The 141,187-nt window shown below is 31.4% G+C and overlaps 19 protein-coding genes and 1 pseudogene across 27 annotated transcripts in view; 11 read left to right on the top strand and 9 right to left on the bottom strand.

Moving 5' to 3' along the window:
* Positions 1-31,118: 31,118 nt before the first annotated feature.
* Positions 31,119-33,055, top strand: ACD2 (accelerated cell death 2 (ACD2)). The gene is made up of 2 exons (XM_028086237.2): positions 31,119-31,595; positions 32,292-33,055. Exons 1-2 carry the CDS (start codon positions 31,212-31,214, stop codon positions 32,901-32,903), a joined length of 996 nt encoding a protein of 331 aa, XP_027942038.1. The 5' UTR covers positions 31,119-31,211; the 3' UTR covers positions 32,904-33,055.
* A 1,863-nt stretch (positions 33,056-34,918) lies between these two features.
* On the top strand, positions 34,919-38,621 carry LOC114194522 (phosphatidylinositol/phosphatidylcholine transfer protein SFH2-like). Its single transcript, XM_085665495.1, has 11 exons — positions 34,919-35,462; positions 35,572-35,600; positions 35,929-36,012; positions 36,140-36,193; positions 36,545-36,619; positions 36,819-36,872; positions 37,040-37,099; positions 37,175-37,270; positions 37,380-37,481; positions 37,598-37,678; positions 38,207-38,621. The coding sequence occupies exons 1-11, from the start codon at positions 35,408-35,410 to the stop codon at positions 38,486-38,488; spliced, it is 972 nt and encodes a 323-aa protein (XP_085521621.1). The 5' UTR covers positions 34,919-35,407; the 3' UTR covers positions 38,489-38,621.
* Positions 38,622-38,866: 245 nt separating this feature from the next.
* On the bottom strand, positions 38,867-41,787 carry LOC114194521 (Sucrase/ferredoxin-like family protein). Its single transcript, XM_028084797.2, has 5 exons — positions 41,334-41,787; positions 41,085-41,170; positions 40,658-40,963; positions 40,455-40,538; positions 38,867-39,663 (listed from the first exon to the last, which is right to left on the bottom strand). Exons 1-5 carry the CDS (start codon positions 41,706-41,708, stop codon positions 39,210-39,212), a joined length of 1,305 nt encoding a protein of 434 aa, XP_027940598.1. The 5' UTR covers positions 41,709-41,787; the 3' UTR covers positions 38,867-39,209.
* Positions 41,788-43,208: 1,421 nt separating this feature from the next.
* Positions 43,209-46,554, bottom strand: LOC114194540 (WEB family protein At5g55860-like). Its single transcript, XM_028084845.2, has 3 exons — positions 46,295-46,554; positions 45,826-46,050; positions 43,209-45,213 (listed from the first exon to the last, which is right to left on the bottom strand). Exons 2-3 carry the CDS (start codon positions 46,003-46,005, stop codon positions 43,453-43,455), a joined length of 1,941 nt encoding a protein of 646 aa, XP_027940646.1. The 5' UTR covers positions 46,006-46,050; positions 46,295-46,554; the 3' UTR covers positions 43,209-43,452.
* A 10,356-nt stretch (positions 46,555-56,910) lies between these two features.
* LOC114193715 (cellulose synthase-like protein E6) lies at positions 56,911-64,894 on the top strand. Its single transcript, XM_028083615.2, has 8 exons — positions 56,911-57,268; positions 62,171-62,495; positions 62,595-62,735; positions 62,808-62,939; positions 63,037-63,249; positions 63,350-63,571; positions 63,654-64,001; positions 64,086-64,894. The coding sequence occupies exons 1-8, from the start codon at positions 56,982-56,984 to the stop codon at positions 64,629-64,631; spliced, it is 2,214 nt and encodes a 737-aa protein (XP_027939416.1). The 5' UTR covers positions 56,911-56,981; the 3' UTR covers positions 64,632-64,894.
* Positions 64,895-68,813: 3,919 nt separating this feature from the next.
* LOC114195242 (cellulose synthase-like protein E1) lies at positions 68,814-72,265 on the top strand. The gene is made up of 8 exons (XM_028085641.1): positions 68,814-69,109; positions 69,214-69,538; positions 69,643-69,780; positions 69,904-70,038; positions 70,476-70,688; positions 70,828-71,055; positions 71,140-71,487; positions 71,558-72,265. Exons 1-8 carry the CDS (start codon positions 68,838-68,840, stop codon positions 72,107-72,109), a joined length of 2,211 nt encoding a protein of 736 aa, XP_027941442.1. The 5' UTR covers positions 68,814-68,837; the 3' UTR covers positions 72,110-72,265.
* Positions 72,266-77,230: 4,965 nt separating this feature from the next.
* Positions 77,231-81,586, top strand: LOC114193834 (cellulose synthase-like protein E1). Of its 2 annotated transcripts, XM_028083781.2 has the most exons (8): positions 77,234-77,671; positions 77,769-78,096; positions 78,201-78,341; positions 78,468-78,602; positions 79,462-79,674; positions 80,128-80,355; positions 80,477-80,824; positions 80,947-81,586. In XM_028083781.2, exons 1-8 carry the CDS (start codon positions 77,400-77,402, stop codon positions 81,493-81,495), a joined length of 2,214 nt encoding a protein of 737 aa, XP_027939582.2. In that variant the 5' UTR covers positions 77,234-77,399; the 3' UTR covers positions 81,496-81,586. The 2 variants fall into 2 exon arrangements, with proteins under 2 accessions (XP_085521515.1, XP_027939582.2); XM_085665389.1 differs by lacking the exon at positions 79,462-79,674 and having other exon boundaries at positions 77,231-77,671.
* A 518-nt stretch (positions 81,587-82,104) lies between these two features.
* LOC114193835 (NOL1/NOP2/sun family protein / antitermination NusB domain-containing protein) lies at positions 82,105-89,310 on the top strand. Of its 2 annotated transcripts, none has more exons than XM_085665390.1 (17): positions 82,105-82,429; positions 82,532-82,594; positions 82,683-82,837; positions 83,314-83,424; positions 83,683-83,748; positions 84,131-84,214; positions 84,303-84,389; positions 85,673-85,764; positions 85,866-85,926; positions 86,160-86,219; positions 86,528-86,717; positions 86,952-87,059; positions 87,458-87,576; positions 87,659-87,730; positions 87,834-87,919; positions 88,164-88,260; positions 88,662-89,310. In XM_085665390.1, the coding sequence occupies exons 1-17, from the start codon at positions 82,291-82,293 to the stop codon at positions 88,791-88,793; spliced, it is 1,722 nt and encodes a 573-aa protein (XP_085521516.1). In that variant the 5' UTR covers positions 82,105-82,290; the 3' UTR covers positions 88,794-89,310. The 2 variants fall into 2 exon arrangements, with proteins under 2 accessions (XP_085521516.1, XP_027939583.2); XM_028083782.2 differs by having other exon boundaries at positions 82,125-82,429; positions 86,528-86,588.
* Positions 89,311-98,700: 9,390 nt separating this feature from the next.
* LOC114193675 (putative L-type lectin-domain containing receptor kinase S.7) lies at positions 98,701-101,081 on the bottom strand. Its single transcript, XM_028083561.2, has one exon. It carries the CDS (start codon positions 100,912-100,914, stop codon positions 98,869-98,871), a length of 2,046 nt encoding a protein of 681 aa, XP_027939362.2. The 5' UTR covers positions 100,915-101,081; the 3' UTR covers positions 98,701-98,868.
* A 56-nt stretch (positions 101,082-101,137) lies between these two features.
* NMNAT (nicotinate/nicotinamide mononucleotide adenyltransferase) lies at positions 101,138-105,394 on the top strand. 2 transcript variants are annotated; one of them, XM_028083344.2, is made up of 11 exons: positions 101,138-101,888; positions 101,981-102,044; positions 102,248-102,327; positions 102,433-102,506; positions 102,911-102,996; positions 103,284-103,367; positions 103,540-103,624; positions 103,728-103,807; positions 104,467-104,568; positions 104,858-104,916; positions 105,015-105,394. In XM_028083344.2, the coding sequence occupies exons 1-11, from the start codon at positions 101,842-101,844 to the stop codon at positions 105,115-105,117; spliced, it is 864 nt and encodes a 287-aa protein (XP_027939145.2). In that variant the 5' UTR covers positions 101,138-101,841; the 3' UTR covers positions 105,118-105,394. The 2 variants fall into 2 exon arrangements, with proteins under 2 accessions (XP_027939145.2, XP_027939146.2); XM_028083345.2 differs by having other exon boundaries at positions 101,981-102,055.
* A 3,710-nt stretch (positions 105,395-109,104) lies between these two features.
* TIC20-V (TIC 20-v-like protein) lies at positions 109,105-110,114 on the bottom strand. The gene has a single exon (XM_028085934.2). The coding sequence runs from the start codon at positions 110,001-110,003 to the stop codon at positions 109,359-109,361; it is 645 nt and encodes a 214-aa protein (XP_027941735.1). The 5' UTR covers positions 110,004-110,114; the 3' UTR covers positions 109,105-109,358.
* A 1,437-nt stretch (positions 110,115-111,551) lies between these two features.
* Positions 111,552-112,391, bottom strand: LOC114193521 (nuclear transcription factor Y subunit B-3 pseudogene; annotated as a pseudogene).
* A 2,078-nt stretch (positions 112,392-114,469) lies between these two features.
* Positions 114,470-116,239, bottom strand: LOC114193802 (uncharacterized). The gene is made up of 2 exons (XM_028083743.2): positions 115,803-116,239; positions 114,470-115,678 (listed from the first exon to the last, which is right to left on the bottom strand). Exon 2 carries the CDS (start codon positions 115,364-115,366, stop codon positions 114,596-114,598), a length of 771 nt encoding a protein of 256 aa, XP_027939544.2. The 5' UTR covers positions 115,367-115,678; positions 115,803-116,239; the 3' UTR covers positions 114,470-114,595.
* Positions 116,240-117,633: 1,394 nt separating this feature from the next.
* Positions 117,634-119,545, top strand: LOC114194360 (Na-translocating NADH-quinone reductase subunit A). Its single transcript, XM_028084527.2, has 3 exons — positions 117,634-117,903; positions 118,707-118,804; positions 118,914-119,545. Exons 1-3 carry the CDS (start codon positions 117,861-117,863, stop codon positions 119,184-119,186), a joined length of 414 nt encoding a protein of 137 aa, XP_027940328.1. The 5' UTR covers positions 117,634-117,860; the 3' UTR covers positions 119,187-119,545.
* A 121-nt stretch (positions 119,546-119,666) lies between these two features.
* Positions 119,667-122,123, bottom strand: LOC114194358 (Pyridoxal-5'-phosphate-dependent enzyme family protein). The gene is made up of 6 exons (XM_028084526.2): positions 121,906-122,123; positions 121,762-121,836; positions 121,406-121,549; positions 120,624-121,010; positions 120,300-120,535; positions 119,667-120,152 (listed from the first exon to the last, which is right to left on the bottom strand). The coding sequence occupies exons 1-6, from the start codon at positions 122,104-122,106 to the stop codon at positions 119,930-119,932; spliced, it is 1,266 nt and encodes a 421-aa protein (XP_027940327.1). The 5' UTR covers positions 122,107-122,123; the 3' UTR covers positions 119,667-119,929.
* A 471-nt stretch (positions 122,124-122,594) lies between these two features.
* LOC114195224 (uncharacterized) lies at positions 122,595-123,189 on the top strand. Its single transcript, XM_028085619.2, has one exon. The coding sequence runs from the start codon at positions 122,709-122,711 to the stop codon at positions 123,003-123,005; it is 297 nt and encodes a 98-aa protein (XP_027941420.1). The 5' UTR covers positions 122,595-122,708; the 3' UTR covers positions 123,006-123,189.
* Positions 123,190-125,129: 1,940 nt separating this feature from the next.
* Positions 125,130-127,595, bottom strand: KCO1 (Outward rectifying potassium channel protein). Of its 2 annotated transcripts, XM_028086185.2 has the most exons (3): positions 127,372-127,595; positions 125,633-126,538; positions 125,130-125,449 (listed from the first exon to the last, which is right to left on the bottom strand). In XM_028086185.2, the coding sequence occupies exons 2-3, from the start codon at positions 126,517-126,519 to the stop codon at positions 125,299-125,301; spliced, it is 1,038 nt and encodes a 345-aa protein (XP_027941986.2). In that variant the 5' UTR covers positions 126,520-126,538; positions 127,372-127,595; the 3' UTR covers positions 125,130-125,298. The 2 variants fall into 2 exon arrangements, with proteins under 2 accessions (XP_027941986.2, XP_027941987.2); XM_028086186.2 differs by lacking the exon at positions 127,372-127,595 and having other exon boundaries at positions 125,633-127,365.
* Positions 127,596-127,733: 138 nt separating this feature from the next.
* ATSPO11-1 (Spo11/DNA topoisomerase VI, subunit A protein) lies at positions 127,734-131,743 on the top strand. Of its 5 annotated transcripts, XM_028083733.2 has the most exons (15): positions 127,767-127,933; positions 128,035-128,134; positions 128,206-128,279; positions 128,453-128,554; positions 129,084-129,157; positions 129,308-129,324; positions 129,787-129,856; positions 129,930-129,966; positions 130,099-130,146; positions 130,237-130,295; positions 130,368-130,399; positions 130,558-130,663; positions 130,833-130,953; positions 131,041-131,104; positions 131,195-131,743. In XM_028083733.2, the coding sequence occupies exons 1-15, from the start codon at positions 127,861-127,863 to the stop codon at positions 131,319-131,321; spliced, it is 1,104 nt and encodes a 367-aa protein (XP_027939534.2). In that variant the 5' UTR covers positions 127,767-127,860; the 3' UTR covers positions 131,322-131,743. The 5 variants fall into 5 exon arrangements, 3 of the variants coding, with proteins under 3 accessions (XP_085521814.1, XP_085521813.1, XP_027939534.2); XR_014984190.1 differs by having other exon boundaries at positions 127,734-127,933; positions 130,237-130,399; positions 130,870-130,953; positions 131,200-131,336; XR_014984189.1 differs by having other exon boundaries at positions 127,737-127,933; positions 130,237-130,399; positions 130,870-130,953; positions 131,195-131,336.
* Positions 131,744-135,246: 3,503 nt separating this feature from the next.
* On the bottom strand, positions 135,247-136,213 carry LOC146884491 (uncharacterized). The gene has a single exon (XM_085665503.1). It carries the CDS (start codon positions 136,149-136,151, stop codon positions 135,387-135,389), a length of 765 nt encoding a protein of 254 aa, XP_085521629.1. The 5' UTR covers positions 136,152-136,213; the 3' UTR covers positions 135,247-135,386.
* Positions 136,214-137,943: 1,730 nt separating this feature from the next.
* The window catches only part of TIM50 (Haloacid dehalogenase-like hydrolase (HAD) superfamily protein), a 4,484-nt gene continuing 1,240 nt past the window's right edge, over positions 137,944-141,187 (top strand). Inside the window, exons 1-9 of the mRNA XM_028082862.2 lie at positions 137,944-138,303; positions 138,514-138,602; positions 139,294-139,330; positions 139,572-139,633; positions 139,737-139,850; positions 140,217-140,321; positions 140,396-140,494; positions 140,768-140,927; positions 141,124-141,187. The exon at positions 141,124-141,187 is cut by the window's right edge and continues 39 nt beyond it. Of these exons, the coding sequence (XP_027938663.1) occupies positions 138,078-138,303; positions 138,514-138,602; positions 139,294-139,330; positions 139,572-139,633; positions 139,737-139,850; positions 140,217-140,321; positions 140,396-140,494; positions 140,768-140,927; positions 141,124-141,187 (956 nt within the window). The 5' untranslated portion in view covers positions 137,944-138,077. The remainder of the gene's footprint in view (positions 138,304-138,513; positions 138,603-139,293; positions 139,331-139,571; positions 139,634-139,736; positions 139,851-140,216; positions 140,322-140,395; positions 140,495-140,767; positions 140,928-141,123) is intronic.

Genomic DNA, 141,187 nt, shown 5'->3' with positions numbered 1-141,187 from the left:
ATATATATATATATATATATATATATATATATATACTTTCACCTATTGTTTGCTAGCATGGTAATTTGTACAATTTTTTTAAAATATAGATACAAAAATAAATATATAATTTAATTTTAAAAATGAAATATAATTTTTCAAAAATAGTTTAAAAATAAAAAAAGTATTTAATTTTTTAACTTTTTTATACGTATTTTATTATGTTTTGGTTTTCATAAGTATTAAAAGTATAAATTAATTAATTTAGCAGTATTAAAAGTATAAATTAATTATTTTGACAGTACTAATAGTATAAATTAATTACTTTAAGAATATTAATTGAATTTATTCCTCCTCTTACAATGACGAAAAGATCAAGTCCAGTTCATTCCAAAAATTGTCTCATTACTATATTAGGTATCAATTTTCTTTTTATAGACTATAAATCTTAAATGCATAATTAGAATATTAGAGTTTAACTCTAAATATGTGATAGTTTTCGATCACTAATTTTTTTATTTAAATTATTTTTAATCTTTTAAGATTTCATTAAGTACAGATTTAATTTATATAAAATTTGATGGGTTAAACATTATTTTAATCCTTAATGTTAAATTGAAATTTGTTTTTTTCAAAAATTTAGTATATTTTAGTCTTTTACACTTTAAAATTAGTAGATATAGTCCTTCTAAGTCAACTGTGTTAAAAAAAATGTGATGCATCAAATCAAATATATCTCATTAAAATATTTGAATTATTTATATTATTTTATATCTTTTAACTTTAATATTTGTTGAATTGAAAGATATGATTAATATGTCAAACAAATTTAACATAATTAAATTAAAAATATTATATTCATTTAATTTTAAAAATTGAAGATTAAAATATCAATTTTATACAAAGACAAGTCCTATTTTCACATAATATCTAAGAACTAAAATCAAACTTAACCAAAATTTATTTACTTAATAAAATGTTTCGTAATAATTTAACTGCTAATAAGTACCTAAACATTGTAATAAAGATTAAATCGAAGCCTGATTTATGCATATGCCTTTACACACCCACTCTCTTATGGCAGTTAAATTGCTTAATATTTTACTAAATTAAATTGGAGTAAAATGCATTAATTATTTGGATTGGTTATAAATTCATTCAAGTAACATATGAATTCTTAAATTCTATACTAAATATATTTCTGGTAAAATACATCAATTGTTTGAATTTGGTATTAATGCATTCAAGAACAATTGAATTTTTAAAATTCAAATAGATATATTTTGAATAAAATGCATTAATTTTTTTGATTTGTTACTAATTCTATCAATTCTGAAAATTATAATAAATTGGGTTAAACGTATTAGTTTTTTTTTTTTGGATTTTTTATTAATTTATTCATGAACCAAATCAATTTTTAAAGTTGTAATAAATTGTTTCTTTTATTGTATAAAAAATTATGATAAATTTAAATTAAGTAAAAACCATTAATTATTTGAATCTGTCATTATTTATTTTAGTAAAATGCATTATTAATTTAGATTTATTGTATAAAATTTAAAATTAATAATATCATTTATGGTTCTATAATGTTATTGATGTTATTTGTTAGGTTTACGGTATATTTTTTCTTTAACTAAATATAATTGTATCTAATAAGGAATTAACTTGCTGAAATTAATACTACTTATATATAATTCTTTTAATTTTACAACTAAGCATAACAGTCTATATATTATATAACATACAAAAATATAAATTAAGTAATATACTTTAGTGTATATGTCAATAAAATTTAATTTTAATTAAAAAGTAAAGTAATACTAATACAAAAATATTATTTGTTTTATTCAAATTTTTAATATTTCATAAATATATAATCACAATAATAATATTACACGTTATATTAATTATAGTTAAGGTTTAAAGCTATGAACGGACTCTTTATTCAACAAAATAGATAACAAATATAATATATATAAAAATATAAAGCAAATAAGAGAGTTTAAGTTGTAACAAACAGCACTTGAGTACATATATAAAGAACATTACATTTAATAAAGAAATGTAATTATACTTTATAATAAAGTATTTAAATAATTAAATGACATAAATTAAAGCATATAATTTTTTTTCTTAAAGCATAACCATATTTTGGATCCTCTAATTAAGTAAATAAATATTTTTAATTAAAAACTTAAAAATTTGTAACAATGTTTTTTTACCTATTTATTTTCAATAAAACATTTTTTACTTCTACTTATTTATCATTTTTTTATATTTGTTCTACTTTCTTCCCTTCGTTATTGAAAGAAGATTAATCTAAAAATGTATTTTGTGATGTTTTGAGAGAATTTATTAGTGAGATTCAACATTAGTAAAATCTGAATCAAATTTTCATAAAAGACTTTATTTTATCCTTACTCAAAATAAATCATGAGTTTATGTGCGTTATTTTTTTTTATAAGGTATTTAATTTTTTCAACTTAAATTTATATTTAAATTTTAATAGTGTTAATGATATGTTTCTATTATTATTCTCCCTACTCTCAAAATTCATCTTCAACATCTTTCGATGATTGATATAATTTATATCTTCAAAATAATTTCTATATAAATTTAAGATATACAAAGATAATGTATATAAAAGTAAATAGCTTTTATCAATTGCCAATGCATCTCTTAATTATTAAAAAACATTAACTTATTTATTAAAATAACATGTATAAAAGTTTGTTCTAGGTAATAAGATAAATCTCTATATTCTAATTTCAACTACAAACAAAAGCTTCAACATCATGAAAAACACAACGCAACTAAGTGGAAGAGGATTGAAATAACAAGTTATGACAATTGAAAATAAAAGATTGGAAAGTTGACTATTCTACGAAGCTTTCTTAAATTTTGACAAAACGTATAATATCATATTTTTCTATAAAAATAATTATTCAGTTATAAATCATTTCCTACTTTTATTCATAACTTGTAATGCCTAATTTTGTAGGAATTATCATTGTTTTTTTTTTTATATAACTTAAAACTTAAAAAATGTGTTATATGAAAAAAATATATTTGAAATGCAGTTGTGAACATTAAGTATCTTTTTGACTTTTGAAAATATGTATATATAGCAACTTGTAGCCACTTTTTAATATCCACAAATATGATATAAAGTTTATATTAGTCCTTCGGATAAATAATTTTTTATTTTATGAACATAACACGTTATTCTTTTTTTTTGTTAATTTTAAAAAATCTCTAATTTCGTTTCTATTTATGTGATAAGAAGAGTATAATTATAAATAGAGATAAAGAAAGATTATATTTTAATATACTAATTTTAATTTTGGATTTATACAAATATAAGCACTAACTAAAAGTTGTCATACACTTCTAATATATGAACAAAATGTTCAACTTAAAATCGACCAAAAAGTCAGCATTTTCACGTCACCTTTTACACCTTTTGATACAAACTCTTCACTTAGTCAAAATTTCTTTTATTTAGTTGTGGAAATGTCCTTATAATTTATAACAATTGGAAACATTAATTTTAATGTCATTTAATTGCTATGTCCTACAATTTTTTTCTATGTACATACCATCATTTCAGACGGATTTGTCGGATTTTTCTTAGTAAATATCCAAATTGTTCTTTCAAAGTTAAGTGTATTAATACATGATAGGTCTCAAATTAATTTTCTTTTTATGTTAAAAAAAAAAAAACTATCAAAACTCTTCTATTTATATTTATGAATATTGAGATGTGATGATAAGTAACGTAGGTATATGTTGGTTGAGTTTGAGTCAATTTTGAAACCAATTTAAATATTTAATTGTCTTAAAGTTATAATATTATATTGGTATAGAGAATCTAAAATATAAACCCAAATCGTTTCTCAAATGCATTAAATTAATTTTATAAATTCAAAATCAATAAAATATGTGGAATTGATGAGTAAAATGGATGGCAGATTTATATTTTTAATCTAAAAAAAATAACTTATTTTGTACTCTTCAACAACTCATCTTCATATTAGCTTTGACTTGCAGCATGTGTTTCAGAGAATGAGATAAAAGAAAATTCTAATTTTTCATTATTTAGATAAAAAATTAAATATTTTATTAAGCAAATTTTTTAATAAAATTTTAATTAAAAACTGTCATTGTTTATAAGTCACTTAAAATCTAATTAAGTGAATAAAAAAATCATTACTTTAAAATAATATTTGTCTGGATCTCTTTCTTAAGTGTGATTATGCGCGATTTTGGGAAATTAAAATGCATAGCTTTCGCAATAATTTGTATTCAGTCTTTTGAGGTTACTTTTGTTTTACACATTTTTAGTCTCTTCTTTCAGTGATTATGTTTTTTTTTTTTAAAGTAGAAAACTTAAATTACATGGAAATTGTTTTTAACTTTGTAACAACAGTATTATTTTATGTTGGAGTTTTTCTAATAAGCACATGCTCCTCCTTTAATCAAGATGTTACAGCAAACGTATACAAATTAAAATGATATAAAAATGGCATGATTAACCATAAAAAGAAGTGAATACTGTAAGAAAAATTGTTAAAAATAATTTTTTAGTTTGCCAAGAACATCATTTTTTTTTTTTGGAAATATATGTTCTTCACGATTCATTTACTTCTTAAAATGTAATAACGTTTTCAAGAAATAAAACTTGCCGAGAACGATTTTCTGTCAAATTTTGCATATCTTTTCTTAAAGAGGTGTAAATTTAACTTTTCAGATTAAATATAAAAGTTTAATTAAAAAAAACAACTCGAGCTATTTTCATCAACTGAAGTAGTAAGAAATTAAACATTTAATAAAATTAACATGCATTTTTTTTTCATTTTTCTAATAAATACTTTTCACCAACCATTTAATTATTTTAGAAACTATAATTTCAAAGATTCGTGATTGTAAAAATAAAATTGTTTTGATCACTAATATTATACACATGTTGTCATGTCTTCAAACTATACAATATTAAACAAATTCTTGAAATCAAATTTACGTATAATAACTAATAATTTCTTTTAGTATATACATATACATATACATAGGCTAAGCTAAGATGTTCATATCACATTGTCAGGATTAATTATCGTATATAAAATTTCTTTTTCTAAACCTGAAACTTTAATTATCGTATATAAGATTTCTTTTTTTAAATCTGAAACTTGTGTTATAATTTTATCTTTCAAATACATATCAGAATATTTAAGGAGAAACATGTACTTAAAACCTTGCTTTGGTTCCTATTAATAGTGTAGAGTAATAATTTTTTTATTTTAATTGCATCTAATGATACTATTATAACGATTTTTTTTTTGAAGTACTGTTATTATAATAAAAGTCTTTAAATCTTGACATTACTGTAACGACAATTATTAATATGATTTACAAATTTCAATTTCAGAGAGAGTACTGTAGCAATGTTTTATAATTGTATGCAGTGACAGTAATTTATTCCTAAATAATGTTTGGTGGAGAGGTTATTGTTAATTTAATGCTCAATTATGTTTTAGTCTAATGCCTAAGCAAAGCATGTGATGTAACTTGAAGTGTGTGAATTTTTTATGTGCAGATGTTACATTTAATAACGTTTTAGATGTTCACGTGCTGTGTCACTGTTCTCAACTTGTTGTTAGCAAAAGAAAACGGGTTAAATATGTTTTTTGTTTTTCAAAATTTCGATTAAATTTGGAATTAGTTTCTTTTTAAAATTTTTGATTAATTTAGTTCTTCATATATATATATATATATATAAATGTCGTAAATTTAGTTATTTTAATCAAATTTTGTTAAATTTATTTAATTTTTAAATATATTTCATGATAATATTTGAATTATTTACTTCATTTAACAAAATTTGGTTAAAAATATTAAATTTACGTATTTCTATATATAAATGATTAAATTAGTCAAAAATTTTAAAAAAATACTAATTTTAAATTTCACTAAAACTTGAAAAAATCATATTTAATCTTTAAATTTCACTGATTTGTAAATTTTCAGACAATATTTTCCATAAATTACTAATTATTATCACATGTCTGTACAACTTTTTTATGAAATAAAATATAATGTTTAATGTATAAATCTTATTCTGATGAACTGGTTTTAAAAATATAGTTTTTATAAGTCAGTCAACTTACGCGTAGACTATCCATTACCACATGTTAGTATGAGAATACTTTATTAAATAAAAGTACGTTTACCAGTGAGGCAAGTTCCTCAAACGTTACTTTCAACAAATCATTTTCATACCTAAAATTTTCCACTACTCATCTACCACTAGTGGGATATGAACAAAATTTATATACGCGGATATTTATAGATAAAATATTTAATAGGTAAAAATAAATATTGTAAATGATAAATAATAAATATAAATATTTTTTATATTTATATATTAACATGATGGATCCAAGTATTATAGCATTAGAATGATACTTGTACCGTAAATATCCGTATCATTATATTTTAATTTAAATTAAAAATAATAATTAAAATATTAATATATTAATTTTGAATATCCTATTATTTAATAATAGATTTTAAAATATAATGTTTTTTCTTTGTAAACAATCATTTAAAATACTATTTAAATAAATTATTTTGACTTTATTTAAAATTTATAAATATTATGTATAGTATTTTATTTAAATTTATGATTAAAATCTATAACTATATATAAAGGGGATTCCCTCTTTTGTGTCCACATTTCATAATTCCAATTTTACCCTTTACAATTTAATTATTTATTAAATTTTTAAAAATTAACGGTTAATTTTACAAGTTTTTATAAAACTATTTATTTATCTCCTTTTTCTTTTTTCTCATACTATTCATCAACAATTATTTTTTTCATATTTTCTCCATACATTTCACTTTAATTTTTATAAATATACTTTTATTTTGTTCATTAACTTAATAACATTACAATATCATCAATTATAAATATAATTCGAAAATGTGTACACGCAGGCGCGATAGCGCCTGTGTTTACACTAGTATTCTATTAAATTTATATATATATATATATATATATATATATATATATTAATAGATATTAAAAAATTATGTTATGTTCGGATATCCAGATATTTATTTTACAGATAGGGTATAAATGAACTACTACTCGAATGTTTTTAACAAACATTGATTTAATGAGATTAAAATTAAAATTGAAATAGATAATTTTTGGAAATGTTTTATCTAAAAAATAATAATTTTTTTTCTTAAGTAAAAAATAAAAATATATAAGCAGATTACTTTATTAGTTTTTTTTTTTTTAAAAGTCAGCAGAAACCAACTCAGTCGTTATCATATATAGCTCATTAGATTCTCTTTTAATAATGTCATACAGACACGACTAAGGAAAGTGTGCACACAAATTTGAACTCAACTTTCCCAGAAACAAATCATCCCAAAATGCACGCGAATAGAGAATTAAGTCAAATCACAGTAGAATGAAAAAATATATATAAAATATTAGTATCCCTATCAATATACTATACTCTCAGAACAGTAATGAACCTTTTTTTCTTTTGATCCATACGGATTGTTAGTTTTTATAACATCCTAAAATAAAACATCAAACATATAATATAATCTAGCATAGTCTAAGACAGGGTCTATATATAATATAAAATATTTAAAAAATTATTAAACGTACATAAAATATATATATATATATATATATATATATATATATATAGTAAAATTAAAAATATAAGATAATGTCAAGTTTTACGGAGGGGTTTCACTGGAGAGAACAACACCAATGAGATCTCAGCCTAACCACATAAGACATTGACACCACTCTCAACCAAAAACCTTAAGGCAATGAGTTTATGGGTCTTGATTCTTATATAGTGCTCTACTTTCTCAATTCTGGTCAATGTGGGACTTAGACTCATACTTGGATTCTTAACAGATAACAATCATGAATATATTGAAAATAATAATATGACAGAGAAAAATAAATCAAACAATTATCATTACACAAAAAAAAGAAAATGAGATAAAGTTTGTGAATGAGAAAAAGATTAGAAAGAACCTCGGTTAAGGAATATAGAGCGTTGTTCTTAGGGAGAAAAATAAAAAAAATATGCCTTCACGCTCAGTTGGATAACCCTCGTGCTGATAACGTGTTATAAAATAAAGGTAATAAGAGAGACAAAGGAGAGGAAGAATAGAGAATGAGAGAGTAGGGAGCAACTTCTGTTTTTATGTGTGTCTCATTACTGATAGGACGAGTCCTATTTATAGGTACAATATGGTAACCCAGAAAGGATATAAAATCAAATAGTAAATACAAAATATTACATCATAAAGAGTAATGAATAATATGATTATCAATCATATGAGTGATTGTATAAATCAATGGACGACCATTAATTCATAACACTCCCCCTTGGGTGTCCATTGATAAAAGAATGTGCCTCGTTAAAACCTTACTAGGAAAAACCCTTTGGGATAAAAACCTAGTGAAGGAAAAAGAGTACATCATTCTATATAATATTGTTCTTTGCATCTTCTAATTTCTCCCCCTCATGTAAACTTACATCATTAAGATGGCGGAGTCCAATCCTATGAACCAATTGCTCAAAAGTTCTCCTTGGCAAAGACTTTGTAAATAAATCTGCTAGATTTTCACATGAGCGAATCTTTTGGATCTCTACATCACCATTTCTTTGAAGATCATGAGTGAAAAAGAATTTTGGAAGAATATGTTTTGTTCTGTCTCCTTTAATATATCCTTCTTTCAATTGAGCAATGCATGCACTATTGTCTTCATATATCGTTGTTGGTTTCATTTTTCCCAAGGATAAACCACAAGTTTGTCGCACATGTTGAATTATAGACCTTAACCAAACACATTCACGACTTGCCTCATGTAATGCTAAAATTTCTGCATGATTTGACGATGTTGCTGTTATTGTTTGTTTCACAGATCGCCATGAAATCGCTGTGCCACCACATGTGAACAAATATCCTGTTTGTGATCGACCATTATGAGGATCTGATAAATAACCTGCATCTGCATAACCCATTAGATCTAATTTTGAATCATTTGGGTAAAACAAGCCCATATTCATAGTGCCTTTAAGGTAACGGAGTATTTGTTTTACTCCATTCCAATGTCTTCTTGTAGGTGAAGAACTATATCTTGCTAACAAATTTACAGCAAATGCTATATCGGGTCGAGTATAATTAGCAAGATACATTAGTGCTCCTATAGCACTAAGATATGGTACTTCAGGACCAAGTAGTTCTTCATCTTTTTCTTGAGGTCTAAAAGGGTCTTTATCAACATCTAATGACCTCACCACCATTGGAGTGCATAGTGAATGTGATTTGTCCATATAGAACTTTTTAAGCACTTTCGTTATATAAGCTTCTTGATGTACAAGAACACCTTTGTTTAAATACTCAATTTGTAATCCCAAACAAAACTTTGTCCTTCCAAGATCCTTCATCTCAAATTCTTTCTTTAAACAATCAATTGCCTTTGTGAGCTCATTAGGAGTTCCAACTATGTTTATGTCATCTACATAAACAGCAATTATGGCAAATTCATTCTCGGATCTTTTCATATAAATACAAGGACAAATAGGGTCATTTTTATACCCTTCCTTTAATAAGTACTCACTTAGACGGTTATACCACATACGTCCTGATTGTTTCAATCCATAAAGGGACTTATTCAATTTTATTGAATAATCCTTTTTAGAATTTGCTTTGTTGGGCACATTAAATCCTTCAGGGAGTTTCATATAAATATCATTTTCCAAAGAGCCATACAAATAGGCTGTAACAACATCCATGAGGTGCAAATTCAAACCTTCTTGTGCAACAAGGCTAATTAAATATCTAAATGTTGTTGCATCCAATACTGGAGAATATGTCTCCTCAAAATCAATACCAGGTCTTTGTGAAAAACCTTGAGCAACTAACCGTGCTTTGTATCTAACAATTTCACCATTCTCATTTCGTTTTTGTACAAAAACCCATCTGTACCCAATAGGTTTTACACCCTCAGGTGTGCGAACTACAGGTCCAAAAACCTTTCGTTTAGCAAGCGAATCTAATTCTGCTTGGATTGCATCTTTCCATTTTGGCCAATCATTTCTTTGCCGACAATCTTCAATTGTCATTGGTTCTTGATCATCATTGTCACTTATGACATCCTTTGCTACATTATATGCAAAAACCTCGTCAATATTGACTTTATTTCGATTCCATATTTTATGATTCATGACATAATTTATTGAGATCTCATCATTTTCAACAATTTCAGGTACCTGAGGTTCTTCTGGAACCGAATCATTGATTATGTCAAAAGAATCTTTTGGGACTTTTACCCCCTCGATTAGGCCATCTTGCCTTTTTTCCCTTTTTCTCACACGAGGATTTTTATCTTTGGAACCCAAAGGCCTACCACGCTTTAGGCGTGTTTGAGATTCATTTGCTATATTAGATTGTCCAACAGGAATATCAATTCTGATTGGAGTATTAGCAGCGGGTATATGGGACTTAGTTACCCTTTTTGTGTCAGTAAAAGCATCTGGTAATTGGTTGGCCAATTTTTGTAAATGAATTATCCGTTGAACTTCTAGTTCACACTCTTTTGTACGAGGATCAAGATGAGATAATGATAATTCATTCCAACCAATATCTTTTTCCAGTTTCTTTCTTTCTCCCCCTAACGTTGGAAAAATTGATTCATCAAAATGACTATCAGCAAATCGAGCTGTAAATAAGTCACCTGTTGATGGTTCAAGATATTTTATTATCGATGGAGAATCATATCCAACATATATTCCCAAACGTCTTTGAGGACCCATCATAGTCCTTTTTGGTGGGGAAATTGGGACATATACAGCACACCCAAAAATTCTTAAATGAGAAATATTTGGTTGTTGACCAAAAACCAACTGTAAAGGAGAGTATTTGTGATAACTTGTTGGTCTGATGCGAATCAATACTGCAGCATGCAGAATTGCATATCCCCAAGTAGTCATTGGAAGATTAGCTTTCATAAGTAAAGGTCGTGCAATCAATTTTAGACGTTTTATCAATGATTCTGCAAGTTCATTTTGAGTATGAACATGTGCTACTGGATGTTCAACTTCAATTCCAATTGACATACAATACTCATTAAAAGCATGAGATGTAAATTCACCAGCATTATCAAGACGAATTTTCTTAATTGGATAATCTGGGAAGTGGGCTCTTAACTTGATCAATTGTGCTAATAACTTAGCAAATGCTTGATTTCGAGTTGATAGTAAACAAATATGTGACCATCTAGTGGACGCATCAATTAATACCATGAAATATCTAAATGATCCACATGGTGGGTGTATTGGACCACAAATATCACCTTGTATTCGTTCTAAAAATGAGATTGACTCATTTCTAATTTTTTTCTGGTGATGGTCTTATTATCAATTTTCCCTGCGAACATGCAGTACATGAGAAATCATTGGACTGAAGAAGCTTTTGACTTTTAAGTGGATGTCCACATGAGTTTTCAGCTATTTTTCGCATCATGATATATCCAGGATGACCCAACCGATCATGCCAAACAAGAAATTCATTCTTATTTGTAAGCTTCTGGCTTACAATAACATGCGTCTCAATCGCATTAATATATGTGTAGTACAAGCCATAAGAGAAGGCTGATAATTTCTCCAATACACATTTTTTATTTGACTCAATTTGAGTGATATAAAGATATTCAACATCTCCTTCATTATTTGTCTCAATATGATATCCATTTAGACGAATATCCTTGAAACTTAATAAGTTTCTATTGGACTTAGGAGAATAAAATGCATTTTTAATATGCAATCTTGTACCTCTTGGCAGAAGTACTGTAGCTCTTCCAGAGCCTTCAATTATATTTGTAGTACCAGAAATAGTACTAACATTGACTTCTCGCATTACCAAAGTAGAGAAAAATTTATTACTCTTGAGAATTGTATGAGTTGTTGCACTATCAGCAAGGCACAGATCCTCATCATTGGTGTTAATGCCAATATTCATTCTTCATATAAACATAAATATCAATATTAGAGATTACTTTGTAAGAGGAGAGAAAGAAAAAAAAATAAAATAGAGGATTTTATTCATAAAAACATAAAAACTTGTACATATAAAAGCAACATGAATTAAATATAAAACATTGTCTTAAAAATTAATCATAAAATAAAACTATTTTCTAACACTCCCATCACCAATAAGGTGATCAATGCTTCCATCGGGTTTAGAAAAGAAATCACCAATATCAAGATGAGTAGTATCCATATGACCATAATCAGAATCACCATCTTCATAAGCAAAGTGTGTTTCTACATTCTTCTTTTTAAGTGATTCTTGGTAGAGTTCAACAAGATGCTTTGGTGTATAACAGGCACGGGTCCAATGACCTTTACTACCACAACGGTAACATATATTTTCAGCCTTTTTGCCATTATTTTCACCCCTTTCTTTTTCCTTTTTCGCATTCTTGTTCCACTTCTGTTGATGAAGTTTCTCTTTGAAAATTTCCTTTATAACCATGTCCACGACCATGATTAATAGCACGACCACGACCACGACCATGGCTACGACCACGGCCAAAATTACGACCACGATTATTATTATGGTCTTGACCTCGTCCATGATTATATGGATCAGATGTTGCTGCATTCACTTCTGGGAATGGAGCAGAACCAGTTGGTCGGGCCTCATGATTTTTCATCAAGAGCTCATTATTTTGTTCAGCCACAAGAAGGCATGAAATCAATTCATAATATTGATTGCTCCATTCACTTCTGGGAATGGAGCAGATTAGGCGGATCTCATGATTTTTCATCAAAAGCTTTATTGCTTTGTCCAGCCAGCCATGCATAGGCATGAAATAAATTCACAATATTTGTGAAGTCTCTTTTCACAATATTTTTGTTATGAGCAAATTAGTTGCTTTATTTCTTTATTTAATGGTATCCCAATATCCATTGCATCTAAATATATTTCAACATTTAAAATCCAATATAAGGAATTCTTCCTTACAATATCAAGGGTCACAAATCCAAATTTTTGCAACGTTTCGCGTGTTTAAAACTAACACATAAAATAATAATATTAATAATAATCATCATCATCAAAATAATAATATTAATAATAATCATCGTCATAATAAAAATATTATGACAGAGAATTTTGCAACGTTTCGCGTGTTTAAAACTAGCACATAAAATATTAATATAATCAAATTTCATGTATGAAATTATTAAAATCAAATAATAATAATAATAATAATATGACAGAGAAAAATAAATCAAACAATTATCATTACACAAAAAAAAGAAAATGAGATAAAGTTTGTGAATGAGAAAAAGATTAGAAAGAACCTCGGTTAAGGAATATAGAGCGTTGTTCTTAGGGAGAAAAATAAAAAAAATATGCCTTCACGCTCAGTTGGATAACCCTCGTGCTGATAACGTGTTATAAAATAAAGGTAATAAGAGAGACAAAGGAGAGGAAGAATAGAGAATGAGAGAGTAGGGAGCAACTTCTGTTTTTATGTGTGTCTCATTACTGATAGGACGAGTCCTATTTATAGGTACAATATGGTAACCCAGAAAGGATATAAAATCAAATAGTAAATACAAAATATTACATCATAAAGAGTAATGAATAATATGATTATCAATCATATGAGTGATTGTATAAATCAATGGACGACCATTAATTCATAACATATTCAGTCTTTTGAGGTTACTTTTGTTTTACACATTTTTAGTCTCTTCTTTCAGTGATTATGTTTTTTTTTTTAAAGTAGAAAACTTAAATTACATGGAAATTGTTTTTAACTTTGTAACAACAGTATTATTTTATGTTGGAGTTTTTCTAATAAGCACATGCTCCTCCTTTAATCAAGATGTTACAGCAAACGTATACAAATTAAAATGATATAAAAATGGCATGATTAACCATAAAAAGAAGTGAATACTGTAAGAAAAATTGTTAAAAATAATTTTTTAGTTTGCCAAGAACATCATTTTTTTTTTTTGGAAATATATGTTCTTCACGATTCATTTACTTCTTAAAATGTAATAACGTTTTCAAGAAATAAAACTTGCCGAGAACGATTTTCTGTCAAATTTTGCATATCTTTTCTTAAAGAGGTGTAAATTTAACTTTTCAGATTAAATATAAAAGTTTAATTAAAAAAAACAACTCGAGCTATTTTCATCAACTGAAGTAGTAAGAAATTAAACATTTAATAAAATTAACATGCATTTTTTTTTCATTTTTCTAATAAATACTTTTCACCAACCATTTAATTATTTTAGAAACTATAATTTCAAAGATTCGTGATTGTAAAAATAAAATTGTTTTGATCACTAATATTATACACATGTTGTCATGTCTTCAAACTATACAATATTAAACAAATTCTTGAAATCAAATTTACGTATAATAACTAATAATTTCTTTTAGTATATACATATACATATACATAGGCTAAGCTAAGATGTTCATATCACATTGTCAGGATTAATTATCGTATATAAAATTTCTTTTTCTAAACCTGAAACTTTAATTATCGTATATAAGATTTCTTTTTTTAAATCTGAAACTTGTGTTATAATTTTATCTTTCAAATACATATCAGAATATTTAAGGAGAAACATGTACTTAAAACCTTGCTTTGGTTCCTATTAATAGTGTAGAGTAATAATTTTTTTATTTTAATTGCATCTAATGATACTATTATAACGATTTTTTTTTTGAAGTACTGTTATTATAATAAAAGTCTTTAAATCTTGACATTACTGTAACGACAATTATTAATATGATTTACAAATTTCAATTTCAGAGAGAGTACTGTAGCAATGTTTTATAATTGTATGCAGTGACAGTAATTTATTCCTAAATAATGTTTGGTGGAGAGGTTATTGTTAATTTAATGCTCAATTATGTTTTAGTCTAATGCCTAAGCAAAGCATGTGATGTAACTTGAAGTGTGTGAATTTTTTATGTGCAGATGTTACATTTAATAACGTTTTAGATGTTCACGTGCTGTGTCACTGTTCTCAACTTGTTGTTAGCAAAAGAAAACGGGTTAAATATGTTTTTTGTTTTTCAAAATTTCGATTAAATTTGGAATTAGTTTCTTTTTAAAATTTTTGATTAATTTAGTTCTTCATATATATATATATATATATAAATGTCGTAAATTTAGTTATTTTAATCAAATTTTGTTAAATTTATTTAATTTTTAAATATATTTCATGATAATATTTGAATTATTTACTTCATTTAACAAAATTTGGTTAAAAATATTAAATTTACGTATTTCTATATATAAATGATTAAATTAGTCAAAAATTTTAAAAAAATACTAATTTTAAATTTCACTAAAACTTGAAAAAATCATATTTAATCTTTAAATTTCACTGATTTGTAAATTTTCAGACAATATTTTCCATAAATTACTAATTATTATCACATGTCTGTACAACTTTTTTATGAAATAAAATATAATGTTTAATGTATAAATCTTATTCTGATGAACTGGTTTTAAAAATATAGTTTTTATAAGTCAGTCAACTTACGCGTAGACTATCCATTACCACATGTTAGTATGAGAATACTTTATTAAATAAAAGTACGTTTACCAGTGAGGCAAGTTCCTCAAACGTTACTTTCAACAAATCATTTTCATACCTAAAATTTTCCACTACTCATCTACCACTAGTGGGATATGAACAAAATTTATATACGCGGATATTTATAGATAAAATATTTAATAGGTAAAAATAAATATTGTAAATGATAAATAATAAATATAAATATTTTTTATATTTATATATTAACATGATGGATCCAAGTATTATAGCATTAGAATGATACTTGTACCGTAAATATCCGTATCATTATATTTTAATTTAAATTAAAAATAATAATTAAAATATTAATATATTAATTTTGAATATCCTATTATTTAATAATAGATTTTAAAATATAATGTTTTTTCTTTGTAAACAATCATTTAAAATACTATTTAAATAAATTATTTTGACTTTATTTAAAATTTATAAATATTATGTATAGTATTTTATTTAAATTTATGATTAAAATCTATAACTATATATAAAGGGGATTCCCTCTTTTGTGTCCACATTTCATAATTCCAATTTTACCCTTTACAATTTAATTATTTATTAAATTTTTAAAAATTAACGGTTAATTTTACAAGTTTTTATAAAACTATTTATTTATCTCCTTTTTCTTTTTTCTCATACTATTCATCAACAATTATTTTTTTCATATTTTCTCCATACATTTCACTTTAATTTTTATAAATATACTTTTATTTTGTTCATTAACTTAATAACATTACAATATCATCAATTATAAATATAATTCGAAAATGTGTACACGCAGGCGCGATAGCGCCTGTGTTTACACTAGTATTCTATTAAATTTATATATATATATATATATATATATATATATTAATAGATATTAAAAAATTATGTTATGTTCGGATATCCAGATATTTATTTTACAGATAGGGTATAAATGAACTACTACTCGAATGTTTTTAACAAACATTGATTTAATGAGATTAAAATTAAAATTGAAATAGATAATTTTTGGAAATGTTTTATCTAAAAAATAATAATTTTTTTTCTTAAGTAAAAAATAAAAATATATAAGCAGATTACTTTATTAGTTTTTTTTTTTTTAAAAGTCAGCAGAAACCAACTCAGTCGTTATCATATATAGCTCATTAGATTCTCTTTTAATAATGTCATACAGACACGACTAAGGAAAGTGTGCACACAAATTTGAACTCAACTTTCCCAGAAACAAATCATCCCAAAATGCACGCGAATAGAGAATTAAGTCAAATCACAGTAGAATGAAAAAATATATATAAAATATTAGTATCCCTATCAATATACTATACTCTCAGAACAGTAATGAACCTTTTTTTCTTTTGATCCATACGGATTGTTAGTTTTTATAACATCCTAAAATAAAACATCAAACATATAATATAATCTAGCATAGTCTAAGACAGGGTCTATATATAATATAAAATATTTAAAAAATTATTAAACGTACATAAAATATATATATATATATATATATATATATATATATAGTAAAATTAAAAATATAAGATAATGTCAAGTTTTACGGAGGGGTTTCACTGGAGAGAACAACACCAATGAGATCTCAGCCTAACCACATAAGACATTGACACCACTCTCAACCAAAAACCTTAAGGCAATGAGTTTATGGGTCTTGATTCTTATATAGTGCTCTACTTTCTCAATTCTGGTCAATGTGGGACTTAGACTCATACTTGGATTCTTAACAGATAACAATCATGAATATATTGAAAATAATAATATGACAGAGAAAAATAAATCAAACAATTATCATTACACAAAAAAAAGAAAATGAGATAAAGTTTGTGAATGAGAAAAAGATTAGAAAGAACCTCGGTTAAGGAATATAGAGCGTTGTTCTTAGGGAGAAAAATAAAAAAAATATGCCTTCACGCTCAGTTGGATAACCCTCGTGCTGATAACGTGTTATAAAATAAAGGTAATAAGAGAGACAAAGGAGAGGAAGAATAGAGAATGAGAGAGTAGGGAGCAACTTCTGTTTTTATGTGTGTCTCATTACTGATAGGACGAGTCCTATTTATAGGTACAATATGGTAACCCAGAAAGGATATAAAATCAAATAGTAAATACAAAATATTACATCATAAAGAGTAATGAATAATATGATTATCAATCATATGAGTGATTGTATAAATCAATGGACGACCATTAATTCATAACACTCCCCCTTGGGTGTCCATTGATAAAAGAATGTGCCTCGTTAAAACCTTACTAGGAAAAACCCTTTGGGATAAAAACCTAGTGAAGGAAAAAGAGTACATCATTCTATATAATATTGTTCTTTGCATCTTCTAATTTCTCCCCCTCATGTAAACTTACATCATTAAGATGGCGGAGTCCAATCCTATGAACCAATTGCTCAAAAGTTCTCCTTGGCAAAGACTTTGTAAATAAATCTGCTAGATTTTCACATGAGCGAATCTTTTGGATCTCTACATCACCATTTCTTTGAAGATCATGAGTGAAAAAGAATTTTGGAAGAATATGTTTTGTTCTGTCTCCTTTAATATATCCTTCTTTCAATTGAGCAATGCATGCACTATTGTCTTCATATATCGTTGTTGGTTTCATTTTTCCCAAGGATAAACCACAAGTTTGTCGCACATGTTGAATTATAGACCTTAACCAAACACATTCACGACTTGCCTCATGTAATGCTAAAATTTCTGCATGATTTGACGATGTTGCTGTTATTGTTTGTTTCACAGATCGCCATGAAATCGCTGTGCCACCACATGTGAACAAATATCCTGTTTGTGATCGACCATTATGAGGATCTGATAAATAACCTGCATCTGCATAACCCATTAGATCTAATTTTGAATCATTTGGGTAAAACAAGCCCATATTCATAGTGCCTTTAAGGTAACGGAGTATTTGTTTTACTCCATTCCAATGTCTTCTTGTAGGTGAAGAACTATATCTTGCTAACAAATTTACAGCAAATGCTATATCGGGTCGAGTATAATTAGCAAGATACATTAGTGCTCCTATAGCACTAAGATATGGTACTTCAGGACCAAGTAGTTCTTCATCTTTTTCTTGAGGTCTAAAAGGGTCTTTATCAACATCTAATGACCTCACCACCATTGGAGTGCATAGTGAATGTGATTTGTCCATATAGAACTTTTTAAGCACTTTCGTTATATAAGCTTCTTGATGTACAAGAACACCTTTGTTTAAATACTCAATTTGTAATCCCAAACAAAACTTTGTCCTTCCAAGATCCTTCATCTCAAATTCTTTCTTTAAACAATCAATTGCCTTTGTGAGCTCATTAGGAGTTCCAACTATGTTTATGTCATCTACATAAACAGCAATTATGGCAAATTCATTCTCGGATCTTTTCATATAAATACAAGGACAAATAGGGTCATTTTTATACCCTTCCTTTAATAAGTACTCACTTAGACGGTTATACCACATACGTCCTGATTGTTTCAATCCATAAAGGGACTTATTCAATTTTATTGAATAATCCTTTTTAGAATTTGCTTTGTTGGGCACATTAAATCCTTCAGGGAGTTTCATATAAATATCATTTTCCAAAGAGCCATACAAATAGGCTGTAACAACATCCATGAGGTGCAAATTCAAACCTTCTTGTGCAACAAGGCTAATTAAATATCTAAATGTTGTTGCATCCAATACTGGAGAATATGTCTCCTCAAAATCAATACCAGGTCTTTGTGAAAAACCTTGAGCAACTAACCGTGCTTTGTATCTAACAATTTCACCATTCTCATTTCGTTTTTGTACAAAAACCCATCTGTACCCAATAGGTTTTACACCCTCAGGTGTGCGAACTACAGGTCCAAAAACCTTTCGTTTAGCAAGCGAATCTAATTCTGCTTGGATTGCATCTTTCCATTTTGGCCAATCATTTCTTTGCCGACAATCTTCAATTGTCATTGGTTCTTGATCATCATTGTCACTTATGACATCCTTTGCTACATTATATGCAAAAACCTCGTCAATATTGACTTTATTTCGATTCCATATTTTATGATTCATGACATAATTTATTGAGATCTCATCATTTTCAACAATTTCAGGTACCTGAGGTTCTTCTGGAACCGAATCATTGATTATGTCAAAAGAATCTTTTGGGACTTTTACCCCCTCGATTAGGCCATCTTGCCTTTTTTCCCTTTTTCTCACACGAGGATTTTTATCTTTGGAACCCAAAGGCCTACCACGCTTTAGGCGTGTTTGAGATTCATTTGCTATATTAGATTGTCCAACAGGAATATCAATTCTGATTGGAGTATTAGCAGCGGGTATATGGGACTTAGTTACCCTTTTTGTGTCAGTAAAAGCATCTGGTAATTGGTTGGCCAATTTTTGTAAATGAATTATCCGTTGAACTTCTAGTTCACACTCTTTTGTACGAGGATCAAGATGAGATAATGATAATTCATTCCAACCAATATCTTTTTCCAGTTTCTTTCTTTCTCCCCCTAACGTTGGAAAAATTGATTCATCAAAATGACTATCAGCAAATCGAGCTGTAAATAAGTCACCTGTTGATGGTTCAAGATATTTTATTATCGATGGAGAATCATATCCAACATATATTCCCAAACGTCTTTGAGGACCCATCATAGTCCTTTTTGGTGGGGAAATTGGGACATATACAGCACACCCAAAAATTCTTAAATGAGAAATATTTGGTTGTTGACCAAAAACCAACTGTAAAGGAGAGTATTTGTGATAACTTGTTGGTCTGATGCGAATCAATACTGCAGCATGCAGAATTGCATATCCCCAAGTAGTCATTGGAAGATTAGCTTTCATAAGTAAAGGTCGTGCAATCAATTTTAGACGTTTTATCAATGATTCTGCAAGTTCATTTTGAGTATGAACATGTGCTACTGGATGTTCAACTTCAATTCCAATTGACATACAATACTCATTAAAAGCATGAGATGTAAATTCACCAGCATTATCAAGACGAATTTTCTTAATTGGATAATCTGGGAAGTGGGCTCTTAACTTGATCAATTGTGCTAATAACTTAGCAAATGCTTGATTTCGAGTTGATAGTAAACAAATATGTGACCATCTAGTGGACGCATCAATTAATACCATGAAATATCTAAATGATCCACATGGTGGGTGTATTGGACCACAAATATCACCTTGTATTCGTTCTAAAAATGAGATTGACTCATTTCTAATTTTTTTCTGGTGATGGTCTTATTATCAATTTTCCCTGCGAACATGCAGTACATGAGAAATCATTGGACTGAAGAAGCTTTTGACTTTTAAGTGGATGTCCACATGAGTTTTCAGCTATTTTTCGCATCATGATATATCCAGGATGACCCAACCGATCATGCCAAACAAGAAATTCATTCTTATTTGTAAGCTTCTGGCTTACAATAACATGCGTCTCAATCGCATTAATATATGTGTAGTACAAGCCATAAGAGAAGGCTGATAATTTCTCCAATACACATTTTTTATTTGACTCAATTTGAGTGATATAAAGATATTCAACATCTCCTTCATTATTTGTCTCAATATGATATCCATTTAGACGAATATCCTTGAAACTTAATAAGTTTCTATTGGACTTAGGAGAATAAAATGCATTTTTAATATGCAATCTTGTACCTCTTGGCAGAAGTACTGTAGCTCTTCCAGAGCCTTCAATTATATTTGTAGTACCAGAAATAGTACTAACATTGACTTCTCGCATTACCAAAGTAGAGAAAAATTTATTACTCTTGAGAATTGTATGAGTTGTTGCACTATCAGCAAGGCACAGATCCTCATCATTGGTGTTAATGCCAATATTCATTCTTCATATAAACATAAATATCAATATTAGAGATTACTTTGTAAGAGGAGAGAAAGAAAAAAAAATAAAATAGAGGATTTTATTCATAAAAACATAAAAACTTGTACATATAAAAGCAACATGAATTAAATATAAAACATTGTCTTAAAAATTAATCATAAAATAAAACTATTTTCTAACACTCCCATCACCAATAAGGTGATCAATGCTTCCATCGGGTTTAGAAAAGAAATCACCAATATCAAGATGAGTAGTATCCATATGACCATAATCAGAATCACCATCTTCATAAGCAAAGTGTGTTTCTACATTCTTCTTTTTAAGTGATTCTTGGTAGAGTTCAACAAGATGCTTTGGTGTATAACAGGCACGGGTCCAATGACCTTTACTACCACAACGGTAACATATATTTTCAGCCTTTTTGCCATTATTTTCACCCCTTTCTTTTTCCTTTTTCGCATTCTTGTTCCACTTCTGTTGATGAAGTTTCTCTTTGAAAATTTCCTTTATAACCATGTCCACGACCATGATTAATAGCACGACCACGACCACGACCATGGCTACGACCACGGCCAAAATTACGACCACGATTATTATTATGGTCTTGACCTCGTCCATGATTATATGGATCAGATGTTGCTGCATTCACTTCTGGGAATGGAGCAGAACCAGTTGGTCGGGCCTCATGATTTTTCATCAAGAGCTCATTATTTTGTTCAGCCACAAGAAGGCATGAAATCAATTCATAATATTGATTGCTCCATTCACTTCTGGGAATGGAGCAGATTAGGCGGATCTCATGATTTTTCATCAAAAGCTTTATTGCTTTGTCCAGCCAGCCATGCATAGGCATGAAATAAATTCACAATATTTGTGAAGTCTCTTTTCACAATATTTTTGTTATGAGCAAATTAGTTGCTTTATTTCTTTATTTAATGGTATCCCAATATCCATTGCATCTAAATATATTTCAACATTTAAAATCCAATATAAGGAATTCTTCCTTACAATATCAAGGGTCACAAATCCAAATTTTTGCAACGTTTCGCGTGTTTAAAACTAACACATAAAATAATAATATTAATAATAATCATCATCATCAAAATAATAATATTAATAATAATCATCGTCATAATAAAAATATTATGACAGAGAATTTTGCAACGTTTCGCGTGTTTAAAACTAGCACATAAAATATTAATATAATCAAATTTCATGTATGAAATTATTAAAATCAAATAATAATAATAATAATAATATGACAGAGAAAAATAAATCAAACAATTATCATTACACAAAAAAAAGAAAATGAGATAAAGTTTGTGAATGAGAAAAAGATTAGAAAGAACCTCGGTTAAGGAATATAGAGCGTTGTTCTTAGGGAGAAAAATAAAAAAAATATGCCTTCACGCTCAGTTGGATAACCCTCGTGCTGATAACGTGTTATAAAATAAAGGTAATAAGAGAGACAAAGGAGAGGAAGAATAGAGAATGAGAGAGTAGGGAGCAACTTCTGTTTTTATGTGTGTCTCATTACTGATAGGACGAGTCCTATTTATAGGTACAATATGGTAACCCAGAAAGGATATAAAATCAAATAGTAAATACAAAATATTACATCATAAAGAGTAATGAATAATATGATTATCAATCATATGAGTGATTGTATAAATCAATGGACGACCATTAATTCATAACATATTCAGTCTTTTGAGGTTACTTTTGTTTTACACATTTTTAGTCTCTTCTTTCAGTGATTATGTTTTTTTTTTTAAAGTAGAAAACTTAAATTACATGGAAATTGTTTTTAACTTTGTAACAACAGTATTATTTTATGTTGGAGTTTTTCTAATAAGCACATGCTCCTCCTTTAATCAAGATGTTACAGCAAACGTATACAAATTAAAATGATATAAAAATGGCATGATTAACCATAAAAAGAAGTGAATACTGTAAGAAAAATTGTTAAAAATAATTTTTTAGTTTGCCAAGAACATCATTTTTTTTTTTTGGAAATATATGTTCTTCACGATTCATTTACTTCTTAAAATGTAATAACGTTTTCAAGAAATAAAACTTGCCGAGAACGATTTTCTGTCAAATTTTGCATATCTTTTCTTAAAGAGGTGTAAATTTAACTTTTCAGATTAAATATAAAAGTTTAATTAAAAAAAACAACTCGAGCTATTTTCATCAACTGAAGTAGTAAGAAATTAAACATTTAATAAAATTAACATGCATTTTTTTTTCATTTTTCTAATAAATACTTTTCACCAACCATTTAATTATTTTAGAAACTATAATTTCAAAGATTCGTGATTGTAAAAATAAAATTGTTTTGATCACTAATATTATACACATGTTGTCATGTCTTCAAACTATACAATATTAAACAAATTCTTGAAATCAAATTTACGTATAATAACTAATAATTTCTTTTAGTATATACATATACATATACATAGGCTAAGCTAAGATGTTCATATCACATTGTCAGGATTAATTATCGTATATAAAATTTCTTTTTCTAAACCTGAAACTTTAATTATCGTATATAAGATTTCTTTTTTTAAATCTGAAACTTGTGTTATAATTTTATCTTTCAAATACATATCAGAATATTTAAGGAGAAACATGTACTTAAAACCTTGCTTTGGTTCCTATTAATAGTGTAGAGTAATAATTTTTTTATTTTAATTGCATCTAATGATACTATTATAACGATTTTTTTTTTGAAGTACTGTTATTATAATAAAAGTCTTTAAATCTTGACATTACTGTAACGACAATTATTAATATGATTTACAAATTTCAATTTCAGAGAGAGTACTGTAGCAATGTTTTATAATTGTATGCAGTGACAGTAATTTATTCCTAAATAATGTTTGGTGGAGAGGTTATTGTTAATTTAATGCTCAATTATGTTTTAGTCTAATGCCTAAGCAAAGCATGTGATGTAACTTGAAGTGTGTGAATTTTTTATGTGCAGATGTTACATTTAATAACGTTTTAGATGTTCACGTGCTGTGTCACTGTTCTCAACTTGTTGTTAGCAAAAGAAAACGGGTTAAATATGTTTTTTGTTTTTCAAAATTTCGATTAAATTTGGAATTAGTTTCTTTTTAAAATTTTTGATTAATTTAGTTCTTCATATATATATATATATATATAAATGTCGTAAATTTAGTTATTTTAATCAAATTTTGTTAAATTTATTTAATTTTTAAATATATTTCATGATAATATTTGAATTATTTACTTCATTTAACAAAATTTGGTTAAAAATATTAAATTTACGTATTTCTATATATAAATGATTAAATTAGTCAAAAATTTTAAAAAAATACTAATTTTAAATTTCACTAAAACTTGAAAAAATCATATTTAATCTTTAAATTTCACTGATTTGTAAATTTTCAGACAATATTTTCCATAAATTACTAATTATTATCACATGTCTGTACAACTTTTTTATGAAATAAAATATAATGTTTAATGTATAAATCTTATTCTGATGAACTGGTTTTAAAAATATAGTTTTTATAAGTCAGTCAACTTACGCGTAGACTATCCATTACCACATGTTAGTATGAGAATACTTTATTAAATAAAAGTACGTTTACCAGTGAGGCAAGTTCCTCAAACGTTACTTTCAACAAATCATTTTCATACCTAAAATTTTCCACTACTCATCTACCACTAGTGGGATATGAACAAAATTTATATACGCGGATATTTATAGATAAAATATTTAATAGGTAAAAATAAATATTGTAAATGATAAATAATAAATATAAATATTTTTTATATTTATATATTAACATGATGGATCCAAGTATTATAGCATTAGAATGATACTTGTACCGTAAATATCCGTATCATTATATTTTAATTTAAATTAAAAATAATAATTAAAATATTAATATATTAATTTTGAATATCCTATTATTTAATAATAGATTTTAAAATATAATGTTTTTTCTTTGTAAACAATCATTTAAAATACTATTTAAATAAATTATTTTGACTTTATTTAAAATTTATAAATATTATGTATAGTATTTTATTTAAATTTATGATTAAAATCTATAACTATATATAAAGGGGATTCCCTCTTTTGTGTCCACATTTCATAATTCCAATTTTACCCTTTACAATTTAATTATTTATTAAATTTTTAAAAATTAACGGTTAATTTTACAAGTTTTTATAAAACTATTTATCTATCTCCTTTTTCTTTTTTCTCATACTATTCATCAACAATTATTTTTTTCATATTTTCTCCATACATTTCACTTTAATTTTTATAAATATACTTTTATTTTGTTCATTAACTTAATAACATTACAATATCATCAATTATAAATATAATTCGAAAATGTGTACACGCAGGCGCGATAGCGCCTGTGTTTACACTAGTATTCTATTAAATTTATATATATATATATATATATATATATATATATATATATATATTAATAGATATTAAAAAATTATGTTATGTTCGGATATCCAGATATTTATTTTACAGATAGGGTATAAATGAACTACTACTCGAATGTTTTTAACAAACATTGATTTAATGAGATTAAAATTAAAATTGAAATAGATAATTTTTGGAAATGTTTTATCTAAAAAATAATAATTTTTTTTCTTAAGTAAAAAATAAAAATATATAAGCAGATTACTTTATTAGTTTTTTTTTTTTTAAAAGTCAGCAGAAACCAACTCAGTCGTTATCATATATAGCTCATTAGATTCTCTTTTAATAATGTCATACAGACACGACTAAGGAAAGTGTGCACACAAATTTGAACTCAACTTTCCCAGAAACAAATCATCCCAAAATGCACGCGAATAGAGAATTAAGTCAAATCACAGTAGAATGAAAAAATATATATAAAATATTAGTATCCCTATCAATATACTATACTCTCAGAACAGTAATGAACCTTTTTTTCTTTTGATCCATACGGATTGTTAGTTTTTATAACATCCTAAAATAAAACATCAAACATATAATATAATCTAGCATAGTCTAAGACAGGGTCTATATATAATATAAAATATTTAAAAAATTATTAAACGTACATAAAATATATATATATATATATATATATATATATATATATAGTAAAATTAAAAATATAAGATAATGTCAAGTTTTACGGAGGGGTTTCACTGGAGAGAACAACACCAATGAGATCTCAGCCTAACCACATAAGACATTGACACCACTCTCAACCAAAAACCTTAAGGCAATGAGTTTATGGGTCTTGATTCTTATATAGTGCTCTACTTTCTCAATTCTGGTCAATGTGGGACTTAGACTCATACTTGGATTCTTAACAGATAACAATCATGAATATATTGAAAATATAACAAATATAATTGTAAACTATTGAAAATAATTTTTTAATATAAGATAATGATATAAAATAAACAATTTTATTAATAATTCATAAACATTTAAATTTCAATTATTCACATATATTCAAAAACCATGTAAATTTCACATGAATCTACATGTCAAAAGATATTTATTTAACAAATGAAATATCAATTGACGTCTTTTGGAAGACCCCCATTAAGTATGTCTTATCAGGACTAACATATGGTCTTCAAGAAGTGAATTTACAATTGAATCCATAAATTATTAAAATCAATGCAAGTTTAACAATACAGGTAGGTTAGTTCTCTCATTTGTTGCTCATATCATAATATCTTAGTTTGTGACTTATATCATCACTAAAGTAAGAAGATTGTGGTTACCATATAAATATCAATACTTGATACACAATCAGACAACAGTTCACACATCGTACTTAATATGATACCTCAATTCATCAACTCTATTAACTTAATAAGTATTATAAAACAACATAATCCATCAAATGAAACCACAAATCAATTAAATATAAATATTTATATTCATTTTTCATTCATAAAAAGATAAATATATTAAGAAGACTAGAAGAAAAGGAATTTTTTTTTTTAACTTAACCAAAAATATGTTTGCTTGAGAAAAAAATCTTAGAGAAAAATTAAGTTGACTTGCAATGCTATTATTATTTGAGAAAAAAAATCTTTTGGAGCAAAAATATGATTGAGAGCAAGATTATCTTAGCTTTATTTTTACTTGAGCAAAAAATCTTTTGCTTGAACGAAAATGAGAAGTAAGGTTTGCATCTATGTATCATTATCATTTGAGCGAAAATCTTTTATCTCAACCAAAACATCAGAAAAACCAACCTCATAGACAAAATCAAACTAATTATTAAAATTTATTTCAAAAACATTTTAATCAAACGACCTTCTAAATGATTCAAAATAATCAAAACCATTACTAGTTCAAGCATAATTCATTAAACTATACAAATCTCAACTTAAACATTAAAAACAAGTTCGAACGCACACAACCAATAAACATGTATCCAATAAACTATTATGCTCAAAATTCATTGAAAACAACTGTCCAAATCTCATCATCACATACTATTACAATTGAAATTGTGACGGGACGATAAAAAAATCTTATAAAGTAGAGAAAAGTCATCATCATAATTTATTATGAAAATTAGGGGTGGACAAAAAATCTAATTTTATTGATCCAATCCATTTTTGCTCCAATCCAATCCATTTATAGTCCATTTTATTAAAAATTCAATCCATTTAAAATCCATTTAATGGATCTGGATTTCAATCTAATCTACATTTTATATATTTTATGGATTGGATATCCATTTTATAAATCAAGATTTTTAAATATGGATAATCCAAAAAATCCAATCCAAATTTTCAATTTAAATTTTTAGTTGGGTTAGACTAAAGGTTGAGATGGAGTATGCTAAATTCAGACATGGACACGCCTTGCTCGGCGACCTATACGGATCGGGCAGGCCCGATGACCATAAGAGGTTGGGTAGGCCTAAAGATATGAACGGGCTAGGCGGGCCTGACAAATCGAACGAGTCAATCGAGCCCAACAATCCGAAAAATTCAAGTGAGCCCGATGATCCGAACGGGGCAGGCGGGCCCAATGACCTGATGAGTCAGGTGGGCCCGAAGACCCGAACGGGCCAAGCGGGCCCGATGACCCGAATGGGTCAAGCGGGCTCGAAGAACCGAACGAATCAGGCAGGCCCAAAGACCCGAACAAGTCAGGCGGGCCCGATGACCCGAACGAGTCAGGCGGACTCGAAGAATCGAACGGGTAAGGCAGGCCCGAAGACCCGAACGGGTCAGGCAGACCCGAAGACCCGACTGGGTCACGCGGACTCGAAGACCCGAACGGACCAGGCAGGACCAATGACGAAAACAAGTCAGGCAGCCCAAAGACCCGAACGAGTCAGGCAAGCCCAACGACCCGAACGGGCCCGAAGATCCGGATGGGGCGGATGACCTGGACGGGCTCGGCGACCCGGACGAGCCAAACGACCCGGACGGGTCTGACGACCTACACGGACCTTACGACTCGGTTGGGCACGACGACACGAACGAGCCGGACGACCCGGATGGGCCCGATGATCCTGGCAGACCTGACGACTCGGATGACTCAGACGGGCCCGACGACCCAGACGAGCCTGACGACCTACACAGGCCTTACGACCCAGATGGCACGATTACACGAACGGGCGCGTCGACCCGAACGTGCTCTACAACCTAGACGGGCTCGACGTCCTGGACGAGCCCTACGACCCGGACGGGCCCGACGACCTGAACTGGCCTGACGACCCGGACATGCCCGACGACCCGGATGGGGTCGACGACCCGGACGAGCCTGACGACTCAAACGTGCCTGACTACCCGATTGGGCCCAACTGTTCGTCCGGGTTCGTCCGGGTCATCGTGCCCATTCGGGTCATCCAGTCCGTTCGCGTTGTCGAGCCTGTTCGTGTTGTCGGGCCCGTCCAGATCGTCGAGCCCGTTCGGGTTGTTGGGCCCGTTTGGGTCGTCCTGGTCATCGGGCTCGTCCGGATCGTTGGGCCCGTTCGGGTCATCAGGCCCATCTGGGGCATCCAGGCCTTAATGATACAAGTTTTAAACAATTTAATTTAAATTTCTTTTATAAAAAATGGATTCTGGATTTTGAACTCTATCCAAATATTTGGATTGAATTTAAATCTTAATCCAAATATTTGGATATGGATTTTAAAAAAATCCAAACTATTTTTGCTAAAAAAATGGATTTTGGTCAAAAATTTAATTCAATTATTTAGATCTAATATGGATGTGGATTGGATCATTAAAAATCCAATTCATGCTCACCCCTAATGAAAATCTATATAAAAATATTGAAAAGAAAAGTCTTCAAAACCAAACTTAAATTCGAAGATCGATTTTTGTGAGGAAATATATTATCACCCCACAACATCTTTTATATATTTTTCTTCAATATTTAATTTTACTAGTGTTTAAGTTAATTTAATTCATGATAAATTTTTCTGTTTCTCATATTGGAAAACAATGCGTAAAATTTATACTAATAAAATTGAGAAATACAAATAACAGTTCTCTAAATCTTTCTATTGGGCCCTACTAAAGAATAATGATGAAATGGGTTAGTGACGTCCACTTTGAGTCCAAAGCGAGAAAAAATGGGCCAGTCTACTCAATAAACGGACATTTACGTCGGGCATAATATAGAACATCATATTGACTGTTCCTTTTTGCACCTCCATATATTTTTTCTTGCGCTTCCATATAAATAAATTATCTATTTTGCCTTTTCTGAATTGTATAATTCACAAAAATTAGGAATAACTTGTGGTTATGTAATCCAAAAGTAAAAAAAAACACTTCTATATTATGAAATTTGAAACTATATTTTTTATAAGAAAGTACTTATGGAATACATATTTAAAAATAACTTATTTAAATGTTTCATTGCATACTCTAAAAATTATTTTTAACTTCTGAGTTATTTAGTTTTCTTATTTTAAAAAAATAATTTCTGTATTAAAATTACTTTTAGCTTTCTGAATATATTTTTTACTTTCAAATTACACAACCATTTTCAATTCCCATATTGCATAATTGAAAAAAGGGACAAAGTAATCTTTTTTCACATATTTGAAATATTTTTTGATCATGTTAAATATTTTGATGCGTAAATTTTTTTTATAACGTTAAATAAATAAGTTTTGATTTTGGTTGATATAATTTTTCTTTATTTTATTTATCTTTAATTAAATTATATTTTTATTATATCAAGCTAATCAGTGTCGAGTAAAATGTTAAAATGATGATTTCGAGTTACATATATCAATATTATAACAAAAGGTTTATATGTTTTACTTGACAGAAAAATTTCAAATTCGTCAAATAAACATTGTTAATTTATCTTAAAACAAGTATTAGAAATTAAAGAACTATTTAAATTTTTTAAAAAAGAAAAGAAAACCGAAAGAATTAAAACCTAAAAGACTAAAGTATACAATTCGAAACTTATTTAAAAGCCTTTATCAAAAAAAAGAATCTAATATAGCAGAAAACAACAACAGCACTGTGAATAAAAAGTATAAAAATAAATAAAAATAAAATTGTAATTTAAATTTAAATTTAAATTTAAACTAATCCAGCAAAATCAAAGATAATGTAGGAGATGAACTCATAATGAATAACGTGAAGAAAGAAAACAGTGTGAAAGTATGAAAACAGTGCGAGAGAGAGAGTAAAGCAGAGTTGTGGAATAATAGTTACAGGTGATGGAAGTGATGATCTGTGACCATTTTCGGTGTTCACCACTCTCCATCTTATCTTCTTTTTCTCCTTCAACACGTTACCCTCTCTCTCTACCTTCTTATTCTTCTTCTTCTTTAAGGTTTAAACCTTCTTCTTCATCTCTCTCTTCCTCTCGCATGGAGGAGACCCAGGAGACCCACCACCATGGCCGCTCCAAATTCATCGACTTTCCGTTTGTTTCATCTGCCCAGAAGAATCTCATGGTCGAACTCGTATCGATGCTTGAGGATCGTTTTCATTCTCAGCTTCTTCCTTGCGCACTTCCCTCTGATGTTCAGTATTACCAAAGCCAAACTGGCACTGCCCAAGCTTCCCTTCATATCAGATCAGCCACTGATGACTCTCCGGTGAATTTTTCCTTCTCAACTTCCTCAATTTCAATACAAAGTTTTCATCTTTCTTTTCTCTTGTGTTTATTTTTCCTCCCAATGTCGTTTTTTTCCTTGTTTTTTAGTGATTGATGGATTTTTAAATCAAGTATTGGCGTTAGAAAGAGATCAGAGTTTTGGGTTGAGAATTAGGTACTCAATCTACTACCATGTCCGGATTAGATTCTGAAGCAAATTCGCAATCTAGTATTTTTGTCCTTTTCTGTGCTTCAATGAATAAACCATTGAATTCATCCCTAAACTATTACTATCTCTCTGTAGTACATAAATTATATAATCTAGCACGAAAGTAAATGTGAGCAATGATTTGATGGGAACAAAAGAAGCATATTCTCTAGCACATTCCTTCTTAGACTCTTCCTTGTTGATTGAAATTTATACTGAAAAATGACAAAATCAGGTGACAATTATTAAATAATGGGGGAAACCCACCAAAGTTGGTGTTTCCTTAATGATTTTCAATAAATTACAAAGAGTATGATGCTAACATTATTCCAGAAAGAATCTGTTTCCTCATTGTGAATTCCTGGTTTTGTTCTTTGTTAACCTTGTGCTATCACTAAATTTTCTCTACCTTCTTCCCAGTGGATTTAGAAGAAAAATGACGGCACTTGTTTTGTACTGAATTTACTCTTCTTTTTATGTTTGTCTCAGGTAGATTTTGTGTTGGGAAGCTGGGTGCACTCTGAGTTACCAACAGGAGGGTCCTTAGATATAACTAGTCTTTCAGCCTATCTTAACAGTTCTACTGATGCACCAAATTTTGTGTTTGAAATGATCCGCAGTAGTCCAACAATGCTAGTTCTCATTCTTGATTTGACTCCCCGGAAAGACCTTGTGCTTTGGCCAGATGACCTCAAAACTTTCTATGAAGACACTCAATTGGATACTCACAGGCAGGCTCTGGAAAGAGTTCCAGAGGTTCAACCATATTTCTCTTCTTCCCTTTACATCCGCACTGTTTCCTCCCCTACAGCCATAATGGTTCGCATTGTGACTGAAAATGGTGGAGTAGAACGCATGGAGGAGATCATCAGGGACCATTTGGACCCCATTTCAAAGCAAGTACTGGGGATCTGGTTGGATCATTGTGCTTGTGCCAAGCGAGATGTTGGAGAGGCAGAAAGAGCTTATCTGAAAAAAAGGGATGGTCTCATTAGAAACAAGACAATTGAGATTGATCTTGGTTCAAGCTTCCCCAGGTTGTTTGGTCCAGAAGTAGCAAACCGAGTACTGGAAGCTATCAAGGGATATTTTACTGTCTAGGATTCTAATTTATTTGAAATTGTTGGACATTCTGTGTTACATACATGTATCTAATTAGCCTTGTAGTCAAATGAGGCTTCAGTATTCGATGTATCTGTATTCTGTAGTCAAGTATGAAATCCATAAATGATTATGATAGTTTCTGCTTTCTACTTTCTCCCTTCTTTTCTTTGCCAGTCTAAGGATGATTCATATGACAACGGCACTTTTCTAAGCCTTTATTGAAATCATTCCAAGCTCTTTCTAGGACTTGAGTTAGAAATCCCTCGACTAACTTCCTGAACTAGAAGCAAAATTTTTAAATTGGAAGTACTATAGCATGCTTGGAAGTTTTTCTGTAAGAAATGTTGTATTGGTTTCTGTATGATCTATTCTTGAAGTAGCCAGTGCCATTTTTTTCAAGTCATAGTTTTGGCAAGTCCATTATATTTGTAGTGTTGCTTTCTTGAGTTTAAATTCTTTGAAAATGTACAGTAAGCAAATTTTCATTAACTCACCTCGCTTATAATAGGAAAAAAAGGCATATTTTATTAGGGTGTCCCTCCCTTTTACTGTTGTTTTGACTATGTGAATTGATTCAACCTTTCGCATCAGATACTCATAAATGGTGGCGAATTTAATAAATTAATTAATTCCTGATGAATATTCTTAACGCACTAATCAAATTTGTACAATTTCCATGTGTGTACGACATATATTTTTATTGTATAATAGGATTCCTCACATGTTAATTAGCTAAAAGCTAATTATTTATGATATTTGTTGCTGTGCTGTGTTGTGTGACGTGTGTCCCAGTTACTCATAAACAAATTAACACGTAGAAATATGTTTATAGCTGCTACGAAAGAAAGATAAAGAAACAAAAGTAAAGCGTGAGTTTTAATAAATAATGCGTTGGAAATGGAAAAAGATATAGATGGAGGATAGAAACTATACAAGAAATATATAAGAAAACGTGAACATTGAAAACATGAATATAAAAGATTGAGTGAAAAACTGAGAATAGATTCCCTTTTTTCTTTTTTAGAATAAGAATAGATTCTACTCAGGACTTTGATTAGAATAACTTCTGTTCATTCACATGTTTTATCAAATACAAATTCCCGAGTCTATTCACATAAAGGTTGTTTATCTATGTCTTCTCTAACTTGAACACCCAAAGACTGGGACTTAAATTTTATTAGTGGAGAATAAGATATCGTTAGCTGCAAGCAACTTTTGTCTATGATAATTAAGAGTATTTTTTTTTCTTATCATATACTGATAATTAACAGTTTGAAACCAGTAACTTAGTGTGACTTAAATAACATTGCTTCTTAAACATCATCACAAGTTTGATCTCAATATCTGCGTATGTCAAAAGATGGATTTAACTAAGTAAATTTTGTTTGAGGTGTGATAAAAAGTGAAGGGTATGAATGTTTTAGAACATGACATAATGAAATAATATGGTAGAAAGAGACATCTCAACAAAAGTAGTAAAGATTTGACGTGACAATGTTGCAAATTGATAAATACATCATTAAATTCAAGATTGAAAACCATGTATGGTAATAATAATAATAAATAGACAACGTTCCAATTAAGAAAAAACCGTTGGAAGTTAATTATCGTAAACTTTATTGTGATTTCAATAGAGTTGTTACATACACTTTTTCTGTCTAATGTGCCACTGTTTTTATTGGATGCTTTGAAAAACCTTGACAGTATAATAAACATGCATAAACATAAATAAATGTGTGTGGCTGTGTGAAACCTTGATGGTACATATTCTGATGTTCTTCACTGGCAACCACACCACATGAAATATTGAAGTGAGGTGAATCTCCCCTTTTAAACAAGTGAACTACACAATTCTGAATTATCAAGGTATCGGTTCTTAACATAGAAAAACTTTTCATTTTGATATCAACTTGCCATTTTCTTTTCTTTCTTAATTTGCATTCCATTAGTTAGCAGCATCTCTATTCTTAGCCACTGAAAACTTCAATCAGAAGGAAAAAGGTTATCGTATCTTTGATGGAAGCTAAACACTAATTGTGTCATCATAAAATTAATCCAAGTTCTAAAATTAAAGTTTTCAAATTTTAAATGAAACTTATCTCCGTATATGTAGACTATGAGCACCTTGATTTAAGCTTTGTATTATTCCATTGCATATATTCCATGTATGAAGCTGTTACCTATTCAAATAAGCGTTCACAAAGTCCAAACAATAATTGTTTTTCCTCTCTGTTTGTTTTTTTTAACAGTTTCTTTATTTTTCTTTATAATGATGACCACTCAGTTCAGAATTCGCAGGGAAGTTGCAACGAAGTTCAGAAAAACTTACATGCTTTGTGAAGTGTGCAAACCAAAAATCCAGATTCTATACGAGGGGTACCCCTACTTTTTCTTACAGGAGATCAATCAATTTCCAAAACCCAGTTACTGGTTTTCCTGAAAACTTCTCAGGGAGTTAGTTTCAGAGTTTGTATCCTGTGTTATCAGAGATAAACAGCAACATGTGTATTACTAATCAGGAAGTTATCAAGCAATTGGAGTCCCTTTTGGAAAACTGTAAGCATTTAACTTGCATTTTTCTGCTCTTATAGGACCCGCTGAATTTTCTCTGTCAAATATCTTCTACTGTTTTTTCTTATACATATTTGTTTCTCTCTTGATGTAGTGGATGAGCAACAGAAGAACACATTCCAGGTTTGGCTCTTCTGTCTCATGGTTTTAATTGATCTTAGGTGTTGAGAAAAAGAAACAGTACAAGTTATAACTTGATAAATGTATCTGTTCATCTTGCATAAAATAAGTCATTTTGATATGTATATTAAAATTTTCAGTTGGGGTGTGAGTTCTGAACCAAAAAAATAAAACTTTCCTGCTAAATTGATCTTGATTATCAGTACCACGTTTCTGCCAAAAATTCTTCACTAAAGTAAAGCTGTGAACACTGTGAAAGTAGATGGTGATCATATCGAGTGTTCTGAGTTTCCTTTTTCCTTTCATGAAAGCTTTTCTCTTTATATTTCAGAATATGCACCAGGGCTATCCAACAGAAACATTAGTACGGTTTCTCAAAGCAAGGGACGGCAATGTTGTGAAAGCACATAAAATGGTTAGAAAGTGTGCAGTAAAAGATATTTATAGGAATTTCTTCCAAGTTTATTGCTTATAGAGTTATTCTTGACTCTTTTATATTTTGGATATAATATAACACTTTGCTACGGTTTAACTATTAACAGTTGATTGATTGTTTACAATGGAGAGTAGAAAATGAGATTGACAATGTTTTAGCGGTGAGTTCCTTTACTGTTCATATCAGCAATGTAATAATATTATTGATTCTTGAAAGAACATATCTTAAATACCAATTAAAGTCAGAGCAATGATACACATATTTAAGGGTGACACGAATGCAGATAAGAATGCATGTTATTGCCTGAAATAGAAAAACCCTGTTATCACTACCACTCTCGGATGAAATTTACATGGTCTCTGTAGTTATTGAGATATTTTAGTCTTTTTCAAATCTCTACATCAATCAACGTTGTAGCATAAAATGGACAGATACTATATTTCTCCATCATTGTGAATTTATGATCATAAATTCTATCATCATTGATCTTTTTTGTTGTATTTATATGCAGAAGCCTATACCACCTGGTTTGTTCAGACGTTTGCGAGATTCTCAACTTGTGGGAATGTCTGGTTTCACAAAGGAGGTATTCTGTGATTTAGATAGATTCAGGCTTAAATTTGTTTATTTTCCTCCACCCCTTATGGTTCTTTTATGCCATTTACCAATATGAGTGACGTGTAAGAATAACATCTTTATGTAGGACTGATGAACATTGATCAATAACATAACATCTCTTATATAAAGTAACATACATGATTGGTAATTTATTTTATTTATGGCAGGGCTTACCTGTCATTGTTATTGGTGTTGGGCTCAGCACATTTGATGAAGGGCTTGTAAGGACTTCATACCATCTCTAACCAATCCTATCAGTACCTTACAATTATACGATAAATTGATGCTGCAGTGTTCAATGCTGTTTATCTCTTCGTTCTCCTTAATTTACCATGTGGACTATTGTGTTTTCTATGATGTCAAATTGCAAGTTTTGTTTTTTGTTCAGGACAAATACTATGTACAGTTGCACATCCAAATGAATGAATATAGGGATCGAGTGATCATGGTGAGTACCTAGACTAGAGTTTTTTTAGGTGTAAATTCTGACACCCCAATTGTTTATTTGGAATATTTATTGCAGCCAAGAGCTACAAAGAATCATGGAAGACACATTGATACTTGTGTGAAAGTCTTGGATATGACTGGTTTAAAACTCTCAGCACTGAACCAATTGAAGGTACACAGCAATTTACAAACTTCTTGTTTACCATCTCTCAGAAGTTTCTTTTCTCAGTGTCCATACAACTAGATGCTTTCTTAGTTGACACTTTCTTGGCCACCTTCAGCTTTTGACTGCTATAACTACAATAGATGACTTGAACTATCCAGAAAAGACCGACGCATATTACATAGTTAATGTTCCATATGTATTCTCTGCGTGTTGGAAGGTTTGTGCCAGTGTTTCATGTTGAAGGAGTTTGTAATTTTCACTCTAATTTCATTCAGATCTTTGAAAATCTCAACACTAAAGCTGAGCTCTTCTTGCTTCATTGACAATTGGCAGGTTGTAAAGCCTCTTTTGCAGGAAAGAACAAGGAAGAAAGTCCATGTACTTAAAGGTTGTGGCATGGAGGAATTACTGAAGGTAAACAATGGCATTACTACACCTGATATGAGTTTCCTCTTTGTTCTATTGACGGATAACGTTATATTAAATAATAAGGGAAGAACTTGAAATTTTCTTGACACCTAACTCTGACTGTAAACCGCTGTATTTTATTGTAATTTCATAGGTGGTGATGATAGCATCATCATGCTTACGGATTTTGTTTATCAATTTCCAATTCAGTACTGTGCAATTGTCTTTGTATAATGAAGATGTTTAAGTTTTAATTTTCTCTAGTTTTTTTAGTCATGAGAAATAAATTTGGATTTTTCTTCATGAATGGATAGATAAGTTTAGAATAATTTTCCAGATCAGAATGGTTTTACTACATGGTGGAGCTTCCATATTTGATCATCCTAAATCTATGCTTGTTAATAATTAATCATTGATATGGAGACTTGAAAAATAGCACTACCAAATTTGAATTTCTTCCATTATTGCTAAATTTGTTACAACTAAGAGGGGTTTAACATATTAAACCATGCTTTCAAAACTTTTTGTGAACAGGTAATGGACTATGCATCCCTCCCACATTTTTGCAGAAAGGAGGATTCCAGGGTGCCCCAACATCATGCAGCTGGAAATACTGAAAATTGTTTCTCCTTTGATCATGTCTTCCATAAACAACTATATAATTACATCGAGCAGCAAGCTATATTCATAGAGTCCATATCTCAGGATTCTTTCCATGTAGATTTACCGGAGCCAGACCCAATTGATGCCAAAATTGCCAAGACTATAGAAACTGAGTTCCACAAACTGGAAATTCAGAATGGCCTTACCAATTGATGGAATGGTCTTGCAGTTCTTGTCTGCATCGTGATCACTTGAACCTGGAGAGTTCTGATTATGCTCAGTTGTTGTGAGCTACATGCTCCATTTTGAATAAGAGTTGCAGTGGCTATATATTCAGTTATTATCAGAGTGTTTATGCTGACGTAGTCTTCTGAAAGAAGAAATTACGTTCAGATTTTCTACTAATTTTTAACACTGTCTATTTGTCGTACTATTAAAATAAACTGAATTTGATATAATAAATTCCTTTTCAATAAATTTATAACATGTACATGGGCATATTTTGAAAAGACAGCAGAGACCTAACAACCAAAATCCGAGAATCTAAATTTGAAGAGTTCAAATATAAAAACTCTAGGATAAACTAGCAAGTTCAAGGAACAGCGAAACTTTTCATTTAATTGAAAAAAGGGCACAAATCAAATTCTCCCTAAACAAACTGTTGACACATTTAATTTGCATATTCTGAGTCTAAGGTTTTCTTTTTATGTACAAAATAAGCTAACTAGCAATTAAAAGTGGCCCAGCCAATAATACAGTGCAAGCACTAAAGCACACACATCCAGATTAAACATTGAGCTCTTGCTCGTTTCCCTACATGTTTAGTAACTATGACTGCTCTAAAGAAGAACTGCACTAGCATCAGACAATGAAGCTAATATATCCAGATATAGCAAAACTTAAGCTATATGAACCACTTAAAAGTTGAATCCTTTTATCTCAATTGCCTGTAGCAGTTGTAGGCAATGGCAACTGAGACAGCAGCACATACAACAGCAAGAGCTGCGTATGTATCTTCCTGCTCCCAACCATCGAGCCAAGTTGTCACAGAAGGAAACTTGCGTGAAGCTCCTTTGCCACTATTCATCCGAGAAAACACAGACTCATTGTTCTGATTATCAGCTGAGAGCTTTGCCTCTGCCTCAATGACATCAGGGTCCAATCTATTTTCCACTAAAACGTGATTCTGATGGAAAGAAGAGTCTCCATTTGATTGGCAGCAGCCAGCATTTGATTGACAGCAGCTAGCATTTGATTGGTAGCAGCTCACAAAATTTTCTTGAGATCTGGACACTTCAGTGCTTTCGTCTAAATTTCTTAACCCATTCAGCAGAAGCCTTTGTTCTTGCTTACTCAGCTGTTCATCTACTGAGAAACCCATCTGACCCCTGATGACAGTATAAAAAAAGTAACAAACACAAGTCAGCATATGCATCATGGACCTATGCACCAAATTTTTCATAGCCATCAGCCTGGTATCTTTAACCATGTAATAGCAGACTATTTTCTAAAGATGGAATCTGCACCACCTGTCTCTTCAAATTTTCATCACAGAAAAGGGGGCAAAAAGAGATGTAATTGAAAAGCTATGGGTGAAACCAGGGTTTCTGAAAGTTTGGAGATGTAGAAGGAAATAAGATTACTTTAGGAGTGATCCATTGTATGTACTTGATTTTGTAGCTGCTCAACTTTGAAGTCCTTGGAATTGAAAACATGCTCTATGATTTTATTTTGTAAATAAAAATAACAGAACTGGCAGGTCACAGATGTCATTTAAAGGTGCATGAAAGTAAAGCTGTCATACCATCATACATTGGCATGAAAATGGCACTTCTCGTCATACCATAATTTCAATTTCAAAACACGTAACCCAAGAAGGATTTATTACTCCAAGATTCGAATGTGATAAAATCATTGATGGTAAACAGGGCTTGCAGATATCGGGAGCAAAAAGATCATTTTTGAAAAAACAAAGACATAAACACTACAGGCTCAGGCACTGCCCCCTAACTCTGATTGGTGGTGTGAAAATATAGGGAGGGGGAGGGAGAGAAGAAACAGATTACAGAAGAGAATCATCCACTCTATTTTTCATCTATTTCCATTCTCACATTTTTCCTTCCTGCCAAAGACATTTTTCATCTAACTTTTAGCCAAAATAGTAAAGAAAATCAATTACCTCCATAATGAATCTAAAACCTCCCCTTTCATGATATGATGTTGAAGCAATAAAGGCACCTCATCTGGGGTAACATATCCATACCTACAGATTTCAATTGAGGACAACATTAACAATGGTACTACAAAGGTCTAACAAGAACAGTAAAATAAGAAATTGCAACAAAAAGTATTTTTTAATAACCATGGAGGTGTTCTCCTTACCAATGGCCAGTGACTTCTCCATTCATGCTAGGTCCAAAAACAATGACGTTTCCAGCATACTGACTTCCCCCAATGTGAGAACACGGGCTTACAAACACTTTACCCTGAAGACCATGCAACTCTATCTCCTCCCTGAATCTACTGACCAAGACAGGTCCACAAACCCCACATCTGCGATCACGGGATCCATGCGAACACACAAAAACAAACGAACCTCTCAATGCCTCAGGGGTTCCAGGAAGCCATTCCCCATCCTTCACAAGAACCTCTTCAACAAACGTTTCAACATCAAAATGCGTTAACCTCCTGCAATTCCATTAAAACCTGTTGTCCACAATGATCTAAGAAAGGGAAAAACAATAACAAAAAGAAAACAAAAAAAAAAAAACAAACAAAGCATACCACTTTTAAGATCAATAACTCATACCTGTATCTGACCATGTCAGGAAAGATCAACACATCCCCATTGGATGTCTCAGTTCCATCATTGCCCTCACAAATGGTTAACCGAGTCTAGAAAAGAGACAATTCATAAGTCCAGCACAATGTAATTAGCACTTAACAAATGCAAAGTCGAAAAACGTGGCGTAACAATTGTTGAAGATCACACGTCTATTAGTGATACCTTGAACATCATAGAGACAAAAATCAAAAGGGGAGCGAGAGAAGACAGTACCTCCTTTTTCATGTGAGGCTTCCTTGCGACAACAGCGGCGTGAAGCAACCTTGGCAAGCGATCGAACTCTGCGGCTTCTATGCGCGGTGGCCAAACGCGAGGGTTCTTATAACATAAGAAGACATGGCGTTGGTAGAACTCGACGGTACCGGCGAGGGGGCTCTGGCGGAAATCGGGGCGGGAGAATCCAAAATCGGGATCGGCAGCGGCGTCGGCGGAGGAGAGAAGACCATCGTTCTGGAAGCTTCCGGAAGCGCTTCTGGGGTCGGCGAGGTAGCTGTCTAGTTGGTCGGAAACGGTGATAGGGGAAGAATGGGAAGAGGAAGAAGGGATTGTGAATGTCAGAGACTCTTCTCTCTCTCTGTTACTCGCCATAGATATACAACACAATCTCTCTCCCTCTCTCTCTCTCTCTCTCTCTCTCTCTCTAACAACGTTGTGTTGTGTGTGTTTGAGTGAGTATCTGTGCTGTGCTTTTCTATTTGTTCGAGGTTTGATGATGATGTGAGACGAGGCTGCGTTCCTGTGCGGTCGAAAGTAGGATTTATTGGTGGAATCGGGTTTGATCAGCTGACACGTGTTATTCAGAGGTTCTAGTTTATTATTTCCTATTTTTTCAAATCATTTACCTTTTCAATACCTGGCTACCATAACTTATTCAAACCATCATTTTTTTTTTAAATATAAAGATACAGAGTGCATTTTTTTATATATAGTTAGGAATAAATTAACGACATATTTAATGATTTTTATGAAATATTAAATCTTGTTTATATACTATAAATAAGTACTTTTATTGATAAATAATATATTTGAATTTATTAATAGCACTGATAAATTTGGTAATTAATGACATGATTTTCAAAATTTCAACAATAATTAATTGAATTAATTATTATGTTAAAAGTATTTTATATTAATTACAACAATAAATAATTTTCAAATTGACGGCTTCCTTCACACTATTAACACGCTTTACACTTGGAATGTTTTAAAAAAAGTGTTGTTTCTGTTTTCTAGATTTGTTTATAATTCAATTATATATTTTTCTTAAAATATTTTTAATTACTTGATACATTTTTAAAAAATAATATTAAGTATTTAAGATAAAAGGTTAAATACATTTTTATCATTATTAAATTTAAAAAATAAATAGATACAGTTCAGTCCAAGTGTATTATTTCTTTTTTCATGAGTTAAATAAGTTAAATAGTATATTAGATTAACATTTAAGTTATTTACAAAATTTAACAACATATAATTTAAATATTAATTTAAAATGTTGTTAAAGATGTAAAAGATTAAAAGAATTATATTCATTAATTTTTAAATTTGTAAACAAAAATATATAATTTGATTCTGTTACACCTTTACATCTAAATTTAAAAAATAAAAACATATTTAATCTAATAGTAGATTATAACTACCGAAAAATATCAACATATGACTCAACTATTTTAATTTTAAATATATATAAAACTTTATATAAATTATTGTTTGTTTTAATATTTTCAATTAATTTGTTACAAAAAAGTGAATTTTTGAAAGAGTAATAAAAATAGGAATATGAGGAAGTATATGGTTAATTAGGTCAAATCTTTATTTTTGTTTCTGTATCTCTCTTTTAATGAATACGATTTCTTACAGTACATATATTATTCATCATTTGATATGTTTCCTAAACATGTAAGTTTCTGTGTTTCCTTTTAGATGTCTTTTATAGTTCCATTAAAAAGGTAAGAAGTATGATAATTTTGTTAACAAAAAAAGTGTTTTATTTCATTTTTGGATACATAAGCAATGCATTATTGGCATTACATAATTACATAATGCATCAAATAATGACAAGAAGAATGCAAAGATAGACGAAGATACAGTTTTTTAATAGTTATTATAATCACTATAATGCTTGCCATAGAATAGAACAGTGTTCATCATACTACTCAGACATTAGGTAGCAATATACAATAATTTACTAGGCAAGTTACATTAATCAAATACTTATGACCAAACTATTGACACTTCGAAATTCTTTTCCCTCACACCATCTTCACAAAAATCTGATCGCATCAATCTCAACTTTCACACAAACCATTATGTTTCTCACAAATTTCAGAAGCTAAGAAGAAGATCCTCCTTCAACATGGCTCTTTTTCCTGTGAAATATGCCACTCATGTTAGGCAACAGAACTTTCTTTGAAACTGAAACCTTCCCTTTCTCTAACTTTCTCATCTCCACCTTTGGCACTGGATTCTGCTTTTGAATCCTATAGTGTTGTTGAGGAGATAATTCTGGTGTCTTCTGTGTTTCAGCCAATAATTTAGAAGCAGCTTCTGCTACTTTCTTCTGCTCTCTTTCACGCCATTTTCTGAGCTCATTCTGCACTGCTCTCTTTGCTGCTTCAGCCATCTCAGCCCTTTTCAACACTTCCTGTGTTTCAATCTTCATATCTTCAATTTCCTTTTGAGTTTCTTCTAACCTTTTTAGAACTTCACTTTCACTCGCCTTTGTAGCTTCCACCTGTGCTTTGGCAGCATCCACTTTGATATCTGCTACTTTATCAGACCCCTCAGCCTTATGAACCAAGGACTCAAACTCCTCCCTTGAGATTGTGATTCTTGCACCAGATTCAGAAGTTGATGAACTAGAATCACTGGTCCTCACAGATAAAACCCTGATCTGTTCAAGAGCATTTGCCTCAGCTGTTTTTGCTACTTCTACTTCTTCCAATGCTGCTTTGAGCTTTATTTCAGCATCTTCTAAAACAAGTTTAGTGACTACAGCCTCCATCTTCAATTCTGCAGCCTCATTCTTCATATCTTGTGTTTCCCTCCTTGCATTTTCAGTTTCAGTCAACAACTGGTTCAATGTGAAGATCATTTCCTCTGATGCACCTCTAGCTTTAGATTCTTCTGCCAAGTAGGCCTTAAGTTCAGACTCACTTTTCTGGAGCTCTACCCGCAGATTCTCAACAACTGAAACAGTTTTGAATTCTTTCTCTTTCAATGCAGTGTGTTCTCCTTTTACATTTTCCAGATCAATCCTAAGAGCTTCCACCATGGTTCTGAGGGAGTCTTCCTGTCCTGCTACTTTCTGCAGTGTTTCCTTAGCATCATCAAGATCCAGAGTGACACTCCTCAAAGAATCCAAGTCTGATTTCTTTCTATTTTCCAACTGTTCTTGCAGAACACTTATCTCATTCATTGTATCAGTCAGCTTCAATTCTACATTTTTGGTAAGCCCTGGATTAAATTCCTTCTTTAAATCAAGCAATTTCCTTTTGGATTCTTTAAGGGCAGCTTCATATGATTGTCTCAGAACATTTTGCTCGGTTGGTGTCTCTTCTTGCAGCAAATGTGCTTGGACAGATTGAGCATTAACTTGATCAATTGATTCCATTACAGCCAAAATTTCTTTAGATAGTTCCGATGCTCTCTTGGTGTTGGCCTTCATTGCATCTTCCGCTTCTGCTGCTTGATTGAAAGCAGAAACTCTTGCCTCTAAGGATAAATCATACCCCTGCCGAATTTTACTCAGTTCTTGCTTTGCAACATCAAGTTCTGTAACGACTGAGGCATAACTTTTAACTGCAGTTTCTAACTCTTCTTTCCAAGTACCATTGGTTCCTTCAAGATCACCACACTTTTCTTCTTTAAGCTGTTCTGCTCGACTTTTGGAAACATCTGTTGATTGTATTGCTGATTCTCTTGATTTGATGAGAACTTCAAGCTTTTGTGAGAGATCCTCAACCACTCTTTTGGCCTTTTCAAGCTCCACCAGGACTTGAGCCTTGGTAGTTTCTGCATTCTTTAACTGTTCCTGTAACTTTTGCAGCTCTTTCCGGGCTAGGTGAAGTTGTGATTCCTTTGCCCAAATACTCTAATAAAATAGCAAATCTTGTAAGTTTTAATATGCAGTATTAGACAGGCTTTCAAAGTTGGAAAATTAAATAATGACAAGGTAAATTAGTTTGGTGATGAAAACAGCTTGTCCAATTTGAACAACCGTGCATAGATTTTTCAAAGCTTGATTATCTACTTTGAATGCAACTTATCCAAAATCATAGAAATCCTCTTAAGCTTCAGTCTAAAAAATTAAAACAATTTTCACTTGTGTGGTAAATGAGAGCATGTCATTGATAAACATGACACATGTTAACAAGGACATGCCATCAGCTACTGAATTGTGTAGAACGAATTGTGAAAGATCTAATGATATAAAAGAATTTGATCTAATAAGAATGAGTGTCTCCAAATGTTTTTCAAATTCCACCCTGATCAAACTTCTTCCATCAGAACACAAGGTCGAGACACAAATTTAGATTCATACTCTCTACAATTAATTCTAGGAATGAATTTTACACTATAGCTGTTCCTCCATAGTACCTTTTAGATGTTCAACTTCAGATATAGTTTAACAGTAACAAGATGGTATTCATAGTTTGTACCACCCAGAAATACAAAAATAGAGAAAAAAAAAAAACATAGTTACCTGAGCAAAATAAGGTTTTGCCTTCTTAATGACAGGTTTTTCACCAGACAAAGCACCTTCACCAAACAGAGAAACCGCATCTTTAACAGATTGAAAAGGTGGACTGGTGTCAATCTCCCCAACCACTGGTTTTTTAGGATTCGGAGAGTTATCAGAACTTTGCCTGATTTTGGCCACCATGTTTAAATAATATTCACTGTAATAATAATAGGCTTTGAAGACAACCTGGTAGGAAAAAAACGATGTTACAGAAAAGAAACTGAAAGAAAAACAACACATTGCAAACATCAAACTCAAAAACAATCCAACTCCCACATTTCAAAGATCTCTGCAGGAATCCACCCAAAAACAACCACCCAGTATCCTATTCAGCCATTTTAACAAAAACCCATGAAAAAACCGCATCAAAGATTTCATCTTTGAATGAATCGAGAGAAAAATCACCGACAAATATCAGAAAAGAAAAAACCTTGGAAAGGGTGCTTCTTGGAAAATTTCACAGACAGTAGAGAACCTGTGGCATTGAATTGCAGAGCAAAATAGTGGCGAAGAATCTTCACATACTTGTGAAGAGGGAAAGAGAGAGATAGACTCGGTGGAAGTGAAAATGCAAAATGTCTGGTATGTTTAAAGACAAATTTTGCATCAGCATGTCAGGTACAGAAAGTTGAAAGGGGAAATAATCCTGTGCAATCGTTACTATTCAAGATTCCTTTAAAATGGTTTTGTATACGATCATCCTGTAACACACACAGTGTCTGTGATGTGATCTCAGCAGTATCGTGACTTGTGAGGAGCGTTACGTAAAATTCTGTCAGAACAAAAGTTGAAGTAAAGATAGTTGGCCACGTCAACACCCTCCAAGAACAAAACCCTCTGTCACACTGCTAACAAAGTAAATTTTTTTAATTTATTTTACTTTACTATGTTGTCTCTCTCTCTATAAACTTTGCGTATAAATGAGTATGATTTGCAGTATACATGATGGAAAAAGTTCACAAATTTATTATGTCATTGTTTGAGTTAAAAACTCATATCACTGAGAATTTAGATTGAAAATGATATTTTAATTTCTTGGAACTGAATATGATAATCTTTTCACTGTATACCAAGATTTTTACCATTGAAGTGTTTCAGGAATCAAGGGTGCACTTAAATCTTGTTTTGAAAATAAGGTGGAGGTGGTGATGCAGATCAGAGAGAAAGGAAAAAGACAAACTTTATCTTACAATGTTGTCCCAAACATCTCTGTCAGCAATTATTTGGACACTCATGCATGATGCTTTGGTTGCCACACATCTTCATCAAGAATCATATAATTTTTTTATTATTTTATCTTCTAATTATATTAGCAGATAAAAAGGATGTTAAAATTTATTTTACTACCCAAGAAAAAAAGCATTTTGAGATTATATCAGGGCTATATTGAGGAGAAATTTAACAGCAGATAAGGGAGAAAAAAAAATCTTTTATAAGGTGACATTAATTTGTGAATAAACTAAAAATCAGATTTTGAAAAGAACTTCTGTCCATTAAAAATCTAATTATTTTCGATGGATAACAAATTATTATTTTTATTTTACAATTAGTACTTTTTATAAGAAATAAAATCAACTTTTCCACAAGTTGATTGGTTAATTAAATCTATTAGGGGCAAAAACAAAATCAGAGAGAAAACATTGCTTTCTATTGTGTGAATGGATAATTGAACTTGACCTATAAATGGATTGAGGAACTATTGTGTATTTATTTAAAGGTTTATTAGTACTTAATAATAGTTAATACTTAAGCTTTCAAACCCTTTTATGTAACCTATTAGGTTTCTATCTTTTACATCTTTTGTTATTGAACTACTCATATAGAATATAGAAAGTTGGTATGAACATGAAATCAAATACTAGAAATAGAAACCAGTTTAAAGTGCACGTATGAGAAACTTTTTCAATTTTTTTTAATCATTCACAGTTTGATTAAAAAAAATGAAATTATTTAAATTTTTGCTATCATTTTTAATTATAAAAATCAATGAAATATACTTATTATGAAACATATATTACCATGGAGCGTCTTTTACTTTGGGAAAAATAGCTCAACAGTTTTTTTTTATTACTTTTTAAATAAATAAAAAAACACTATTAAATATGGTTTATAATAAGAAACTAATACTTTCCATAAGATTCAATTCTTTCAAAGAGTATATTTAAGAAGATGAAATTTAATAATTATTAGTTAAAAATAATAATTGAAATTGTGATTAACTTTTAAACATTTGATTTTATTGTAAATCTCAACCACTAATTTCTTAATCAAAATATATTTTATTCTCTGAAACACTATCATTTAAGGAAAAAAAGTTTAAATTTTTTGAAAAGCAGGACGTGATAAACAACAATACAAAATCTTCATAATTTAACAAGAGAAAATTATAACACTAAGAAATCAAATAAACATAAGACAAATATACCTAACAAATCATGAATCAATCTTATAAATAAATTTAGCATTACATTTAATCTTACCAGAATTTGTCGAGAGGTATATGATGTGGAATACGAAACTCTCGAGAATTAAAGTTGTTATCTTTGGTGAGAGAACTCCAAATTTTGAAGAGAAACGATTAACAATCTATATTAGAGTCTCATAGTTATATTCATTATGTGATACAATGTTGTATTTATAATAAACTTTTTACGTTATGAATAAATATATTTTTTTACTCAAAGATAATTAAATATTAAATGTTGAAAATATCAGATGATTAATTATTATATTATAATATTTTATGAGTAAATATATGTTGTTACTTAAAGATAATCAAATACTAAAGGTTGAAAATATTAAATGATTAATTATTATATTATTAATAGTTTAGATATGTTAAAAAAGAATATTATATTTTAATATATTAAAGATATTAGATATAATAATTGATTATATCATAACATCCTAAAAATATAATAAAATCTGATAATAATATCATAAGCTATTATCTTTAAATATTTTAGAAATATTTAATAATATCTTCTTTGACTTTTTGAGACTACGTACAAACTTGAACCTAAAAGTCTTAATTGAGATTTTTATTAAAGTCTTTGACTTTCCAACCTTTTATTATTCATTCTTATTAAGGTGAGATTTTATAATTACACTTGTTATATGTTAATGGGCCAGTCTTGCGAGGTACATATGGGCTCACTAACACCACTCAAAGCCCAAAAGTATTATTATGGATCAAGTTAGGCGCATTCTCCCTGCACTTCCAAGACTTTTTCTGTACTCCCAAAAAAGACTGTTATACCCTCGTTTATAAGAGTGGGTGAAATTCGTTGGGACGCAGTAAATTTTATTTACTGGGTCACCAACCTCCTGCACCCCCAAAAGTTGACTCTCTTAGTATTTTTCTTTTTTCGCGTTCGTTCTTCATTCCAGTTGCTCTCATTCTCTTCTCCGTGGTCCTTTTCTGTCCTTCATTCATTTCGTGGTCCATTCGTTCCTTGTGGTAGTGGTCCCTCTGGTTTATATCACTTTTTTTTTAAGAAATGGTGTTTATTTTCTTCATATCTTTACTTTTGCATTGCATTGTGTTATTGAAGGTTGTATCAGTGGTTCTTTGAAAGAAGTTGGTTGTGCGTTCCAGGTTAGCCTTCTTACCATCTTCCCAGCTTGTTAGGAGTTTCTGTTTGCTTGTGTTTTCCCTTTCATAAACTAGAAAATCCATTTGACCAAAAAAATCATAATTTACTGGAAACGGAGTACAGAATCCGTTTCATACACTGTGAAACGGATTCTGTAATCCGTTTCCTAAAAAAAAAATTTATTCTCCTTTTCTTTCTACTTTCTTGTCAACCAGATAGAAGAAAGAAAATCATTATCTGTGTTTCATTTCCTCTCCATTCTCTTCCCCACCCAACAGAACAAACCATGAATATCTAATTAAAAAAAGTGCCAACTCTTTCACACTTGAACTGACATCTCCATGCAACTCAAAAACTTGAGTCAACACATTAATATGAATGGAGACATGTTACCATTAATATTGAAGTTTTACTTCTACAAAAGTCATCCTGAAATATAATATAAAATATTGAAAGTAGCGCCTCTATTATTTTTGAGAGGTTTGTTATCATAGAAAAACATGTAAAACTTAGCAAGTCAGTTTAGAAGGTGTATACGTTTCTTAGAATAATTTCACTTTTCTTTGTGATATTTTGTTAAAAAGACTAAGTATTGTGAGATTCATTGCAAAAGAACGTCTCTTAACATTTTGTGAGACTCATTATCACAGGAAAAAGTTGAATATACAAATATTATCGTTTAATATCTTCTTTTACAACTCATATTTCATTTCATTTGGGTTTCTCTCCCTCTCAACCCCCTTTCTGCTTGTGTATGCAGCAACAGTGTCCTATATTTTACACATTAACCATAGTGAAGTGATCACGTCTGGGTCAAAGTGCATGCTTTAGAGATTGCAAGACAACTCTAGAATAATCAATTTACAACAATACCTTCAAATAAAATTTTTTAAACAAGTTCAGGTGAGCTTTAATGCATGCTAGAAAATAAAAACTTCTAATGTTAAGATGAAAACATTTTAAACAAGTTTCTGTTACTGTAAGTAATTTAGTATTCAAACACCGATTAAAAAAATTAGTACTCATCAAACTGCATTCAATGTCAATGGAGATATTGAAGCTATACCTTTCCCTCCCACTGGTACACTGATTCAATACCTGCAGAAGGCATAATTCATTCAGCTTCTAAAAGTCGGACGTGGCATGCAACTTACATAAAAAGCTCATTTGGATAATATTCTCAACAAACACTTAAAAGAAAGAAATAAAAAGAAAGTATCAGGAATGTAAAATGAATCAAACTTCTCTTTTTAGTAAAAATCAATTGATGTATCCCAACTAATGAAGAAACTAAATGAGGAGGCTTCTAAAAAAGTAGAGATGTATTACTGCAATTTTAACTTACGAGAAAAGTTTGATTCATTTTACCTCCTTAACTAAATTTATTTTCTTCTTCTATAGGCATTTTAAGTTTATCCAATTTGACTCTTAATCAACTTGGTTAGAAAACGAATTGACTCAAGAGTCAAGACCATATCAAGACTGGCCTTTTCCACCCTACCAGAACAATGCCACTGGTGGACATGGTTACACACACCATAATTGAAACATATAAGCTCAAAGTGAAAAAAAAAATAAAAGGAAACGGATTACATAATTCGTTTCAAAAAAAAAAACCAAACGGATTTCACAATCCGTTTTTAAAAAAAAAATAAAAAAAAATAACAAATGGATTACACAATCCGTTTCTAAAAAAATTAAAAATAAAAAACACCAAACGGATTTCACAATCCGTTTTAAAAAAAAAAAATAGGAAACAGATTACACAATCCGTTTCCAAAAAAAAAAGAAAAAAAACACCAAACGGATTTCACAATCCGTTTTTAAAAAAAAAAAAATAGGAAACGGATTACACAATCCGTTTCCAAAAAAAAAAAACAAATTTCACAATCCGCTTTTAAAAAAAAATAAAAGGAAACAGATTACACAATCCGTTTCCTGAAAAAAAAAAGAAATCCCAAACGGATTCCACAATCCGTTTTGTAAAAAACAAAAAAAAAAAAAATAGGGGAAACGGATTCCATAATCCGTTTCCCAAAACAAAGAAAAAAAAACTCATAAACCATGTCTCAAATACTCAGACATCAACACAACACACCTTCCAAACTATTTCCGAAGCAGGTTTAACACAAAAAAGCGAATATGTACACATTCAAACCTACAACTAAAATCAATTAAAATCAAAATACGTGAAAAAATGGAGAAACGTACCGTCAAAAATGGAGAAACTACCGTCAAAAATGTAAAAGCGGCGGGAACAGATGAAATGTGGTTGTCTGGGGACAAGAATGGTGTGTGGAGAAGAGAAAAAGATGGCGTCGGGGACAAGAGGGAGGACGTGGGTGGGTGCTGTGTTGTGTGTGTGGGAGAAGAGAGAGAAGGGGGAGAAGAGGGAGGACGTGTGGGTGCTGTGTTGTGTGTGTGGGAGAAGAGATAGAACAGGGAGAAGAGGTGTGGAGGATGGAGGCCTCTGCAGATTAAAAAAAACCTAGGTCAAAGATTCCAAGGGCAAGGGCAGGGTGCAGAGCAGGGAATCTGCTTTTGGGGGTGCAGTGCAGTGAGTCACGAGGTATTTGGGGTGCAGTGCAGTAAAAAATAATAACTCATTTTTTAACCATGGACAAAGACGGAATTAAGATAAGTTTTGGGGGTACAAGAGAAATCATTGGAGGTGGAGAGAGAAGCCCCTCAAGTTAAAACAAAAAAAAATAACAAGACGTTCCCAACCCATTAGTCACGTATATAAAAACATTCACGATACATAGAAAAACACTTTCTTATCAACAAAACATGCGTATGATCAAAGAAAGGATGTTGCAAACCTTCTGTTAATAATTTTTTTTCCTCGGCAGCATACATTTTCTTATTAATAATAATTTTTTTATAAAAATAATTAGTTTGTTTCTAAGTTAAAGTTATTTAATTTCTGAAATTTACTTAAAAGTTACTCGTGTTTTGTTTTTAAAATGCATATAAGATTAAAACAAAAAAATATATTTAAATTGTCTTTAATTAACCCTTTTTCTTTTTAATTCGTCATTGTTTTTGAATCGTTCGAATCTGCCAGATTATAGACTTTGACCGGTTAATTTCCAACACATGTGACTGAGACTCTTTGTAGTAAGAAAAAAATATTGCAATCACAAACAGAAAAATAATAAATAAAATGTTAAATTGTCATTTTCTGTGGTGTTTTATTTTATCTTTATTCCCCCTCTATATGGGGAAGATTCCAAGCTCAGAACTTGCAACCGTTAACGGTTTTATTCAAAACACAAATAGTCAAGTTAATATGATTTTTGTGTGAATTTTGGAGAGATATAGTGTTAGGTTTATAGAGAGAGGTATCATCAATGTGGGAATTTATAAGAAGGGGTATCACGGTATTGACACCACTCTCAACTCAAAAATCTTAAGGCAATGAGTTTATAGGTCTTTATTCTTATATAGTGTTCAACTTTCTCATTTCTAACCAATATGAGACTTAGAATCACACTTGGATTCCTAACATATAGAAAAAAAAAAAGGAACATTATAAGTTAATGCAAAACTTATATATAACTTTTATATATATATATATATATATATATATATATATATATATATATTTTCATCATATATGATTAAAAGTCTCATATCAACTAAAATTAAGATTAATTCATAATATATAAATGAATGCAATTTTTATTTTATAAATTGGTTTTGTGAAATTGAATTATACTTAAAAGTAAATTTCTAACATACCTAAAAGTGTTATTTTTTGTAATTATATTTCAAATTTTATTTTAATTATTATATGTATATATTTAATAAAATATAAAGTAAAGAAGAAAACTCAAATACTATATCATAGCTATTGATTTTTTTTAATCGTATTTAGAATTTCATCTTGGTAATATATCCACTGTATTTCATAAAATGTAAATGATCAAAAAACAATTTCATATTTAATCGGAGAAGAATGTTCTTAATGCCAATAATTTGTACGTAATTTGACTTATAAAATTAATTAATTTCATATTATACACTTAATGTTTGTATTATTTAATAAAATTTTGAGTAGAGGAAATATTTCTCCTTGAGAAAACCAAAGTTTACATAAAACCACTTAGAAAATCAAACAAAAAAAAAAGAACTTCTAAAAGTACACATAAATCTAATACAATTTTGAAAAAGAGACTTGAAGAAGATTATCACCGATTTTTAATTCTTAATAATATGTTTATATCTATCAAAATATTATTCATGTGGATGTAAAAAGAGTAGAAAGTTGGAAAATCCAAACACTATCCATGAAAAACAAAAAGAATTTTAAGAATGAAACTTTCCTCCTGGGAACGATGATTTGTGAAAAAAAACATCCACATAATTAAATTATACTTTCAACACGATTATAATCGATTACGTTTGTTATTTATGTACCAATTTTTTAAGTTTTAACTATCTCTATGTTATAATAAATAAAATACAATAAAATACAATAAAATTTATTAGTTTACCTTTTATATTATAAGAGTAACTAGTGTAAATACAGGCGCGATATGTGTGTATGATTTTTTAATATATATACTATTATATTACTAATGAATGATATTGTAATATTATTAAATTAATAAAAATAAATAGAATTATATTTGTCAAAAATAAAGTGAAATGTATAGAGAAAATATGAGAAAATAATTGTTGATAAATAGGAGAAAAAATAAGAAGATAAATAAATAGTTTTATAAAAACTTGTAAAAGTAACCATTAATTTTAAAAAATTTAATAAATAATTACATTGTAAAGGATAAAATTGGAATTATGAGATGTGGACACAAAAGAGGGAATCCTCTTTATATATAGTTATAGATAATTAAAATAAAAACATTAAAATAATCAATAAAACAAAAAAAATATTACTATTTTTTTAATATATGCTAATATAATGTAATAGAATATAATAAAAAATAAAATAAAATAAAATCATAAGTATAATAAAAAAAATAATTTGCCTTCTCTATTTTTTAAGTAATTTATTTTAATATACTACTATTTTGAAACATAATTTTGTTATTCATTAAGATTTGACATAATATTTTATTTTAATTTCAAAATTATTTGAACGAATATAATATGTGTATCAGATATGACATGTATTTGATATGTCAAAACATTTATTTTAAAAATAATAAGATACAATACATAACATATGTATATTGAAAAGTGTAAAATAATTCTTAAAAACATGATAAATATATGATTATTTTTGTGTGAATCTAAATTAAAATCATATGTAATAAATAATGATTAACATAAAAAATTATAGATTATTGTCATCATAAAAGTATTACTACTTTATAGATTATATGCTTCATTGATAAGTATCAGTGAAATATCCTAAAATATAAAATATTAATACGTGTCCGTGACCCAAATTAAAATATTTGTTTTGAACTCTAATTTATGTTCTAAAAATTACTTTTATATGAAATATTTTACAAAATTACTTTTAAATACATAAAAAAAAACAACCATATTTACCAAAAGCTTTTCCCTTATTTTTCCTTAATCTAAACAACATCGCCTTCTTTATAACTTTTCTTTTTCACTCTTTTAGTTCAAACAAAACCGGGTTTATTCTATGACAAACAATGAAATCTAAGAGGTTGACTCATAAATTCATTTGAATCACATAAAATTCTCAAAAATATATGTTTAATGGCGTGTAATGTTACCTTAAGTCATTCTTTTATGATTAATTTCTTTAACATTGTAATACAATTTAACATAATTTTTTTTGGTTGTCATTGTCAAACATTACATTGATAACCAATAAAAACATTAATGCAACAGTGAGGGTCTTAACCTTATTGGGCAGTTATTGATTTGATTTAGTTACATGGATGATGTTTTCGTTTGTTTCTAAAAAAAAGTTAAAAAATTTAGCATTAGGAATTAAAGTATATATCCTATTAAAACACCATGTTTGTCTGCACATAAAGACAAAGAAAAAGATAAGGAAGAAACCTAAACGTTTGAAACTGTTCCTTTGTGACGAAGAAGAAGATAACTTTTTATTTGGAGGCCAACACCTATCTTTTTGCAGCTAAAAACAAATACTCTCACTCTGTATAATGAATTGACATTATTTCTTTATAAAATTAAAAAAGATATATAAGAAGAGTGATACTTTATAATTTTTATCCTACCTCAAATTTATTAACATAGTTAATTTTAATAAATACTTTTGAAGCATGGTTAACTTTAAAACTCTTTAACATGCAAATAAAGAAATTAAGGAAAAAATTTGTGTTTAAATTATCTTTATACTCTAAATTGTACAAGAATAATAAATTAATGCTTTTATTATATATTTTTTGGTTAAACATATATTTACTTAAATTTAACAAAATTTGTTTATAAGAGTAACTACACATATCTATAAGGTTGGAAAACCAAATTGAACTAAAGGTTTTTATGAGAGATTAATTCAAATTTTCACTAAAAATTGAAAGTTAAGACACAAAATCATATTTAATCTTATATTTTTTCCTAAAAATTAATTTAAAATATTAATACTTATATTATTATATTCTTAAAATAATTTGTTGGGTAATCATTTTGTTTGTATTTAGAAATGACAAAAATATTCGCATTCACGAATATTTACACAGATAGTTAGTATCTGCGGATAGCGGGTATTTTAATACCAGTTTATAAACAGGTCGGGTGCGAGTATCATATTACCGTAATCGCAGGTACATGTTATCCGAAAAAAATTAAAATTAAAATGTAATTTATATTTTATTAAGTTAAATTTAATTAAAATTTATATTTTATTTAACTAAAATTAAAATTTAATTTATATTTAATTTAACTAAAATTAAAATTTAATTTATATTTAATTTAATTTATATATTTTTGTAATTTTATTTAATTTTAATTTATAAAATTTATAAAATATTTTTTTAAAAATTCACATGTATGCGGGTATTTCTCGAGTATCCGCCGATTCTAACAAAATCTACGGATATTTTTTAAACTGGTACCTCGCAAGTAAACGAACGGGTAGTGGGTGAATTTTGTTTTTTTAGATTGGGTTACGGGTAGGTATTATTTGTGTCCGACTCGATCTTGTCATCTCTAAGTGTAAATATAATGAAAATTTAAGTAAATTTAATTAAGTTGTTATTATAAATTTTTGATATTGAATTTGCAATTATTCAAGTTTTTCATTTAATTGAGTTGATGAGATTATTACCATAAAATAAGGATGAGAAAAGAAAGGGCAGAGCTCAATTTTATTATCCCATACTCATTCTTTAATAAAAAAAAAAATCAGACACATTTTCATCTCCATATTTTAGGAATATATAATTATTATAATTACACCACTATCTTTTTCTCCAATCAGCAAACGTAACATGTCTATATCTTCCCTTCAACCTCATGTTGTCTACCTTCTCTTCAACACAAAACAACACTTCATCACAGAGAGAGAGAGAGAGAGAGAGAGAGAGAGAGAGAGAAAGAAAGAGAATGAGAGAAGAAGGAGTAAGAGAAGATGAATCTGGTGTTAGTTTGTTTGAGACAAAGGAAGCAAGATTCCGAGGATTGTACAAGGTATTCGCAGCAACAATATTTGGCGCTATTTGTTTGATCTGGGTTTACAGAGTGGTGAACATGGGAAGAATCGAAAGAGGAAGATGGTGTTGGATGAGTGTTATGGTCTCTGAGTTTGGTTTTGGATTCTACTGGATCATCACTCAATCTGTTCGATGGAGAATACTCTACCACACTCCTTTCAAACACATCCTCTTAAACAGGTCACACCTACTTTTTCTTCTTCTTCTCTTTTCAGTAACCACTTCCAACATTTTCACAGAAAAGAAAACCTAACTTTAACATTTTTAACCTCACTTTTACTAACTTCATTAATACTTTACTTTTTCTTTTAAACTTTAACGGATATTCATTTTAACATAACAAAATTTAGTATAAGATTTAAATATGTTTATTTTTCTTTAACTTTATACGAAATCTGACATTAGTCTTTTTTAAAATATAAAACTAATTTAGTATTTGTCTTTGTAGATGTATAAATTGATTATTTTAATTAAATTTTATTAAGTTTATTTGACATTTTAAACGCATTTCATAATTGTATTTTAGTTGTTTACACTCTTTAACATATTTTCGCTTCGATATTAATTCAAATACTATCACGCATTTAAAATGTTAAATAAATTTAACAAAATTTGGTTGAAAAAAAGATTAAATCCACACATTTCTAAAATTAAGAGATTGAATTGGATTAAAATTTTGAGGAGAGACTAATTACAATTTTTAGTTAAGAGACCAAAAATATATTTAACCTTTTATTATAATAAGAGAAAGAAAAATATAACATTTATCCTTTATTTCTTAATTTATAAATTTAATTTTTTCTCTGAACTTCGTTATATATTAATATTAATTTTTTCTTTCGTAAAATACGAAGAGTTAATATAAATCAAATACATGCTTATTTTTATAAAATATTAGCAAAATTTAAGTAAAATTATTAAAATCACCTTTTCTTTAAGATTATAAATATTTTTTATTATGTTGAAAAAATATATCAATACTTATTATACTAAACCAAATATTTACTTAAACCCTAAATTTGAAAGATTAAAATCAGTTTTGAGTTGATTTTTCTAATTTAGCATACTATCATAACATATATATTTTTTAAAATGAATTGATAAAACCTGATTAACTATAAATTTAAAAGAATAAAAATATAATTAAACTATTTTTCATTGCATCATTCATCGTATTTATCAATTTCTTTTTTTTCGTCATCCCTCATTTTAAAGTTGAGATGTAGGTCAATATTCATTTTAAACACTGGCTTGGCTTTTATGATGCAATTAATAGTAACTGAACTATTTGTAACTATACGTGTATATTTTATTTTAAAAAAAGTTAATCTTGTGGGGCAACTACCCCCAAAGTCTACCAAGTGCAGCGATAATTAAATAAGGCTTAAATAGTTTGGTCATAGTTTTGGTTGACTTTTTTCACTTTGGTCCTATTTTTTAAATTGTTTTCAATTTGGTCCTATTTTTCGTTATACTTTTTCAATCAACTCCTTTCCGTTAACTCCGTCTAAATTGTTAACGGATGTGAACAGTAACTGCCACGTGTCATTTTGTGATTTTTTTGATTTTTTTTAATTTTTTTTTTAATTTTTTTAAATTTTTTTAAATTTTTTTATTTAAAAAAAATGTACACGTGTCAAGCTCATATTATGCCACGTGTCACAATTAGATTTTTATATTCAATTTGGTCCTATTATTCGTTATCTGTTTTCAATTTGGTCCTATTTTTTTTTTTTAAAATTTAACATTTTTGTTCCTCTCCAAATTGAGACAAAATTTAATTTGTATATATTAAAATGCATATTTTTGTTAAATATTTTAATTTAGAATTAAATTTAGTTTAAAATTAAAACGAAAAAAAGCAATAACACCATTAATTTAAAATTTTAAGAGGTTAAAAATATTTAATTTTAAACCAACTCTAATTTTAAATTAAAAATATTTAATAAAAATATGTATTTTAATAAGAATATTCATATAACATTTATATACAAATTATATTTTGTCTTTGGAGAGGAACAAAAATACTAAATTTTTTTAAAAAAACTAGGACCAAATTGAAAACAGATAACGAATAATAGGACCAAATTGAATATAAAAATCTAATTCTGACACGTGGTATGATATTAGCTTGATACGTGGATTTTTTTTAATTAAAAAAAATTAAAAAATCAAAATAAAAAAAATGACACGTGGCATAATATGAGCTTGACACGTGAACATTTTTTTTAAAATAAAAAAATTTTAAAAAAATTTTAAAAAAAATTTAAAAAATCAAAAAAATCACAAAATGACACGTGACAGTTACTGTTCACATCCGTTAATGATTTAGACGGAGTTAACGGAAAGGAGTTGATTGAAAAAATATAACGAAAAGTAGGACCAAATTGAAAACAATTTAAAAAATAGGACCAAAGTGAAAAAAGTCGACCAAAACTATGACCAAATGACTATTTAAGCCATTAAATAAAAAAGAAAGTTGAAAAATAGATTAAAAAATATATAAAAGAAAACTACCCTTTGAAATTGGGAATTGCCAAGATCTGAGCTTAATCACATAAGACACTGACACCACTCTCAACTCAAAACCTTAAGGCAATGGGTTTAGGTTTATGGGTCTTTATTCTTATATAGTGCTCTACTTTCTCATTTCTGGTCAATGTGGGACTTAGACTTGTTAGGAATCCAAGTGTGAGTCTAAGTCCCACATTGACCAGAATTGAGAAAATAGAGCACTATATAAGTATAAAGACCCGTAAACCCATTGCCTTAAGGTTTTGGGTTGAGAGTGGTGTCAGTGTCTTATGTGGTTAGGCTCAGATCTCATTGGTGTTGTTCTCCCCAGTGAAACCCCCTCTGTAAAACCTGACAAGTGGTATCAGAGCCGATGGTTAATACCGGCTCAGACGAGTGCAGTACCAGTATGGTCCTAGTAAAGCGTGTCCCGTTAAGAATAACGGCGGTACAAAAAAGGGCAGAAAAGGAGTACTCGTGGTTGGGAATGCTTCCGCTGGAGGGGGAGTGTACCAATGTGGTTGAAGGGACTCACCCTTGAGGGGGGAGATTGTTAGGAATCCAAGTGTGAGTCTAAGTCCCACATTGACCAGAATTGAGAAAATAGAGCACTATATAAGTATAAAGACCCATAAACCCATTGCCTTAAGGTTTTGGGTTGAGAGTGGTGTCAGTGTCTTATGTGGTTAGGCTCAGATCTCATTGGTGTTGTTTTCTCCAGTGAAACCCCCTCTGTAAAACCTAACAAGACTCACACTTGTATTCCTAACAATCTCCCCCTACAAACCACGAGTACTCCTTTTCTGTACCGCCGTTATTCTTAACGAGACACGCTTTACCTGGAACCCTTACCTGGGACTCTTGTCAGGAAGACTTTTGATACTAGGACCATAGGACCATACTGCACTCAGTACAAACCACGAGTACTCCTTTTCTGTACCGCCGTTATTCTTAACGGGACACGCTTTACCTGGAACCCTTACCTGGGACTCTTGTCAGGAAGACTTTCGATACTAGGACCATAGGACCATACTGCACTCGTCTGAGCCGGTTTTTAACCATCGGCTCTGATACCACTTGTCAGGTTTTTACAGAGGGGGTTTCACTGGGGAGAACAACACCAATGAGATCTGAGCTTAACCACATAAGATACTGACACCACTCTCAATCCAAAACCTTAAGACAATGAGTTTATGGGTCTTGATTCTTATATAGTGCTCTACTTTCGCATTTCTAGTCAATGTGAGACTTAGACTCACTTGTATTCCTAACAAGTTGCAACCATCACAGTCTGGTAATTATAGTTCTAGATCAATACTATTTTATTTTTCTCTTTCCTTTTCTAATTAAAAAAAGGAATAATAATATTTTGATTTATTTTTAATCCCATCACCTTTATCATTAAAAATAAATTAAAAAAATAAGTAATTAAAAAATTATTGAAAGAAAAAATTAAAAATAAGTAAAAATATATATTATATATATATTTTTTTTTCTTTCTCTCCATTTTTAAGAATGTCCTTTCAAGAGAGGATATGAACCAGACAAAAAGTCTACTTTTTTTTTTTTTTTCAATTTAAAACTCTTTCGACAAAGAGAACAAACAAATTGCTGATTCACTAGACCCCATCTAAGAGAAGGTTAATGTAGCACTCAGTTTCAACAATACTTTACACTATTCCAAAATTATTTACACCTTAAACCAATTACCAAATAGCTTGAAAACAACGAATCACTACTAATCCACCATTATTGTTCATATTTATTTATAGCTAAGAGAATTATAAAATATATGAGATCATGAATCTTAACCAATAATTTAAAAAAAATAAAATTATATTTTTAAATTAAACATAATTTTATTGTTTATTAAACATAAAATTATCAACAGTTAACTTTTTACCAAACTTCTCTACTATATATTATCTTTATTTTACAGATAAATAAATAGTATAAAACAAGTGCCAAGCTATTTAATCACCAAAAACACTAATTTCTACTCCTCTCAAAGAAAAAGCTTTGAAATGATATAGATATTATTTTAAATTGAGTGAAAAACATGAAAACATGATCATGGTTTCTATTTTCTAAATATATAATTGTTTTTAATATATTTAACCAAAATGGTGTCTAGTCTTGTGTCTTTTCTTGTTTTTATTTGTCTTTTTTAGGTTAGAAAATGGACCACTTAAGACTATTATGCATCAAATTTAAGAGATAAAGTTAAAAAGGGAAATTAAATCATCAATAAATCGGATGCCAAAAAGTCAGAAAGAGTGAACTCCCAAGCAACACGATCGCATATACATGCTTCTATGCATTATTGGAGCGATACAATTATCAAAGATGAAGAATTTAATATAAATAAAATGAATATATATATATATATATATATATATATATATAAATTTATTATCTCAAAGTTTGAATATTTTTCATAAATTACAAATTAAGTTATATGTTTCGCATTCTACCATTTCTCGTTTATCATCACTTATTTATGGATTGTTGGGAGTAAAATGACAAAGTAGTAAAAAAATGAACTTTTTGCAAATTTTTTTTTGAAAGATACGGTGAGGAGAATTTACCAGCGGTGGACATTTTTGTATGCACGGCGGATCCAAAACTGGAGCCTCCATGCATGGTGATGAACACAGTGTTATCAGCAATGGCATACAATTATCCTGCAAATAAATTGAACGTGTATCTCTCTGACGATGGAGGCTCTGAGTTAACATTCTATGCCCTCTTTAAGGCCTCCATTTTCTCCAAACATTGGTTACCCTTTTGTAGAAGATTCAATGTTGAACCTAGGTCCCCAGAAATCTTCTTTGCTCAACCCCAAAATTCCAGCACTAGCACCGAGTATCACAAAGCATGCTTACATATCAAGGTAAACCAAGTTGTTTTTACTGTTATGCTGTGTTGAAAGTCTTACATTAATTATAAAGAGACCAATTTACAATAGTCCAAACCTGTACGTGTGTGTCAGAAATTGTACGAGGAAATGAAAAGTGAGATTGAATCAGCCGTAGCAAAGGGAGAGCTTCCGGAGAATGTGAGGAATGAACACAGAGGATTCTCAGAATGGAACCCAAAAACGACAAAGCAGGATCACCAGTCTATCGTGCAGGTATGAACATTATTATTTTTCTGAGAAAACATGAAGAACATTTTGGTTAATATTTGTTCATGGTCATGTTAGATTATAGTGGATGGAACAGACAGAAATAGTGTGGATGAAGATGGATTTGTACTTCCAACAGTGGTATACGTGGCACGAGAGAAACGACCCAACCATCCTCATCACTTCAAAGCTGGTGCTGTTAATGCACTGGTGAGTGATTAAATCACTAACTATATGTGAGAATACAAAAAAGAGAGAGTTCTCTATTATATTTGCTTCAATGTTGATCGTAGGTTTTGTTGTGCAGATAAGAGTATCATCCGAAATAAGCAACGCCCCATTCATTCTCAACCTGGACTGTGACATGTACTCCAATAATGCAGACACAATTCAAGAAATACTATGTTTTTTCCTCGACGAGACAAAAGGACAAGACATCGCATATGTACAATTTCCACAAAGCTACAATAACATCACCAAAAATGACCACTATGGAAATTCTTATCTTGTAAGCGCTAAGGTAATAAAATACTTAGAACATTAACTTAACATGGTGCATGTAGTCACACAAAAAGATGAACTAACTAACTATCGAGTCTGATTTTCTGATACAATTAAAGTATGAGTTAGCTGGCATATGCGGATTTGGAGCAGCCTTGTTCTGTGGAACAGGATGCTTACATCGAAGAGAAAGTCTTTCAGGATCTCACTTGAAAGATTACAAGGTAAACTGGGAGAAGAAGCCTAAAAGAAACAATGACAGAACAATTGATGAAGTGAATGAAGCATCAAAGGCTCTTGCAACTTGCACCTATGAGGAGGGGACACAATGGGGGAAGGAGGTACGTGTGTATGTTTTTGCTTTCTAGATTTAAATCTAAAAGCATTCTATAGTATATTAATTAATACTTGTGAATGTTGCAGATGGGATTAGTGTATGGTATTCCTGTAGAAGACATTGCAACTGGCCTTGTAATCTCGTGTAGGGGTTGGAAATCTATTCATTACAACCCAGAAAGAAAGGCATTTGTGGGTATAGCTCCAACAACCTTGGATGTAGCGTGTCTTCAGCATATGAGGTGGTCGGAAGGCATGTTCCAAGTTTTCTTCTCCAAGTATTGCCCTTTCATTTATGGGCATGGGAAGATACACTTGGGTGTTCAAATGGGATATTGCAATTACCTCTTGTGGGCTCCTATGTCCTTGCCCACTCTTTGTTATGCCATTGTTCTTCCCATTTCCTTGTTTCATGGCATTCCGTTGTTCCCAAAGGTTGTCGTCTCGTCGTTGGAATATAAATTTTGTTTCTTTCTTTGATTTTGTTGCACTCATTTGCTCTCCTTCGCGTTTTTGCAGCTTTCAAGCATCTGGGTCATTCCATTTGCGTATGCATTTCTTGCTACCTATGGCTATAGCTTGTGTGAGTATTTGAGTTGTGGATCCACGATAAAGGGGTGGTGGAATTTGCAGAGGATAAAGTTCATCCACAGAGTCACCTCTTATCTCTTTGGTTTCATCGACACCATGAGGAAGCAACTAGGATTGTCACAGACAAACTTTGTGATCACTGATAAAGTGGTAACTGAGGATGTTCGGAATAGATACGAGCAAGGAATCATTGAGTTTGGAGGCTCCTCAATCATGTTGACCATATTAGCAACAGTGGCTTTGCTGAACCTTTTTGGTGTGGTTGGAGGAATCACGAGGGTTGTAATGGCAGAATTGAGGTGGAGCCAATTGATGGTGCAGATCACAGTGAGTTTATTGGTGGTGATGATGAATTTAGCGGTATATGAAGCACTTTTCATTCGTACTGATAAAGGCTGCATATCATCCTCGATTATGCTCAAGTCCATTGTCGTGGCTTCTTTAGCATGTTACCTAGGAGCTTTCATTTGCTAGTGTCAAAGAGTCAAAGTGCAATGAATAAGGTGTGGTTCATTAATTACCCGAAAATGATATTTTCACTGCTAAATTTTGACAACTTTTTCTTACCACATGAGGTATTATTTTTTAAGTGATTTTAAAATATTAAGAATGAGAAAATGGAAAAATAAAAATCACTTAGGAGATGTCACCTAAAGTTATAAAAAGTTGTCAAAATTTAGTCAAAAAATTATTTTCCTTACTTACCCAATTATACAACGAATTTGGATTGATTTTTATTTGTGTTATTTCTTTATTATGTCTTATAATACATTAATTATCATTAATTTTAACGTTTTAAAATATATTAAAAAGATATTTAAAATATTAATATAATGTTCAATAAAAAACAATACCAAACAAAACCAATAAAGGATCTAGACTCTTGTACAACTGAATTAAGGCTAAGTTTGAGTTCTACTTAGTAAATTCAAAATTTAATATGTTTTAATTGAATTTATACTCTAATTTTTGTGTTAATTAGGTTATATATATATTATTTTGTTTTGTTATTTTATTTATTTATATTTATCTACGTACACTTCATATGTTAAAGTAATATAATTAATTAATATAAAATTAATTATTGACATTTATTATTATTTTTTGTTGTAAACGTATTCAACTAAGGAATATATTTGTCAGAGTCATTAATCAGACTTCTTGTCATTAACGAAACAATATTATAGTCTCGTCATTTTACATTAATAATAATATTAATCATAATCTCACATTTCTTTTTAAGATAAATAAATAAGACATGAGATAATATATCATTTATATGACTTAGCAAACAGAAAAAATAAATAATAAAAAAAATGTACTTATAGAACATTTAATAAAAATTCAATTAAGTATATGCAATTAATAATACATTAATTCGTAATTAGTTATTACTTTGACTTTTAAGTATATGCAATACTTATCTTAGCGTTATTTGAACATATATGTAGCCACTATTAGTTCATGTGTACTGGCCATTGAGGATTTCAAATATTTGATTTAAAATGCAAAATTCAACATTACCGTTTTCCTATAGTTTTGTTTTTTCTATCCTGCCTTATGTAATTTGATGGAAAAACTGTAAACGTAAAATTTGTATATGAAATATTATTATGAATTTTAGTTATTAAAATTTGTGATGAATAGGCACAATAACATTCTAATTATTGTTATTGATTAACCAAAAAAAAAAATTAAAAATTGTCTTTCTAAATATCTTTATTATCTTCTTTCTTCTTCTTCTTTTTTTCTTTTTTCAGAAAATGAGTTTCACCGTGACTCCTATGTGGCTTATTCACGATAGTATTTAACACTTTTTTTTTTTGTAACAATTCCTTAATTACATTTATTAAAAATATTACTATAGACAATGTCAACATAATATGTTAGTGATGACTGTAACTCATTATATAGTATATTTTTAAAAGAATTAAATATTAGTATGTTTTAAAACACAATTTTGCTATTTTTTTTCATTAATCACCCTTTAAATTTTTTAAGCAAATAATATTTTATCCCTACTATAACTCATTTTAAACACCAAATAACTAATCTAAAATTAATAAGATTATAGACTGTTTTTTCAAAAATTATAATTAAGAATTTCATTTACTAAATATTAATGTTAACATCACTGTTTCATAAATAATAAAAAATAGCATTTAAATTAATTTTTTTAAATAGTAGTATTTGTTAAAGTTGATTTTAAATTAAAAAAAAGTTATAAATGAATTTTATAAAAAAGGAAAAAGTAAATTTTTTAACAACATATTTAAGCTTTTTCTATTGTATTTTTCCTTTATTTATATATTGATTATTATTATTATAGTTACAAAAGTAAAGTGTTTATGTGATATTCCTCTCTTCATATGAATTCATCCAATTAAGGTATTGAAGAGGCGATAGCATCCATGTGCAACAAAATATTGTTCTATTTATGTTAATATAATAACTTTAACAGATCTATTAGGTTAAATACTTTTACACAATTTTGTTTGATTCACACCAAATAATAAAAAGTTATAAAAGACTATTAAATGAGATGTGTTACCTTTCTGATTTTAAAGGACTAATGTTTAATTTTTCTTTATGGAACCAAAGAGTTTATTTTTCTTCATTTTCCAAATGTCTTAACTTAAATTCAAAACTGTCTATATTCATTCTAGGAATCCAATTAAAAGATTACAAATGTCGAAGATATAATAATAATCTTTTAATTTAAAAACTTAATTGAAATTCTAAATATTCAGGATTTTCTATATTAAACTCAGGATTAAATATGTTTTTATCATTTAACTTTCAGTAAATCTTGAAATTAATTTATTTCAAAATTTTGGACCAATTTAGTCCTTCATATTTTGAAATATGTAGATTTAATCCTTTTAATCAAATTTTGTTAAGTTTATTTGACATTTCATACATGTTTCATAATAGTATTTGACAACATTAAATAAAAAATATGTTAAACAGTATAAACAACTCATACAATCCTAAAATGCGTACGAAACATCAAATAAACTTAATAAAATTTGATTAAAATGACTAAATTCACGTATTTCGAAAGATAAAATACTAAATTGGTCCAAAATTTTAAAATGAATTAATTCCAAAATTTACTAAAAACATATTTAAATCTTAAACTTACTTTTATATTAGTTGTGTTTTATTATATTAAAAGTTAGACATAGATAAGTTTTATTTATGTATTATTCAATTTTTTGTCATGCGAATCATTCACCTAAGTCTCTCTTCTTCATGCTACCACCCACACTCACCTTTTTCACCAATTCCCACACAAACATTCTTTCTCGATCGTCACTATAACAATCGGTCAACACAGCTTTTCAAAATCACTAACTTCTTCCCTTTTTTTCTCTTCACATGTAACTACACAACCATCTCTTTGTTTTTCTGCTTTCTTAATCGCACCATGTTTTTGCCATAAATGGAATAGAAAGTCATATTCAGATCGATGGTTGGGTGTAAATAGCTACCCAGCTAAGGTGGTAGTTTAAAACCATACACTCGTATAAATTAATATTTTATTCAAATAATAATATTTTATTAAAAAAATTAGTATCAAAAGATAGTTATTTGAGAAGGATGGTGTCAAAGTAACTTTTTTCAAATACAAAATAGTCTATTACATGTCAAATCATCTTGACACCTTATATAATATTTTATTGAATTAAATCTTCACATTATACATATAACATGTATTTTTGTCAACTTATATTACTTATCCAAGATTAATGAACACATCCTCCACGTCTTCTAAAATCAAGCGAACATATTCATTTTAGTTAATGGACTACTCATTTTTGTCTACTAAGATACACCGTCTTAAGGAGCTATAAGAGATTATTTACTTAAAGGAACCATTTTGTATACGGTCCAGTCAGATACATATCAGACCTACAGGACGACATGTACTCGACTTGACCGACTAACTCAATTTAACCTAATTATTCTAAACAAAATTAACATGAAATTACATAATTTATTATGATAAATGGGTAATTAAGTTAGCTAACTAAAGTTTAATTAAGTAAGTCCATCGATCTTAGTATAAAAAATATATTTTACGAAATATATGCATTAGTTTTTATTTTAACATCTAACCCGTATCTCAATTTGATATTGAAATGTCTTTTGTAATCTCATTCACGTCAATTCAAGACCTATAGGATGATATACCTGCAAAATGAAGATCGTGGACCCTCACTTAAAACCAGTAATTCTCATAAAAGTATGTGTAATGAGTTGATTAACATGACAATTAATTAACCCGTTTCGCATTTTATCATCAAACTTCATTCTTTTCTTAATGATAAGTCATATATATATATATATATATATATATATATATATATATATATATATATATATATATATATATATTACGTAAAGAAAAAAGTTCCAAAATGACATGGGTTGTTAATGGATCAGTTACCTACTATTCCAAAATGACATGTGATGTTAATGGATCAGTTACCTATCTACATCACCGTAACCAATGATCGGAGGAAACTTTTTATTTTAAGAATACACTGAACATAGAAGATTAGATTGAAATTTTAATAATTCATGACAGATCCTCGTTTGAGGCTATATAAGAAAGAGAATTAACTCAACTCCACATGCACAACAAGAAGACAGAGGAGTGAGTTAGAAGGTGCAATGGGGAGTGGTGAACAGCACTCATTGTTCGAGACTAGGAAAGACAGAGCAAGACACATTCGAAGGCTCTATGCTGTCTCTTTGTTTGTGGCCATATGTTTTGTCTGGGCATTCAGACTCACCCACATACCCGCAAAAGGAGAAGCTGCCCACTGGGCATGGCTTGGTTTGTTTCTTGCAGAACTTTGGTCTGGCATCTATTGGGTCTTTTATCAAGCCCTCCGCTGGAACATGATCTTCAGAACAACCTTTCCCAACACACTTTCTCAAAGGTTCGTCTTTTCCACCTTTACTTCACAACACAACTCATCATTTTGTGGTTGAGTTCTCACTATAATAAAGAGTACGTGTTTGTGTGTGCGTTTGAATTTGGCAGATATGAGAGCAGGTTGCCGGGAGTGGATATCTTTGTGTTTACGGCGGATGCAGCGGTGGAACCACCGTTGCTGGTGATTAACACGGTGTTATCCTTGATGGCTTATGACTATCCACCTCAGAAGTTGAGCGTGTATCTCTCAGATGATGGGGGTTCAGAGATAACCTTTTATGCTCTTTTAGAGGCTTCTTCCTTTGCCAAACATTGGGTCCCATTCTGCAAGATATTTAAGGTGGAACCTAGGTCACCTGCTGCCTTTTTCAACAATCCTGCATCAACAAAATCAGAAGATCATAACTATGTCAAACACTTGGCAACCATCCATGTATGCAACTGTTCATCGTCACTTCTCTTTGTACTTTCATCAAGAATTTTCAAGACTCTGTATATTCCTTCTCACAAAGATATCTACTTGCGTTTTATTTGCAGAAACTGTATGAAGAGATGAAAAGGCGAGTAGAAGATGCAACCAAGTTGGGTGTACCCAGTGAAGCACGCTCAAAGCATAATGGGTTTTCGCAGTGGGACTCGTATTCATCTTCACGTGATCACGACACTATCCTTCAAGTACATTAACTTTCTGAAACTATGTGTTCGAGAGAATTGCATATTACATTACATATAGCTTTAAAACAATGTTTTCGATTGTCCAATAACTTTGATACATGTTTGGTGTTTTTATTTTTTCAGATTCTTCTGCATAAAAACGACTGGCATGGGTCAAAGGATGTGGATGGGTGTATTTTGCCAACCTTGGTGTATATGGCTCGTGAAAAGAGACCTCAGTATCACACCCACTACAAAGCTGGAGCTATAAATTCATTGGTAGTATAAATTGCAACCCTTTCATTTGTTAAAGTCAATTAATTATGCTATGAAAACCTACCAAGTTATAAATATTTGCAAGGAACTTAATTATATATATTTACCTAAAACAACCAAATAGAAACTTAGTTCTACTTCTAGTTAGGTATAAAAACTTATTTTATCCACCCAATGAATCTCAGGGTTGAAACTTTGTTTGGTACTATGAAAGAAATAGGAAACAAGTAATATGACGTTATTATTTACAAATCATATAGAATAATAATGTTTTTCCAACCATTATTTTAATAATTACTTGATAATATGTTATCATAAAAATGTCAATATTCAATATCTGCACAGTTTGCCTAATGATGTGGGTCAGTAACCTTTTACGAATCATGTGGGTCAGTCCTTGCGCATTGAATATGACATAATTTTCTTTGACCTAAATGTAGTTAAGAATATCTTCAACGATCAGCAGAGGAAAAATCATTCTATTTCTGGATTGTGACATGTACTCAACCAATTCACAATCAGTGAGAGATGTTCTATGTTTTTTCATGGATGAACGTAAAGGCCAAAGAATTGGTTATGTGCAACTGCCACAATATTTTGACAACATTGGTAAGAATGATCTATATGGGAATGCTCTATCAGAAACTATGCAGGTGAGTTAGATCTTTTTTGAATGAACATAATTTCAGCGAGAATCATCATACGCAGTAATTTCTTTACTTCAGGAATAAAAAAACAACTGTTATATATCATATATATTAATTAATTTCACACTATCTCTATCACTTGAAGATACACCTCCATGGCGAAGATGGTTTGGGTGGCCCTTTGTGCATTGGAACCTGTTGCTTTTTCAGAAGAGATGCTCTCTGTGGGAAGAAGTTTAATGATCAAGAAGAAAAAAATTGCAATGATGACAGCGAGAAAGAAGTGGTTGAAGTAAACATGCAAAAACTAGAAGAAGAAGCAAAGGCTTTAGCAAGTTGCACCTATGAGAAAAATACTCTGTGGGGGAAAAAGGTGATTTTTATTCATCTCTTTTTCTACTTTCTACAATCACTATAATTAAGTACACTGACATATATATAATTTCTGTTAATGCAGATTGGTCAAGTATATGGATGTCTTGTGGAGGATGTGATAACAGGGTTTCGGATACACTCACAGGGATGGAAATCAGTGTGTTACAATCCTCAAAAAAAGTGTTTTTTAGGTGTTGCACCAACCAACTTGCTTCATACACTTGTTCAACAGAAGAGATGGGCGCAAGGTGACTTACAAATTTTGTTGTCGGAGTTCAGACCAACATGGTACGGTGATGGAAAGATCAATTTATCCCTACTATTGGGATATGAGTACACTATGTGTTTTTCAACCATTTCCTTGCCTATACTATATTACTCCATCATCCCTTCACTATATCTCCTTAAGGGCATTCCCTTGTTTCCAAAGGTAACATTTTCTCATTAAAAAGTCACAGATTTGAAGTTTCTTTTGTTTCTGACGTATGTGGTTTGAACAGATGTCGAGTTCATGGTTGATACCATTCGCATATGTCATTGTCGGAGAAACTATCTATAGTTTGGTTGAAAGCTTGAGTATGGGAGGATCAATCCGAGGTTGGTGGAATGCTGTAAGAATGTGGTTGTACTTGAAAACAAGTGCCTTTTTCTTTGCCTTCGTAGATGGCATGTTGGGATTCTTCGGACATTCAAATTCATCCTTTGTAGTCACATCAAAGACCATAGAAGATGGTGCTGCACAGCGTTACGAGAAAGAGATGATGGAGTTTGGAACCTCTTCTCCTTATTTCACTGTTCTGGCAACACTTGCATTGCTCAATCTGTTCTGTTTGCTTTCAACTTTAAACGATTTGGTCCTTGCCAAAAGTGCTTTTTCTGGAGAGAAAATGGCGTTGCAAGTTCTTGTGTGTGGAGTTTTGGTGTTCATCAATTTTCCCATTTACGAAGCCATTTTTTTGAGGAAAGATAAGGGTAGAATGCCAGCATCTGTTTCTGTTAAGTCTATTGCATTGGCTTTCACTGCATGTGTCTTCTTCAAACTGTTGAAGTGAGTAATAAATTGATGCAGTTTTTGCTTCTTCTGTATATCATGTGATGCCAAGCATGGCTGCAGTTACAGATCATTATTTTCGAACAGTGTTTATCTTAGCATTCAAATAAGTGTAGTACTTTGTTATCGAATAAATGTTTATTTCCTTATTCTTTCATACCTGCAACTTGAACAACACCACAAACACACTTCTCCCCATAATCTACACAGCACCAAATCAAAGACAACAAAAGAGATACGAAGAATACAAAGAATACGAGAACGAGAATTTTGGTAGAAATTTGCTTGTTCTGTAAAACTAGAATTTTTCGTATTATATGAAATTTTTATCATAAATTTGTTACAAAATTTCATAAGAAAATATTTTTTTATAAATTTTAATTCACGGATAATTTTTTCAGTAATTATTTTTTACAAAGTTATAAAATTTACAAATACTTTTTACAAAAATTTGTGCGAAAAACATTATGTATAAAATATTTTGTAAGAGAAATTAGTAATAAATTATTATAAATCATTATTCATAACAAAATTTCTAAATATTTTAAATAAAGATGAAAAAAAATCATAGTAAATATTTGTTTTTTTCGTAATGCATGTGAGGCACAATCCATTTATAACTTCTTAATCATTAACATTCTTTAAAGAAAATAAATCAATATTGTTAACATTTAGGTTGATCCCAAATTTCAAATGAGAAATTAAAATATTTAATTTTATTCTATGTTGATAAGTATTACTAAATAACTTTCACTATTAAAAGAATCCATAAAATATAATTATAAATTTTGTTATGAAAATAAATTTGTAAGAAATTGTTGTCAATCTTTTTACAAAATATTTTATATATATTTTTTACATAGGAAATATTTATAAATTTTACAATTTTATAGAAAATAGTTATTTATGAATTAATTATCTAAAAATTAAGATTCTTAGAAAAAAAAAAAAAATCTTGCAAATTTTTTTTAACAAATTGCAGAAAGAATTTCTTGTATATGAGAATTTTTAATACTTAGTTAGTGTTTGTAAAAAAGACACTGGATATCGAAAAAAATTACAATTTTTCAACTTAAAATTCAAATCTCTATCACGTGGCCATGTTTTGCACTCCATAACTATGTTAGAAAAGTAAAGAGGAAAAATGTAGTAGTAAAGATCATTGTGATATATATAAGTCATTCTGAAGAATGCCAAGAACCAACACAAGTAAATGTTAGATACAAATTAAAGAAGTGAGAAATATTATCAGATATCGACTGTAAAACGTATGCAATATTAGTTTTTCTTATCTATTTACCATTGAAATAATTTTGATATTTTAATTTTTGTTGTTTGTTTCTACAAGTAAATTAAGGTGAAAACCAAATAGTTTGATATGCAATTTTTTTTTTCATTAATTCTATATTTGATTAATTAGCCTATTTATAAATATATAAGTTTTAACTAATTTGAGTTTTTTTTTTCTCTGGTCCTATTTTTTTGTTAGATGATTCATTTTATCCCTTTTCAAATTCACTAATAAACATATTAATTTTTTTCTAAAAATATATAATAACTATTTTTAACACAAATAATTTATTTTTAATTGATGATGTTCAAAATTAAAATATGATTTAAAAATATATATAATAATTATTTTAATAACAACTTTCTTTATAACTAAATATGTTATATTATTAGTGTTTATAATTTTTTTCTATAATTTCAGAATAATTTCTTTTAAAGTATCATATCCAAACAATCTAATAATTAATTTTAATTAAAAAAGTGTGTTTTATAATGGTAAGCATTAATTTGACGTTTTTACTAAAATCATTTTCCTTAAAAGCACGTATTTTCAAGTTAAACAAACTCATTCATTATCACTTTGATCGTAGTAGGTGAGTTTTTAAAAAATGATATAATATTATTTTATATAAAAAAATAAAAGAAACTTAACAAATACTTTGTAGATAGAAAAAAATATCACTTAATTATATTTCAACTGAGTTTCTAATAAATTATTATGATCTATTGAGTCTTAAAAATTTAAAATTTTTCAATTGAGTCTCTCCGATTATGGTGCTGTTAATTTTGTGATATGTTGTTATCCTTCTTGTGGGTACACAATATAATATTTTGTTAGGAGAGTCCATAATAACAAGATCTTATCCAAATATGTATTGTAATTAATGAAAATTGTTTATAAATTTAATTAAAATTATAAAATAAAAACTACAAAAATATAAAATATGTAACTACAAAATTATGAAATGCAAAATTATAAAATTAACAAATTACAAAATTAAAAATATATAATTTCATAATTATAAAATTATAAAATATACAATTATATAATCATAAAAATATAAAATTACAAAATTATCAAATTACAAAATTATCAAATTATGAAATTATAAACTTATCAAATTGAAAAATTTTAATTTTGATTTTTTTTGTAATTTTATAATTTTATATTTCATAATTTATAGTTATATATTTAATATTTTTATAATATATATATATATATATATATTAAATTTATAATTATAATTAAATTTAAAATCAATTTCCGGTAAATATAATAAATATGTGGTAAATATTTCTCATCATAGTTTCATAATTTCTTATAACAAAATAGTATATTAAGACATTTAAGGAAGACGACTGTACAAAATAAATTTCACATCACAAAATTAAAAAAAAAACATTTAAATACAGAAACTCAATTCAAAAGTTCTAAAATATCAATGACTTAATAAACCATAATAATTTATCGAAGACTCAACTAAAAATTTTAAAATTTATCATATATTCAAAAAATAGTTAATAAAAAATGAGGTTTCACTTGTCAAACATAACTTTACACGTACTTATATTTATCGCATGAAAATGAAAATGCTAGCTTGGTCACTCTCATTCTTACCCTACTAATGCAATAGCAGACTGGTCCTTAATAATTTAAACATATTCATTACTGTTTAAGGCGTTTGTGTTATTTCTAATGAAGTTTCAAATTATTATGCCATTTATAGTTGTTTTATTTAATATATATATATATATATATATTTATTTATGTGAGTATAGTTTATTCATTATAATTTTTTTTTCTTCATAAAATAAGTACGTTAAAATATTATTTTTATATTCAAATCTAAAAAATAGACAGATAAAAATAAATATTTTTGTTGAAAAATCGAAAACTGAAAAGAAATATAGAAGTATCTTTTAAACCCTGAGATGATCTCTTCCCCACGGCATTTCACCTACCCTACCCCCACCATATAGCCTCCGTCCCGACCTTTATCAATATAAAAATTAATTGCCAAGTAAAATGCTTCAATATTTAGTTACTTTAATATATATAATATGACATGAAAATAAGTATTTCAAAAAATAATTAAGAAATAAAAGATCAAATCAATATAAATAAAATAATAACAAATAAAATTTGCGACATAATTTTATTGATTTAAAAAAAATCTATTTACAAAATTTATTCAATTTTAATTATTGATGAAAATATTGTTGATTGAGTCTATCACTTAAATTTATCTGTAAATTATAATTTTTATTATCAACAAAAATATTTATTAGTAACATTCGTAGATGAAATCTATTAATAATTTTATTTATTATCGATAAATATTTTTGTCAATAAATTTAATCGATGAAATAGTATCAAAGTTTCTGTTTTGAATGTTGTGAAAAATAGATTGATAATATAATTCTTTTAAAAATTTGTTAATAAACTCATCATTGTTTGAATTTTACAAAAAATTGTTGATAAATTCATCGATAATGCAATTTTTTAAAATTTATTAGTTAATTGAGTGTTGATTTTCTTGCTAAATTTAACAAGATATTTGTTATAAATTAATTGAAGATGAGTGAAAAAAGAAGGAGGAAGATAATGAGGAGAAGAAGGAGAAAAAAGAAGAAGTGACAATGACAGCGTGGTGACTATAGTAGTTACAAAGGTGAAAATAGAGGTAGAGTTGGTGGTACCGCAATGGAGGAAAAATAAGAGAAGATAGAGGATGAGTAGGAGGATAAACTGACAAACAAGATAGCAATAGATGTGAGATGGAGGAGGAGGACGAGACAAAGAAATAAACAAAGAATCAAAAAATGAGAAAAATGAAGATAAAAAGAAAAATCGAATTGTAATATTTACTTATATGTATTTAGTTGAGATTAAAATTCATTGGTAATTATTTACAAATATTTTGTACTTATTTGTAAAATTTATCAAAAAACATTTTACTAATTAATCTTTTACAAAGGTAATTTTAATTTATTGATATATTTTTACAATTACCAATAAATTTTATCCGTAGATAAATTTTCCTTTTTTTCTATTAAGTTATTTTCCTATTGTAACGTAATCTTAATATAGTTTCATCCATCCATTTAAGAAATAAATTCAAAAGAAATTCTAGAATGGTTACTTATTATACATACGTATATAGGAATGTTATGTAGAGTCATTATATATATTTGCTGGCTATTTTGGAGTGAGTATGCAAGTTGATTCTTTTGACACCCATTAAAAGATATTTTTAGTCTACAGAAAGAATGGGTGGGACTACCGAAAAGGAAATTTCCATACATGGTTTGTTTTTTGTCAATGATTTTATTACGATCAGTGACTTTCTCATACACAGGACACCCTTTAACTCTGTAAATGAAAGCACCTTTCGACAATTCTTATTTCTTTTACATCACATCACAACACTTGTCATTATTATTTCAATAATTTCACATAATATTTTAATTCTAAATATACCCTTCATCGTATTCTTTTCATCACTAAACTAACCTTAAAAAGATCATTTAAACACAGTTATCTGAAAACGTAAGTTAACTTAAATAAATTTAGTTATTTCCTATTATCCGCTTTAAGTCTAGAACACCATCACAATTTCACACTACTTTTCAAAAGATGAAAGAAATAAGAAATATTTAAACTCTATCGAACTCAACTCTTAATAATTAAGAACTATTATAATTGAGAATAACGATAAATATACACATTTATGAACACATTCTTTTTCTTTTTGTTACACATCCTTTCATAATAAACCTGACTTTTATTCTCTGGCTGCTGTAATGATCAATATGTATCATTGCCGATATTCGTCAGCGCACTCGTCACTTGCTTTTAGTCTTTGGTTCGGAGTGTTCGTGGTACAGTCAATAGCATCCATCACTCATCAAAAATCCTCGTTTGTGGCTGTATAAGAAACAAGATAACTCAACTCCACATGCACAACAAGAAGACAGAGGAGTGAGTTAGAAGGTGTGCAATGGTGAGAGCTGAACCTTATTCATTGTTCCAGACAAGGAAAGACAGAGCAAGACACATTCGGAGGCTCTATGCTGTCTCTTTGTTTGTGGCCATATGTTTTGTCTGGGCATTCAGACTCACCCACATACCCGCAAAAGGAGAAGCTGCTCAATGGGCATGGCTTGGTTTGTTTCTTGCAGAACTGTGGTCTGGCATCTATTGGGTCTTTTATCAAGCCCTCCGCTTGAACATGATCTTCAGAACAACCTTTCCCAACACACTCTCTCAAAGGTTCGTCTTTTCCACCTTTACTTCACAACACAACTCATCATTTTGTGATTGAGTACAACAAAGAGTACATGTTTGTGTTTGTGTTTGAATTTGGCAGATATGAGGAGAGTAGGTTTCCGGGAGTGGACATCTTTGTGTTTACGGCGGATGCAGCGGTGGAGCCACCGTTGCTGGTGGTTAACACGGTGTTATCTGTGATGGCTTATGACTATCCACCTCAGAAGTTGAGCGTGTATCTCTCAGATGATGGGTGTTCAGAGATAACCTTTTATGCTCTTTTAGAGGCTTCTTCCTTTGCCAAGCATTGGGTCCCATTCTGCAAGAGATTTAAGGTGGAACCTAGGTCACCTTCTGCCTTTTTCAACACTCCCGCCTCAACAAAATCAGAAGATCATAACTATGTCAAACACTTGGCAACCATCCATGTATGCAACTGTTCATCGTCACTTCTCTTTGTGCTTTCATCAAGAATTTTCAAGACTCTGTATATTTCTTCTCACAAAGATATCTACTTGCGTTTTATTTGCAGAAACTGTATGAAGAGATGAAAAGGCGAGTAGAAGATGCAACCAAGTTGGGTGGTGTACCCAGTGAAGCACGCTCGAAGCATAATGGGTTTTCGCAGTGGGACTCGAATCCCTCTCCACGTGATCACGACACTATCCTTCAAGTACATTAACTTTCTGAAACTGTGTTCGAGAGAATCACATGTTACATATGATTTGTTAAACAACAACGTTTTCGATTGTTCAGTAACTTTGATGCATGTGGTGTTGTGGTTTGATTTTCTTAACAGATACTTGTGCATAAAAACGACTCGCATGGGTCAAAGGATGTAGATGGGTGTATTTTGCCAACCTTGGTGTATATGGCTCGTGAAAAGAGACCTCAGTATCACACCCACTTTAAAGCTGGAGCTATAAATTCATTGGTAGTACACATAATTTCAACTCTACATTTCTTAAAAAATAATCTGGATATGGAGAATGACATCTCAATTTATGTTATAAATGCACCATATACTTTTAACCCCCAATACATTTTTACATCTACTTTATATATACACAACAAATATGTTTTTTTTTTTACATAAACAACTACCAACTTGAGTGGTATAGTTATTAAAAAATGATTTTTTATATTTATAAAGAAAAAAATTAAAAAATAAAATAGTGAATATAAGATGTGAAAAAAAAAATTTGTTATCAAAATATTTATGATCATATAAAAACTTTTCCAACGTAAAGGTTAAATCTTTTATTCGACTTGTAAGAAAATAACAATCAAGTATTATTTGTTAGTTTATAGGTTTTCAAACCTTATATTGTGTTCAATTTTTTTATTATTAACGTGAAATTTAGATTTATTTCTGAATTTTATTTTATATGAGAAATTCTGGAGGTGAGTTAAGTTAAATTATTGACACAAATTACAAATTATTGAAATCCTAGTGAATCATTTATCTGAGATCACATTATATGTTATTTATATCGACACAGATTACAAATTATTGAAATCCTTATCCATATGATTTTAGGTGCTTTTAGATAAGTGGAACAGCTTTTAAACTCTAAACTAATATGTTTGGATTTTTTTTTTTTCTCTCGTAGAACCAAAATTTCAAATTTTAGTTGACTTAGAATGAATTGTTTTCTTAAAAATAATAAAACTCAACTTAATTTTTTGATTAAACTTAATCACACGTGTTACGTTGCCAGTAACCTTTCACAAAATAATTATTCTATCGAGATGCATTGAATAATATAACATTACATTTGTTTGACCTGTAGCTAAGAGTGTCTTCGGCGATTAGCAATGGGAAAATCATTCTAATTCTGGATTGTGACATGTACTCAACCCATTCACAATCAGTGAGAGACGCTCTATGTTTTTTCATGGACGAAGATAAAGGCCGAGAAATTGCTTACGTGCAATTTCCACAAACTTTTTATAATATTGGAAAGAATGATCTATACGGGAATGCTTTATCAGAAATTCTGGAGGTGAGTGATTTAAATTATGGGTTAAGTATATTTTAGTATCTGAAATTTGATCCAAAATTGGAATTTGTCTTTGTCCGAAACTTCAATATATTTTGGTCCTTACATTTTAAAAATGAATGAATATAGTCCTTTTAACTCAATTAGGTTAACTTTTTTGAGATATCGAACACATTTCTCAGTAAATATTGAACAAAGAATGTCTTAAACAGTATAAAAAACTTCGATACTAATATAAAAAGTGTTCGAGACGTCAAAAGAAGTTAACATAAATAGGTTAAAATGACTATATTTGTTCATTTCTAAAGTTTAAGAACCAAAATACATCGAAATTTCAGGAACGAATTCCAATTTTTGATCAAAGAGTACTAAAAATATACTTAATCCTTAAATTATCGATGTAATCTAAAGCTTTTTTCTCTGAAAGTAATTTAACACTTCTTGATCACTTTGAAGGTAGACCTCCGTGGCACAGATGGTTTTGGTGGCCCTGTTTGTATTGGAACTTGTTGCTTTTTCAGAAGAGATGCTCTCTGTTTGAACAAGTTTAGTCGTGAACACAAAAATGATTGGAACGATGAGAATGAGAATGAGGTGACTGAAGAAAACTTGCATGAACTAGCAGAAAAATCAAAGGCTTTAGCAGATTGCACTTATGAGAAAAATACTTTATGGGGGAAGAAGGTGATTTAGTAATAATCTCTTAACACTTTCACAGTCACATTCATAATCATAGTTACAACTTACAACACGTTCATATTCATAATCATAATCATAGTACAGTAAATGATTTCTTGTGTTGTAGATTGGTTCAATATATGGGTGTCTTGTGGAGGACGTGGTAACAGGGTTATGGATACAGTCACAAGGATGGAAATCAGTATACTATAACCCATCAATAACAGCTTTTTGTGGTATTGCTCCCACTAACTTACTTCGCACACTTGTTCAACTCAGAAGATGGGGTGAAGGTCAATTGCAACTTCTGTTTTCTGAGTTCAGACCTAAATGTTATGGTGATTACAAGATCAACTTAGGCCTACAATTGGGATATTTGCATTATAACACATTTGCATTCACTTCCTTGTCAGTACTATATTACTCCATTATCCCTTCACTTTATCTCCTTAAGGGCATTTCCTTCTTTCCAAAGGTATGACCTTTCTCACAAAAATCACAACTTTACACCATTTTCTTCTCTCAAGCTCCTTATCAAACACAAATTCAACAGATAATGTTGCTAACGTTTTTGTGCTTAATCTATTGGTTCAACAGGTGTGTAGCTTATGGTTTATACCTTTCGCATATGTAATTGTTGGAGAGATTGGTTATAGTTTGATTGAGGGTTTGAGTAAGGGAGGATCAATCCAAGGTTGGTGCAATGGTACAAGAATGTGGTTGTACGTGAGATCAAGTTCCTTTCTGTTTTCCTTGTTAAACTTCATCTCAGGATTGTTTGGACATTCAAATCCATCGTTTTTACTCACACCAAAGGTCACAGAAGATGATGTTGCTCAACGTTACGAGAAAGAGATGATGGAGTTTGGAACCTCTTCTCCTTATTTCACTGTTCTAGCAACACTTGCATTGCTCAATCTGTTTTGTTTGCTTCTAACTTTGAAGGACTTGGTCCTTGGAAAAGGTGCATTTCTTGAGAAAATGGCATTGCAAATTCTCTTGTGTGGGTTTTTGGTTTTTATCAATTTTCCCTTATACCAAGCCATTTTTGTAAGGAAGGATAAGGGTAGAATGCCAACCTTTCTTTCTGTTAAGTCTACTGCATTCGCTTTCACTGCATGTGTCTTCTTCAAACTATTCAATTGAGTAAATTGATGTAGTCTTTGCATTGAAAAAGATGTACTTATTGCCATGGCTATTAATCTGAAATGGAAAGAAATGTTCCTAACATGTGCAATATTATTGTTTTTGTTACTAATCTAAATCTTCATTAGCATATATATAAAGTCAACTACAACATGGTTCTCACTTCCATAACACACCATGGCTTTAACTTTTATTTTCATCATGACCTTTATTTATAAAAAAAATATTAATAAAGAAATTCTGATTTAAACTCTATTCATCCTAAAATTCAGACAATCATAATCTGAGGGAACAGATGATGAAATGTAATTAATGAAAATCTTAGTCATTGAAAAGAAAATAACACATAGCGATGTGAATACGATGATGAACGATTTTCCGGAGAAAAGAGATGAACCAAGAACAAGAGGAGAAAATTTAGGATGGAAAATGGTGTTTTTGGATAAAGGGAGAATTATTTGGTTTATGATGTAACGCGTTAGCCAATGTGTCGTCGTGTAGATAATAGAGAATGCGAGTTGAAAAAAAGTAACAACTTGAAATGGGAAAGGAAGAAACCAATCTCAACCTAGTTTAACAAATGATGTATTATTAAGGATAAAATATATTTAAGTTGAAATAATAATGATAATAATTTTTATATAATTCCATGGCTTATATACTATTTTTTGGAATTTTGATTTGATGGTTTATTCTTGAAATGAAAAAAAAAGAAGAAGAAACCTTTATTATCCAAAGAGCAAAGCCAAAGAAACGAGTACGAAGTTAGGAATCGAAGGTCGAAAGAACCTAAGCATGGCGCAGGTGCTGTATATGGCTTTACCTGTCCCCGCAAAACCCCGCAAAGCTGCATTATCATCTTCTTCTTCCAAGCCATTGAAGCTTCCCCGTAGAAGCCGCAGCACCAACATATCCATTCCCACCACTTCCAAAGGTAACGACAAACAAAGCATGCTTTTTCATTTCCTGCTACAATGCTTCTACTTCATTCAATGCTTCCTTCACTATTGCAAAAAAAAAAAAATGAAACTTTCAGGCAGTGGCAAACGTTTGCTCAAACCCCAGAAGCTGAATTTAGAGGTTTCTCCTCATAGAGCTGGTACATCTACTTTTTCCCTCATCGTCGTGTGTGCTTTGAAAGAAAGGGGAGTTTTTTATTTGTTGGTTTGGTTTTGTCGATGTTGTAGTTTCAGCGGTGAGGTTGATGCGAATTGAGCTCGGTGGTGCTTTTGCTGACCTTCTCAACGAGAAAGGGAAAGGTTCTGGTGAAAACGAGATGGGGTATGTTCAAAGAACGCTCGGTTTTCGCACTCGGGAGTTGAGTCATCACGACCTTAGATTGGTTAGTGTTGTTTGTTATCACTTTGAACCCTTTTTCTGCTCTGCTTCATAACTTACAGTGCAAAATGTTATTTCTTTCTTATATTTAAATATTCTCTTTAATATCTAATAATTTCAAGATTGATGCTTTGGTCAATGGCAACAACTTTTCTATTTTCATATCAATAATTCAATATGCAAATGAGTTTTTGTTGTCTTTTATGAAAGTGGTATATGGGAATGATCGAATGATCGCTTATCTTCATCTGAGATTAAGCATACTGTACGAGTATAATGCTTGATTTACAGTTCAAATTAGTCGTTGATTACTTCCCCCAATTTCTCCTATTTGATCAGACTTTGCAAAATCCAGAGTATTATCAGTCCTTTTTAGGCTGAAACTTTGAAGTATTTTGAGTTTTAAACTAAACACCTGTTCATATTACTTCATCAACAAATTATTGATTCTTTTCTCTGTTCGAACTACAAATTACATAGGTCACAGACATTGTTGGTGGCACAATTCGCTGGAGAAGATATCTTGATCATCTGATCAATTCACTATGTCATGATAAAGATATATCTAGCATGGAACCTCTTCTCTTACAGGTGAATTTGAGCTCTATATTTCTTACGATCATGTTTGTTTCAGTCACTGGCTAATTGAATTCGTCATATACAGCACAAACAGAGAGAGGGTAAAGAAAAGAGCAAAATTACATTTTTTTTTTAATTTCGTCGAACACTGCCCATTAAAGATTTTCTGCTGGATCTTTGAAATAAAGTACATGGTGTAGTTAAACATTCATCAGCCTGACTTATGTTCTTTGGACATTATTAATGATCTTAGTACTTTAATTGGTTCAGATTCTACGAATTGGCTTCTATGAGGTTGTCAAATTGGACATGCCACCTTATGCTGTTGTAGATGAGGTACTTTTTTTGGCCCATGTGTAGTTCTTGTTTAGTAGATGAATTGGTTCAATTCATATTTCATAAGGCTTGAGAAAATATCATAAAGATTATAATTTGAATAATGGATATGAATTAAATTTATAGTTGCAAAGGATTTTCATTTGTTGAATTCAATTTGTTTAATGTTGTGGTAGAGATGATGTGTTATGCTTACGTGTTTTATTGTTTTGAAATTCAACCTATATTTCTTTTTTTTTTCTTTTTCTGAATAATTAGTTTTTGAAAATAAATTCTGAAGTCATGTTACTGTAATTTTGACTGGTTAATTTTGAGGTTTTGGTTCAATACTATAGTCCAACCTTCTCTTCGTTGTAGTATGAATCTGCTGTATGAAATGCAGAACGTGGAGCTTGCTAAAGTTGCTCTCAGACCTGGGGCTGGCAACATGGTCAACGGAATCCTCCGAAAGCTAGTTGTGCTTAAGGTTTTACTTTTTGTATATTGAATATCTTAACTGTAAGAGTGGGAAATCATGAAGAATTTTATCAAATACATTGATGTTTGGTTTGCAGGAGAACGGTACTCTTCCTTTGCCCAAAGTGGAGGGTGATGACCGTGCTCAAGCACGTGCGTTGGCAACTCTGCACTCACATCCAGTTGTGAGTGACTTACTGCTTTCACTTTTTCTCTACCTCAAGTCGTTATTCTAATTTAGGAAAATTCAGAAGTAGGAATCACTGCATCAGAGACCGATAAACATAAAACCTTTTATTTTGTGCTCAGCAATAACCTCTATTCCATTGAAGTATGGGTACGGTATAAGCTTAAGATATTCAAAATGTCTGTAAACAAAAAATTCAACAAAGAAGAATTGGAACTATTTAGTTTGTACTCATTTTCTACAATGCTCTAGCATACCTAAAGTGCTATGCTATTGGTATTTTCTTAATATTTTGTGGTTGTTATCAAAACATAATTAATAGGCTAACGTTGAAGGCCATAAACTTTTTATTTCGAAGGTGGAATTTGTATTTCAGAATTTAGATACAGTACACTAAAATCTAATGTTTCTCACTTTGAATGGTGGTTTCTTGGTTGTTTATATTCTCAGGTTAGTATCATTGGTCAAACATAAGTTTGCTGTACCTAAGATCAAATGCCTAGATAAATATATCCTAAATGTCTATCCCTGTTATATGCAAGAAGAGGTTTAAGAGTATTCTGTTAGGATATAAGGAGAAGAGACGTAAGTTAAGATAGTTAGAATATTAATGAGTAAGTTACCTGAGGTGTTCGTTTGAAAAATTCTCAGATGCAAGAAGGTTCGGTAATGAAGAATCACACCCTCTGTAGTGGAGAAAAAACAAAAAATGAGGTGAGGTTAGCAAGAGAAATAAAAATCATTATGGAGGAAGAAGTGGATGCATCAACAAAGAGAGTGAAGATTATGGACTCGAGGTCAGAAAAAAGGAGATAAATCTCTCCTCAGACTGTTTACCCTTTTACACAAAGCTAATGCTTTGTTTACAATTGATAAACATAAAACGTCCCCATCTCTCTTACATCCTCATATTCTTTATCTCTATCTAGTTAACCCCTCTAACTTAACTAACCACTAATTTCCTTTCTCTGTTCTAAATTATAACAATGAACAAATTTGTTTACCTTTTTTGGCATAACCATGTTAGTTTACTTTTTCTATAAAGCAAAGTATAGTAGGGATATATTACTCCAATAGTACTACCCAAGGTTCCAATTGGCATATTTGGGATCCTACATGGGAAGCAAGAGGACCACTGTATAATGAATAGTTTAGTATTCTTTTAACCAAACTAACATGTAAAGGTTAACAAAAGGAACTTCGCAATTTACTAAAGTTGCTATCAACAAACTAAGGTAAGTAAAATTTAATCGAAACATTTTCTTATTGTTCCTTTTGCAGTGGATGGTAAGGAGATGGACAAAGTATCTCGGCCAGGAAGAAGCCATTAAATTGATGATATGGAACAACAGTGAGCCCAGTTTCAGCTTAAGGCTAGTGAATATTTTTATGATAATTTCAGAGCTATGGGTAGTATGTAACACAAATACACAAGCAATAAAGAACTCAAGCTATATTTTTATGATAATTTCAGAGCAAATTGTGCAAGTGGTTTTTCAAGAGATGACCTTGTAGCACAGCTTAATGAATTGAAGGTGCTACCTCTGTCATGATTGAATGTGGCATTTGCTTATCACAGTATCTGCTTTTTATTTTATTTTTATTGTTTAATGTTTTTGTACATTTATAAAATTCTGCATTTTTTTCAATGAATTCCTTTCTTTCTCATCAGGTTTGAGCAGAAGTTCATGTTACATTTGCACTATACAATTGTATATTACCTTTTACTCTATATCGTCAACGTCTTCCTGACAGATTTAAGTTTCAGGTCCCACACAAGCTTTCATTGTATTTAGATGAATTTGTTCGTATCAAAACTGGGTTGCAGGTATGAATTTCCTTGTGCGAGTATTATGAATTTCTATGGAGTCAAACACTGATTAGAGGAGAAAAACCATTGGGACTGAACTATATGCATATTTTCTACCTTATGTAATAATAGCTATTAGGTTCAACATTGTGTAATTGTGCTTTAGCTAAATACTTGCTTGCTTTGGGTTATCTTTTACTTTAATTTCTTTTATATTTTTTCACATGGGAGGCATTGGAGTTATATTTGTTTTTGCTGTTACTAGCTCATATGAAGTAAGCATGACTTTCTCGTTTAAGCTGACTGTTTATAGGCTCGTATTTCAGATTGTCATTCATGCTGGTCTGCTCAAAAAGGGTTTATGTTCAGTTCAGGACGAAAGTGCAGGTCAACCTGTCATCTTTTCTCATAGAAGGGATTCATATAAGGCAGTAATATCTAAAGTTTATTTTCTCCTCTTTTGCTTTTTACTTGGAACACTGCCACTGGCCTCTGCTTTGCTAGATGACCCACCAGGCATAATACATTATTTTATGCATTCATGTTCCTATATTGGTTTTCTTTGTAAGATTTTGTTGTGATTGATGGAATTTGTGACCAAAGGCCTTGCATTTACACACGCACTATTTTACCCAATATGCTAATCAATGTATAGATTTCAACCGGTCTTTATTTTCCTTTTTGAATTTAAAGAAATTTTTACTTTGCATGGTTCGATTATCGTACAGTGTGTCACATCCTTGGTTACAGGTCTAGTAGTTTCTGTTGTGGATCCTCAACCTGGTGAAACTATCGTCGATGGCTGTGCTGCTCCTGGTGGGAAGACCCTCTACATGGCCTCTCATTTAAGTGGCCAAGGTACTAATTGTCTAAGATATTTTATTAAATCATTGAATTTCAATTTCTTCAGATGCGCTCATAAATATTTTCTTTCCTTTTCTTTCGAGGAGATTTGTTTCGGATACTTATTGTTTTCGTGAGTTAAATATTTTGAACCTGGGAGTTGGAAATATAAAAGCTTTGTAAAACATGAACATCGTTTCAGATCCCCTCTCCCCACGGATCCACCCATAAAATGTAGCAGAAGTCGTGTTCTCCGTTGGAGATAATAATCTCCTTCGATCTTCATTCATTCTGGCTATGACTGTGTTTTTGTCTACAATGTTCTAACTTAACTTACTAATTTGTTGATATACTAGTTTCTTGCTTTTTTATTTTTCCATTCAGCAGAATAAAAGGAAAGCTTGTGTTTTCAGGAAAGGTATTTGCAGTTGATGTAAATAGTGGTAGGTTGAGAATTCTTAAAGAGACAGCAAAGTTGCACCAAGTGGATGGTGTCATTACCGCCATTCATGCTGATCTTCGCACATTGACTGTATGTTATTTTCTCCCTGTAAGTGTTAACTCTGAAATTGCTATTTAATTATTTCTCATTAGTTTTCTTTTGGATTTCCCAGGATAATGGACAACTTAAGAGTGACAAAGTTTTGTTGGACGCTCCATGTTCTGGACTTGGTGTTCTATCCAAGGTGATTGTGTTAAAATACGTTTCCTCATTGTCATTGTTCTCACAAATTATTCAGTATACTTCCCTTTGTTAATTAATCTGTTTTTATTCCTCGGCTTTTGAAGAGAGCGGACTTGCGCTGGAACAGGAAGCTTGAGGATATGGAAGAACTGAAGAAATTACAAGATGAGCTCCTGGATGCAGCATCCAAGTAAGCAGGAGATTCCCTTTGATGTTCCCTCTTTGTTTCTGTACATTATCTTTTGTCCAGTGAATACATTGAATGAAGTGACAAAAAGCTTCACATGCTGGTTGCTTATCGCATAATCAATCAAGGCTTGTTGTTGTATGCTGATATGAAAACTTGAGTATACTAATATCGAAATAATCTCTGTAGTAGTAGATGAAACTAATGGTAGATTGTTTCCCTAATGCATTATTTTTTGCACATTTAGATTGGTAAAACCTGGGGGAGTATTAGTTTACAGTACATGCTCCATAGATCCTGAAGAGAACGATGACAGGGTGGCTGCATTTCTTGTAAGACATCCGGTAAGAATGATCACTACTCACTAATCTATTCAAATATTCTAATCTTTTGTTTAAAATACTCTTTCATTTTCTGAATTGCACTACTATAGCTGATGTTATAAATGATAAATCCTCCTTTTAAGGTTGGTGACGGGCTTCTTTAGAGAAATTGGATGTTATTTACGTTTCAGGAATATTGTCGAATAGCATTTGGAGTTACTGGAAGTTTATAGAAATTAAATGTTCTGCATGTCTTTGATTAGGTCTCTGTAAACCTTTTAGGACATGATTGTCTGATTCTATTTTGAGTTTTTGACACAGCAGAAGGAATTAAACAGGAACAACATGCATATCATTCTCTTTGGAGATCAGTACACTGGTTTCCCCTTTCAACTGCTAATTTACTATTATTTGAATTCCAGGATTTCCGCATTGATCCTGTAGACAGATTTGTTCCTCCTGATTTTGTGACAAGCAGTGGTTTCTTTTTCTCCAACCCCGTTAAACATTCACTAGATGGTTCCTTTGCTGCTCGTTTAGTACGTGATCCATAGAACTTCTGGGAAGGAATCCTTTGTGGATTTATCGCCAAATATATACCGTTTGGTGAAAAATGAAGAGGCTGCTTATGAGTTGTGGCTGTTCTGGTATATCTCTCCATGTGTTCATAAATTGAAATCAAGCATTTACCCTGCAGTGGGATACTGCACTTCCAGAACAGGCATTCTGATTTCTCCTCAAAGATATGCGAAGGATGAGATTGTCAGCAGGTTCTATTTCACCAGGAACTCTGGAAGAATGATGAACTGATGATCCTTAAAACAAGTACAGATAGGATTTCTGAGTGGAAAGTCCAAGCTTCAAAGATTTCTCCAGCATAATTACTGCAGTTTCAGGAGATTACTTTGAGAGTAATGTTACCTTGGAATGTTGTCTTTTAGGAGTGTTTGTAGCTTGATTTAGTTCAGTTTTGTATTAAAAAGGCATTTGAATCAAACATCAGATATAATGTAGTTTGATTCGGTTTTAATTTAATATAAAATCTGAATCATACCAAATCAATTTTTCAAACTACAGTTTAATTTAGTTTTAGAGGTTGGTATTATTTTAAAACATTTTATAACGAGAAAGTATATCATAGAGAGTCGTTTTCTTTACAATCATTGACCTATTTATAATTTCAATTTTTTAATATTCAGAGCTAACTTACATTGTAATTGTCTGCTGTAATGCTCTGATAATTAGCTATAAAATTATAGATATCATTTATAAGATTGATCCTTGATTTCTAATCTGAATCAAACTGAATATTTAAGGAAAAAAAGACTAATCATAGATCAAAACATCAGCTAGAAATTGGTTTTGATAATATTTTATGATTTTCTGTTGTATTGGTTTAGTTTTTAATACACTTAACTAGTTTTACTGTGACGCTGCTATACATAGGCACTTATAGCTGCAGCTGTAACTTTTGTTCAAACAAAAAGTTGCATGGCAAAGACTGATTCCAAAGGTTTTCTAGTGTCACAATATTCTGTTCAAGTTTAAAAAAAAACTTTACTTAGGCATAATGTGCGTTTCTCACCAGTGGGGTATCCTTTGGCAGTGTAATGCAGTTTTCAAATTTTTTTGTTTCTGGTTAGTTTTTGTTTCTGAAAATAGCTTTGTAGGGTGAATAATATGTTAACACCTGTTTGGAGAAACGATGTGAGTGCTTGTGATGAGTGTGATGAGTTGTTCCATGGAAAATGAAGATAAAGAGAAAGCAACACTGAATTATGCATTGCCATGCATAGGACTATGACTGAGAAAAGCATCAGCAATTGTTGTGCATGTCCACAACGTGTCATGGAAACTATTATCCTCTCTGTTATACTCAGAAGTCACAAGTGAACACAACCAAAACCCTACAGAGCATAGATCACAGAGACACAACATGGTCCCTGACATTAATTTGAAAAACCAAAACAGGAATCCAGGTCCACAAGATGGAGTTTTGGTTGCTCTCTCTCTCTCTCAAGGGATATGTTACAGTGTATTCTCTTCTTAATACTGCTACCATTCAAGAGAATAAATGATTTCATATCTGAAATTTTCTTATAATAGTAATGATGATCCACTAGTCATCTTTGATGATATGAACATTTTTGCACTAACCATGCATAGTCATTAAATACTTTTCTATTGATTAACAATGTAAAAATGTGTACAAAGTTACTGATAAAAGTTAAACTCGTTTCATATACAAGCAAAATGCTACCTAGGATCTTATTCAGCAATCTGATTCATTGGACTAACGACACACAGGTGACAGATTCAGTCGAACAGTACAAAACTTTCACTGTCATCTTTTCACAAACCTCCACCGTCTCAAATTTGATGCCTTGAATGAATTTACCTTAAAGGTCTTGAAGCAATTGTTTATAAATATAGAGTTATAAGGAATAAAATAAAGTGACACATTAACTACTTCATTTATATAAAAAGTTACTACAGTTCTTAGTTTCTATCAAGCAACTTTAACCAACAGCAACACTAAAACACGAAAGAAACAGAGGAAATGTTAAATATGAGACTTTGATTTACTCTCTTTTTTGACAATTCCTTAGGATTAATTGTCATTATTTTCAAAAAGAAGTATTTAATAAAAAAATTCCTTAACAAAACTAATTAATAATACATAAAAAAAAAAAAGAAACTTCATGCAAATAAATTTCGTTTTCAAATTGAACCAAATCAGTTAGCATTTAATTACTTAGGTGATATTCCTAAGAATACATCTCTACATTTATTACACCTATAAAAGTTTAGTTATATATATATATATATATTACAATGGGCCAAATTGAATGAGCTTGATGTTATATAAGAACCACAATATGGTTCTGAGGTTACATATTCATCTTTGATAGAGTTTTTGTTTGATACGTTTTTACTCCCTTCCTTCTTGAACCTTCATCATATTCATGAACCAAAAATGTCTTCATCTTCCTTCTCCATAACTCCATCTTCAGAAGCTTTTGCATTCTCTACTTCTTTTTTTTTTTTTTCACTGTGGACCTTTATATTCTTACGATCCCTCGATTACTTCTTTCCTACCTATATCATGCATAGTTCTCTCCTACCTGTGCAGAAAAGGAGAAAAGCTTAAGTTGGTGAAGCTGATTTGGGATGAAAGAAAATCATTATGCAGGTGAATTCATGCTCAATTAACTGTTCAATATTCATATTCATTCATGCTTAATTAACTGTCCAATATTCATGAGATACAGCATCTATATAAAGTACTAATAATCTATCTGTGTGCATATACAGTATCATCTCCTAAAGAATTTGTAGCATGCATATACTTATACTTATTCAATATACTTATAAAACCAGAACCATGTCTAATTTCTCACCTTACGAGTAGCCTACATGTTTCTTTTCTCGATCCTTCGCAAATAAGATCCAAGATTGTTTAATAGTTTGAATCAGGCTAAAAAGTAAAACATGAATTTACTGCTATACAGATCAAGCAAATTTCGATAGAACACACCGTATTTTTGATTAAGATTCATTCTAAGAACAGGTTTAATCAGAGATAACATATCTTTTCTCTTATTTGAGTATATCCAACATTGGAAAAACGTTTTAAAAAAAATGTATACTATATTTTCCAGGATTATTTATGGCTTGGACTGTTTTCTCAATTTAGTACTGTTTTCAAATTTCACCTAACTATGTGTTAGAGAAAGTACTCTCCCGTCTCAATTAAGTATTAAGTAAAATATGCAGAGATATAAGAAAGAAAAATGAAATGTAAACATATATTTGTTGAACATGAGAGAAGATCTATTATTAGATTCGTGTGTATTAAAAATTAGTTTGTTTCTGACTTTATGTCAGAGGATATACACTCTACAAAGTCCTTAATCAATGTAATGTAATAATGATATGCATGTATAGATGGTGTGAAATAGGAGATGGTGGGTGAATAAACCAAAGAAAATGATATTTTGACTACTAAATTTTGATAACTTTCTCTTACAACATGTGTTATTTTCTAAGTGGTTTTAAAATATTGGGAATAAAAAAATAAAAGAACGAAAAACCACTTAGAAGATGTCATCTAAAGTTGTAAGAGAAAATTGTTAAAATTTAGTAGTCAAAAAATTATTTTTCATAAATGAATGAATGAGAAAGCAATATAGTATGTGCATGAAGAAGAAAAATAGAGTAGGAAAAAAGTGGTTAGTTTGGTAGAGAAAAGATGCACATGAAAATGCTGTATCAATAAATGTAGATGTATGGTCTGATAGGAATGCATGAATGATGAATGGCATGTAAAAAATGGACAGGTAGTGCATGTGTTGAAGGGTTTATTGGTGGGATTGTGATGAGATAGATACATGATCTCTCATGTTGACAGAAGAGAGAGAGCACAACCCGAGAATGGTTAAAGGAGTGTTTGGCTTTGTTGGGAGTGTGCTCTCTCTTCCTCTGTCATCATCACATTCACATGACAATTGCTTTGCTGGAACAGTAGATGCACCACTATGTCTTATACCTTTCAAGGTATGTCAAGTTTTTCTTACCTCACCTTCCTTTGCTTATAAACATGTCCCTTTCAAACTACTCACATTTCCTATATGTCTAACTAATACCACTCTGCATAAATTCAAATGCTCTTTCAAATCACACTTTTTCAACCAAAGTAAAACAAATTCAACAAAAGGGAAATCAAACTGGATACAACTAAGAAGATTCTCCTCCTTCTTGGTCAAGATTTTTGCTAAATTTTTATCTTGTCTTCTTTAGCCTCCAAAATGTGCTTATGTCAGAATATTATAACTCCTTCTAGAATTAATTATTCTTTTCATTCGTATTTTAATTGAAGAGTTATGAGTAGGTCTCATTTTTTATTTTTGTTTCAAATAATTTTTAAATTTTTAAAATTTGACTCCATTCTATCATTTTTATTAATATTTATAAAGTTATAAAGACATGACATGTTTTAATTTGTAATTTTTGAATTTATTTTGTAAAATTTTGTGTTATCCACGTGTGAAGTCTTATAATAAGATAATGATAATTTGAGGTAAAATTTATTATTTGTATAAATATATATATATATATATATATATATATATATAAAGTAGAAAAAGTTTTGTTGCGAAAAGAATCGTGAGACTGCTGAAATACTACACACTGGGAACAGTTTAAACAATAGTGGATTTCTAAATTGAATTTTAACATTTTTAAAAGAAATTACAGAATAAATTTTGCTGTAATTACTTGATTTGTATAAAATAACAAATAATGTCTTGATTTCAAATGTTCTTTATTGTCTTGATTAATATATATTTTTTTCCTTTGTCAGCACTTTAATAATGAATTAATTATATCAACAATTTGAAAGTTGTCTTGAAGGTTACAACTAGGGATGTCAAAAATATTTGCGCTCCTGGATATTTGCGGATAAAATCCGCGGCGGATAATTACTACCTGCGGGTATTTATTATCCATGGGTAGCGGGTATCGGATATTTTAATACCCGTTTATAAATGGGTCGGGTACGGATATCATACTATCCGTACCCGCGGGTACATGTTACCCGCAAAAACTTAAAATTAAAATTTAATACATATTTTATTAAGTTAAATTTAATTAAAATTAAAATTAACAGTATATTTTATTATGTCAAATTTAATTATAATTAAAATTTAATTTTATTTATGTTTTATTTTTATAATTTTATATTAAAATTTTTATAAAATATATATATTTTTTAAAATATTTGCGAGTATCGGGTATCCACAGATACTCACGGATTTTAAAAATATCCACGAATATTTTTTAAGCGGATACTCGACGGATAATCGGACGGATAGCGGACAGATTTTTTTTACGATCAGGTTGCGGATAGGCACTATCCGTGTCCAACCCAATCCGTTGTAACTCTACGAAGTTGTATTTATACGAAGGCTTAAAATATATTTAAGCCTAAAAGATATGGCATAAATTAAAAATATTTATTTATTTATGGGGTTTTAGTTATAACTTAATTTTTGTATTTGGGAATGTTTATTCAGCTTAATTAAAAACAATACAAATTTATCACAGTAAGATAGGTTATTCATATTTTTTGTTATATTAAATTCACAAAGAAAAAGAAAAATATCGGATCAAATAAATTCTATAATATTTGGACAAAAATTAGTAGTATGACTGGATCAGGTTTTCCTAATCCTTAAGTCGATTTTCATAACATGATAAGCATATCCTGATATTAACATTAACTAATTTTCATAACTCTAATTAATTTGAACTGTTTTTTTTTTCACCACAGAAGAAAATTAATTATTTTATTTTGAAATTTTACTCTTTCTCGTAATTGACAAAAAAAAAAACTTATCAGTTTCAAAATAATATTTACAACACTTTTAAAAAGTTTAAACCAAGAAGTTAGTTATAACAAATTTTCAAAATAAAAATTTAATTGTTTAATTGCAACAATTAACATCTTTTATATATATATATATATATATATATATATATATATATATATATATATATATTAAAAAAAATATTAAATCATTCCTAATTCTGTTTGTCTTAAACATCAGTGAGACTTAATTTCTCTTTTAAGAGGAGTTACCAAAGGTGAAAAATTATTAAATCCTTTTTGAGTTTGAATTTGGTTTCTCAAACTAAAGATAAAATAGATAAATGAGTTGTAAAATACTAATTAATATATATATATATATATATATATATATATATAATTAAAATTTCATTTCATTAAATAATAAAATTAGTTAAATTTTATTTTAATTTATTAAAGTATGAATGAATTTTATAAAAATAAAAATAAGAATTTGTTACAAACATATTTAAGGTTTTTTTTATTATTATACTTCCTCTTCTTTTGTATATTAAATTATTTATTAAATTCACCACAAGAAATGGTTAAATTGAGAATGTAATTCCTTACAATTAAAAATGACTATTTACATACATTTTATATTTTGTGTTTGAATTAAATATAGTTTATTAAAGACGCATCATTTTTTTTGAATCTAAGGCGTTTTAAAATTTAAAATTTTTAATTAATTTATGTAAATAAAATGCTTACAATAAAAAAATTAAATCAAAATAATCGAAATTCTCCAATTCGTTTCGTTCAAACCTCCTTCTCCTTCTTCTAAAATGTCCCAAATCCTCCATTGAAACCCCTTTTGAAATCTCGCATTCACCTCTGAAGCATAAACATTGGTGTGCAACTACAACTCTGAAACCGCAATTCGAACGAGATTTTGGTGCGACGTGTGTGAGTGGAAAAGAGGAAAATGTATTCACTTTTCCTCCTCCTTCTCCTTCTTCCATGAAGAACCCACTTTGATGCCATTAATGGTATGAGAAACTAAATCTCATAACTCCTCTTTTCCTTCTTTGCTTATGTAATCATCATGCTGTTTTAGTTTTATATTTTTTTAAGAATGGATAATTCACAGTCTGATAATGATAGCTTAATAGTGAAATCAACGAAATACATTCTGATATCATCTTCTTAACACTCACTTATATATTATTATGATTTTACTAGGTTAATTTTGTTTAAGAAGCATGATTTTAATGTTGATGAAATCATTCCATTGTTGATAAGAATGCAAATATGTTTAAAGTAATAACACCACCCTGATGGCTGCAGTGGGATTAGGAAGAAAAAGATAGATCAGAAAATGACCTATTTTCTTTCTTTTGGTTGAGTTTTTTTCTTGTGACATTTCTAGTTCTGTATATAGCACCCTTTTTATGAGCACCCTTATGCACCACCATAATTGGAAGGACAACCAGTTGCATACTCTGCATCCACCCTACAACCAGTATAAACTGATATACATAGGAAATAGTGTTGCTTACGTGATGTTAAAGTTTTTACCATTATCACTCTATAAAGGTGAGTTTTGGTCCATTTGGGATTGATTTCATCCTCAGACGGATTTACTCATAAAGGTAACAATAAAATTCAGTAATGGAATCACTTAACATCATTTTTTACAAGTCATCAAGGAAATCCATTTCAATACACACACTCGAGGCAATATTTGCTGATCTTTCTTGAAAAACTTGAGATAAGTAGCCTAATTTCAATTTATATTTTGGAAATTAGTTTTAGAAGATTTTTTGAAGAAATATTATTACTCAAATATAACTATTACATATGACTTTTAATGTAATTATCAGGAACCTAAATAATAGTTTAAACAATATTTTTATTTTGTTAAACTCATTCAATAAAAAAAAGTGTGAAATATGTCGCATAGTACTGATGGAACATGACAGCTTTTACATTTGGCTATTCTATTCGAAGTTAATTAAAGGCATTGGTATGCAAGGACTATAAATGAGTAAGATAGACATAAACATGTCAACCAAAATGTTCCTCTCTTGGTATATATATAGTTGATACAATGAAACTTGTTATTGAGAATAACCATTCAAATATGGTATCTGGATAGATAAAGTATAAACTGACAACAATATATTCTAACGTAACTCTGCCACCCACCCACTAAATAGATTTATGTGAGAGATATTATTGAAACAACAGTGAAGGGTTTAGAATAGACGCTTTAATTGACTCAATGATCAAGTGAGTGCTTCCAATTAGTTGTGTCTGAGCCTCAGTTAATGAATTAAAAACTAACACTCTTACTGTAGCTGCATAACTTTAATTGCTTCATGCCTTATTATAATAAATAGTACATACTTTTATTCTTTTATTCTGGAAGAGCTTGAGCCTCCAACCAATCCATTTTGATAGTTTGTTCAACCACGAATTTCTAATCCTTGAGACCCCTTCAAAACATTAATTTCTAATCCTTGAGACCTTCAAACTTGTGTTCTTCTTTGTTTTGATTTTTGGTTCAACTTGATTTTCAATCATATTGAACTGGTTCGATCTTTTGTCTGACTCGACCTTCATTCTAGTTAGATTTGGTCTGATTCAAATTTCGGTTAAATCAATCTTCGATCCGAACTGAGGTGGTCTAACTTGACTCAGTCTAACTTAATCTTTGACCTAACTCAACATTCGACCTAATCGACCCAATTCAACCTTCGATCGAGTTTAGTCTAGTCCACCCTCTACTTGAACTTAGACTTGACTCGACTTGAACTTCATTTCTTTGCTCATTTGACGTGGGACATTCCTTCACTTGTATCTTAAACTTACGAGAAGTGCTTATGAGTAGATAGATGAAGTTAATTAAGATTAGTATGCTCTGTTCACCAAATATTTAATTTCCATGACATATTATTTATTTGAATTAATTCCTTTAGAAGATACTGGATGGGATCCCAGAAGAGCATGTACTTATATATAATACTATTTATGCTAAAATAAGTGTTAGAGGTTGAAAAGTAAAATTTTAAAAATAAGAAAGTTAAATTACATATAAAATCTTATTCATATAGTAATTTCAAATTAAAACAATAAAAAACATAATATAATCATTTGATAATTAATAGTTTTAATTTAACTTTTTAAATGCTATATTTATCACATAACAAGGATGTGCATTTATGTTTATAAATAGATGGTTTTTCATTTAAATTAGTTTTATAACAAATTAAAACATTAACAAGTTTTTGGCTTGTGGAACGCATATGATATAAAATTAAATTTATAATAAGTAAATAATTTCAAATATATAAACTTTATTTATATTTTAATTTTTTTTCCGAAAATTAATTTTATTCTTTTTACCAGATTTCGATTTTAAAAGCTTCATACGATATTGTCAAAAAATAAAGTTAATGGATAAAACAGAAATTATAATTCTTTTCTATAATTATAGACTGGACAATTATTTTCTTAAAAAAACGAAAAAGTTAACATTAATTCTTGTGTTGAACTTTACATTTTAATTTTGGTGTCATTTTTTCTTTGTTTGATAACAGAATGAGCTTTTTCTCCCTGCACCCCTCATGTAATTTCTTCACACACTCCCCTATTTTAAAAAAAAAAAATCATTTTGCACCTTTTTAAAGTGACTTCTAGAATATGATTTTAGAATGAGATTTTCAGAACAAAAGTTTTAATATAAAATTTCTAAAACCCACATGAAATGTCTCTCAGAACAAGTTTTTCATAATAGAATTTCTAGAACAAATTTATAATATCTTTCAAAATGTCCTATTTTGGAATAAACTTTTCGAAAATGTTGTTTTTTTTCGTAACATGTTCTCTTTCTCCTTCTTTCTCTCTTTTTCATTGGTTTGGTGTAAGGTTATTTTAGTATTTTACTCTATTACTACGAGTTGCATTTAGTAATGATGGGGTGCAAGAAGCCCAACGCCCATTCTATGAACAAGGTCCTCATCGAGAATTCTACGTTGGAACATGAGTGCATGATTGCTAAAATATACAATCTAGGTTAATAGTAGTAGCAATATACAAACTTGTGACTCAATCAATTCTCTAATTTCCGCATTTTGTACACTTACAAAATTGCAAACACTTGTTACTCTAACTTGTTTGAGCCATGACTAAAACAAAAACAAGCTTCTTCTGTTGTACCCTGAGCACACACACGGTAGTTCAGTGAATGAAGTGTCACTGTGTATGAGAAAAAGTTGAGCTCAGTCAAAGTTGATCTCACACACAGACCTGCTGGTACTGAACTCTTCTTCAGTGTCAGAAACAATGTCCTCAATAGTGAGGGGAAGTGCAGAAGAAAAGGTGAGTGTTGGTTTAACTTTTGGCACAGTAAGTGGTGGAGCCTCATGGTTCAGAATCTGAAGCACCCTTCTCATGGAAGGCCTCCCAGAAGTATCAGGGTTAGCACAACTCAATCCCAAGAGCAAAAGCATCTTCATTTCTTCTTCCTCAAATTCCCCATTCAACCTCTTATCAGCAGCTTCAATCACCTTCCCCTCAGAATGCAGCCCCCAAACCCACTCAATCAGATTCACCATTTTTGACCCTTCTCTCTCAATTGGCCTCCTTCCACAAGCCACTTCAAGCACAACCACCCCATAGCTGAAAACATCAGATTTATCAGTGGCCTTTCCGTACTGAAGATACTCAGGGGCAAGGTACCCCATTGTTCCAGCCGTCAAAGTGGACACAGGACTCTTATCATGATCCATCAACTTTGCCAATCCAAAATCCCCCAACCTAGGATTCATGTTTCCATCCAGCAAAATGTTCCCAGTTTTAATGTCCCTGTGAACCACTCTCCGCTCACATTCTTGGTGAAGGTAAACCAGCACAGAGGCCAACCCAACAGCGATGTTCACCCTGTGAGACCAACTCAACAACCTTCCCACTTCAGGTTCCTTGTAAAGCATCTTGTCTAAACTTCCATTGGGCATAAACTCGTACACCAGCAATAGCTCTCCCTTCTCAACACACCAACCTTGCAGCTGAACCAAATTCTTGTGCCGCAAACCGGCTATGATGGAAAGTTCAGACAGAAACTCGGTCTTCCCTTCGTGAGAGTGCCGCGACCTTTTCACTGCAGCGATGGTTCCTGAAGAGATAAAGAAAGCCTTATACACCGTCCCAAATGATCCGTGCCCAACGATCCTACTCGGATGAAACTCTCTTGTCGCAAACTTCAACTCTTTGTAATCGAACGCCCTGGGACACGCCACGAAACCATTCTGAAACTTTTCTTCTCTCTCACCCCGAGATTTTCGAACAAAGACATACCCCAAGACTGAAAAAACCACAAAGAAAGAGACAGATCCCGCAACAACCACACCAATGCCAACCCTCTTATCATGCTTCTTGGAAGTGAATTTAGTGTTTGAACTAGAAACAGAAGCAGAACCCCGAGAGCCAGAACGTGAACCTGAAACAGGTACAGTTCCCACCACGGAAACGTTGTGAGGGTGCAGCCTCGTTCTTGCGGGAGCAAAAGCAGTGTGAAAGGTCCAACTCTGGATTTGGTGAATCTCGGTAATTCCTTGAGTGGAAGCGGAGAATCCAATGTAAACGGGGTTTCTCAAGTGTTGAGAAAGATTGAACTTGACGGAGAGGACGGGGTCCACGGGTTTCGGAAGTGAATAGCTCAAGAAAACGGTGAGAGAAGTTCGACCGGCGTCGTAGTCGATCCATGCGATGATGGTGTTGCCGCTCTTGAGGTCGATTCCGTGCAAGGATGGGTCACCGGTTTTGAGGGACTTCACGGAGTCGACGTCGAAGCCGACGTGGTTCTCGTTAGGGTCGCCGAAGCGGGAGTCGAAGCGCGTGTCGAACTCGACGGCGACGAAGGAGGAGGGGAGGCCGAGTGGAGCGGAGAGGGAGAGGTTGGAGGAGGCGGTGTTAGGGGAGAGGAAGAAGGCAAGGCCGTCGCCGGAGGAGGCGGGGTTGAGATTGTTGATGGAGAAGGTGAAGGTGGTGGAGAAGGAGGCGAAGGTGGCGGTTGGAGGGTGGAAGAGTGGGATGGGGTAGGCGTAGATGACGGCACCGGTGCTGGAGGTGGAGGCGACGTTGGTGAGTCTTACGACGCCGTTGCTCCATAGAAAGGAATCTCCGAGGAGGGTGATGTTGTTGTTGTTGGGAGTGAAAGAAGGGAAGTCGAAGCTGACGCTGTTTTGTGTGGCTGCCACCTCACTGAGAGCGCCGAAGAAGAGCATGAAGATGATGAAGAAGACAAGCATGCACATGCACGTAGCCATGCCTTCTCCAAGAATCAACAAGAAATCAATCGATCGATGGAGAAGAGTGTCTGTGTCCACTGTCTCTCTCTGTAACGACAAAAATATAACACTATTTTTCTATTTTCCATCTAAGCTTCACCAAGTCATGCTTGGGTTGGGTGGATACAGTTTGGGTGAAATTTCACTAATTTAATTTAACTCAAATTTATATTGTGTTCATTTATTTTATTGGATTAACAAAAATAAATTAAATAAGTAATTTTATTAATTTCTAAAAAAGCATGTAAATCGAAATAAATTTTATTAATTTTTTGGATATTGTTTTCTCTACCTCCACGATTACTAGTTGCACCCCAATCATAACATAACATAACATGAAAAGACTTCAATATCTTTTATCACTCTTTCCAAAATATATCTTACATATTTCAGGAAGTTTTTTCGGAAATATATTTCAACTAAAGATGTTTCTAAAGACATATTCATTTCAAGAAGTTCGTTCCTAAAATTTTATTCCAAAAAAATTGTTTCAAAATGCATTTAATGTATTCTAGAAATTTTATTTCCAAAATTCTATTCTGAACATACTATTCTGGAAAGTTCAAAAAATATATAATTCGAAAGTCACTATTACAGAAGGTAAATGTGTTATTTAAAAATTTGATTGGATGCGTAAAGAAGTTGTGGAGGTGCAGAAAGTAAAAGCCTGTACGATAATGGGCACGGTCAACTTTTTCAACCTGGGCCGGTGTCAGATTGGGGGGATGTGTTGGCCCATCTAATTGAATTATACTGAAAAAAAGAAGAAGCGTGAAGTATGGTGTGAGCATTGAAATGGAATATTGGAATTTGGAATTTGGAATTTGACGTCTTCGTTGAAGGAATCAAATTCATGAAACAAAGAAAGAAAATTTCATGAATTGTAGTATTTGTGGTATTCGTTAGATGGTGAAATTACAGAACACTCTCACCTCCTCAAGCAACACACCCAGGTTTCTTCTCTCCCTAATTTTAATTCTTTTCTTTATAATTCATTGCTTTTATACATTGTGTGACGCTAATTCTTCTATTGCTTCATCAACAGGCACCTGCACCTCATTCTCGTCGAATTAAATTTGATTGAAAAGTATCGAGCTTGTGAATTAGCTGTTAGTGACCGGTTTGTCTCTGCTTTCTCATTTTTTTTTCTAGCTTGAAACTCCATCTCTTCACGTTTAGCTGAATAAAAACACATATTGTGCTCTATCTAGAGCTTGAAACTTTTATTTCAAGTTTCAAGTTCACTTAATCAAGGGAAAAACTAGTTGTTATCATTTTGATTTCAGCAATGATGGTATTTTAATGGCTTCAGGTCATGGATGTTCCACTGCCGCTGGATAAATTGGCTTTAAATTTGATTAATAATGAACCCGATCCTGGAAACACTAGCAAGTATGTTCCTTTATTATTTATTTATTATGGGTAATTTTGTTGGGGTGTTTTCTATTGACCTAATCATGAATTATGACATTCATTCTCTTTTTCCCAATGGAACAGCAACAAGATATACGTAATTCTGGTGGCAACTGGAAGCTTTAACCCACCTACTTTCATGCATTTACGCATGTTTGGTGAGTTGGATTTAGAGCTCAGTTTCTTTCCTTTGTCTCTCATCTCTTGCACTCTAGAAAATTGTTGTTTCTCTACCTTGAGACATTCATACTGCTTTGGTACTAATGAATTAACGAAAAGATGACATCTTGACTGTATCTTCACTCTTGAAAGTATTGATAATTGAAAGATTGATATTTTTCTTTTCTGTTGTTGAGTGAAGAAGCATTGGGGGGGAGGGGGTATTAAGATCTCATATACATCATGCGAAAAGAATAAATGTTCATTGGTTCTCAGTACTGTAGTAGCCATAAGTGCGTGAAATGAGAATGGGATTATATGATCAGAGTATTCTCTCATTTAATTTTTCATTTATTTTCTGTTTGTCTGATCTCTTAAAAAAAATTGTGGATGCTATCTTCAGAGCTTGCAAGAGATGCGCTGAATTCAAACGGCTACTGCGTAATTGGAGGTTACTTGTCTCCGGTGAATGATGCATACAAGAAAAAAGTATGTTGTTGCCAAGCAAGTAGAGAAAAAAGATTATTTCATTTATTATATTCATGCTTGCGAGACTTAAACCTTGTTAGCAAAATAAATGATTGAATAAAGTAAAACATAGCTAGGGGGGAAACTGAATTTATCGAGAGTCAATTAGCAATATATTTGAGATTTAAAACACAACTGAGTTTTCAATTCACTTTTTCAGCAAAGAGATCAAATCGTATGTTAAGTGTTGCTGCTAGTTTCACTGCCACATGTTGGTCTAATTGAATTTTGCTTGTATAATTGTGTAGGGCCTAATATCTGCTAAACATCGAATACAATTATGCCATTTAGCCTGCAAAAGTTCAGATTTTGTAATGGTTGATCAATGGGAGGTATATTACTCTTTCTACTTGCTAGATTGCGCATGTCTTTTTATTCCCTTTGAATGTGAAAAGAATTTGAGAGACTGTGCTTTGATGTCAATGTATTGCAAGAAATATTTCACTCTCTCGCAACCTTATTTCTTAATGTTTTGCATTTTTTTCTGGCTATAAACTGCTACAGGCAAGTCAGAGCACGTATCAACGCTCTTTAACTGTTCTCTCCAGAGTCTACAATTCTGTTTGTGGGACAGGGTTGGTATCCAGAGGTATGCTCGACAAACAAGCTTTCTGGGCTTTCATTTCTTTCTATACATGTTTTTGACAATGTTATAACAATACAATAACTTATTTTTATATTGATTAGTGTAGAATCCCTCAAGGTCATGCTTCTCTGTGGTTCTGATCTCCTTCATTCTTTTGGCATTCCTGGATTCTGGATTCCTGACCAGGTACTTATGCATTCATCAACATAATGGAGTTATTTGACAATTCTTGGAACAAGACTCTGCCCCTCCTAATAATTTTGGTAAATGAGTCTTAAATGGTTGTGGAATTCAAATTCAATGTAATTAGATTGATTTTTGTGGTGTTTTTATTTTTAGAAATGACAAGCTTATTGTGTAAAATATTCTTCCTTCTTCCCATGTAGACACGAAGCATGGGTGGAATATAGATCAGGAGTGTCAAACTAATGAATTGGATACATCTTGAATTGAAATGGATAATCCATCCGTAACTCACAATAAAAGAGGTCCAACAATCCATTATATTTTTTTTCTAAAAGTATTTTTATAAAATAAAGTTTAATAGTTACAATCATTCCTTGACCCAAATACCATAGACTGAATATTTGTTTCATAAAGAAAGTAACTTGTAGCAATTGAACCACTTCATATTAAGTGCATTGCAAAATATCAATCCAATAATAGATGGTATTCTAGTTCAACTAATCTATTTAGTTTTATTTTTATAGTTGAATGGACAGATTGATTTATGGTAATGGATTGGATGACTAGTGGATAAACAGATGAATGGCCGCATATGTTGCAGAGTACTGATTTGACAGGTTGTGGAAACAATGAACTATAATTTTGCCAATGTGCTTTAGGTTCGATCTATATGCAAAGATTATGGAGTAGTATGCATTAGCAGAGAAGGACAAGACATTCAGAAGACTATATCTGAAAATGAAATTCTGAATGAGAATCAGGTATTTCACATTCCGAGCTTGACCTATTTCTTTTTCCCTATGTGTTTAAAAGAAAATGTGGTTTATCAATTTTGGACATTTCCAAATATCTGTTTATTGTGTATTTGTTTTTAACCATATCAAGGTCAAATTTTGATGTACATATACAAAGGCGTGTGGATCAACTCGGGGATCTAACTTTAGTGTTTGTCTTTGGGTTTTGCTATGCATTTTTATAATGAACAAGAATGAATTGGTTTGCTACTCAGCTTTTATGCATATTTAAATTTTCCTCTGCAATTTTTTTTAGGATAATATCAAAGTGGTGGATGAACTTGTACCAAATCAAATCAGCTCAACCAGAGTAAGGTAATGCTATGACCTTGTTTACTTTCAAGAGTTACTGGACGATAATTTAAAAAAAAAGGAGACGTTGTTCATATTTCAATGTCGTTTTTACTATTCAGGGATTGCATTGCAAGAGGATTATCAATAAAATACCTTACTGCGGATGAAGTGATTGACTATATCAGAGAGCAACAGTTATACTTGAACTTAATTGAGAAGTAACTATTATTGTTTTTTATTACATTCTGTATAACATATGGGTCTTTGCACGAGCCATTGTACTATATGAGCCCATTCTCGATGAAGAAATAATTGTGTTATAATTTGCGGAAAAATAAAATGATTATATTTATTTATATAATCAAATGCAAGTACTCAGTTAAAGTTGCTCACTTTAACATTGTTGGAACCGCGAGTGGAGAAGCCTTGTTATTATGACATGCAAATTCTGTAACTCAAGATTATTGTTATAATTTCATACTTATTTTTTTCTCTACAACTTTTACAAAAGTGTGTTAGTGTGAATTGTTCGAGTCCGAGATATTTCCGGTTTTAGTCCCTCCAATTATTGAATTTTATTTAAAAGCTTGATATCTCAGTAACCTTTTTATATGTTAGATATTGAAGATATTGAATTCATGTTTACATGATTAAATAACATAACTATTTATCAATTAATATTGCTAGTTGTATATAAAGGTTTTATATTTACATGTTAAATATCACTTATGGATTATCATATGTACTAGTGATAACCTTTTAAATAAAGAGTGAATCCAAAGATTAGATGGTAATGAAAAAATTTAACCATTGTGTAAGGGATAACCATTTTAATTTTAAGAATAACCATTGTGACTAAAATTTATAATAGAAAATATTCTAAATATTTACATTATATTTTAATGATAACCTTCTTTATGCAGAAGAATTAAATATCATGTTAAATATTGGATGAAGAAAGAACATGAAATGACCCATTTTGTAACAAACAGTATTTACAAGGGCCTCCATTTCTAAATAGAGTGCAAACACTTGTTCAATTGCATGTCTACATCACACAGTTTTTAATTATTTTTTAAACGTGTAAAAAAAACAGGTCGTTCTCATCATCCAACAAATTTTGCAAGGATAAGAACAGATCACAGAAGAAATAATGTGACACACGCATAAATTAAGCATCACGAGACATTTTAATTCCGACCAAAATCTTTATGAGGATAATATATGACCGCAATCTGCATGCGATTCTTTTGTCCCCAACATTCTTTGGTTCCAAAGCAGAGTAGTTATCTCGAAGGTTCAGATCGATGATGTCCCTTGTGTTGTTAGAAATGACTTTGCAACTCATGACAATGATGTGAATTCTTGAATAATATGCTCATTGCTTAACTCTGCATTATTGCCTTATCTTAGTCATGTTTTCCATGAGGCTGTACTGTCATTGATAATTTTGTAAAGATAATATATACAAAATAAGGACACATAAGAGATATTATGAAATAAGATGGTTTAAGTGATTCTTGAACTGTGTATATTGCAGACAAAATGGATAGTGTTTAAGGAATAAGGTGAAGACATAGATCCATGATTTTTTCCCATCATTAAGACCATTTAAGTAGCCATAACTTGGACAGGTCTTCCAAATCAGTTAAAGTTTTGGACGAAGTTGAATGCTATGTCAAAAAAGTTAATGTCAAATGATATATGCTTACAAGAATTTATGTTTTTTGTCTTTTCTGCTTTAACATTACATATTTTATCTATCTTTGGATCAGTGCTCTGGTGTAAAAAAAATGATATCATCATGGCGAGGAATTCCATCATGAATGGTAGGACAGCACTTACCTAAGATGAACATAACAAGGTCTAAAAAAGGTCTTAAGGATAGAAAGAGAAGTGAAAAAGCAAGGTTGCAAACTTTATCATCAATTCGTTAGCACATAGTCATGCAAAGTGGAGGACATTAGTGTGTGTTAGTTCAATAACATGATGACAAATGTGCTGCCACCATATCCTATGTGTAGAATAAAGAAAAGCGAAAGATCCAAGACTGTATTGAATCAGGTGCCTGCTAGCAAATGAAAACAGCAAATCCAGAAAAGTTTTTTCCTCTAAAGCTTTTTTGTAAGTTCATCATTGCAATCCCCATCATTGCTTCTTATAAAAGAATTTTCCTAGTCTAAAGCAAGTAAAACATTAAGCTTCAGAGAACAGAAGATGTTTGAAGCAGAGTTTCTGGGAGTTGTAGTTACAGCCCTTTGGTTATTATCAGAGTCCAAATTTGACCTTAAAGCTCATGGGGACGCATTAGCTGATGCCATTCCAACCCCGACAACTTCTTGTGAGAACTGTGCATCACGACCACCTTCTGGTTACCCTATATATGGTGTCTTTCCTCCTCCTCCTCCTCCACCACCACCACCACACAAGACAGGAAAAGGCAAATCCAAGTGTCCTCCAGCTGCAAGTGTTCAGTGTTGTAGCCCTCCAGCTCCTTACACTTTTGGTTATGGTTATGGCTATGGAACTCCAAATCCTTATTATGCCCCTCCTAATCCCTACACCTACGTGCCTTATGGGCAAGCTCGAGGCCCTACTTCTATGATTCTGCCATTTCTAACTCCCCTTATCACTCTTTTTTCTTTTGTATTTCTCCTCTGAATTTGGCTGTTTTTTGTGTTCATAGTCTTAGTGTGATAGGAAATATTAAGGACCGTTTTAGATCAGACATCAGAGATCCTTTTTGGTTGTATAATATCCGATTGTCAATAATTATAGATGACGTTGTAATTACAAATAATGCAGTATAAAATATTATGTAAAATATCTCTTCTAATATTAATGTGATTTCCTCTAAACTGAGTACAAGAAGAAGAAAAAAAAAAGTCACATCTACTGTTATAATTAAGAATTACTTGAAAAATTGAGAATTACACCAATTATACGCGTGTTTTTTTACGTTATTAGAGTAGAGTAATATTAAACAGAGAAAAGAGGAGAGCACATGAGTAGGTATGGTATGGCAGTAAACTATCACCATAAAAGGAGATTAAACTAACTAACTACATAAATGTTTTTTTATATTATCTAATAATAAATTGTCATGTACAACAAAAGTAAGATTAGTGTAATACAGGTGTATAATTCTCATATACAATAAAACTTGGGTTTTTTTTCATCCGAATTTCAGGAGCTTATAATACTTCATCCAAAACTACATAACCAACTAAGTGAGTAAGAATTCCTCTGATATTAAAGATTAAATAACTGCCCTTTATGTGTAATTTTAAAAATAATTATTATAAATCTTATTTTTGTTGTACATCAACGTGAAAAAAAGGTTATATATTCCACTTGAGTAAAACATCTTGAACCTATTTGAGACAACAGATAACTAATGTAAGGGTTGTCAATCCTCAACTTGTTAAGAGTGATGGAACTTTACATTCGCACATCAGAATTCTAAATATAGATTGCTTAAACCCTCTAGGATTATCGTAATCCCACCACCTTGAAGCATTGACACCATCTTGTATCACTCAGAAAAGCTTGTCATATAGATTAAGGAACTAACCAAGTGTTGTCATAAATAATTAAGGAATTCTTACCACTTTCACATTCAAGTCGGCTCACACTCCATCATGACAATTCTACATGTGTTTAAGCTATAAAAGATAGAAGAGGATGGGTAAAATCCAGAAATTGTCTCACAGATTATCCTTTATCAAACAAATACGTTACTGATAAAAAAGAGGTGAGAAACTCATGAAATGCATTGAGATCTACTATAGGGATCTGCGTACTTCAATATTTACTAACTTTTCAAATAACAGCAACATAAAAAATTTGGTCAAGCTTTCAGCAAAAAGCAGAGAAAATCGACATTAATAGTTTAATACCATCCACAGCTGCATGCTGCATTGCTATTTATGTATGCAGCAAACAATTTCTTTTGGTTGCCTTTCCTCCATCATATGTGGAAAAGTTTATCAAATGGATATACCAAAAATATGTACAGAAAAGTATTCTAACATTAGCAAAGTACCTTTATTTGTGGCTCCTCCACCCGTGTGCATAACCATTGTAAAAAAACACTACTCTGAAGTCTGAACTCTCAGATAGCTCAAACTAAAACCTAACAATGTAAGAACTAAGAAGTTAATGTGTCTTTGTGTGCGAAAAACGTGAAAACTGAAAAAATCATAAACATTCAGTAAATCCAGAGAGAAATAACATTGAATTCAATTAAAATGTAGAAAGGGAAGCTTCTCATCGTCTTGCAATAATCCAATCCCGATTTAGAAAGACATACTAGAATCCAGAAATGTAATAAACAACTAAAATGCGTTTCGCAGAAGGTTTCTAGGACAGCTATTAAGGAAGTGAAAAAGCAAACTTTTCCACTACCTAGGCTTAAGTTGCTTTGCTATACAAGTAAATTATGAATAATGGGGGTTGGTGATTCAAAGAACCTGCCTGTCAGCTGCCTCAGCAACAATGGGCAATCTGGGGATTTGACCCACCAAGCACGAAGAAGAACCATAAATCAAGCACACCAAGAGGAAAAAGAACACGGTGCTATCCAAACTCATCATCAAATCCAACCCCAACCCATCTCTGGGATTAAACCCTCTTTCCAAGAGGTCAGGGAAAATCAACAGCACATCAAGGACAATGGCTTGCATAGTGTTGAACCTCACATACCTACTGAAATTGGGGTTTCTCACCACAACAAAATAAAGGGTCAAAAACACTAGGAACCCGTTAAAGGGGAAGCTCTTGAAAACTCTTATTGCAGGGACCAGTGGTTGAATAATGGCCTGAACTGGATAGAACTGAGTGATAACGTACTTTCCATACTGTATGCCATCGAAGAAAGGGTAAAAGTAACAGAGTGCTGAAATCAAACGGTCAGGAACATCGGCAGAGTCACTGCCATTGGATTTGGCCACCACAAGGCTTCTGAGTTGGTGGGGTTTTCTGAATTTCTTTGGGAGAATGTTGAGTGTGAGAAAAGAGGGGTTGACGGAGGAATGCAGAAAGGTGGATTGAAGTGGTTTTTGTGAGAAGCTAGAAGCTACGGGGCAGAGGAAGGTGGAGCAAGCCATGGTTCGACCAAAAGATTCGATTTTGGATACTGTGATGCCAAATGGGGATAGAAGATGAGGAGAGAGAAGAAGATGGACAAGGTTACATAGCGTCACAATCTTTATTATTTCAACAACGATTGGAAAATATCTTTTGCTTCAGTTGGTGAAAAAAATTATAAATATCTTATCTCCTTGGACATAAATAATGGCATTTTTTGTACAATAAACCTTAAACCTCAAATCAACCTGTATTTATAAAATATTTTTATATTATTGTAAGAAGATTTTTTTTTCGTAAAACATAAAATAGATATTTTAGTGCAGTTTTCCCCTTTTCAATTGATTTAAATACCAAGAAAATTCCATTATGTTTTAAATACTATAGTTTTCTTCTCTAGTTTTAACCAAATGAGAAATTAAAAAAGAATGGTGACATCCAAAAATGAAAATAAATATGCAAATAAACAAAAATGATACTCTAATTACTGCTGTATGAATATTAGATTCAATCGATGTTGAATAAAAGAATCGTCCACACAATTACATTAACTTTCTTAATTCATCTTTCCATCGATTTAATTTAAAACACTTCAGTTTAATTTTTACTGTTGAAAAAAAATAAATTAAACAAATGATAAAATATGTAATAAATATAATTACAGTTTATGTATCAAATATTTTGTTTATACTTTGCTTTACATGTAACAATGGTATAAATCTACAAAACTTAATAATTATATTTACGTATTTTAATTCAAATAAATGATAACAAAATACAGCTATAATTTTTTTTTTCATAACTAGATTCAAGTTATATGTTATAATTTTACAAATACTCATAAAAAACGTAATTAATATTATAAAATGTTGATTTATCCAATCGATTTTCGGTTTATTTTAGACTACTTTTTCAACTGTTGCTGAATCAGATATGTTTATGAACGCTCCAAACTGTAATTATCGGTTTTATATTTGATCAAAGGTTGATTAGCCGAAGAAAATGCCAATAAACACAGGATTCCACGTGCAGACGCTACAGTTTTGGGCTTTCTGGGCTGGTAGCAAACCCACGACAACTTCACTAGAAAGCGGTGACGAAAAGTAAGGCCCAAAGAAGATAATGGAACAAGCAAACAAAGGTGACATAAAGTAAAAGTGGCATTTCATGATACATTATAGCAGATATTTTGTGAGAATTGTGGTTTGAATTTGCCTGTGAAGATTGAAATCATTGAGCAAACAGTGATCACTTTACAAATGTTTTGTTGTTTATGTACACATGATTTGGAATGGGGATGGGAGAAGAAAAAGGGATGGTAAATAAATAAACAATGATAACAATAGTGATAAATAATACATATGGTACAAAAATAAATAAATAAATAAGAAAAGATTTAAGAAACACTATAGGGTAGTATGATAGAAATAAACAGTAACAGTAACATCACTAACCCACCCACTCGTCACTGTCTTAACTTTACAGAGTGCGTGAACAACCCATATGAAAAATTCGTTCAATTTTCTTCACTTCACAGTTTAATTAAATAAATTAACGCAAGCCTCCAATTAATTAATGAAGCATTAGTCTTTGTTATGATGATGATGACGATGATGATGAGTCATGCACATGCGGTTTTAGGATTTCAAAAATAATATTAAATAGTAATAAGAAAAAGGAGTGGCAAATGGAGGACCACGTCGATGTATGTGTGTATCTATCTGGGTCTACCAGGGGCAGGATAACTGGGCCCAGGCCCAGGCCCAGTTCCAGGCTTACCCATAACGGGAGCGGCACTCACTTGATGGAACGCGGGGGACCCGTAAACGTGTCCCGGATGATGCATCATGGCGGCGGCGGAGGACGGGGAGTAGTCGTAGCCGCTGACGGAGGAGGCGGCGGCGGCGTCCTTGTCGCGCGCGGCCACGGTCTTCTCTCCCTCGATCTCGCGGAAGCGCTGGAGGTAAATTTTGAGAGGCTCAACGTAGTCCTCGAATCCTAAGGTGGTCATGGCCCACAGAAGGTCATCGCCGTTGATTGTCTTGCGCTTCTCGCGCTGGCACTTGTCGGAAGCTTCGCCGGTAATGAAACTTATGAACTCCGACACGCATTCCTGCACGGTCTCTTTGGCGTCCTTGGAGATCTTGGCGTTCGCCGGCAGAGCCTTTTTCATGATCCTGCTTACGTTGGCGATTGGAAGGAAACGGTCCTGTTCCCGAGGCGATAACTCGCTGAAGCCGCTGTTCCCCGCGTTCTGCGCTCCCCCCGAGTCGTTGTCCGAGTCAGCCATGGACTCAGCACCGATTCCGAAGGCTCAACAAATTCAACACTCTACTCTGCCTTCAGTTGACTTCCAGCGAGAGAGTGAAGAGAAAAAAAATGGAAGAATGGAATGAGCAGGGTCCGTTGGATCAGAGGCTTAATAAGCCTCTATCTGCTGGACACGTGGACCCTTCCTCACCGTTGTTAGTCGATAAGTGTGTGCTTGCACGGAGGGCTTTTTCACCATTGGATTTGACGATGGAGCAACGATCTCCACCGTTGGTTTCGTATCCGCTACATGCTCCACTCTGACTTGGACTGTCTAATCGCCCACTCAGCAATGACTTCAAAACTTTTATCCATGATCTCGTTGCTACTTTCATGCTGATAAAAAAAAAAAGATAAAAGAGTAAATAAAAACAGAAAAAAGAAAAGAAAATGTGGTTACATCAAAATAATAAAAGATTCGACAAAGTTCTATTTTTTCTGTTGGATATCTTGTATTATTCCTTTAAAATTCAAGACTAATATATTATTTTAATTTTTTCTATTGCAAACAAATAATTATTTTCAACAATTTTAAGATTAAAACAAATTTGTAATTAATTATAATTTGGCATTTATTGAGTGTGAGTGTCCACAAGGAAAGGGGTATAATAAATTATTAGAGGTGAATAATTAGTTGTTGGGAAAAGCAGAAGTAGTGGACTGAGTGAATAGGTTTCTTCCATTTGAAGCAAAATTAGATATTCCAAATATCTATCTAAACTCAGAATATAAGACATACATTCCCAAATCATTGCCATGTTGCCATTAAAACACGTTGGAAATTTCTCCCATGTTTTTTCAATACCTACCTACAATATTTATACATGTGAGATATTATAATAATTGAAAAAATTGTTATATTTGCAATGACTATTGTCATGTATTCCTAGAGTAGATAGTACATGAATTTGTTTTTCAAATTTATAATGATTGATCACCCTTGTGGAATAGAGGTGTGTATTGCAATAATATTTTTCAAACATTAAAAGAGTTGACGTAATTTCTAATGTTATTAAAATAAAAAAGAATTTTATGTAAGTTTCTAAAAGAAAAAAAATACAAAGATAATAAATAGGGAATTTTCCAATAATAACCTTGAAAGAGATAGTAGGTAAAAGGCCATGCATGAGGTTGCAAAATAATGAGAAATAGTTTAATGATGGAGAGACATAGGCCTTTAAGGAAATGGATGGCACAAGCTTAGTTATACTTAATGGTGACTTTGCATTGGTCACCCACCAATGCATCATTCCTTTAATGTCATGTCTTTTACCTTTTGTTTCCTATTATTTGCTTTTGGTAAAATAATTATAGGAAGGAAGATGGTAAATAAATTCATTTGTTACAGTGTTTTTTCTATGTTTTTTCTCATTGAAACTTTAGACTAATTTAGTCATTCATCTTTATAAATGTGTTGATTTGGTCATTTTAATCAAATTTTGTTAAGTTTATTTGAAGTTTCAAACGCGTCTTATGATAATATTTGAGTTAGTATTTAAGCGAAAATGAATTAAACGATGTAAACAATTCAAATACTATCATGAGATGCGCTTGAAATGTTAGGTAAATTTAACAAAATCTGGTTAAAATGACTAAATTCATATATTTCTAAAGATGAAAGACTAAATTGGTCAAAAATTTTGAATAATGACCAATTATAAATTTCACTAAAACCTAAAATCTGATGAAAAAAACATATTTATCTATTTAGAAAATAATTTCTGCAGAGTGGATTAAGCGTTAGAACGATAATCAAATGCATAAATTACGGCATCAAGTACTTAAGGCATTTAAACCCACATTTCACTCTTTACGTGCTTTTTATTTTCGTTAACTATTTGTATTTTTTTCTTTCTATGTTTTCTTTTTCTGTGCAGCGAGTCCTTTTCTGGTCGTTAAAAAGCCCAAGTAAACAACGGGTTAATAACCCGTTACCACGCAACTATTTTAATGGTCCACGAATAGCCCATTGCTATTTGCTACTCCACAATGCTATTTGAACCCATTCAGTCTTGTGAAGGATAATCTAATACATATTATTAGATTCAAGAAAAATAAGTTCCTTTTCTAGCAATATAAGAAAACAGAGTTCAGCATTAAAAACACACTATTTTTAATATTTTAAAAATATTTTAAAATTAATGTTCATCGATGTCTATGGAAAGCAAAGCAGAGAAACCAGAGAAAAAACATCGTTTCAAGAATTCTGCTGACCATAATAATACATTAGATTGGCAAAATAGAACAAAATTATGCTAAACTTCAAGACAAAAATTAGTATTAATCGAAAACAACGATTTCCTCAACAAACCAACTCCTTCTCCAATCTCAAATCTTGGTGTTTTGTGGATCCCTTGTAGATATCAATCTCAATTAGGTTTTCATCCTCATTCATCTCATTAATTTCTGCCAAGAGCTCTGTGAAACCTTGCTGTTTGAAAAAACATTCTGGCCACAACTCTGAAAAGTGGTTGTTTGGAAGTTTGATTTCAATCAAGCCATCCTCATCCTCATCATAATCATCACTATCAAACGCCAAGTTATCAGATATACCAAGATTTTGATTTCTACAGTGACGAATCTCAGTACTCTCTTCACTCATGGTTGAGCTGGTGTTGCTTTCAGAATCAGATGGAAGTGAAGTATCTGACTTTGGATCAGCTTGTTGCTCATACTCCTCAGCAATGAGTTCAAAGCCTTTATCAGTGATGTTTCTGCTTTCACTATCTAATAAAAACGAGGACTCTGACTTTGCTTCAACTTGGTTCTGAGCAGTTTCACTTTGTTGGGTTGTAATATCTCCTAATGAAAGCTCTATTTCCAATTTCTTCTGGTTATATTGGACGAGATTTTCATGTAAGAACCCTTTTTTCTTTGTCATTGTGACAAGAAACATGGTAGATAGAAGAGCAATCAGTAGGGTGAGAAGGGAAGGAGAGGATTCAGAAAGTGAAAAGAAAATGAAAAGTGAAAATAGAATGACAAGAACCAGAATGATTGGTGACAATAAACTGCAAAAATTTGAACACAGCTTGTGACAGATCTGTTGCTTTGTTACTTTCACCATGATCATTCGCTAAGGAGGAAATTTTTTAGCTTTTCAATGACAAGAAGACTCGTAAGATCATGATCAGAACCCCAAAGAAAAAAAACAAGTTCTTTTTCATCAAACCTGGTAAGGGTGATGTGTGGTGATGTCTGGTTCTTGGAAGATCAAGTTCAAACCAAGTTGTTTCTTCTATTTTTCTCTGACATGAAACCTTTTATTATTCATTATCTGCATCTGATTCTCTTGGAGATAGCAAAGCTGTTTGTTTTCCGAGAATATTTACAACCTCAAAGCCTTGGACTTGTCGAATGCATGTGCAAGAACATGGCTTGATACCTGACCCAAGAAAACAATTTGATCAAATCAATGGATAATGTGCTGAACAAGGACCTTGCTTCTCCCTCTATTTCACTCACAACATCACAACAAAACAAAACCCATTTGCAGAAACCCAACACACCGAATCAGGAAACTACAGATTTCTCCAAAGAACACTTCTTTATGGGTGTTCCTTTCTTGAGACACTTCCCCAGATGACATTTTTCCGTACTAGATTTCCATCACTTGCATCAAACAAACCTTTGATTTGGTATCAGTGTAACTTTTTGCTTCAATGAAATTTGAGTATGAATATGATGACAGGTTGACAAAAACTCCCCGGCAAACACAACTACAATTCTTAATAAACTAAGACACATTAAATAAGCAATCAGCAATGTTTTGTAATTAATGATTTATCCACTTTCTACTATTGTTACCTAGGTTCATTATACATACAAAAGTAATTGTCCTCAAAGTTCTTTTCTGCTTCTGCATGTCATGCTCATGCAGACTTTAATGGAGTGGAGGCCCCATTACAGAAGATATCTATAACATTGTCAGCTACTCTCCATTCCTTTTCTGTTCCACACTATATCAGCTATCAGTACTACCAACTGGTTCCAATGTTCATTGGTACAATACAAGACTTTTAAAAGTACAAAAAATCTCACATCAATGTATAATACTGTAATATATAATAAGTAAAATATAATCATCATCTAGTTTTGAGATATTGAGTTAGGTATAACTTGACTAGGTAAAAAAAAAGAGTAGGTTGAGTAATTTAGCAGCTACATGCCTAGATTTTGTTCTCAATTAGATAAATCTAATACTAGTTGTTACCTTGATTTGTAAAAGATATGAAACTATAGATACCAGAGTATTTAGCATAATCAAACAATATCATAAATGTGAAATGTACGTGTCAGCTTTTTCACTCTTTTCTACCTTTTTATGCAACTCTTAGCCTTAATCCCTCTCATTATCATTTGCTCGTGCCAACGCAGAAATGATGGTATAGAAAATGAAGAACAACAGACAAGAAAGACGTGGAAACAGAGGCCATTCACAAAAAGACATCGCATTGATCAAATGCTTTTTCGTGACCTTTATTTGATTGTGTTTCTTGGTGGGAAATCTTGTGGATTATTATGCCTTCTCCTCAATGATTATTGTTCTTGACATTTTTAAAAGTCTCTCACTTTTTATCATTATATTATGCCTTAATTCAAGTAAATTGAGTGCTATTAGTTTTTAATTCTAATATATGGTTGAGATAAGTGTCTAAATTACTAAATAAATTTTAATTTGAAATGTATGTCATGATAAAAAAAATGATTATTGGTGTAAAATAGAGAGGCATAACTCTACAAATATATTTAAAAGTAATATAATTAGTTCAATTAAAACGAATCACTCTATAATTGTTTCACAGTGACTTTGTAACGTGAATAATTAAATAATATTGAAACTAAAAATAAGGATATATTAGTATTGATTGTATTCCAATTTGGAATATGTGAATTTGATATTTTAAATTATATAAAAAAACCATATTTGAAATTTCATTACGCGGAACTATATTTCAAATTATGTAATAAGATTGTTCTTTTTAATAAATTGGAAGGAGTTATAATAACACGAATATATTGGTCATGGAAATGAGAGAAGAATATAAAAAAGGTGTGAAAAGGAAAATATTATATTAAAGTTATAACAAAATATTTTTTTTTCATTTTGAATATTGATTAGGAATTAAAATACAAGAAGGGCAGCTTCTATAAAAATGACCTAATATAAAATATTTGCGAATCTTTTCTTTAATAAATTGTCAATCATCCAACCAAAAAAAGAAAAAAAAAAACAAGCATATGCTCTGAGGAATCCCATTCGAGAATGTCAATGACAAAACTACCCTTTAGCAGTGGAGAACTTCAGTCCAATCTCTATACAATTTTGCCCCAAATCAAAGGGGTAATTCAGGTACGCGATCAAACGCGCACAGTGAAACCCTAGAGTTGGGGTTTAATTGCCCTCTCAATTTCCTCCACAAAGAAAGCATCTTCAATCACTCGATCGATTGATTATTAACGTAATATTCTATCTCGAGATTTGTGTTGGTGAAATTTTGGGTGTTCTCTCTTCAACCGGGCTTCATCGCCCAGTGTGCGTTCAAATCCATGGTCGTCAGTTTACGATGGACCCCTCTTCTCAGATTCAACAACAAGAAGACGAGTGGGGTATGCCATTTTTTCCCTTCAATTTTTGTCCTTTTTGGTTCTGGACGACACCACCGGGAACAATGAACGAGGGTAGAAAAAAAAAGAGGATCTTTTTGAGGTTGTTTTTGTGTTGTGTGCTTTCTTCTATTTCTTCTAGGGGTGGGGTTTTACTGATGGATTTGTAAATGGAGGGTTTTTAGATTGTTGAAGATGGCAAGGATGATTTGTTTCTGCGTTAGTGTCGGATTGAATCTTATTGATATATTGAATCTATATGGATCTTATTTGAATCACAACGCAAAAATTTTGAAATTGGATTGGTTATTATTGTTGTTAATTAATTCGCTGTTCTAGTTTTTGGGGTTGTCATCTTTTCTGATGTTTTTTTCTTTCTGGGGCCATTGCCTGTGGCGCTCGGTGCTTATCTTAGGATCACATCCGTGTGGAATGCTTATAGGTCCATCTTAATTTGATATCCTGCTGATTCAATTTGTTAATGCTGTTTTTTTAAAGTAAATTGGGGGCATTTATTTTGGATTGAAATCGTGTCCTCGCATACAGAGAATTCTAGCACTGAATTAGGTTTATTATTATTTGTTCTTTATGTTTATTCTTGCGGATGAATATGTTTTAAGTTTTTGTGATTTATTGTGCTGTACGTTTGCAATGAAAATGAACAACTCTGTGACTGTCTTGGGAGATTTTTACTCACTGACTATGGAATAGTTCTTTCTTTCCTGAGATGGATGCATCTTAACACATAACTTCTTCGGGTAAAAAATGCATTTGATTTTTAATGGGTGGACTCTTTTTTGTCGTAGACACTGATGGATTTGTGATTCCAAGTTTGGGAATTGGAGACTCTGATCAAAGTAAACCTCATGTTCCTAATGTAGAATCTTCGAATTCTGCATCAAAGGTTAGCTCAAGAAAATATTCTTATTGGAGACTATAATTTTCTGGTTTAAGTCTTTGATGATACTGAGTGCGTAGACAATCTGAATGCTAATTACTTTAGTTTGTTGTAGGCGAAGAAGGAAGAGAACATCTATCTGGGCCCACACGGAGCACCTCCTTCACTAGCAAAACAGCAAGAACTAAATTCTTCTAACCGGAAGCAGAGGCTGAAGCAAAAACTGAAAGAAGCTGACAAGAGAAATGGTGGGACGGGTAGGGAGAACAAGGTGGATAATCTGAGGGAGCTTGTGGGTGGGGGCAAAGGAAGTCCGAACTCGGTAAAGGGATCCCCCAGAGACTGGTTAGATCCACATTGCCAAGAATCTCAGTTTGAGAGAAGGTAATGCATTGGAGATTTTGGTGTCTGTCTTTGGACTATTTTTTCTTGAAGATTGTCCACTTTAGGCACCTTTTGTTATACAGTTTGATGCTCGAGACACCCAATTTGGGAGGTTATGTACCATGATAATAAATTTATCACTTAGGGTATGTTTGGAAATGTGATAGGGTGGTGTTGAAGAGAAGTTTTGTACTTTTCAATTTATTGTACGAAGGTTGAGTTGAATGGCATTGTAATCCAAACACACTCTTAGAAGATTGTAGTCCAAACACTCACTTAGAAGGTTGAGATGGATGGAATTGTAATCCAATCACACTCTTAGTCGATTGATAATAAAGATCTTGTGCCGCACAGTAAACTGTAGCTATCTGTGGGAATGGACTTGACACCTTTATCTCAATATTGCCTATTAATGCAGACCAAAGAAAAATATTAAGGTGTTAATGAATTTCCTTAAGTCATATTAGATTCTGAATCCAACTCATGGGAGAAATAGTAAGTATTACTGATAAAAAAAATTAACAGTTCTCACTTTGAATACCTTGTCATCACGGTAGAGTTTACAAAAGTTTGGAGACTTCTAATTACAAGTCTTCCAACGAATGACATACCTCTCCCAGTTCTAACTATCTATATCAATCACTACAATACCCTCAGTTCTAACTTCTAAGTGGTCACCGCCATCCAAGGCAGGCGTTAAGCACTTACCCAGTGGCATTAAAAATTCAAAACTCTGAGGAAACCTATTCATTCAATGCCTAAGAACTCCAATCCAGCTGCTTTCGGTGTCAAACCCAGCTCAGACAAGTATTCAGCATTATAGAACTTGCTCAAATGTCTCATTCCACTATCGCAGAGTATGGTCACAATGGTATGGCCAGGGCCAATTGCCTGTGCTACTCTAACTGCTCCGACACAGTTCATTGCAGATGAACTCCCGAGGAAGAGTCCATCGTTCTTCAAAAGAAACCTGATACATACATAAAAAACGATAGTGGTAACAAGTTCAGGCATCATTTCATGTAATCATTCTTCTGGTTGAGACACTTAAAATAAAAGAATAAACAAATGTCAAAAATAAGAAAAGTGGGAAGCCAACAACAGAGTAAGTAACAACCTAGCCATTTCAACAGCCTCCCTATCGGTACCTCTAAAGGCGCCATTAAGTTTTACCATCGCAAAATTCTTTGTTATCCTGTTAATTCCAATTCCTTCAGTTATAGTGTCAAATGGATTCTTGAGTCTTTTTCCTTCAGCCTCCTCTTTGGTGTACATCACTCCCCGAGTTACCTTATTATACAAACCAGAACCTGGAGGATCTACGAGGAAGCATTTGATTTCTGGATTCTTTTCCTGTTGAGCATGGGACAAGAAATATGTCAGACAACTTTCACACCCAAAGTGGCATCTAAAAAGTGGAGGAAAGTGTGCCGTGGCGAACCTGAAGAAACGTAGAAACACCAGCCACAGTGCCACCAGTGCCTGCTGCTGCAACAAATGCGTCTAACTTTCCATTGGTCTGTTCCCAAATCTCAGGCCCTGTACCCTGGTAATGGGCCCTGAAGTTCGCTAAGTTTTCAAACTGATCTGCAAAAAACCCACCTTGGCAGTCACTAGGAAACAGAGAGCTATAATGGTACCCATCAGATTCATAACCATTTATTTTCGCAGTGTCCTTGTCATTCAGTTGTAAATTTTTCGGTTTCAGCGCAAACTCATTTGCTTCAGATGCCCGTCTTCTTGCGATATTTACAAAATGGTCTTTGTGAGTAATGGACACTGGTCGCACTCTTTCAACAGTTGCCCCAAGGGCTTCAAGTATTTGAGACTGAAGATTGATCCAAGCAAGACAATCATCAATCAGATACAAAAACTTACGAGAAATTATTAAAAGGTATGGTACTAATCACCACATAACATGCGTGGTAGTCTCCGACAATCTAAGGTGATATTCAATAACTACTTACGTATAAGTTGTTTACATAATTAAAAGGAAAATAAGGTTAAACGGTTTCAATATAATCTATAAGCTGCTTTCACAAGAAATCCTGCACAGCTAATTGAAAGAAGAAAACAACATGTAAACATATCACAAGCTCTCCGAATAAGCTGTACACAAGTTCTTCTAAACTAAACGGGAAAAAAAAATGGTCAAACCTTCGAAGTTCAGTACTAGATTGATTATCAGACTTGCTGGATTGCATTACAATAATTATAAAATACCTTCTCAATGGCAGCATCATCTGGTATAACCACGTGGGCCTTGCACCCATAGGCAGGAGCAACAGTAGCAATGCTAATGGCAGTACTTCCAGCACTCCCTTCAGTAACTATTCCACCTGGACGTAGCTGGCCAGATTCCAGAGCCTGCGCAATCAACCATAGAGAAAATCTTCAGACTGATACGTATATGTAATCAGATTGATAAATTTGACATTCAACCCCAACGAAACAAGGAAAAAGATAAATAAATAGAGAGTAGTGAGAAATTGATAAGATGATGAACCGAAGCTTTGAAAATTGTATGGAAAACAGTGACTAATAGCACACGCGAATGATTGAAACTACTTCGAATTAACCTCTTGAATTATTTGAAGAGCAACACGGTCCTTGACGCTGCCTCCGGGATTCAAGAACTCGCACTTGCCGAGAATCTGAGGAGAAATTGGTGGTTAACGGAATGAATTGGTAAAGATAATAGATGAGCAGAGATAGATAGTTACTTGACAGCCAGTGGCGGCGGAGAGACTGTTGATCCGAATGAGAGGGGTGTTACCGATGGCCTCCACGAGCCCGTTCTTCCTTGATATGTTCTTCTTCTTGGAGCGGCGGTCACAGATGAAATAGGTGGTGAGAGCGACTGAGATGAAGATTGCGACACCAACACCAACGGCGCCTGCGCCTCTCGCTGCCACCGGCGCCATTTTTTCCTTTCCACCCTGTGTTTCTCTGCTCCACAACCGCCATTCCCAACACCACAAACAAAATCAAAGTTATTGGGCTTTCTCTCATGCTTGGACCACCCTTTTCTCCTGGCCCATTTACAATGACACTCCCCTAACTTGCTCCTGCACCTTCGTATTCTTCGCGCACTGTCTTTTTAACAACGAAATTGAATTTTTAAAATTTTTACCCTTAAAAATAAATATTTTCTTAAATGTGTAACAAAGCTGTTAGATTTTTAAATTTAACTTTTAATTATTTCGAATTATTAAAAAGAGAGAGAGATTTTCAAAATCTTATTCTTATTCACTCAATCCAATTTAACACCCTAAGGAAATATATTTGACTGGACTTAATTTAATTTAAAAATATATATAAATCTAACCCAATATGTTTTTTAACAGGTTGAATTATATTAATATTAAAATTGTAATGAATGTACGTTAGTGTTGTATCTTTAAAACATAGAAATTGCAATGAATGTACGTTAGTGTCCCTTCTCGCTTGAAAGTTCGAAAAATCAACCAAACAAACACTTTTGTCTGAGAGAGTTTCTCTCTGCAACACCTTGCACATCATTCCCATGGAGATCCAAGAGAAGTTGTTAAAGTTCAGATACCATTTTCTCGGGGCACTTCTCTTCTGTCTCACGCTCTTCTCTCTCACACTCATGGCTCCAAGATTCATCACTCTCTTGGCCTATTTCTGGCCACTCTTCCTCTCCACTGCTCTAGTCTTTGCCCTAGTTTTCTTCATCGCCAAGACTTCCCCTTTACCCTCCTCCGACGCCACTTCCCTCCACAGCGCCGGCCAAGGGCTCCTCGATTACGTCGCCGGCCACCATGACCCGCCCTTCGACACTCGCCACAAGTCTGACTAATCAAGGTTAGGTAAACACACACTGCTCCTTCATTATCTAACGCCCATTTATTTTCTTCTTTTTTCTTCTTTCATTCAAATGTCGATTAATTGAAGAAAGGAGACAGTCTTGTAATTTACGTTTTGTGGTTTTTAAGAATAATAGTTATGTCTTGATGGACCGTTTAACGGTTGGGTCGTGTCAATTAACGTTGTAACTCTCTCTCTCTCTCTCTTGTTTCGAAAATTGTTTTTGCAGAAAAAACGGTGCTGCTATGGCAGTGTTTTTAGATTTTGTTGACAGTGATGGTGAAGTGAAGGATGAGAAGTGGCGTACATGTTGATGAAATTCAAATAATGCTTAGGTCGCCAACGCGAAACTTTGTTGTTTTCCGTCACCGATCGGTGTATACAATTTTGTTGCTTTATTACATCACTCTTCTCTATGAGTTACTCTTTCTGATTTGACTAAACAATTTACGGTGAGAGTTTCTTACACAAATTTGTTTAGAAACATTATCTGGACAGGTGTGGAACTGTCGTTGTCGAACAGTGTGGATAGGTTCAAAACAGTTACGTCAAGTTAAAAAATATTGATTAAGGATTTCACTTTATGTCAATTATTTTTAACAGTAGTTGTTTATCAGAAATAATATAATATATTATCGTTCTGATTGTATAAAGGAAAAGGAAAATAAAAAAGATGAGTGGTGGGTAAAAATAAAGGAAAATGATTTTTTCTGTCTTCAATCTGGTTGTAGCCATTTGTGTTTGTAGATAGTTTTAAAAGTGATTCATTATGAGATAGGAGACAATGGTGCACAAATGGCATAATGTTTTTTGATAAGGTTAGTGGTGTGGTGGACCAATACCATTTTTGAAATTGAATGCACTTCACAACTAACAACCCAGTCACCAAACTTTCTAGGCAGGTCATACATGAAGGGTTCTTCAAAATCTTACAAGTAGTAGATAATATTACATTTAATAATATATAATAGCATTATTATTATTAATATATAATAGTAATATTTTTATTATTGTTATTATTAATATATAAAAATATAATAATTATCAATATTATTAATAATAATATTATATAATTATTATTATTATATTAATAATAATAATATTATTATTTTATATAATCAGGAACATAAACATATTTTTTCATAATAGATTAATAGATTATCAATAATTTTTTTTTAAAAAATATCTTAATATAAATTATTGAGATTATTAAACCACATCATTTAACAAAAGAAGGAATATTTGTCAATAAACTTTTGATGTGAATGATTTATGATGAGTGAGGCTACTCACCCCGTAGCCAAATTGTGGCCTCTGTTTTTTAACCTAATTGTAAAATTGGCATGCCAATGAAAAGTTGTATGTAATATTTGGTGCTAAAATTTAAAAGTTGAAAAAAAAGGGGACTATAGTAGACAATTATAAAGCTCAAAGGAAATTTAGTTTTTTAAAATTTCAAAATTTAAAACTTAACTATAATAAACAGAGGCATACCTTATTTAAAATATTCATTTGTTAATTAATTTACATAACTAGTATTTAACTTTTGCACTGATTAGATTAATTCACTCAAACTTCTCACTGACATATTTTGATACTCGTTATTTGTGTGCTATTGTTATCTAAAATGTATATGTATAAAGAAAAAGAATTACTTCTAAAGATCTTTTTTTACAAAATACATATTTGTGAAAAATAATATATATATATATATATATATTTCATTTTAAAAATAAAATAAAAGGAAAAAAAATATCTTTAGTTTTTGTTATGTTATGATGATGGGGTTCTACATGTAGTTATATTAAACAAAATTAAAGACGTAATAAAATTTTACTCATAACTTAATTTTGCACTACATTTTTATTGAAAATTAGAATTTGAATCCAACTCAATCTTATATAAAGTTCACTTTAAAAAAATAAAATAAAATTAGATATGCATTCACTCCGATATCATTATGTGGCTATATTTTAGTTTTCAAAAATTACATTTGCATTCACTTCTATATCATGATTTAGTTATATTTTTAGCAACTTGGGATCTTCAACAAATTTAAAAAATTTCATTTCCATATGATAAGCTTGCAGAATTATATATTCAACAATACAGAAGATTCTGAAGTGTAAAGTTTCAAGCTTATATTGAACAGAAAATTAAGCATTTAATATACATATATATGAATGATTACATTATATGTATAAGCAGCTCGGTGACTAAGTGGTGAACAATTTGAGGTAAGAAAAAAAATAGTAACACTCTGTACCAAGATGTAATGTGTTAGTCTAAGATGACTGAGCCAATGTTATATCCGAAGTTGACAGTGTACCAGAATCATCAACATCTAGCTGTTCAAACTCCTGCATCACAAGTGATATATCTTCTTGACTAATCTTCCCCATCTCTTTCAGCTTATAAATAACAAATTCAGCAGCCCTATCAGAAGAAAAAACAGATAAAAATTAATGAAATCATTCTTTCATAATTGATTGTTGTTTTCACCGAAGGTAGCCGAACAGTTTTTAAGATAGAGAGATGTTGATCTCAGAAACTGTTCGGCCAAATTTGGTAAAAATAATTATACAGTAATATATGACTTTCAAAGAATCCTTAACTAACCCAACAGTTCCATCCTCATCAAGATCAGCGGCCTCCAAATCCAAATTGGTCACTTTCCTTGTAAGCACCCACTTCACAAGCTCCTTTTGTCTGATTTCAGTGTTTAGCTCAGCAACGTAGAGAAAAAACTGAGCTAAAGTAATAGTACCTGTCAATATCCAAAACACAGCAAATATTCTTCCTGCTTGAGTTGAGAAACTTTTGTCCCCATAACCAAGGGTTGTAATGGTAGAACAAACACAGTAGAATGCATCAATAACATCCAGTTTCTCAACAGTCACCAGAAAAACTATCCCTGCAGTGAAGAGCACCAAAAGGAGGAAAAAGACTACAAAAAGTTTGTATCTTGTTTTATTGGTCTCAAGCTCCCTTAATATTCCAGTTGAACCAACTTTTTGGTGCATAGCTTTAACCAGCAAAAGTTCCTGTTTCTCAACTAAGTAATCTGCTGCTTTGCTTACAGTGAGTCCGATCAATGCCATACCAGAAAAAACAAAGGCACACGCAAGTAGTTTTGTTAGGTGGCTATCTGGCACAAGGTCTCCATATCCAACAGTGGTCATTGTAACAATTGTGAAGTACAAAGCATCAAGAACTCCATCTGTTTTCGTCCCCTTGATCTGGTCCCTCACAAGGAAGAAGATTAAAGCACCTACACATAAATATACTGCAAGGTAGATAGCAACTCTTTTGTGATTTGGATGCAAATTCTGAAATATGGACGTAGTTGGAGGAGTTGATTCTTTGCATCGTGTCTCAGAAGGAACAAGATCTGTGTTAGGAGCACTCCTAGAGCGGTGTAACCTTCTCTTGTTTAACAGCCGTTTAGCCTTTTGAGTCTCATTCAGTGATGACAGCAAGGGCTCCTTTACATTATTGTTGGTCATGATGTTGGAACTGATTCAGCTGCAAAACAGTTCAACCAAGCAACATCGTATTCCAGATTCAACTTTGCGAATTACGCTCTTAGATGCCAACAAGAATCCCAGAACAAACAAACACAACTAATGAACAAGGACTTCTTGTTTAGCTCTCAATTTCTCAATGTCCAATTCTAATGAAAGCTATACAAGCTTCATCATATATAACATTCCTACTATGTTGTCAACATCAGAAAACAGAACAAAAGGACCAGAAAATGTGATAAACCCAGAAGTCAACGAAGTTTGGTTTTGGGAAACAACGCAGTTTTGAAGTAAATTCAAATTTCATTGCAAGGATTTTACCCTCAGGAAGTATTTTTCTCTGGCCAAGTAAGCCAAAACAGTTCCGCAACAGTAACCCAAAATTACAAAAAACAAATCGGAGTGTTTATGCCTTAAAAACAGCAACTTCCAAGAGCTTTTGAAAAAAATAGAATATGGTTCAACATCACAACCTAAAGCCTAGTGATCTGAGTTGAGGGCAACAATGAATACTTTAAGGTTGTTCATGCGAAAGACTTGTCCAACTGCGGTCAATTTCAAGGAGCATGAAATTTCCTCATTTCTAGAAACAAAAACAGTACTATTCAAGTTCAACCTAACTCTCTTTACAGAGAAAACATCTGCAAAATTTACAGATCACTAATCAACGACATCCAAAAGAGAACTCGAACGAAACCATTAAGCAGTGGTGATTCCAATGAAATAGGAACCGAGCTTGAAGAAGAAAGGCATGTGTTGAACTAAGAATCGAAGAGGAAACAAAACCCATCACAACAACAACAAATGTAATTCATATTCCGAGAAAACTCTAACCTTTGAAGTGGTTTACTGTTGCTGGAGGACAAAGGCTTCTGAAAGCTTCTGATTCAGTGAAAGTGGATCCCATCTGACATATTTAATATTATTCATAAACCAATTTGCGCAAGATAATATCCGGTTTATTTATTTAGTAGTTGTGTGTTTGTTTTCAAAAGGGACAGAACAAAAAAGTCCCATGTATGTGGTCCACGCGGTAGTTTTCGTCAACTGTATTTTGGCTTCTCTTTCAAGGCTGTTATAGATGTTCTTTTGTTCTCACTATAAAGTAAAACGAGACATGGATCTAAGAAAAGCGAGGAAATATCCAAAAACAAATACACGTAAAAAGAAAATTAATATCTTAATTTTTCACATCAATTAAATTAGTTATAAATTTTTTTATTTTTCTTTATTTTCTTTTAATCTAAACGACCATATCTTTATTTCACTCCCAAACAAATCATATATATATAAATTTGAAGAGGGAGAAGATTAGGGTCAAAAATGGAGGGAAAGAGGAGGAGGTTACAATCGGAGTCACAAGCACAGAGCGTGATTCTTCTCACGAAAATCAAAGGTAACGGAACCATTGAAATTTCATTTACCGAAACTCGAACAAATTGTTATTGGCATTCACCTTGAATCTCTGTTGAAGAATTGTTCTTTCCGCATTGTCAGAATTCACTCGAGCTTTGCTCACAGACCTCACCAACGGACGCTCGCCACTCATTGTCATCGATCGCTTCAGAAGCTACTGTGCCGTTCCCGACGCCAACTGGTTCCGTTCTGACTCCAACTAATCACCGTTTCACCTTTTCGTTTCTGACACGTTTTTTTGTTGCAATGCAGCTTTTGTGCCTCCGATTTGCCGTGCGGAAAGGAAGCTCTCACACTCCGGACGAAATCACGCGCGCACAGACTAGGTCACTCTCCTTTTCACTTCACGACTTTGACTTATTGTGTATATTTCCTTTTGGCTATTCTTTAACTGTTTACACGAGATGAATTTGTCTATATGAGTAAGAATTACGAGACTCTCTGTTTTGGATGTGTTGATTAGTTTTTTTGTTTTGTTTTGGATGGGTTCCGCTTTCAGTTGTCATGTTGAGGGTGATGCTGATTGTTCAGAAACTTTTGCAAGAGAACAAGCATAGCTCCAAGAGGGACATTTATTACACGTATCCTTCTTTATTTTTGGGTGAGTTCTTCGGTTTGCTGGATGGATTGTATTCTTCACTGTAACGTGAGAACCATTGGTTGGAGGAAAAAATTGAGTCGAATAGTATCCCATCTTGAAACCATCTTGGACTCGCTGATTTATGGCTTCAACCGTCTTTCTCTTCTTGTTTTGAGATCTTTATGCTGTGCATCTGGCTGTTATTATAAGTTGATGTTGCATTAGAGTTCTAGGTTGCCATTGACTAAAACATGATTGTTGTTTCTCTACTTTTGCTTGGTCCAAATCAAGTTGCTTGGCTTGCAAGTTTCATTTCTACTCATACAATTGCCCTTGAATACGAAAACAAAAAAAAACTCGGATGTTTTCTAGTGACAAAAGTTTGAAAAAATGTACCATAATTTTAGTTATACTCAGGTTCAAATTGTCACAATCTTTGATATTAGGTTGTTGAAAAGTCAGTGCCAATATCTATTTAAAGTTTATGGTAAAGGTTTAACTTCCCATGACATTGGATTTCTTTTCACGTATATTTTTTTTGACAATGCAGATCAGTCAGTGGTGGATCAAGCAATTAATGATATATGTATTCTTATGCAGTGCAGTCGCCATAACCTTAATGTGGTAGTTTTCTGCTCTATCGTTAATTTTTTGGTCATTTTTCTTTTGGCGAAAATAACTTCTATCTGAGTTCCCGATATACTTGCTTTGCAACTCATTTGATGTTAGAGACACGTTTGGGATGCTTATTTTTTTTAATATTCCTTTTTTCAGGTTTCCGCAGGGAACGGGTACAGTATGAGATCACACTCAATCTTGGCAAATGCACTGTGTTGTCAGAATTTTCCTAAATAGTAGTAGTGGTTTTATTTTCACATGTAATAATATTTCATGAATGTGGGTACATTTTTGTATAAAAATAAAATCTCGCCTCTCGGCGCATCTAGAAAATAGAAATTGTCATGATGTTCAAAGGACACGTATTTTTAGTTGCCTACTGCTTCAAAATTATGAGATCCTCCTCTGTTTCATTGATGTTAAAATTGATGATAGTGAGAAAATATGATTCCACTAACGTACAATAATGAGGCTAGCATTCGTGATTTATCTCTACTGTTGCTTTAGTACTAGTAATGATTAATTAATTTTCTCGAAGCTGATAATTGTTGCCTTCTATTGAGGTTTTCATATTATAATGACATGTTTAACTAGAAGGTGCTAAGACTTATGGATCAAGTTTGTTTATGCTGTAGGTTAATTATGGGCTGGATAAGATTCTCTGAAGGAGAGAGGAAATTTGATTGCATAAGTTCTCCCAACAGTGTAAGTACTAAGAATGATCTGAATAAAGGTTTTTACCATTTAAACTAAACGCATACATTTGGCTTTTGTGCAGGTCCACCCCGTTCCCGTTCATGTTGAGGATGTTCAAGGTATCCTTGTTTCAAGGTGAAAATACTGCAATTGTTCAGTTTCCTTCTTATAATTATATTTGGTACTTCAATATTAAGTTAAAATGCAGAGTGATTAGAATTGCGGAGAAACATTTCCTAATCTGGTCATAGATATCATTAGTGTTGCACAATACATATTAGTTGTGGAGAAAGAATCAGGTAAACAAATGCTTTTGTTCTGGAGAAAAAGAAGGAAAAAAAACAGAAGATTCTATTGAAAAGACCGTCCATGTTGAACTTCACTTGCAGTTTTCCAAAGACTGGCAAACGATCAATTCTGCAATACAAATCACTGTATTGTCATCACTGTAAGCAATCTTCTGAAGACCTTAGTTTCTTTTGGAATAATATTTCTTTGTTTGAATTCTATCTTTATACAGGGAAGAGGCTACCCAGATATTCCTACAAGAAGGTGTGAACTTTTTTTTTCATATGCTTATCATGTTATGCTATCAAGCCATATGCCAACTTGGCTTTTCGTAAATCCTAGCAAATGTGTCTGTTGTGCGCAAAGTTAGGAATTTACATGCTTGATATATCTGTGATTTTATGCATTTTGTATACTAACAGGTTTTTGCGGCTTCTGGTAGAGAATTTGCGCCTGCCTGTTTATTGCTTGGTAGATTGTGATCCCTATGGCTTTGACATTCTAACCACTTACAGATTTGGTTCGATGGTCAGTATTTGTAAATTTATCAATTGAGAGATACATCAACAAGTTTATAATTTTAAGGATCTGATTATCAAGTGTATAGGATCATTGAGCGGATTGAATCTATCTCTATAATGGTGTAGTTAGAGTTTCATATACTGCCTAACTACTCTATTTCTCTGGATTATGTTAGCAAATGGCTTATGACACGAAACATCTTCGTGTCCCAGAGATACACTGGCTTGGAGCTTTTCCTTCAGATTCCGAGAGATATTTTGTTCCAAAGCAGTGTCTCCTTCCTTTGACTGCAGAAGGTAAATAAGATATTACTTGTAGTGCGTCGGATTGACCTGGTTGCACATCCGATCTACTAAATACAGTGCTCTCAATATTTCTTCTAGACAAAAGAAAAGTTGAAGCCATGTTACTTCGATGCTACCTTCAAAGGGAGGTACCACAATGGAGGTATTGATCACATACAGCCCATGTCCTTGGCCTTCTTTTTCAACTGGATTGAGATTATATGCTGCTTGTATTGCCTTGTTGCTTGTGAAGGTTAGAGCTAAAGCTGATGCTGCAAAAGGGAGTAAAGTTTGAGATTGAAGCCTTATCTACGCACGCACTTTCATTCTTGACAGATTCTTACATCCCATCTAAAATTGAACGTAAATTGATTATGTAGCATGTTGGTCTTTTATGTGTCAAGTTCTACACTGCAACTGGATGAGGGCATGATCGGTACATGCATTTATTACAATTTCTGGAAGATTAAGGCTCCCTAAACGATTTATTGCAGAAAGATTTAGCATTGGTTCGAAATTTTCTTTCGAGAAAGATTCTAGAACTGTGAATACAGAATGTTTGTAGAAAATTTATATTTTAATTTTCAAAATGCTTTCTGGAAATACTTGGTTTTGAAGGTTCGGCCTTATAAGAATTTTTGAAAGCCTTACAGTAAAGCTACAGAGGAGAACCGCACCAGTTTGGGAGAACCGACACTAAAGCCGACATGTACTGAACCGACAATACTTACTAAAAAAGCCTGCAAATTGCGTTGCATATATGATGGAAAAAAAACAAAAGTTAAGGTGTGCTTGTTTTTCATCTTATGTACCATTGCATGCCATTTTTTTTTTGTTTCCTTTTTAATGAAAGTTAATCCATTCAATGAGCATCTTTGATATAATTTTTTATTTTGAGATCTTATCCTCTCTTTAAGTAAATCATGAGTTTACTTTGATAAGAGATTTTTGTGGAAAAAAAATCTTATATTTGAGATTTTAAGTGAAGATATTACAAAAATCTCTACTATACTATATAAAATTAAAGACATTAGTTTTTCATACATATATAACATTGAAATTTATCCTATATAGTTTTGGTTACAACTCAAACAATATTGATAGATTAGGGTAAATGTACATTTAAAAGTTATTTAATTATTTTTTTATAAACTTTAAGTGTCTCATAAATTTGATTAATTTTAATTAATTTTTAATTAAATTTTTTATTGAATATTCAACATTTCATATTTTTTATGAGTTTCAATTATTTTGTTTTTCAATGATTATTATCGTCATTTTTTATTTGCCTACATGTGTTGAGAAACTTAATAAAAAATATAATATTATGATTAATGAATTAACAAATAATTTTTATTATTCTAATTGAAAAATAATCTCGTATTTCTTTTCAATTAAAACATATAATAATTTTGAATATAAAAAAAATTTAAATTAAGCCTCAATTAAAAATATTAAGAGATGTTTCCTATATGATTAAACCTTAAAAATATTACACTTAAAAGATAATGCAATTGAGCATTTCTTAATCAGTTCTCCGAAGTAGGCCCTTTTTAACATGATTTAGTAGAATTAACATCACACATATGCAGAGTAATGTATCTCAAAGAACACAATAGTTTCTCTCGTGAGTGCCGAAAATATGTGTGGTGTACACCATGTGTGCACTCCTCTTGGATTTATATTCATGTATTTACTTTCAAGTGCATTATTGATACAAAATCAGTGATGTAATCAATTGCAAGCATACAGCTCCCATTTCTCATTCCGCATGAAATTAACCCTATTTTCAAGGGCCTCAGGCACCCAATTAAAAGACCCCACTTCATTATTTTGATTGTAGTTATACATTATTGATATTGAATGGACAATCTTATGCACTGTCCTCATCAACATGATTTATGTATACAACTTCCCACGCTTAGTTTTATACATCAAGACCGATCAATAATTCATCTCAGCTGCACCCTTGCCACACCTTCCCCTTTGATGCAACAATGTTACATTTGTACCCTTTTATTCTTTATCTTGGATTTGCTTTCTTTCTATTATTGCCTTTCTTATGCATGCACGAACTATAGTACTTTGTGGGACACAATACAGTAGTTTTGAAATTTGTGATAAATTTAGATACAAAATTGAAATTCGTCTATGTTTCACAATTTAAATTTTGTTTATCCTATTAAAGAGTATTTCAGATTGACACTTGAGCTATATATATATATATATCATTTGACACATTTAAATTCAAATGCAATTCTGAAATACTATTTAACACGTAAAAATAGTTGAAAGTGATGAACTAAAAAGGCTACATCTATTATTTTTAAATTTCAGGACAAAAATGTATAAAGTTTGAAACCAAGACTAAACATATTTAACTTTTTTTTTATCTAGAAGGAAGATATCAAGAGGACTTTGCTATGTCATGTAGTTTTTATTGTCTGATGAGAGTTAGTCCCACCTTCATACTATGACAGAAGGGAAATATCAAACAAAAACTTTCACTTTCGAGGTTGACTTCACTTTGGTGGAAGGATCCACATGGAACATAACCTCGTTTAATGATAATCCGGTTAAGAGAAACTGAAAATGAAACGCACATAGTTTTCTGCATAATCATGTAATAGCATTTATGATTTCTTGGCCATATGTACACCATGCATGTAAATAATTGACACAGTCGCTTTCAGAAATAAAAACAAAAATCTCTCTCTATGATATTTTGAATTCTAAATATATTAATGTTAACCTAAGATAAGATTTCCGTACATTATGCCATGCCCTCTTGCCTTTGTTCATGAATAGGTGTTATATAAACTTCGTTGAGCCTAGAAGAATAATCTCTTGCCCTTTAGGACCATTTTTCTCCTGGTTCTTGGCTCCTCCCACAGGAATCAAAACGTATAGACAACAGAGAATACTAGAGTTGTACCACGTCATAATGGACAAATTTCGCTAAAATATATTATAATTGACGACTCTGATATTATGTTAAGAAGTGAACTTTAAACTTAACTCAAACTTTTAAAATCGACTTATAAGATGAAGTCTGCACTTGTTTATATATTGCGAATTGAACTTATATCTAATTAATGTGAGACTTCCAACCGTTCACCATTTGATGGAAAAAAGAAGTAGCAGATATTGTGTAAGATCATTTTGTTGGAATGAGAAATTCGATTTCAATTTTGTGTAAGATAATTTTGTTGGAGAAGTGAACTACTCTATATATATTCTTTAACAATTCTTTGAATCTGAGAGAACTGTGAGTCAATTATTGATATTTCATGGGCCATTGGGATTTTATATTTATGAAAGTTCACTTTCACTAGGCTGTTCTAGGTTGGGCGCATGCAATCATTGACTTGCATTTGCTACAGGCCACGTTGAGAGACCTATAAACGTACGTAGATCAATCTTTCTAATGCATAAAAAGTAAATTTTCCGTGTTTGATGGAAGTGAAAAGAATAATAACAAAAGGACATCCGTTATAGATAGTAACTGTTCTAAAGTACTAACACATGCATGCAAGTAATTGCAAAACCTGGTTTTTAGCAGAGTAACATACTTTAAACTTTGCATAGCTTCTGCAGAGTCACTTTCTACCTTCTGCTAACACAAATTGTTGGTATTCGAGTAAGAAAATAAAAGCCTCTAACAAACAAAATATACATAAATAAAAAGAATAAGAATAAGATCGTACCATGTTTGTACTTTAAGTTGATGGGAATAATATCTATATATTATTTTTCTCAGCAATCGGTGAGTAACTACCCTTTTTTGCTGAACTGTATGAATCAGATTTGTGATGTACAATTTTCAATTATTTGGAACTGTGTTGAACAATAGAGAACAACCACAGTTGAACAGGTTTTCTTACCACTTGTTGGCCAGACAATGATATAAATACTGATAACAGACAACTAATTAAACATGTTGTTATAAACATAGTACTGACATTCTTCTTAATATGAAGAATCTCTGTTCTTAAATCACTTGTGTGTTTGCATTCATATCACTAATCTTTTCTTTAATAAAACAATAGGAACTATCACATCTACTCTGCATTAATTCTCTTCAGTACGTCAAATACTTCTGCTATCAATCATTTGATGTGAGTTGTCGCATAATAAAAGATTGTTTCCTTTTCACCCAATTAAGACCATATCTTATATTCCAGAATACAACATTGTCCAAATTTATTTCTATTCTGGTGTATCACATCATTTTGTTAAATCCTATGGCTTCTTTTAAACATGAAATTCATATTCAGAGCTTGCTCTTTGGTGACATCAACCATAAGAAGAGAAATAATTGTGCAAAATTTCAGGAGATACATATATTACATACAGCTAGAGGTGAAAAGGATAAAGATCTCACAAATGATAACTAGGCCTCCCTAAGAATGAAAAGAAGAAGATCACTGTTTTTTGTTACTAAGTTAAACCATGACTAATTGCCGTTGAGCTTCAATTCTTAGATCTTCCTTCATCTTTCTAATGAAATCTTCAAACTTTTTATTCAACTCCTCTGTGCTCAGCATGCTGCTTTCTTCTTCTACATTTTCTTCTTCCTCTTCTACGCCCTCTTCAATCAGAATGTAATCAATTTCTGACCCTTTATCTTGCTCTCCTTCACCTACATCCAATTGTTCAGTTTCTTCATCTAGCTCATCCAATTGTATACTACTTCCTTTTTCTTGTCCTTCATCCACCACAATTATCTTCTCCATGTTTTCTAGTACTTCTTCTTCAGCAAAGTTTTCTCTTTCTTTTACTTTCTCTGCTGCAGTGTTCTCATGCTCATCAGGCTCATTAGTTTGCACCTCAGTTTCTGTTATCTCCAACATTAAATCACTGGCCTCAGCAACTGAGAACTGGGATTGTGAACCATCATCTTTAACAAACGAAGAAGGCTTATCATCAGAACTAGACCGGGAGAGAGACTTCGTGATACCAACAAAAACAAGGAGACCATTGCAGAGGAGAAACATGCTGTTCTTGTCTATGTTGTGGGTGAAGAGTTGGGAAGGGAATGTAGAGAAATAGAATTTGAAGTAATGGAGGAAAACAAGCAAGGAAGAAGGTGAGAAGAGGAAGGAAAACACAGATACCGAAACGAATAATTGAGTAATCATAAGTAGATAGTAATGAGCTTTTAGGCTCTGAGTGAAGGTTGCTATATTCTGGTTTTTAAGTTGATCCATAGTGTGCTAAAGAAAGGGTTGGTGACAGAGTTTTGTATGAGATGGTGTGGTTGGTGTATGGGAGTGACCTCTTTATATAGAGTGGTGTGATGATAATACTGTTTTTTTGTTTCCTGAAATGCCCTCGGAGGGCAAATAATTGTGAGGCATATGGCATATTAGGCTCAGCTGGTGTTTATGGACAGTGCCATAAATGAAGATAACTACATGCAGGGTGAGTAGCCAGTTGTCTAAGCACTATTTGTAAAAGATATTGGCAATGTTTTCTTCATGTTCACCAATTTGAAGTTTCCATGTCAAGTGGCACATTTCACAGTTGTGATAGAGCCACAATATGTTGCCCGGATAGGACACGGGTACGGATAAGGAGATACGACTAAATTGAAAAAAACATAGAATACAGGACACAGCGTGTGTATATATATATATATATATATATATGTTAAGTTTGAAATTGTCAATTAACACATTGTTAACTAACACAAAAATGAATCTAATCTATCTATCTAATATTCAATATGTGAAAAGTAGTGATAGAATAAAATTTGTTCCTTATTTTAATCATCAAAATTATGTTAAAGATAAAAAAATATCATTCAGATTGGATATAGTGTGTCCTACAAGTATCGTACGAATGTCGGTATCCGATAGGTGTCGAACACGCCATTTATAAGGCGTGTCGGAGAGTCACCTCCACTTTAGTCCCATGGTATAAGTTCAAAATTATGAGCTCAATGCTTATGTGTTGGTGGTGTTTGAATTTGAACATGGCACATAAGTGACAAAAAATGATCATGGAACCGCGTACCACCTAATAATACATCTGAACTTTCCTGTGTTATTCTGCTGGCTGTGCAAGTGAAAGCTCTGCTTTTGGATTATTCCCAGTAATTCTGCAATTCTACTGTGGTTCTCTTGTTTGAGTTTTCCAATGTAGGAAAAATGAAAAAGAAACAAAAGACAACCTGGGCTTAGAAAGAAGAGAAAGATAGACATGCATGGAAGCTCAAGTTGTAACTTGGACTCTAGTTTTTTATATTTTAGCATTTCTAGAAAGCTTTGACATGGATCTACATTTTCCCAAAGAGAATGTAATCAAGTTGAGCAAGCCCATGAATTAGATTTGTATTTGAAATAATAGTTAACATATATTCAATTATAAAGATTGAAATGACAAAAGATTAGTGCCAAAATTTTATGAACAAACATCTATACAGTTTGAACGAGATAAAACACATGGGTGAGAAATATGTTTATCAAAATGAAAAAAAAAAAAAAACAACAACAAGGAGATACTAATAGCAAACGGTGTGCGAATAGAAATGTCCTGGACCAAGCATGAAAAAAATAAACATTTTCTAAAGTATAATACTAACAACCACAAACACTCGAAAAAATTAGTCCAAAAACAACTTATAGTAATTAATCACTGATTCATTAGTTTAAGGACAAATTTCTCTCCATATAAAATTAAACAACATTCAGTCTTCAGCTTCGAAATATACATTAACTCCTGTATATTTTGAATATAAAAAATCATATATTTTAGTTTTCAAATAAATATTCATTTCTTTTATATTTTTAATAAACGGTTTTAATTAATTAAATCGTAAGTTAAATTTCGTTAAATAATGAAAGAGATAATCTGTATTTAATAACGTATTTATAATTAATTTTTTTTGTAAGGCGGTTTATATTGCCAATAAGCAGCAACTAATTAATATTTAATAGAAAGAAAAAGAATTGACCATTTGTTTGGTACATAAATATAAATAAAAAAAGCGCTTATACGAAGGAAAGGAATAGCACGTAGCCAAACAGGGTCTTGCAGAAGGTGATGGGTGATTCTTTCTCGAGAGCGCCAGAGCAAAACCCTACTTGAACCTCTTTCTCTTACACTCTGTCACTGCTCACAAGAATCCAACCATGTCGTTGGGGATCCTTCGATCTCGCGCGATTTCATTCGCATCGAAGCGATTCCTCTGCACCAATACAGCTTCCGCTCCTCTTCCTCCTCCTCCTCCTCCTTCTCCCAATGCAGCTTCCGCTCCTCTTCCTCCTCCTCCTTCTCCCAGGCGCTGGAATTTCCTCAAATACGCCATTGTCGGCGCGATTACCGGAGCCACCGGCTTAGCCGGTTACGCTTCTTACGGTTCGTTTTCTTTTTCTTTCCATTTCGTTGTAGTCATTTATGGTTGATCATTCGTAGAATCTAAGTATCTTTTACGTGTCTCTCTTTGTGTAAGCGTGTTACTTATTTCGGAATAGCCACTTTTATAGGTTAGGGTTGTTGTTCAATCATATTAATCTGGAATTGATTTTAATTGATTATTCTGTTTTTCTGTTGGATCGCGATTTGCAGCTTACAGCTTGGAGGAAATAGAACAGAAAACGAAGTCCTTCCGTGAGTCTGCCAAACACACTGCTGCTGATGGAGGCACTGCGCTCGATGTAAGTTCTGACTCCTTTCCTTTTCAAGCTGTCTTCATATTCAATCTTGTTTGCTGAGTCTATGTTTTGATTTTATTATCTGGATTTGTTAGAATCGTATTGCGGGTTTAATACCTAACCTGAATTTTGTTGATGAGACGGCCTTTTGGGTTGTTGTTTATTGCTATATTATACGTAGGGCTGCATATGTTACTAACTTCCACATTTGTGCGTAGAATTTACTTTGCCACCATTTAATTAATTTTTCTTTCTGTGGGTGACTGGTCCACCACTTTAACGTCTAGATAATAGTTTGATTGGGATTGTCAGTGACACACTCTATAACACAAATTATTATTGGTTAAAATTTATAGAAAATTACAAAATCAAGATGGACTCGTTATGGACTCATTAAGTAAGAAGTAAAACCCACAGAAAATTTTGATTTTCAATAAATTTCAGCTAAATATAGTGTATTCAAAAGAGTTTGTTGCCAACACTGCTCGTCATTTGATACAGTAGTTTTTCATTGTTTGTGTAAATCCTTTATTGATATTGGATTAATTCCTGTTATTCTCCATCTTTTAAATGCTCCACACTGGACCTCACTTTTACATATTTATGGATTCTGGCTGATTTTGATATAAAAGGTATCAGTTTCTTCAGTTTAGTATATCCTAAGGTGACATGTTCTAGTCCATGTTTTGTGCAGAAATTTCAAGGTTTGCTATATTCAACTGCAATGGCCGGTGCGTTCTCTGAGCTTTAGTCTGTACATCACTTATCCTGTATTAGGGTTGCTCTGTTCATTTAAGTAAATGACTTATGCTAACTTATCGGTCATATACATATACTGAAGATTTTTTTGTTTAAAAAGTGGATGAGAATGTGGTATGTTATCAAGTTGTGGTATTCAATTCCCAATTCGTTATAAATTTGTATGCCTTTGTTATTAGTGACATGGTAATTCTTTTTTATGTGATACTCCAGTGCCTACTAAAGCATTAGAGTTTTATTTGGATTCAAGAAGGCTAATTGAAGAACTAGTTCAGGTATGTGCTTGATTTTTAGTATGGTGATTTTGGTTGACAAATTGCCATTTTAAGATAATCTATTTCTTACCTTGTTTAATGTGGTACTGTTGCTTCTTTTTAGAGTTATACTGAACCATACACAGACAAGCTCCTTCCTGATTTGCTTCCTCAAGAGCAACATGTGTTTACTCTTGTTCTTGATCTCAATGAAACATTGATTCACTACATTTGGACGGTAAGATGTCTACTGTGCCCACTTTTTCTTTGCTGGTAAAAAATATAATTGCTAGGTAGTGTTATGCTTTTTTTAGGACAATTCCCTTTATGAGAAGTGCCATCAGGCAGCACCACAGCAGCATTCTCTTTTCAACTCTCTTTTGTATTGGTTGAAATTCATGTGAGATGCACTAAACTGTTGTCGGAGCCAATGAATTTGATACTCGTGAATTTCAACCAACAGTAAAGAGTGTGATGCTTTGCTTACATTCCTCAATTATTTATGTACTTTGTGTAAAAAAAAATGCATTGGATCTCTTATTGCATTTCTGCGGTCCTTACTATGACTATAATATTGAATTTTACTTTCATATGGTATGAAAAGCGAGATACAGGTTGGCAGACTTTCAAAAGACCTGGAGTTGATGCCTTCTTGGAACATTTAGCTCAGTTCTATGAAATAGTAGTGTACACAGACGAACAGAATATGGTAATCTGATTCTTCTCTATATTCTCTATACTTTCCCCTGCATAAGATTTCCTTACATTTGTTGATTTGTGCAGTTTGTTGACCCTGTTATAGAAAGGCTGGATACCAAGCATTGCATCAGATATAGGCTATCAAGGCCAGCTACTAAGTATCAGGATGGGAAACACTTCAGAGTATGTTTTTATGTTCTTATAGTATTGTCTCTCAAATTATACATATAAATTCCTGTGGAAGGAGTATAGCCAATCATGGAAAATAATAAGAACTAGTGTCTTGGCGATATTACCTGTTTGTATGTATAATATAATAATAGTAATAGGTAATTTTACTTACATCTGAAGAATGTAAACAGAAAACCTACAGTTTTATTATGATATATCACATGTGGTTTCATGGATATTCTTTTAATGAGATGTTTTTCCCTTTTTCCATCCTTTGCTTGGCAGGATCTTTCTAAACTAAACAGAAATCCAGCAAAAGTCCTTTATTTAAGCGGCCATGCTCTGGAAAGTTGCCTGCAGCCTGAGAACTGTGTCCCCATTAAGGCATGGCAGCAGCAAGATATAGATGACACGGCCCTTTTGGATTTTATACCATTTCTTGAGTGTAAGCTTTCCTTTAAGATATGTTGAAGAATGAGATCATCTTTGAATTATAATTTTTTATTTTATATCACTCCTTCAATGTAACTCTGTTCCCTGTTCCCTTGAGATGTAGTTATAAACAAATTCATGCTTGAAATTATTGTGGTTACATTTATACTTATAAAAGTTGCTTTACCTTCTCCTATATTTATTTGCAGTTGTTGCCCGTAGTAGTCCATCTGATATAAGGCCAGTGCTAGCCTCTTACGAAGGATGTGATAT

The sequence above is a fragment of the Vigna unguiculata genome, chromosome 8, assembly GCF_037176805.1.
Source record: "Vigna unguiculata cultivar grain cowpea cultivar isolate G323 ecotype 2 chromosome 8, ASM3717680v1, whole genome shotgun sequence".
NCBI lineage: Eukaryota > Viridiplantae > Streptophyta > Magnoliopsida > Fabales > Fabaceae > Vigna > Vigna unguiculata.
This window is presented reverse-complemented; position numbering and strand designations above follow the sequence as displayed.

Excerpts from the sequence above, each read along its gene's own strand:
- LOC114194521 (XM_028084797.2), bottom strand. The coding sequence starts at position 41,708 with ATGGCGAGTAACAGAGAGAGAGAAGAGTCTCTGACATTCACAATCCCT. Across the intron at positions 41,171-41,333 it reads AGCCTCACATGAAAAAGGAG|ACTCGGTTAACCATTTGTGA; the intron begins GTACTGTCTTCT and ends TCTCTTTTCTAG. Across the intron at positions 39,664-40,454 it reads GTTTTAGATTCATTATGGAG|GGGTCAGATGGGTTTCTCAG; the intron begins GTAATTGATTTT and ends TACTGTCATCAG.
- LOC114193835 (XM_085665390.1), top strand. The coding sequence starts at position 82,291 with ATGGCGCAGGTGCTGTATATGGCTTTACCTGTCCCCGCAAAACCCCGC. Across the intron at positions 84,215-84,302 it reads GAAAGCTAGTTGTGCTTAAG|GAGAACGGTACTCTTCCTTT; the intron begins GTTTTACTTTTT and ends TTTGGTTTGCAG. Across the intron at positions 87,577-87,658 it reads CTGATCTTCGCACATTGACT|GATAATGGACAACTTAAGAG; the intron begins GTATGTTATTTT and ends TGGATTTCCCAG.
- LOC114194540 (XM_028084845.2), bottom strand. The coding sequence starts at position 46,005 with ATGGTGGCCAAAATCAGGCAAAGTTCTGATAACTCTCCGAATCCTAAA. Across the intron at positions 45,214-45,825 it reads CAAAACCTTATTTTGCTCAG|AGTATTTGGGCAAAGGAATC; the intron begins GTAACTATGTTT and ends CTATTTTATTAG.
- LOC114195242 (XM_028085641.1), top strand. The coding sequence starts at position 68,838 with ATGGGGAGTGGTGAACAGCACTCATTGTTCGAGACTAGGAAAGACAGA. Across the intron at positions 70,039-70,475 it reads CTGGAGCTATAAATTCATTG|TTAAGAATATCTTCAACGAT; the intron begins GTAGTATAAATT and ends ACCTAAATGTAG. Across the intron at positions 71,488-71,557 it reads GCATTCCCTTGTTTCCAAAG|ATGTCGAGTTCATGGTTGAT; the intron begins GTAACATTTTCT and ends TGGTTTGAACAG.
- LOC114193834 (XM_028083781.2), top strand. The coding sequence starts at position 77,400 with ATGGTGAGAGCTGAACCTTATTCATTGTTCCAGACAAGGAAAGACAGA. Across the intron at positions 78,097-78,200 it reads AACACTTGGCAACCATCCAT|AAACTGTATGAAGAGATGAA; the intron begins GTATGCAACTGT and ends TTTTATTTGCAG. Across the intron at positions 80,825-80,946 it reads GCATTTCCTTCTTTCCAAAG|GTGTGTAGCTTATGGTTTAT; the intron begins GTATGACCTTTC and ends TTGGTTCAACAG.
- LOC114194358 (XM_028084526.2), bottom strand. The coding sequence starts at position 122,106 with ATGGCGCCGGTGGCAGCGAGAGGCGCAGGCGCCGTTGGTGTTGGTGTC. Across the intron at positions 120,536-120,623 it reads GTGTTTCTACGTTTCTTCAG|GAAAAGAATCCAGAAATCAA; the intron begins GTTCGCCACGGC and ends CATGCTCAACAG. Across the intron at positions 120,153-120,299 it reads GAGGCTGTTGAAATGGCTAG|GTTTCTTTTGAAGAACGATG; the intron begins GTTGTTACTTAC and ends TGTATGTATCAG.
- LOC114193802 (XM_028083743.2), bottom strand. The coding sequence starts at position 115,366 with ATGATCATGGTGAAAGTAACAAAGCAACAGATCTGTCACAAGCTGTGT.
- NMNAT (XM_028083344.2), top strand. The coding sequence starts at position 101,842 with ATGGTGAAATTACAGAACACTCTCACCTCCTCAAGCAACACACCCAG. Across the intron at positions 102,507-102,910 it reads CATGCATTTACGCATGTTTG|AGCTTGCAAGAGATGCGCTG; the intron begins GTGAGTTGGATT and ends TGCTATCTTCAG. Across the intron at positions 102,997-103,283 it reads ATGATGCATACAAGAAAAAA|GGCCTAATATCTGCTAAACA; the intron begins GTATGTTGTTGC and ends ATAATTGTGTAG.
- LOC114194360 (XM_028084527.2), top strand. The coding sequence starts at position 117,861 with ATGGACCCCTCTTCTCAGATTCAACAACAAGAAGACGAGTGGG. Across the intron at positions 117,904-118,706 it reads ACAACAAGAAGACGAGTGGG|ACACTGATGGATTTGTGATT; the intron begins GTATGCCATTTT and ends TTTTTGTCGTAG. Across the intron at positions 118,805-118,913 it reads CTTCGAATTCTGCATCAAAG|GCGAAGAAGGAAGAGAACAT; the intron begins GTTAGCTCAAGA and ends AGTTTGTTGTAG.
- LOC114193715 (XM_028083615.2), top strand. The coding sequence starts at position 56,982 with ATGAGAGAAGAAGGAGTAAGAGAAGATGAATCTGGTGTTAGTTTGTTT. Across the intron at positions 63,250-63,349 it reads CTTATCTTGTAAGCGCTAAG|TATGAGTTAGCTGGCATATG; the intron begins GTAATAAAATAC and ends ATACAATTAAAG. Across the intron at positions 64,002-64,085 it reads GCATTCCGTTGTTCCCAAAG|CTTTCAAGCATCTGGGTCAT; the intron begins GTTGTCGTCTCG and ends GCGTTTTTGCAG.
- LOC114194522 (XM_085665495.1), top strand. The coding sequence starts at position 35,408 with ATGTGTATTACTAATCAGGAAGTTATCAAGCAATTGGAGTCCCTTTTG. Across the intron at positions 37,482-37,597 it reads TATTCTCTGCGTGTTGGAAG|GTTGTAAAGCCTCTTTTGCA; the intron begins GTTTGTGCCAGT and ends GACAATTGGCAG. Across the intron at positions 37,679-38,206 it reads GCATGGAGGAATTACTGAAG|GTAATGGACTATGCATCCCT; the intron begins GTAAACAATGGC and ends TTTTGTGAACAG.
- ACD2 (XM_028086237.2), top strand. The coding sequence starts at position 31,212 with ATGGAAGTGATGATCTGTGACCATTTTCGGTGTTCACCACTCTCCATC. Across the intron at positions 31,596-32,291 it reads CAGCCACTGATGACTCTCCG|GTAGATTTTGTGTTGGGAAG; the intron begins GTGAATTTTTCC and ends TGTTTGTCTCAG.
- TIC20-V (XM_028085934.2), bottom strand. The coding sequence starts at position 110,003 with ATGGCTTGCTCCACCTTCCTCTGCCCCGTAGCTTCTAGCTTCTCACAA.
- LOC114195224 (XM_028085619.2), top strand. The coding sequence starts at position 122,709 with ATGGAGATCCAAGAGAAGTTGTTAAAGTTCAGATACCATTTTCTCGGG.
- LOC146884491 (XM_085665503.1), bottom strand. The coding sequence starts at position 136,151 with ATGGATCAACTTAAAAACCAGAATATAGCAACCTTCACTCAGAGCCTA.
- ATSPO11-1 (XM_085665687.1), top strand. The coding sequence starts at position 127,861 with ATGGAGGGAAAGAGGAGGAGGTTACAATCGGAGTCACAAGCACAGAGC. Across the intron at positions 128,135-128,205 it reads GCCGTTCCCGACGCCAACTG|CTTTTGTGCCTCCGATTTGC; the intron begins GTTCCGTTCTGA and ends GTTGCAATGCAG. Across the intron at positions 130,954-131,040 it reads CCTTCCTTTGACTGCAGAAG|ACAAAAGAAAAGTTGAAGCC; the intron begins GTAAATAAGATA and ends TATTTCTTCTAG.
- LOC114193675 (XM_028083561.2), bottom strand. The coding sequence starts at position 100,914 with ATGGCTACGTGCATGTGCATGCTTGTCTTCTTCATCATCTTCATGCTC.
- KCO1 (XM_028086185.2), bottom strand. The coding sequence starts at position 126,519 with ATGACCAACAATAATGTAAAGGAGCCCTTGCTGTCATCACTGAATGAG. Across the intron at positions 125,450-125,632 it reads GATGAGGATGGAACTGTTGG|GGCTGCTGAATTTGTTATTT; the intron begins GTTAGTTAAGGA and ends TTCTTCTGATAG.